Source organism: Bos indicus x Bos taurus, chromosome 18, assembly GCF_003369695.1.
Source record: "Bos indicus x Bos taurus breed Angus x Brahman F1 hybrid chromosome 18, Bos_hybrid_MaternalHap_v2.0, whole genome shotgun sequence".
Classification (NCBI taxonomy): Eukaryota; Metazoa; Chordata; class Mammalia; order Artiodactyla; family Bovidae; genus Bos; species Bos indicus x Bos taurus.
Window position 1 is genome coordinate 14,300,085 of NC_040093.1, and position 121,896 is coordinate 14,421,980.

At 49.8% G+C, this 121,896-nt stretch overlaps 4 protein-coding genes, 1 long non-coding RNA gene and 1 other non-coding gene across 9 annotated transcripts; 5 read left to right on the plus strand and 1 right to left on the minus strand.

Moving 5' to 3' along the window:
- The first annotated feature begins 23,350 nt into the window (after positions 1 to 23,350).
- CXCL17 (C-X-C motif chemokine ligand 17) lies at positions 23,351 to 29,989 on the plus strand. Its single transcript, XM_027515622.1, has 4 exons — positions 23,351 to 23,662; positions 27,389 to 27,469; positions 28,411 to 28,509; positions 29,548 to 29,989. Exons 1-4 carry the CDS (start codon positions 23,584 to 23,586, stop codon positions 29,643 to 29,645), a joined length of 357 nt encoding a protein of 118 aa, XP_027371423.1. The 5' UTR covers positions 23,351 to 23,583; the 3' UTR covers positions 29,646 to 29,989.
- Positions 29,990 to 43,064: 13,075 nt separating this feature from the next.
- Positions 43,065 to 59,088, plus strand: LOC113876427 (carcinoembryonic antigen-related cell adhesion molecule 21-like). Its single transcript, XM_027515623.1, has 4 exons — positions 43,065 to 43,242; positions 44,140 to 44,499; positions 47,830 to 48,108; positions 55,896 to 59,088. The coding sequence occupies exons 1-4, from the start codon at positions 43,179 to 43,181 to the stop codon at positions 56,006 to 56,008; spliced, it is 816 nt and encodes a 271-aa protein (XP_027371424.1). The 5' UTR covers positions 43,065 to 43,178; the 3' UTR covers positions 56,009 to 59,088.
- LOC113876875 lies at positions 48,925 to 49,049 on the minus strand. Its single transcript, XR_003506613.1, has one exon. It is a non-coding gene; the product is annotated as a U6atac minor spliceosomal RNA (small nuclear RNA).
- Positions 59,089 to 64,220: 5,132 nt separating the features above from the next.
- Positions 64,221 to 92,149, plus strand: LOC113876428 (carcinoembryonic antigen-related cell adhesion molecule 7-like). 4 transcript variants are annotated; one of them, XM_027515626.1, is made up of 9 exons: positions 64,221 to 64,367; positions 81,854 to 82,213; positions 83,404 to 83,682; positions 84,517 to 84,795; positions 89,129 to 89,240; positions 90,364 to 90,464; positions 90,780 to 90,811; positions 91,429 to 91,470; positions 91,715 to 92,149. In XM_027515626.1, the coding sequence occupies exons 1-9, from the start codon at positions 64,241 to 64,243 to the stop codon at positions 91,778 to 91,780; spliced, it is 1,398 nt and encodes a 465-aa protein (XP_027371427.1). In that variant the 5' UTR covers positions 64,221 to 64,240; the 3' UTR covers positions 91,781 to 92,149. The 4 variants fall into 4 exon arrangements, with proteins under 4 accessions (XP_027371427.1, XP_027371429.1, XP_027371430.1 ...); XM_027515628.1 differs by having other exon boundaries at positions 64,222 to 64,367; positions 90,436 to 90,464; XM_027515627.1 differs by lacking the exon at positions 64,221 to 64,367 and adding an exon at positions 80,787 to 80,945.
- Positions 64,671 to 65,729, plus strand: LOC113876433. The gene is made up of 2 exons (XR_003506488.1): positions 64,671 to 64,781; positions 65,268 to 65,729. It is a non-coding gene; the product is annotated as an uncharacterized LOC113876433 (long non-coding RNA).
- Positions 92,150 to 102,409: 10,260 nt separating the features above from the next.
- Positions 102,410 to 113,736, plus strand: LOC113876430 (carcinoembryonic antigen-related cell adhesion molecule 6-like). The gene is made up of 9 exons (XM_027515630.1): positions 102,410 to 102,560; positions 103,440 to 103,799; positions 104,990 to 105,268; positions 106,103 to 106,381; positions 110,716 to 110,827; positions 112,023 to 112,051; positions 112,366 to 112,397; positions 113,016 to 113,057; positions 113,302 to 113,736. The coding sequence occupies exons 1-9, from the start codon at positions 102,497 to 102,499 to the stop codon at positions 113,365 to 113,367; spliced, it is 1,263 nt and encodes a 420-aa protein (XP_027371431.1). The 5' UTR covers positions 102,410 to 102,496; the 3' UTR covers positions 113,368 to 113,736.
- Positions 113,737 to 121,896: the final 8,160 nt, after the last annotated feature.

Below are 121,896 nucleotides of genomic sequence, written 5' to 3' on the forward strand. Positions count from 1 at the left end.
CTCCCAGGACTGTTGTCAGGAGTCAGTGAGTTAATCCACGTGCAGAGCACTTAGAAGAAAATGGGGGAAGAATAAACATTAGCTGTCAGTGATGGAAGCAGTAATCTCAGCCCACGATACCACACATCTTGAAAACCTCATCTGATTTCTACTTGTTACTATCTTCTTTTGGTTAGTTAGAGTGTACACTTGTACAGTAGGGGCTATGCCCATTGATCTCTGCAGCCCAGAACCTAGCCTAAGCCCAGAATCTGCCCATAAAAGGCAGGGATCAGGCAACTCTTCTTGCAGGCAGCAGGGCTGGGACCACCCAAAGGCTCTGTCTAGCCACCTCTTCATTCCCCTGTGGATTTGGTGGCTTAGTCTCTAAGTCCTGTCCAGCTCCTGCAACCCCATGGACTGTAGCCTGCCACGCTCCCCTGTCCATGGGATTTCCTGGGCAAGAATGCTGGAGTGGGTTGCCATTTCCTTCTCCAGGGGATTTTCCAAACCCAAGGGTCGAACCCAGCTCTCCTTCATTGCAGATAGTCTTCTGCATTGCAGGCAGATTCTTTACCAACTGAGCTACCAGGGAAGCCTAAGGCCATGACCACAACAGGTGACAATCAGGCAACTCTTCTTTCAGGCAGCAGAGCTGGGACCACCCAAAGGCTCTGTCTAGCCCCCTCTTTGTTCCCCTAGGGATTAGACTCTTAATGCTTACAACTCTTCGGCTTCCTGTCGCTTCCTTCCTTGTTGGCACCTCGCCCTTCACTCTGCTGCAGAGCTGTTCATTCACTAAAGGTGTTCTCTGCTCCCCTCCCTGGCAGGTGAGCCACTGCTTCCTTGCTCTCTCTCCCCACCGCTGTATTATGTAAACAGACACAGCCACACTTATTCCGCAACTAATAAAGGGTGAAATGAGGATGAATCTGTAGCTCATGGGCCTCATATTTACTAGTGAGAAGTAGACTCCTCTGGAAAAGAGAAAAGCAAGTAAGATAGTAGCCAGGACATAAAGCCTTCAAACATAACCCCACCGCCGAGGAGACCCTGTAGACGGATTTGTACAATGAGCTTACATCTCACTGGGGTTTGGTGCTCAGAAACTTCTGGGGAGGAGAGGGAGTCACAATGAGCAGGGAGCACAGCTTCAGGTTGTTATTTGCAGTGCAAACTGATTTCTTTTTCCTCCATTAACAGACATTCTCATTTTCACACAGCCCTCCCCCACAAGAACAGTGAGGAAGAGAAGAAGAGCCAGAACCTGAGACCTGAGAAGATACAAGACCAAAATGGACACAGACTCTAAGGTGAAGTGTGAAGCTCAGAGGCAGGTCTCTCTGGAATCTAAGCTGTCTGGACAAAGTGCCCTCTGCCCTGAGCAGTGATGTGGGGCTGGAACATGGTCCTGGCCCCCGACAAGTGGGAAGTGCTGGTAGGACATTAACTAACCACCCAGGGGCAGAAGGAAAGGGAGCCTCAGAAGGGCCTCTCTCTACATGTTCTCCCCAAGTTACCCCTGAAAAGTGAAAGTGAAATCGTTCAGTCCTGCCCGACTCTTTGTGACCGCATGGACTGTAGCCCACTAGGCTCCTCTGTCCATGGGATTTTCCAGGCAATAGTACTGGAGTGGATTGCCATTTCCTTCTCCAGGGGATCTTCCCAACCCAGGGATTGAACCTGAGTCTCCCGCATTGTAGACAGACGCTTTACCATCTGAGCCACCAGGGAAGTTACCCCTGAGGGTTGGGCAATTCAAGGTTATGACCCAGCCCTAGGATTTGATGGTTCTTTTCTGTTATAAAGGTGGGTGAGGAATCACAGAGCAGAAATGGGACACAGGAAAGGAGAGACTAAAAAGAGCTGCATAAGCATGCTTTCGGAGAAGGCAATGGCACCCCACTCCAGTACTCTTGCCTGGAAAATCCCATGGACAGAGGAGCCTGGTAGGCTGCAGTCCATGGGGTCGCTAAGAGTCAGACACGACTGAAGCGACTTAGCAGCAGCAGCAGCAGCAAGCATGCTTTGTTTAAAGGTCAAGGCTTTTTGAGCCAGGCCAACTTCCCTTCCCTGCTGGGCTCTCTATGACCATAAGCCTTGCCCTGTACTTTGAGCCCCACTGAACCCAGAACTCTTCTTGCTTGGGGACTAGAGCAACACATTAATAAGAGAACTGGAAACAGGAAGACAAATGAGAAAAGCAGAGTGGCAAGACTCCTGAAATACTCAGTGTGATTACAAGGAAGAGAAACTAGTTTTCTCATAGGGCTCAGACAGGTTTTGAGAGTAACTTTTACGTGGGTTACCCAGGTGATGCTAGTGGTAAAGAACCCATCTGCCAATGCAGGAGATTTAATAGGAGACACGAGTTCAGTCCCTGGGTCAGGAAGTTCCCCCGGAAGAAGGCATGGCAACCCACTCCAGTATTCTTGCCTGGAGAATACCATGGACAGAGGAGCCTAGTGGGCTACGGTCCATGGGGTCACAAAGAGTAGGACACAACTGAGGTGACTTAGCACAGCATGCACCACATGATAAGTGGGCAAAATATTTTCAGTAATGACAGAACTTTAGAATAAATGCCTAGCATTTATCTGGACTTTTAGAATAAATGCCCATATTTATCTGAATATGACATACTTGTAAAGGAAACTGAAAAATCATTTGAGTCTCATAATTTTATTGTCTTAACTGACATAAGACTGGGGAACATTTTGATACAACCAGGAGTTTGAAGAAGAAAAGAAAAGCAGGAATAAAATAGGAGTATGTGTGGTGGCATAGGTATGTAAAGAAGAAAAAAGGAGAGCCAAAAAAAAAAAAGAGTAATACAAAAGGAACAATAAATTCCCATCATAATGCAAAGAAGGAAGCAGAGAGTTAATTATGGCTAAAATCGGCTAGCAGGCCCTCTCCCCCAGTTGAAACTTTCTCAACCCAACAAGGGCTTTATCACTGTACAGTGGAGAGTTGGCTAGTTTACATTAGACGGGGACTCCCCTGGTGACTCAGATGGTAAAGAATCTGCCTGCAGTGCAGGAGACCCAGGTTCAATCCCTGGGTAAGGAAGATCACTTGGAGAAGTCAATGGCTACCTACTCCAGGATTCTTTCCTGGAAAATTCCATGGACAGAAGAGCCTGGCAGTCCGCAGTCTATGGGGTCACAAAGAGTCAGACACAACTGACTAAAACCCACCCACTTATATTAGACAGAGAAATTTGATTAACATCAATTCTTCCAAGAACCAACTAAACATGTGACTCTCACTAAATTAACAAGTTAAACAGCAAGAGTCATTCAAAGTGCTTCAAGTGTTCGTGAGCTTATTCTCTAAGGCGAGGTCTCTTCTCTTTAAAAAAAAAAAAGTATTTATTTAATTATTTTGGCTGTGCTGGGTTTTCATTGTTGCGTGGACTTTGCTCTAGTTGCGGCAAGCAAGCAGGGGCTACGCTCTAGTTGCAATGCACGTGCTTTTCATTACCGTGGCTTCTCTTGTTGCGGAGCATGGGCTCTAGGGTGCATGGGTTCAGTTGGGCTCAGTAGTTGAGGCTCTCGGGTTCTAGAGCACAGGCTCAGTAGTTGTGGTATATAGGCTTAGTTACTCTGAGGCATCGGGGATCGAACCCACATCTCCTGCATTGGCTGGCAGATTCTTTACCACTGAGCCACTAGGGAAGCCCCTGTGTCTCTTCTTAAGAATCCTAAGGCCTCCACATGACTCAGCAATTTTACCCCCACTTTTATATGGAGAGAAATGAAAATCTATGCCCACATAAGAACTTGTACACACACTTGGAGGGAGATTAAGATGGCAGAGTAGAAGGACAAGGAGCTCATCTCTCTATAAGACCCATCCAAACATACATCTACAAATGATACAAACGAACCTACAAAACAGAAAGAGACTCACGGACTTAGAAAACAAACTTACGGTTGACTTGCGGCGGGTGGGGGGCGGTGGTAAGAGATAGAGGTAGTTAGGAAGTTTGGGAAGGTCATGTACACATTGCTGTATTCAAAACAGATAACCAACAAGGACCTGTTGTAGAGCACATGGAACTCTGCTCAGTTTATGTGCCAGCCTGGGTGGAAGGTGGGGGTTTTGCGGGAGAATGGACACATGCATATGTATGGCTGAGTCCCTTCGCTGTCCACCCGAAACTACCCCAGTATTGTTAATTGGCTATACCCCAGTACAAAATTAAACATGTAAAGTTTGAAAAAAAAAAATATATCTTCATAGTGAGGCTGGCAGAGCAATGCACACAAACTCTGGTAGGCAGAGAAGACAGGCGATCAGGTCAGGACCTGCGCCCCTGGGAAGGGACACGGAGAAGGATGGGGGTTACAGGGGTTACAGGGCCTGAGAGATCGTCCCTGGGGAGTAAGCTGTTTGAACCACATTCTGGGTGCTGCTGACGTGGGGTCCAAAACTAGGAAGACAAGAGATTCAAAACCAGTGGGACTAACAGTGGGGCTCTTTGAGACCGATATGTCATTGAAGAACGCGCACACGCTTGCTGACTCCCAAAACAGGAGGGAGGCGGCAGATTGACATTGCCCAGGACTCCGGCTGGTTTCCTAGGAGTGCCTGGGCACGTGACCCTGCCCCACCCAGCGCCCAGCCCAGCTCCTCCTGCTCCAGCCTAGCTCCCTTCTGGGGCGAGGGTGCCAGCTGGGGAGGGCAGGGACACACATTTAGCGGGAACGGAGCTGCTTACAGACCGGCCCTGGGGGTTTCTGCTCCAGCAGCTTGAGACTCACCCCCGGCCCGAATAGGGTGATGCTGGCCACCGTGCAGAGAAGCCCCAGCTCAGGCCTGGCTCTCGCTTTAGCCCCTCCGCCTCCTACCAAGTTGATGGCTGTCAGCACAGCCAGGGAAAAGACGGGACTCATGTTCACATCAGACTCAGCTCTCCCACTGGGCACACACGTAAAACCAATAGGGACAGTCCTGCACGAGGGCGCACCTAAACAGGTAACCGTTTCACTAAATTTCCGACAGAGACAGCAGAAACCAGCACGACACTGTAAAGCAATTATCCTCCAGTTAAAAACAAAATCAAAAAAAAGCAATGACTAGATGAACACAGTGAGAGTTTTAACAAGGGATTAGAAAACATGTTTAAAAAAAAGAACAAAACTGAAGGGAGACAATAACTGAAATGGAAAAATACCTCTATGGAATTACCAGTAGACCAGGGGATACAGAAGAATGCGTAAGTGATACGAAAGATAGAATAATGGAAATCACCCAGTCAGAACAGCAAAAAGAAAAAAAACATTTAATGAGAGCAGTTTAAAGTATCTCTAGAACAACATCAAGCCGACGGACATTAGCATTATAGATGTCCCAGGTGGAGAAGAGAGAGAAAGCTGTCCAAAAGCTATTTGGTGAAATGGTGGTTGCCAACTGCCCAAGCCTGAAAGAGCAAACAGCTATCCAGGGACAAAAAGCACAGAGGATCCCAAACAAAATGAACCCAAACAGACCCACACCAAGATAGGTCATCATGAAAATGGCAGGAGTTGAATAGAGAAAGAGAAAACCCAAGAGCTGCATACAAGAAAACCATCATAAGGCTGTCAGCTGATTTTTCTGCAGAAACTGTACAGGCCAGAAAGGAGCGGTAATATATATTTAGACTGCTGAAACAGGAAAACCTACCAGTTAGGATACTCTACTCAGCAAGATTATAATTTTGAATCGAAGGAGAGATTTTAAAAAAAAAGCTTCTCAGAGAAGTAAATACTAAGAGTTTATTAATACTGAACTTTATTGTTGTAGCTTAGTTGCTAAGTCATGTCTGACTCTTTATGACCCCATGGACTGTAGCCAGCCAGGCTCCTCTGTCTGTGGGATTATCCCAGGCACAAGTACTGGAGTGGGTTGCCATTTCCTTCTCCACTGATCTTCTGACCCAGGGATTGAACCCATGTCTCCTACAATGTCAGGGGGATTCTTTACCACTGAGCCACCTGGGGAGCCTTGAAAAGTTGATCTATTAATTAAGGTCAGCGTTTAGTCACCGGCCCCAGGGCCCAGGTTCCTTGGCCCACAATTCTGCTTCTCCTGCCAACAGACCTAGAAAACGCTCCCAAGCGCAACTGTCTGGGATTTCCATAACCTTCCCCTGCGCGTAACTCAGGACCCCCCTACCCTACAAGCTACGGAACAGGGAACCTCAAACCACGGCACCAGTCGAGGGTGGAAACTCCTGAGAACAAACACGAAGGCTTTTGACTGTAGAGGGAAAAATAAGCCCCTTGTCTTAAAGGATGGAAGCAAACCACAGCAGGATCAAGGAAACCAGTTCTATATCCAGAGATCAGGACGTGGCACCACAGTATCAAGGTGGAGAGGAATCAAGAGAACCACATGCTTTAAGAAAATAAAGGCAATTGCAATAGTCCTTACTCGCCCCTGGTTTTTTATTTTCATTGGGTTTTTATTTTGTTTTTCATTTCTCACACAGGCCTCTGAGTCCCCTGAGGATCTAGAAAGACCAGGAAAAGGAGTGGCTCCCTGGAGGGTGGAGGACACAGGATGAGATTCGATGGCTCTCTTTTATGACTGTACTGTTAGTAGAAAAAGAAGTCACTCTATCAGTTCCCTAACTGCTGGTGAGAGAAAAAAACAAAAAACACTCCACCCCTAAAAATACTCCCCTCTGCAAAACACAAGGGCCCTATTTGGGGACCAGGGCCCTGCCCCTCTCAGTACGGCAAGAAACAGGAGTGGAGGGCGGCGAGCAAAAAGGCCTGAGCCTTAAACAACCATTTCATGAGCACATCCTCCCAGCCAGCAAGTCTGAAGCCACTTGCTGTAATTTCGAGTTGCCAGAATGCCTTGCCTGGCTCCGTAAAACGTCTCTGACCATCTTCCTTGATGCCCAGAGACCCATTCCTTTGGGTCTTTTTGCCAAAGAACTTTTTTTTTTTTTTGTTGCCACACTGCATGTCATGTGGAATCTTAGTTCCTTTTTTTTTTTTTTTGCCACACTGTATGTCACGCGGAATCTTAGTTCCTGGACCAGGGTTTGAACTTGTACCCCCTGAAGTGGAAGCACAGAGTCCGAACCACTGGACAACCAGGGAAGTCCCTGATGGAACATTAAGACTGAAGAACAGAGTCTTATGCTCAGCCCCAGACAAAGGCTACCATCCCCGCTTCCTGCCGTTGCACAAGCCTCTCCTCCACCATAAAGTCCTTCCTTCTCCAGCCCTTGCCCTCAGCACACTCGAGTGGCGAGCTCTCTCAGGGGCCCACAGGCAGACGAGTAGTGGTTCCATCTCCTTGCGCCCACAGTTCGTTGGATGTGCCTCCGTTTGTAACTACACCCCATAATGATTTTGAAAATTAAGATAAAGTATGAAACAGAAAACTATCATCAAGAATTCCATTTTCTACCCATAGAAAGTGAAAGTGTTAGCCACACACTCAGTGGTGTCTGACTCTTTGCGACCCCTTGGACTGTAGCCCCGCCAGGCTCCTCTGTCCTGGGATTTCCTAGGCAAGGACACTGGAGTGGGTTGCCATTTCCTCCTCCAGGGTTCCCAATCCAGGGATCAAACCCATGTCTCTTGCATTGCAGGCAGATTCTTTACAGTCTGAGGCATCAGAGAAGCCCTTTCTACTCACTGCTGCTGCTGCTGCTACGTCGCCTTGGTCGTGTCTGGCAGTCTAGACTTAATCATTATTTAGCAACTTGGCATGTTTCTTCCAATTTCCTTTTCTGGGGTGGCAAACTGTAACCTCCCGGAATGCAAGGATGATATACTTTTTTCTTGTCCATGTGACATGCGGTATCTTAGTTCACAAACCAGGGATTGAACCTGTGCCCCTGCAGTGGGAGCACAGAGCCCTAACCACTGGACTGCCAGGGAATTCCTAATGACGATATACTTTCCCCCCGTTCGTACAGTTCTGGAGGTTACAAGTCCAACATGGTGTCACTGGGCTCACATCAAGGTGTTTGGCAGACGGTGTTCTTTCTGGAGATCCAAGGAGTGAATCCGCTTCCTCTCCTGATCCAGGCTCCAGAGACGCCCACATTCCTTGGTGCCCCGCCCCCTGCATCCGCCAACCCATCTGGGATTCTGCTTCCATCTTTCTTCAGATGGAGTCTGATATCACTCAAGATAGCTCACTGCATTTACATGGAGAGATCTGCTTCGTATAAGGGGCTTCCCAGGTGGCACTAGTTGTAAAGAACCTACCTGCCATGAGAGGAGAAGTAAAGATGCCAGTTCGATCTCTGGATCAGGAAGATCCCCTGGAGGAGAGGATGGCAGCCCACTCCAGTTTTTTTTTTTTTTAATATATAAAGTCCTTTTCTGCTCACATGAAGCTTATATAGACATCTTTGTAACTTATACCTGCCAGTCCTAACTCTGCCCTGACAATTTCTACATGCCTTTTCTTATTTCATCTTTTTTCAGTCTTTCCTTTTCATATTATAATTAAGGATAGTACATAGACAAAAATAATGCGTGGACCACAACAGGGAGTTCCTTCAACAAGATGAGTGTAAGGCATCCCTTCTGAAGCCTGCTTCTAGGCTTGGCATTCAGCAAAGCCATCTAACTCTAGGACGCACTCCCAGACCCCCAGAGACAATAACTGTGACACAAGCCCCACGCCTTCTGAATATTCCTGTCTTCGGATTAAGACATTTTCCAGAATGTCACTCACGAGTTACAGCTACCCAGTCTTTCTGGTCCTGCAAGGCAAGACGTGCCCATCATGTTCGTCTCCAGCTGGCCTGCCCAGACCCTTGGCTACAAGACCACTCCCCTCCGATGACCAGGGTGACACTTTCACCCGTTGCCATAATTATAAGACCTCACACTCACTCACACTCACCAACTGCCAGGCAAATACCATGAGTGTTATCACCCATGTTTTGCCAGGTTAAAAAAAAAACTAAGACAGGACTTACCTGGTAGTCCAGTGGTAAAGAATCTGCCTGCCGTTGCAGGGGGTCACGGATTTGATCTCTGGTCTGGGAAGATTCCATAAGCCCCAGAGCAATAAAGCCCATTTGCCACAACTACTGAGCCTGTGCTCTAGAGACCATGCTCGGCAGCAAGAGAAGTCACTGCAATGAGAAGCCCCTGTGCCTCAATGAAGAGTAGAGAAAGTCTGTGCTCAGCAACACAGCACAGCTAAAATTTAATTATAAAAAATTATTTAAAAAATACGACAAAAGTGAGACAGAGAAGTTAAGCATCAGAAGAAGACAGCATCGTAACAGCATAATTTAATCTCCTCTCCCACCCAAATAAATGTTAATAATTCCATCTTTGCAGAGGACACTCTAAGATTTCTGAGGTCTCCTGCCGGGAGCCGGCGTGAGAAGCTCCGCCCATGGCAAAGGTCATGAGGAAGGAGGCTCAGCATACGCAAAGGCGGGATCGAGCCTCAGGAGTCCCCCTGGAAATTCTCGAGCATCTACCCCCAAAACCAGAGTCTGCCTACTTTCTGCTTTGTGCTCTCACCTACACCTCTGACTTTACGGGGGGCTGTCCCCCACTACCTCTCTCTGAAAAAAGAAATAACTTACAGCTCCAGTTAATAATTCCTGGGTGTGATGGTGTTTCAACCTACAAACTCCTTTGGAAGTCCTCTAGCCTGCCTGAATAGGTTTTTCTGGCCACATGTGATTGCTCAGAGCCTCCCAACTGTGAGAGGCATGAGATGTTCTAAACTGTCTAAATACAGATTCCTTTGAGCAGTTAAAAGATTGATTAGAAATTGTATTGGTGAAGGGTTTTTCACTTGTTGGGCCGATGTTTGCTGCTAAGTTTCCATATCCCTTACCTACTGTGTCCCTGGCAGTGCACTGATTACATTCAGGAATGTAAGTAGTAGCTTTAATGTTTGTAACCTTGGACCCTTAAGTTAATTCTTTTTCTTGTTATAGCCCACCACACCTTTGCCCTATAGGAATGCAACTTTAATGCTTTTGGAGGGTGGCGCCCGACTAATCACCTTTAGAGAAAAATATGTTTTCTGAAGAAAAGGTCTTAAAATGTTAACAGGCCTCCGGGCCAGAAGATGATGCAAATCACCTAAACTTTTGCATATGATATGTTTGCAGGAAGAAAGCCTGGCTTACTGCATGACTCTACCCCTTCCCCCATTATCCTCTATGCATAACTTAAGGTATAAAAACTACTTTGAAAAGTAAAGTGCGAGCCTTGTTCACCGAAGCTTGGTCTCCCCGTGTTGTTCTTTCTCTCACCTTCTGGCTGAATTATTCAGCCTCTTTTCTCCACTGAATTTCCTCACTGAGCTATCCTTATTCTATTACTCTTTATATCCTTAATTAACATTTAATTAAGCAATCGTTTCCTGATCCTCACCGACGCCATCCCCACTTCGAATTCCCTGGATCCACCGGGGCTGGACCCTGGCAGTCTCCTGAGTGAAATCCACCTTCTAGAGGGATTCTTTTCCCCTTCCATTTCCAGGATTTTGCCCCTTTCCATTTCCACACTCAGCCTTTTGTTTCCTGTCTTGCTCTTTACGTAGGCACCTGTTCTCTAACACCACACTCACAATTACACGTCGTTCTTCATAAGAGCTTGCTTTTATAAACTGCAGCTTCTGTCCGGGAAGAAAGGGGCAGGATCCCTGTCCCCATAAAACGTCATTTTTATTGAACTGTCAGCTGTTTGCACAGCCATTCTCTGGCCATGGAAGGTGTGCACTGGGAAAAAAAAGTGTGTAGTAAGGAGGAAGCAGGAGTGGGGAGAGTCCCTGGAAGGGTCACAAAGAGCAGGAGATTGCAAATGCAGAAACGGTCAGAAAACACACCCAGAGATTAGAGCCTTTCAACAATGGCAGCCCCATCCGCCTCTTTCCATTCCTGTTAACCTCTGACTTCTCAGCCCGTCCCGCCAGGCCTTGACTTCTTAGACCAGAACTAGAGGTCTGTTGCTGTGCTGGGTGTGTGCTCAGCCTCTCAGTTATATCCAACTCATTGCAGTCCTATCAACTGTAGCCCACCAGGATCCTCTGTCCAAGGGATTCTCCAGGCAAGAATACTGGAGTGGGTTGCCATGCCCTCCTCCAGGGGATCTTCCTGACCAAGGAATCAAACCTGCGTCTCCTGTGAATCCTGCACTGGAGGCAGATTCTTTTCCATTGAGGCACCAAGGAAGCCCGATATGACGGGTAAGGGAGTAATATCCAACATATATAAATAGCTCATAGAACTCAGTATCAAAAAACAACCCAACCGAAAAATAGACATTTTTCCAAAGAAGACACACAGATAGCCAACAGGTTTATGAAAAGATGCTCAACATCTTTATCTTTAATCAGAAAAATGGAAATCAAAATCAAAGTGAGATATCACCTCATTCTGGTCAGAATGGCCATCATCAAAAATACCATAAATAACAAATGCTGGCAAGAAGGTGGAGAAAATGGAATCCTTGTATACGGTTGCACGCATACTCAGTCACTAAGCCGTGTCCGACTCTGTGACCTCATGGACTGTAGCCCACCAGGCTCCTCTGTCCAGGGGATTCTCCAGATAATAATACTGGAGTGGGTTGCTATTTCCTCCTCCAGGGGATCGTCCCCACCCAGGGATAGAATCCACATCTCCTGCGTTGGCAGGTGGATTCTTTACCACCAAAGCCACCTAGTAAGCTCCTCATAATAAATAGAGTATAATCTATAAATGTATCGAATCACTAAGGTGTACACTTGAGTCTAATTTAATATTATAAATACACTATACCTCAATAAAAAAGAAAGAAAGGAGAAGAAAGGAAGGAAGGAAACAGGATACTTAGAAACAAACAAACAGAACAATTAAATGCCTGCCTTCCTGGAACTTGTGTGTGCTCAGTGCTCAGTTACTGAGGTGTGTGCGACTCTGTGCGACTCCATGGACTGTAGCTCCTCTGTCCGTGGGGTTCCCAGGGATACCGGTGCTATTTACTCCTTGACAATAAGAACGCCTTCCCAGGCGCCAAGGCCATACTAACTCTGCTGACCTGTTTTCATTTGAAATCTTGAAGGAATGTACTCCTGACATGTTTGGTGGACTTTCTTCTGACAAGATACAAGCTGTGCTGAAAACCATGCTTCTCCCAAGCAATTCCTCAGAGCCATCTAGTCTCCTAGGCTGCAACCCTCACTTTGGCTCAAAAAAACAACAACCAAAAAAAAAAACCCTCTTTTCTATTCTTATTATAGATGGGCTATTGATTATTTCCATAAACACAGGTTAAGCAAAGTGACGCCTTGAGCAAAAACCAGAGGGGATGGTGGTGAAAATGGGAGTTCTAGGCTACAGAGATGCCATCACAGCAGTAAAGGGGGCCACAGCATATAGTGGAGTAAAAATCGGACTAAGAGAGTGAGAAGCTTGGGTTAAGAGGTATAAAGCTAAGTGCCGAAGTCACGGCTATGTCAGGCAAGAAACCTCTCTCTCTGGATGTCAGTCTTTCTTCATCCATTAATCGGGGGAAGGGAGAACTAATCTAACGACTTCTTGGGCGGGGGAAGAGGGGAGTAATATCAAGTTTTAATTACTTAGACTATAATCACTTTATAGGCCATCTATAGATAATACAGAAAATTTAAACAAGGTGAATACGTTACACAATTGATTACAATCTATTGTTTTTTATTTTAGTTATTTATTTTTGGCTACAGTGAGTCTTTGTTGCTTTTCGGAGGCTTTTCTGGTTATGGTGAGCCGGGGCTACTCCTCATCGTGATGTGCAGGATTCTCACTGCCGTGACTTGACCCAAAGCATGTGGAATTTTCCCAGACCAGGGATTGAACCAATATCTTTTGGACTGGCAGGTGGATTCCTATCCACTGTGCCACCAGCGAAGTCCAATTACAATATATTATTGATACTATGGCTTCCGTCTCAACATCTCCTTCAATGTATGGCAAATTACACCGATGGCTCAGCAGGTAAAGAATCTGCCTGCAACGCAGGAGACATAGGAGACTCGGGTTGGATCCCGGGGTCATTTGTCCTTGAGTCTACTTCTGTTTTGTAAATAAGTTCATTTGCATCATTCTTTTAGATTTCACATATAAGTGATGTCATGTGATGTTTGTCTTTGTCTGACCTACTTCATTTAGTATGATTATTTCTAGGTCCATCCATGATGTTGCAAATGGCGTTATTTCATTATTTTTGTGGCTGAATAATATTCCATTGTGTATATACACACCACATCTTCTTAGGGTGGCTCCATGTCTTGGCTATTGTAAACAGTGCTGCTATGAGCAGTAGGATGCAAGTATCCTTTTGAATTATACTTTCCTCTCGATAAAGGCCCAGGTAAATGACTTCTAAGCGTTATGACTCAGAGTGTGGTCCAATAGCCAGTAGGAATGGCATCATTCAAAATCTTATTAAAAAATGCAGAATCTTGGGCTTCCCCGGTGGCTCAGTGGTAAATCATCTGCCTGCCAATGCAGGAGACACAGGTTTGATCCCTGGTCCGGGGAGATTCCACATGCTGCAGAGCAACCAAGTCCATGAACCATAACTATTGAGCCTGTGCTCTAGAACCCAGGAGCCATAACTAGAGAAGCCTGCGTGCCCTTAGAGCCCATGCTTTATCACAAGAGAAGCCACCACAATGAGAAGCCCTGGACTGCAACTTGAGAGTCGTCCCTGCTTGCAGCAACTAGAGAAGAGCTCGTGCAGTAACAAAGACCCAGCACAGCCAAAAACAGACAAACAAATATTTTTTTAAATGCAGACTCTCAGGCCCCACTAGAAGAATCAGATCTGTATTTGATCAAGATAATCAGGAGATCAATTAGCACCTTAACGTGCCTGCCACTTTTACAAAGCAATTGCTTGAGACTCACCTCAACTCTGTCACTTAGCGGGGGGAAAAAAAGGTTCGGCCGGGAGGACCAACCCCACGCCCAAGGAGCAGTGGCTGCGTGGGCACAGGAGGGCCTAGAGGAGCTATCCCACGTTGAAGGTCAGGAAGGGTGGCGGTGAGGAGATACCCCTCGTCCAAGGTAAGGAGCAGCGGCTGCACTTTGCTGGAGCAGCCGTGAAGAGATACCCCACGTCCAAGGTAAGAGAAACCCAAGTAAGACGGTAGGTGTTGCAAGAGGGCATCAGAGGGCAGACACACTGAAACCATACTCACAGAAAACTAGTCAATCTAATCACACTAGGACCACAGCCTTGTCTAACTCAATGAAACTAAGCCATGCCCATGGGGCAACCCAAGATGGGCGGGTCATGGTGGAGAGATCTGACAGAATGTGGTCCACTGGAGAAGGGAATGGCCTTCAGTATTCTTGCCTTGAGAACCCCATGAACAGTATGAAAAGGCAAAATGATAGGATACTGAAAGAGAAACTCCTCAGGTCAGTAGGTGCCCAATATGCTACTGGAGATCAGTGGAGAAATAACTCCAGAAAGAATGAAGGGATGGAGCCAAAGCAAAAAGAATACCCAGCTGTGGATGTGATTGGTGATAGAAGCAAGGTCCGATGCTGTAAAGAGCAATCTTGCATAGGAACCTGGAATGTCAGGTCCATGAATCAAGGCAAATTGGAAGTGGTCAAACAAGAGATGGCAAGAGTGAATGTCGACATTCGAGGAATCAGCGAACTGAAATGGGTGAATTTAACTTAGATGACCATTATATCTACTACTGCGGGCAGGAATCCCTCAGAAGAAATGGAGTGGCCATTATGGTCAACAAAAGAGTCTGAAATGCAGTACTTGGATGCAATCTCAAAAACGACAGAATGATCTCTGTTCATTTCCAAGGCAAACCATTCAATATCACAGTAATCCAAGTCTATGCCCCAACCAGTAACGCTGAAGAAGCTGAAGTTGAACGGTTCTATGAAGACCTACAAGACCTTTTAGAACTAACACCCAAAAAAGATGTCCTTTTCACTATAGGGGACGGGAATGCAAAAGTAGGAAATCAAGAAACACCTGGAGTAACAGGCAAATTTGGCCCTGGAATATGGAATGAAGCAGGGCAAAGACTAATAGAGTTTTGCCAAGAAAATGCACTGGTCATAACAAACACCCTCTTCCAACAGCACAAGAGAAGACTCTATACATGAACATCACCAGATGGTCAACACCGAAATCAGATTGATTATATTCTTTGCAGCCAAAGATGGACAAGCTCTATACAGTCAGCAAAAACAAGACCGGGAGCTGACTGTGGCTCAGATCATGAACTCCTTATTGCCAAATTCAGACTTAAATTGAAGAAAGTAGGGAAAACCACTAGACCATTCGGGTATGACCTAAATCAAATCCCTTATGATTATACAGTGGAAGTGAGAAATAGATTTAAGGGCCTAGATCTAATAGATAGAGTGCCTGATGAGCTATGGAATGAGGTTTGTGACATTGTACAGGAGACAGGGATCAAGACCATCCCCATGGAAAAGAAATGCAAAAAAGCAAAATGGCTGTCTGGGGAGGCCTTACAAATAGCTGTGAAAAGAAGAGAAGTGAAAAGCAAAGGAGAAAATGACAGATATAAGCATCTGAATGCAGAGTTCCAAAGAATAGCAAGAAGAGATAAGAAAGCCTTCCTCAGCAATCAATGCAAAGAAATAGAGGAAAACAACAGAATGGGAAAGACTAGAGATCTCTTCAAGAAAATTAGAGATACCAAGGGAACATTTCATGCAAAGATGGGCTCGATAAAGGACAGAAATGGTATGGACCTAACAGAAGCAGAAGATATTAAGAAGAGGTGGCAAGAATACACAGAAGAACTGTACAAAAAAGATCTTCACGACCAAGATAATCACGATGGTGTGATCACTGACCTAGACCAGACATCCTGGAATGTGAAGTCAAGTGGGCCTTAGAAAGCATCACTACAAACAAAGCTAGTGGAGGTGATGGAATTCCAGTGGAGCTATTTCAAATCCTGAAAGATGATGCTGTGAAACTGCTGCACTCAATATGCCAGCAAATTTGGAAAACTCAGCAGTGGCCACAGGACTGGAAAAGGTCAGTTTTCATTCCAATCCCAAAGAAAGGCAATGCCAAAGAATGCTCAAACTACCGCACAATTGCACTCATCTCACACACTAGTAAAGTAATGCTCAAAATTCTCCAAGCCAGGCTTCAGCAATACGTGAACCGTGAACTTCCTGATGTTCAAGCTGGTTTTAGAAAAGGCAGAGGAACCAGAGATCAAATTGCCAATATCCGCTGGATCATGGAAAAAGCAAGAAAGTTCCAGAAAAACGTCTATTTCTGCTTTATTGACTATGCCAAAGTCTTTGACTGTGTGGATCACAATAAACTGTGGAAAATTCTGAAAGAGATGGGAATACCAGACCACCTGATTTGCCTCTTGAGAAATTTGTATGCAGGTCAGGAAGCAACAGTTAGAACTGGACATGGAACAACAGACGGGTTCCAAATAGGAAAAGGAGTACATCAAGGCTGTATATTGTCACCCTGTGTATTTAACTTATATGCAGAGTACATCATGAGAAACGCTGGACTGGAAGAAGCACAAGCTGGAATCAAGATTGCTGGGAGAAATATCAATAACCTCAGATATGCAGATGACACCACCCTTATGGCAGAAAGTGAAGAGGAACTAAAAAGCCTCTTGATGAAAGTGAAAGAGGAGAGTGAAAAATTTGGCTTAAAGCTCAACATTCAGAAAATGAAGATCATGGCATCCGGTCCCATCACTTCATGGCAAATAGATGGGGAAACAGTGGAAACAGTGTCACACTTTATTTTTTGGGGCTCCAAAATCACTGCAAATGGTGACTGCAGCCATGAAATTAAGACGCTTACTCCTTGGAAGGAAAGTTATGACCAACCTAGACAGCATATTCAAATGCAGAGACATTACTTTGCCAACAAAGGTCCGTCTAGTCTAGGCTATGGTTTTTCCTGTGGTCATGTATGGATGTGAGAGTTGGACCATGAAGAAGGCTGAGCGCCGAAGAATTGATGCTTTTGAACTGTGGTGTTGGAGAAGACTCTTGAGGGTCCTTGGACTGCAAGGAGATCCAACCAGTCCATTCTAAAGGAGATCAGCCCTGGGATTTCTTTGGAAGGAATGATGCTAAAGCTGAAACTCCAGTACTTTGGCCACCTCATGTGACGAATTGACTCATTGGAAAAGACTCTGATGCTGGGAGGGATTGGGGGCAGGAGGAGAAAGGGACGACAGAGGATGAGATGGCTGGATGGCATCACTGACTCGATGGACGTGAGTCTGGGTGAACTCCAGGAGTTGGTGATGGACAGGGAGACCTGGCGTGCTTCGATTCATGGGGTCGCAAAGAGTCGGACACCACTGAGCGACTGAACTGAACTGAGTCATTTCACTTGTGCCCGTTTTCTAATCCAAATCAGAGCTCTCAGATTTGCCCACATCCCAGAATAGAGTGGAGCCTTTGTAATGGCTTAGACAGTAAGAATCTGCCTGGAGTGCAAGAGACGCAGCTTCGATCCTTGGGTCTGGAGGATCCCCTGGAGGAGGGCAGGGCAACCCACTCCAGTATTCTTGCCTGGAGAATCCCCACGGACAGAGGAGCCTGGTGGGCTACAGTCCAGGGGATTGCAGAGAGTTACACGACTGAGCGACTAACAGAATAAAGTGGTTGGAAACACAGGTGGGGCAGTGCTGCCACCTTGTGGGTATGAACATGCAATAAATACACTTGATTTTGACCGTTCTCAGCTATAAAGGCACCCCACTCCACTAATCTTGCCTGGAGAATCCCATGGACGGAGGAGCCTGGTGGGCTGCCATCTATGGGGCCGCACAGAGTCGGACACGACTGAAGCAACTTAGCAGCAGCAGCAGCAGCTATAAAGGAGGCGGGAGGTTGGCGGAGCGGGTGAAGTCCAAGTCTCAGCGTAGGTAAGAGAATCACAACCACCCAAACTGACTGGAAGCGAGAGTCACAGAGACCTGGGCTGACCTCATAGAGTAATGTCACTTTTCAAAGGGCAGATTTTACAATACCTAATAAAATGTGGTATTAATGGAATCCTGGGTTCCAAGCCAAGCTCTACTCTTGGAATCTTCAAGAAACAATAAGTCACTGTGACAGTTATTTTCAGACACCCCGCTCCTGCCTGAACTCTGCCAGTAAACTTGGAGCTTTCCAAAGAAACTTACTTTCATCTGACAGTTCTTTTTCATCCTGAGCCAAAATGTGTCTGGTGCAGACTCGCCAAGCCTCCTGTTACTCTCTGTAGGCATGGAAACAAGTCTCAACCCTTTTCACACAACAGACCTTCAAATACTTGTGAAGAACCACCATGCACCCCCTACGTCTTCCCTGAGCCATTTCCAAAATGACGTATTCTGAAGCTCCCCGACACTTTCCGGTCACTTTCTGACAGGTAAGTGAAGTATGTCAACCAGAGCAGAGACTCCAATCCTGGGAGCGTTCCAAGCACAGCTGCAGAGCCATAGGATGAGCCACGTCCTCATGCTGAGCACTTCCCCTGTATCTAGAAGCCAAATTCCACCTCAGTTCACGCGAGGAGATTGGAGTCTCGACTTATGCTTCTGCCCCAGTCACTCCATATCTGTGGATGTGTATACTTTTTGTTGTTTTACTTACGGTCTGTGGTGGGTCTTCACTATTGCACGGGCTTTTCTCTGGTTGTGGCTATCGGGGGCTATTCTCCAGTTGCAGGGCACAGGCTTCTCATTGCCGTGGCTTCTCTTGCTGCGGAGCATGGGCCCTGGGGCGCTCCAGCTTCAGCAGTTGCAGCACGTGGGCTCAGTAGTTGTTGATCCTGGGTTGTAGAGCGCAGGTTCAGGAGTTGTGGTTCACGGGCTTAGTTGTTCCATGGCATGTGGGATCTTCCCGGGCCAGGGATAGAACCCATGTCTCCAGCACTGGCAGGCAGATTCTTTTTTTTTTTTAATTTTTATTTTTCATTGGAAGATAATATACTTTACAATATTGTGATGGTTTCTGCCATACATCACCATGAATCAGCCACAGGCAAACACATGTCCCCCTCCCTCTGAAACCTCCCTCCCACCTCCACATCTCTAGGTTATCATTACCACTGAGCCTCCAGGGAAACCCTGTTGTTTTATTTTTAAGAAATATTTAGTGAAATAAGTCAGAAAGAGAAAGACAAATATCGTGTATTAACGCATATATGTGGAATCTAGAAAGACAGTACCGACAATCCTACGTGCAAGGTAGCAAAGGAGACACAGATGTAAAGAACAGACCTTTGGACTCAGTGGGAGAAGGGGAGGGTGGGATGATTTGAGAGAATAGCTTTGAAACATACACATTACCATATGTAAAATAGATAACCAACCCGAGTTTGATGTATGGAGCAGGGCACCCAAAGCTGGTGCTCTGTGACAACCTGGAGGGTAGGGAGGGAGGTGGGAGGGGCTTTCAGAATGGGGGTGGGGGGACATATATGTACCTATGGCCGATTCATACTGATGTATGGCAAAAACCATCACAATATTGTAATTATCCTCCAATTAAAATAAAAAAAATTTTTTTTAAAAAGAAATATCTATTAGAGCCTGCATTGCGCTAGAGACACAAGGATGAATCAGACCTGGTCCCTACCCTTACTGAGGGAGAGAATCCAACCCAGCATCAGAGCACTGCAGTCTCGTGAGAAACATGTTGATAAGAGGTAAACACGGGCGTCTGGGCACAACTGATCAGCCCCCCAAGAAAACCATCCACTCTGGGTTTTCTAGGCTCTCGTTTTCCTCATTCCAAGTTCAAAGCGAAAAAGAGAGAGAATGCAAGTGTCCCAGATTTTTGCAGTCACGATTCAACCAGACATTTACCTTTGGATAATGCAGGGTATTGGTGGGCCCCCCCACCCACCACACTGGCGCACACAGCAGCCAGGCAGCTGCCCACTAAGGCAATTCCAGCAAGTCAGGAAACTGGAGTTCTTCTCTGGCTTGGAGGCAAACTGACTGTGACCTTGAACAAATTACGGAGCAGTTGGACTAACCCTCCACAGGTCTATGTGTGGGGTGAGAGCCCTTCAGAGAAACGTCACACCTTCTTCTTCTCAGAAGCCACCACCCAAATACACTGGGGACTCCGATGCTCCCTGACTGTGCGTGCTAAGTCACTTCAGTCCTGTCCAACTCTTTGCAACCCTATGGACCGTAGCTCACCAGGCTCCTCTGTCCATAGGATTCTCCAGGCAAGAATACTGGAGAGGGTTGCCATGCCCTCCTCCTACATCTCTTGTGTCACTGACTGTGTGTGTGAATAAATGACTTCTTAGAGCAACAGGAAGCATGGGTATGATACAATCAACAAGCATTTTTGAATGTCTAAGTGCACTGTACATGGACAGAGAAGCCTGGCGGGCTACAGTCTATAGGGTGGCAAAGAGTCAGACACAGCTGAGCACACACACACACACACACACTAAGTATATTGAAGAGTACGGAAATGATATAACAGTAGAAAATGGTTATTTCTCCCACTTTCCCCTCACCTCCTTCCTGGAAGGAGACTTTTGTAAGACACAAACATTGTGCTTGACATAACTGAAGTTCTCGGGATGAGCTCTAAGCGTGCATGCTCAGTCGTGTCTGACTCTTTATGACCCGATGGACTGCAGCTCCCCAGGCTTCTCTGACCGTGGGATTTTTCAGGCGAGAATACTGGAGAGGGTTTTGCCTACTCCAGGGGATCTTCCTGACCCAAAGAGCGAACCTATGTCTCTTGCGTTTCCTGCATTGGCAGGTGGATTCTTCACCACTAGCGCCACCTGGGAAGCCCTAGTGGTTGTCTACATTAACAAGAGAAAAGTCTGTCTCGGGAGTGTCTTACATCAATGCAGTTGAGAGACCCAAAGTCCTCTCCCATGGGAAACAGGACCCGACATCCCTTTTCAAGTTCATAGAGGGGAAGATTAGATGGAGTGAACCGCTAGGGAGCCAGGATTTGGGGAGATGATGGGGGTGAACAGACTGAGGGGACCTGGAGGAAGCTGCGGGGAGGAGCCCCCTGATTAGCAGCCTTGGGGCAGACTGGAGGAGGACTCGATGGGGAAGTAAAATACCACCTCAGGCTCCACGTGTGTGCGTGACCTTCTATCAGAAAAATGTTTTACCGATACTGGACTGCACTGTCACATGCTTTCTAACATACCAGGTCTAGATAAAGGCTTACAAAAATATCAGTCAATTCAACAAATATTTGCAGAGCACCCACAAAGTGCCAGGCCCTACATAAGTTTAGGAACTTACAAGTGAACAATTAACAGCCCTGCCTCAAAAATCCCCACCCAGTCAGCTCTGTGCTCCTTCTCGGTCCTGCCCTCCTCCCTGCCCTCCATCAACAGAAACCCTACCCCACCCTCCAGACCCAGCCCAAGTTCCACTGAACCCCAAGTTTTTTGAGCTACTCACCGTCCACAGTGAATTGCTGCCACTTCTGAAGTTTGATTGCATAATATCCCTAGGTTTTATGAAGTGTGTGTCAGCTCCCTGGTTAAACTTGAGCGTCCTGAGGACTGAGACCATGGTTAGAAATTTCCAGGGAGTAGTGGCTCAGTGGATAAGAATCCACCTGCCAAAACAAGGGACATGGGATCGATCCCTGGTCCGGGAAGACTCCACATGCTATAGAGTAACTAAGCCAGGGTGCCACAACCCATGAGCCCGTGTGTCTAGAGCCCATGTCCACAACTAGAAAAGCCACCATGATGAGAAACACCACAATGAAGAGTAGCCCCCACTCACGGCAACTAGAGAAAGCCTGTGCAAAGCAACAACTCAGGGCAACCATAAGTAAATGAATAAAAAAATTTTTTTAAATAATAATTTTCCAGGGAGGAGCCACATTAGTACTTTACACATTAGACCAAGCTCAGACGGAACCTTCAACTCAAGGACAATCTCCACTGTCCAGTGAAGTGCCAGGCAGCTGCAGATGCTCATCAACTTTGTAGCAAAGTCTACAATCAAGGCTCCACCAGGTCCACAGGTGGAAAATAATCTGAAATTGATAGGGTAGGAATGAGCAAACAAAAGCCATGCCTGGCCTCTTCCCTCCTCTTGACTAGAACAAAGTCACATCACCTTCTCTCACACTTGCCTGGAGGAACAGGGAGGACTTCCTTTTTAACCTTCCCCTCAGCCTCACAAGGGCTTCTTCAATGGCTCAGCAGGTAAAGAATCCACTTGCAATACAAGAGACACAGGAGACTCAGGTTCAATCCCTGGGTCAGGAAGATCCGCTGGAGGAAGAAATGGCAACCTGCTCCAGTATTCTTACCTGGAAAACCCCATGGACAGAGGAGCCTGGTGGGCTACAGTCCAAAGTGTCGCAAAGAGTCAGACATGACTAAGCACTTATTTTCTTTCTTTTAGCCCCACAAACATCTCTCAGCCCTTAAGACCAGCCTCTCTTCTATTTTTGAGCCCAGTTCCCGAAGTCTCTGGAATGAGTCACGTCAGTAAGTGCTGCCCTTCTGGACCCTTGATGTTTGCTCCAAGAAGTATCACCTCTCTCTTTCATCTTGGACTGATTTCAAACAAGATCCATACCAGGAGCCCCAACAGCCTGGGCAGACACTGTCCCTACTGTGTCTTTTGCTTCTCAAATCCTCTTGGACCGGAAGCCTTGAGGGTCTTCCGCCAACCCATGTCCCTCTCCCCTAGGCAGGAGCCATGAGGCCATATACCACAAAGTTCCAATACTTTGGCCACCTGATGCAAAGAGCTGACTCACTGGAAAAGACCCTGATGTTGGGAAAGATTGAAGGCAGGAGGAGAAGGGGACGATAGAGGATGAGCTGGTTAGATGGCATCACCGACTCGATGGACATGAGTTTGAGCAAGCTCCAGGAGTTAGTGATGGACGGGGAAGCCTGGCATGCTGCAGGCCATGGGATCGCAGACAGTTGGATATGACTAAGCAACTGAACGAGGCCACGGCCACCAGCCTGACCAACAACAAGGAGGCCTGCTTTGACCCAGTGCCCCAGGGCAGGGTTTCGGCAAGGGAGAAGAGCCTCTCCTCCATCCTCTCTGCCTCCCTCCTTACATGGCCACAGACGTGAAAGACGCTGTCCACAGTGGGGGACACGGCAACATCTGATACTGTGCCGAGGCTGGGAGCGGGGAGGACAGAGGGGAGACAGGCCGTGTCACCCTCTTTGCCAACCCTTAGCCCTCACTTTTCCTGCCAGACACTGAGCTAGAAAACGTTACTCAAACGTATAAGGAAATTCAAACAAGCCAAAAGAAGAAATCATAGCACATTGCAGGGTGGGGAGGCAGGAGGGAGGGAGGGGACGAGTACAGCGGCCAGGTTACCAGTCACCCTCTCATGTTCCTATAAAGGCTTCATTTGTTTGGCCAGTTTTGCCTCCCAGATTCCCATAAAACACATGGTCCAACCTGTTACCTAACAAGGCCAGCGCCACTCGGCCCTTCCCGCCCTCTAATGAGAATGCTGGCCTGGGAGTAAAGTGCAGATCCACCCCCCCACCCGAGCCACATACCACGCACAGCCTGAGCCGCCAGGAGCAGTGGAGACCCTCTCACTGGGAGCTGCTGAAGAGTCGACACGCAGCAGCATCGACAGGTGAAATGAAGGTTCTGATCTCTTCCCTCCTCCTGTTGCTGCCACTAATGCTGATGTCTGTGGTCTCCAGCAGCTCACACACAGGTAAAAAAAAAAGTCCACTTTCTATGAAAGATAAAAAGAGGGGAGAAACGTGGCGAAACAGGAAAGAGCATGACTGCACACGCGGTAAAATGTAGCCCCTGCAGGCTACGGGGGTTAGCGGTGAGTTAGCCTGTCTGGGCGCCTGTTTCTTTATTTACAAAAATGAATGAACGGAATGTAAATCCTAAGAGTGTCATGAAGTTAAAGGAGCCCATGTGTATGGAGTGTCTGCAAGGGTACCTGGCGGGAGAGGACCTTACCTCTCCCCCAGTCCCTGTTTGGGGGTATTGAGTGTCCTGGGGGCCGGGCCTGGAGGCGTGCAGAGAGGGTGTTGAAGGCAAGTGTGCATCCAGTCAGTCATCCTCGATTATATTCTTCCTAGTACACTAGACGTGCCCCAACAGTTCTTAATGCTATTTCATGGTAAGTTGATAAACCGGAAAATCACATCACCAGGTAGTACCCATGTTTGAAGCTGTGACCACACCGAGCTGTTGGGGCAATCCGAGTGCTGGTTGGAAAAGAATTTCCAGACACAGAGCACTGCAGAAGGGAGTGAGCTTATTAAGAACAAAGAGCAGAGATAACGTGGGCCCTGCAAGCACAGCGGGCCGACAACTCCTGACAGGCCAGGGAGAGTCGACAGTGTTCGTGGGTTAATAGCCAATTTTTATAGCCTCAAGACAAAGACAATTCCTGCTGGAAGGCTGGCGTTAGAGGACTGGTTGGGGCTTTATAGGGTGTTTACTGGAGTGGGCATCTTTGACTAATTTGGAGTCAGGAAACCTGTTAGTGATGATCATGGGCTTTTGGCAATGATTACATGCGTGTGCGCGTGTCACTTCAGTCAGCCACGTCAGACTCTTTGTGACCTATGGACTGTAGCCCGCCAGGTTCCTCTGTCCATGGGACTCTCCAGGTAACAGTTACAAAGGGGCTCAGTCAGCTTTGGAGGCGACTTTGGTTCTCAGCTCTGCTTCTGTGTTCTTGGTACATGGCCTCACGCCTGTGGCCTGGCGGGGCGCAAGACTGACACAGGCCCTGTTCAAACAGCTCACCTTTAGGAAGCAGATCCTGGTTTAGGAGCCCCGAATCCACCCCACCGTTCCCTATAGCCGGAGTGGCCCAGTTCTTAGCAGAACAACTGTGCAGACGGGGCCCCCTCCCCACCTACGTTCCCACTCTAAGTGACCATCTTCCCAAGCGCTACTTTGAGGTGAAGTAGCTTTGTTACACACTCAGCATCAAGTGGGTCCTAAAATCAGAAGTCTACCCTCCTGCACCCATTTCCAGCATCTTCTCCCTTATACACTTCTGTGGGAGCAGCTGAGCCCCATGGCCCGGCGGGGGAGGCCCTAGACCTGCATTCTGGGAGGGAAGTCTTTTCCACCGCTGTGACGAGCCCCCAGGCTGGAGACCTCTGCCTGGACTCTAAGCTTCAGTTACAGCCGCCTTTCCCGGCCATCCCCCCACACCCTGCACTAACAAGGGCCCGTGTTCCTCTCAGCCAGAATCTCGGAACCTCGGCTGCTCCCCAGCTGCTCTTATGTCTTCCCACCAGCTCTGTTCTGCTCCCACCGCTGCCCTGATGTGACCCAGAGGCAGACATGAGCCCCCTCCCTCCCCTGCACAAGCTTGGCCCCGACTGCACTCTCTCTGCACGATCCACATTCCACCTTGAGTGTTGGTGCCCCGACTGCACTCTCTCTGCACAGTCCACATTCCACCTTGAGTTGAGTGTTGGTGCGTCTCCTACCTCAACCACTGCCCTTCTGCACTGTAACCTCGCCACTGGCACACCCTGGTGTCTTGTTTCCATGTCCCTCCTGTGACCCGGCAAGGTGCTAGGTAAACATATCTAAGTGGAAGAATAAATCCTCAGGTTTCTAAGTTCAAAATGTTCCCCTTTGGAGACTGGACACCTTGGTTTCATAGCAGCTCTGTTGACATTAGAGATTAATAATTCTTCTTGCAAGGGGGTAGGGTGCACTTCTATGTTCTTTCTAACCTGTTTAGCAACATCCGAGTGGCCTCTACCCTCTAGAAGCCAACAGCAGCCTCTTCCTGCCCCCACCCCGTTAATACAGCCAAAAATATCTCCAGACATGGCCAAACATCCCATGAGTGGAAGGGGACCCACTCCCCAGGGGAGCCACTGCTTTACCAATAATTCTCAAACACGGTGACACATTTAGACTCACCCAGACCTTTAGACTCAGACTTGAATTCAGGGGATCAACCGTGATCCAAATCTTGGCTCCTGGCGGGGGTGTGTGTGTGCGCGCGCTCAGTCATGTCTGACTCTTTGTGACCCCATGGACTACAGCCCATCAGGCTCCTCTGTCCATGGCATTCTCCAGGCAAGAATACTGGAGTGGGTTGCCATTTCCTTCTCCAGGGGATCTTCCCCACTCAGGGATCAAACCCACGTCTCCTGCTTGGCTGGTGGATTCTTTGACCACTGCACCACCTGGGAAGCCTCTTGGAAGCCTGGACAAGATGCTTAACTTTTTTAAGCCTCATTTTGAAATGAGTGAAATACCACTTAGCATGTACAACTGTTGCGAAGAGTAAACAATGGATAATGTGAACTTACTCAGTGTTCAGTAAATCGAGTGAGTAAAATTTCATCCTCAAGTAGCTACAAAGGCACAAGGACAATGAGATGGGGAAAGCTCACTGGGGCCACCAGGGGTGCATTTACAGGCTCAATTCCCATTTCCCAGGCAAGGGTAGCTGCAATGTCGGACCAAGTCTGGTGAGCAGAAATAACACTACACAATCCTCCTGCCCAGAAATCTCCAAACAAAACCTGATCTTGCTTTATCTCTCACAATAACCACATACCTGCTTAATATGCTTTTCATGGAAAAATAAATAACTGAGAAGCAATGACAAAGTTAGGAAATAAATGACAATAACAGAGTAATTCCTTATAAGATTGCCTACTAATTAGAAAATTACTTACGATAAATAGCTCCCATGACATTAGGTCATGTAGGTTTGAAGACAGAATAATAGGCTAAGAGCCTTGGACCTAGGTTTTAGCTCCTGATGAGTCACCTGTGAACTTGGGCATTGCATTAACTGTCTCTGGGCCTCAGTGTTCTCACCTCAAAATAAAAGAGATGGTGACTCACTTAATTAGTGCAATGCTATAACAACAGCTTGGTAATGATATCAAGAAACACAAAACGGAAATCAGAGAGCATCAGGCGACAAGGCAGACTTGAATAGAGACAAAAGGAGAAATGGATTTGTTCCAGAGGGACAAAGATAAATACCATCCTCTTATATTAATAGTTAAACTGGGACTATGGATTCAAATACAAGCAAACACAGAGGCCAGGTGAAGTTCCTGGCTGGTTTATGGAATAATCTACTCTTTGCTCTTATTTCTTGAGTCAGGAGGATTATAGTGCGTGCAGGGCAGGGACCTTAATGGGGAGGTTGTCAGGTCTTATCAACACCCCGACCTTTTGTCCTCTCTTCTATCCAGAAGCTGTTCTTTCTCTGCCTACCTCCAGCTAAGCTTTTCTCTAGGCCAGATTTTACACTTCAATTCCTTATACATAGAAAATACTCCTCTCTTGAAGTACCCTAGACCCCTGAGTAAGAAGGAAGAGCAATGGAGCTGCACTGACCCAGAGGCACAGTGATCAGGGATCGAGTCTCTTGGTGCCTTCCCCTTCCAGTGCCTGGAAGTGACCAGTTTCCTTCCTACAGGGGTCGCGAGAGGCCAGAGGGACCAACGCCAGGCTTCTGGGAGGTGGCTCCGAGAAGGAGGCCAAGAATGTGAATGCCAAGGTCAGCAACACAAATATCGACAACAGTGCGCCATGGAGATCCCCACTTGCTCTCCTGAATCCCTCTGAGAGCAGAGCAGATGTTACCTGAGCTGTCCTCGCCCCCTGCCCTCTCCCCCAGCCCACCACTCATTTCTTCCTGAGTCTCATATAAGAGCCAGACTCCTCCAGGGTCCAGGGGAGCTGGCTGAGGGTCTGGCTAGCCCCCTCTCCCTTGCCCTTTTCCCCGACAGCCCAGGGCTGCCTTCCAAGACCTGACTGGACCCCATTCTCAGCCTTATTTTACTCACAGGCAAGACAGAAATCAGAGGGGCAAAATGGCTTAGTCGAAGTAAAGCGGCCACTGAAAGGCAGACACCTCTTATTCCTCGTTTTTTGAAATTTATGTTTAATTCGAGGATCATTGCTTTACAATATTGTGTTGGTTTCCGCCACACAACAAGGTGTATCAGGCCTATGTGTATATATGTCCCCTCCCTCTCGAACCTCCTTGCCACTCATTGCTCATTTTTTTGGTCTCCTTAATGACACCCTGATGCTTCCTCCAAACCTGCCACCAAATTCTTGCCCTTGAAAGTGAAACACGCTCAGTCATGTCTGGCTTTTTGCGACTCCATGGACTGTACAGTCCAGAGAATTCCCCAGGCCGGAATACTGGAGTGGATAGCCTTTCCCTTCTCCAGCGGATCTTCCCAACCCAGGAATTGAACCAGGGTCTCCTGCATTGCAGGTGGATTCTTTACCAACTGAGCTATCGGGGAAGCCCATTCTTGTCCATACAGGTCAGCAAAACAACTTAGAGACCCTGGTGGTCATATGACTGTTCTGTGTTGACCCTTTCCCACTGCATATGAAAAACAACTGGGAGGCAAGGGAGATGGTAAGTCAAGTCCTGGCCATCCAACACATGAACCGTCCTAAGCAGCAACCCCCTTATTTCAGATTGGTTCCTGAGAGCCCCCAGAAGAACGCTCATGGCAGCGCCCAGGCTGACAAAGCCGTGTCCCTGTGATCATTTCAAGGGCAGGATGAAGAAAACCAGTAAGTTGTCAAAGAATGACCCTCCTTAAACCAGAGTCGCTCTGTGGAATCAAGTAGGGATGAGAATGAAAGTGTCAGTCACTCAGTCATGTCTGACTCTTTTCGGCCCCACAGACTGTAGCCCTCCAGACTCCTCTGTCCTTGGGATTTTCCAGGCAAGAATCCTGGAGTGGGTTGTCATTTCCTTCCCCAGGGGTTCTTCTTGACCCAGGGATCAAACCTGGGTCTCCTGCACTGCAGATGGATTCTTTACCATCTGAGCCACCAGGGAAGCCCCAGCTAGGGACGAAGCAGAGGTTAAGAGACAAGAGAGATTAAATGAAGATCAGGATTAGCATGCATCTCAGCTCATCCCACTCAAGGTCAACGTGTGGGGAAACAGGAAGAGCAGGAAAAGCAAAACACAATTCCCCTAATACTAGAGATGGCTCGCCAAAGCCTCTGATGATAGAATGCCATTGCTTATCAAAGTGGAGGGAGATGGGGCTGTTGGGGACCTGGCCACTGATCTCTGATAACACCACGGGTATCGGTGTCAAACAATGGGATTCCTCCCTAGTCTAGGTATAATTAAATGTTTTATAAAAAGTATACTGGCAAGTGTTAAACTGATGGATATTGTGGCATTATTATGATATTACATGATCAAGAATGGGATGATCCCTGGAGAAAGAAATGACAACTTACACCAGCATTCTTGCCTGGGAAATCCCACAGATAGAGGAGTCTGGCGGGCTATGGGGTGGCAAAGAGACGCCACTTAGCGACTAAACAACAACAACAATTATGTTTATATACAAAAGGTATGGAAAACTATGCCGCAAACTAGTAACAACAGTCTGCTCACCAGAATCAGGAGTGGAAGACGGGGTTGGGGCATCCTTTATCTCCTTACTGTAGATATTTTTTCATTTAAAATTCCCTCCCCCCCCCCCCCCGGGATGAGTCTCACTGGTAACATTTTAAAAGCTCTCATAAGAAAATTTAAATTCTAAGAATGTTTTTAACTGCAGTGTCTCCCTTTCCTCTTCACCCTAGGACACCAAAGACATCACAGGAAGTCAAACAAGCCCTCCAGAGCTTGCCAGCAGTTTCTCACACGATGTCTGCTAGAAAGCTTTGCTCTGCCCTTATAGGTGCTCTGAGACCCCACCCTCCCGATGAAACATTCTCAGTCAACAAAGCCGTGAGTGCACCTAGAGGCCGCTCTTCTCCCATCTCACGTTTCCCCATTCCTGTCCCCACTCCCTAAATCATCCCCAAAGCATTTCCCCTGAGATTCTGCCCCCTCCAGTGCCTTCTTCACTTGTCAGTCTTTTCCTGGGGCTGCCCCTTCACACAGCCTTACGCTTACTTACCTGAAAGAAACCAAGAATTTCTGAGTACCTAGGTGGTCCTCCCGACTGTAAACACAAGCAGGAAAATAGCAAACAAAATCAATAAATATACTTAAATGTAATAAATCAAAATCATTTTGAAACGGGGTCTTGAAATGCACTTTCAATCCCGATGACCCACTTAACCCTGTTCATTCCAAACTGTTCCCAGATTATATGCACACCTCTATCCAGCACCGCCTTCAGTCTGTCTCCGCTGCCCAAATTTTTACTTTTACTCATCCAGCAAACCTTCCTGAGGCAAGAGCTAGGTAGGGCAAAGAAAAGTAGTGAGAGCAATGAATCAGACATCGTCTTACTAATGATCATGTAAGTTTAAAAAGAGCCTGGCACCATTTCCTAGCACATAATATGCCTCCCCAGTATTTGTGATTATCACCACCGTCACCATCATGAATGGTCACTGGACTCTGTGAGTTTCCAGGCAACTACAGCAGACATACATGCAGAGGCAGGGCTCAAGCAGAGTGCTCGGTCGCTCAGTCATGACGGACTCTTTGTGACCTTATAGACTATAACCTGCTGGGCTCCACTGTCCATGGGATTCTCCAGGCAAGAATACAGGAGTGGATTGCCATGCCCTCCTCCAAGGGATCTTCCCGACGCAGGGAATCGAACCAGCATCTCCTGTGTCTCCTGCATTGCAAGTGAATTCTTTACCACTGAGCCACCTGGGAGAGACAGTGTGGAAGATCTCAAATGCCACTGAAAAGGGCTTTCCAGCTGCAAAAATGGGAAGATATCTTTTTTTTTTTTTCTTTTTTAACACGGGAAAAAAATGATCAGAACAATAATATAAGGAAATTAAAGTGGGAACCATTAGAAAGAATAAATAAAGAGGGGAAAGTTACAACAGGGTAGATCCCGCTTCCCTCTCTGACCCTTTCCTCAAACATCAGACGGAAAAGTAAGAAAAGGAACACTCGAGACTTCCCTAGAAGTCCAGTGGTCAAGACGCCACACTCCTGATGCAGGGGGCCCCGAGTTCCGTACCTGGTCAGGGAACTAGATCCTACATGCTGCAACTGGGAGTTTGCATGCTGAAACTAAAGATCCTGCCGACAGGAAGATGTCAACAGGAAGATCCCACGTGCTACAACTAAGACCCGGTGCAGCCAAGCAAATTTTTTTTTAAATCGAGAAAGAAAAGGAACATTCCTCCGGAGTCTAGCTGCTGTCATCTGGATGAAAGAGGACTCAGCTGGGATGCTGCCTTCATGAGAAGAAATATTTTATCTGAGCGGGGAGTGGAATGGGGCCCCTTCAAGACATAACCCTCTGGTGGGAGGGTGATGGACACCCAGCTTCCTTCTGTCCCCACCCTTCCTCCTACAGCAAGAGACACCAGTGCTTCTCTCGGCACAGGAGCGGGGAGCCAGCGGTGCTCAGCCCACTTGCCAACCGCCTCTGAAAGGAAGACCAGGGATGCCAGGTTGAAGGAGTGGAACCCAAGGTGGTGGGAGAGCCATCATGAGTAACCCACAAGGCATCTGTGACAAAGGAGGTCTGTGGGGACCCAGGGGGATGAAGCCAGGGAGATCATTATCTCCCACAAGGGCTTCCTTGGTGGCTCAGGGGTAAAGAATCCACTTGCCAATGCAGGAGACACAGGTTTGATCCCTGGTCCGGGAAGATCCCACATGCCGCTAAGCAGCTAAACCCCGTGCATCACCACTACCAAGCCTGTGCTCCAGAGCCTAGGAGCCGCAACTACTGAGCCCACGTGCTGGAACTACTGAAGCCGGAGTGCCTAGAGCCCGTGCTCCTCAGCAAGAGAAGCCACTGCAACTAGGGAGCAGCCCCTGCTCACCACAACTTGAGAAAAACCCGTGCGGCAGCGAAGACTCAGCACAGCCAAAAATAAATAAATAAAATTATTAAAAAAAATGTATCTCCCTTGAGGAGAAAAGCACAGTAGAGCCAGGTTCTAAGTTGGTATTTAAGCCTGTTAGAGAATCAAAGCCACACCAGACAACTATAACCCAGCTGGTGAGTGAGTGAAGTCGCTCAGTCGTGTCCGACTGTTTGCGACCCCATGGACTGTAGCCTACCAGGCTTCTCCATCCATGGGATTCTCCAGGCAAGAATACTGGAGTGGGTTACCATTTCCTTCTCCAGGGGATCTTCCTGACCCAGGGATCGAACCCGGGTCTCCCGCATTGGAGGCAGACGCTTTAACCTCTGAGCCACCAGGGAAGCCTGCACCAGGAAAAACATCCAGACCAGCCAGCATCTGAGGATCAGCAGGGACCCAATAGACAGGGATCCAATAGCCCACTGCACAGCAAAGACCCTCACTCAGCAGGAGCCCCTTGCCCATCACCAAGCTGAAGCCCAGCAGGAACCTCGAGCACAACAAAAATCCACTCTGCACCAGGAATTTTGTGCCCCACAGGCCTCTGCCCCCCATCCAAAGGGTGCCCTTCAGTAAACAGGAAGCTGCCTCACAGCACAGACCTGAGCCAGGAAAAGAATCTAGAACTCAACAGGACCCAGAACTGAGACAGGGATCCGGACCCCAGTCAGAACCTGGTCCTATAGAGCCTCTTGTAGCCCCACAAGAAGCCGGATTAACCACCTTTGGCCCAGCCTAGACCTCAACCCAAAAATGGACCACCGGCCCAGACTAAACCTATGTCCTGAGAAAGATGGCGAGAGTCGGACCCTGCGGGCTCAGCACACAGCTCCAGCCCAGGGAGCCAAAGGCCAGCCGGGGTCTTTACCATGAAGATTTCTAGCAAAACCAAACCAGGGCTTCCCTGCTGGTCCAGTGGTTAAGAATCCACCTGCCAATGCAGGAGACACGGGTTTGATCCTTGGTCTGGGAAGATCCCATCTGTCGAGGAGCAACTGAGCCTGTGCACCGCAACTAGCAACTCTAGAGCCCAGAAGCCACTACTGAAGTCCGTGCGCCATGGGGCCCATGCTCTGCAACAAGAGAAGCTGCTATGATGACAAACCCTCGCACTGCAACTCGAGAGTAACCACAGCTCGCTGCAACTAGGGTAAAGCCTGCATAGCAATGAAGACCCAGCATAATAATTAATTAATTAATTAAATATATATATATATATATATATACACACACACCAAACCTACCACCATGCAGAAACCCACTTCAGAGCAGAAGACATTTCTTGAATGGGTAATAGAGTTTGGTGCAGATTCGGAAGTGGGGTTTACTTTAGAGACCGATTTGCCAGCCAGGAGGGGTGAACAGTGGCCCTCAGAATGAAGCTGGCTTTCTAGAGGCAACCTGGTTATGAAGTGATGCCAGGATTCAGTGGGACACCAACAGTTCAGTCAGTCAATTGTGTCTGACTCTCTGCGACCCCATGGACTGCAGCGTGCCAGGCTTCCTGTCCATCACCAACTCCTGAAGCTTGCTCAAACTCATGTCCATCAAGTCGGTGATGCCATCCAACCATCTCATCCTCTGTCATCCCCTTCTCCTCCTGCCTTCAATCTTTCCCAGGGTCTTTTCCAATGAGTCAGTTCTTTGCATCAGGTAGCCATAGTATTGGAGTTTCAGCTTCAGCATCAGTACTTCCAACGAATATTCAGGACTGATTTCCTTTAGGATGGACTGGTTGGATCTCCTTGCAGTCCAAGGGACTCTCAAGAATCTTTTCCAACACCACAGTTCAAAATCATCAATTCTTCAGTACTCAGCTTTCTTTATAGTCCAACTCTCACATCCATACATGACTACTGGAAAAACCACAGCTTTGACTAGATGAACCCTTATTGGCAAAGTAATATCTCTGTTTTTTAATATGCTATCCCTTGGACTGCAAAAAGATCCAACCAGTCCATCCTAAAGGAAATCAGTTCTGAATATTCATTGGAAGGACTGATGCTGAAGCTCTAATACTTTAGCCACCTGATGCGAAGAACTGACTCATTTGAAAAGACCCTGATGCTGGGAAAGATTGAAGGCGAGAGGAGAAGGGGATGACAGAGGATGAGATGGTTGGATGGCATCACCGACTCAATGGACATGAGTTTGAGTAAACTCCAGGAGTTGGTGATGGACAGGGAGGCCTGGCGTGCTGCAGTCCATGGGGTCTCAAAGAATCAGACACCACTGAGCAACTGAACTGAACTGAGGTTGGTCATAGCTTTTCTTCCAAGGAGCAAGTGTCTTTTAATTTCATGGCTGCAGTCACCTTCTGCAGTGATTTTGGAGCTCCCCAAAATAAAGTCTCTCACTGTTTCCCTTGTTTCCACATCTATTTGCCATGAAGTGATTGGACTGGATGCCATAATCTTAGTTTTCTGAATGTTGAGTTTTAAGCCAACTTTTTCACTCTCCTCTTTCACTTTCATCAAGAGGCTCTTTAGTACTTCTTCCCTTTCTGCCATGAGGGTGGTGTCACACCAACATCCAGGAAGAAAACCAGCAGCCAGAATCCCAGACAGTACCGGTATACGGATGAGTTGAACTTGGAGGAAGGGAGAGGGGGAGGGGCTCCCAGGGATGGTCACTCATTCAGTCAAGAACTAAGACCTGCCAGACGTCAGGTGAGCTCAGGTCATCCTCCAGCAGTCCAGACACAGAGCCAGAGCCCCCTCTAATGGAAGAGAGAGCTGAGGCCTGGAGAAGAGAAGGAGCCTGTAGGGGACTGGGCAGTAGGGGTGGCTGGCGGCACCAAGATCCCCAGCCAGCCTCGGATTCCTTGCCCTGTTCCAGGCCACCTGCCCGCGGGGACAGGGGGGAATCAAACAGAAACTAAGGCTGTGGGCGAAGGTGGGTGCTCATCCCCCGGGCCCAGAACTCTGAGCACTGCTGGGGGCAGGCGCCTCGCTGACCAGGGACACTTACCCTCGGCGGGTTGCCACGCAGGCCAGGCCGGACGCTGGGCGGGGGCAGCCTTTCAGTTCTCCAGGGTGCCCAGTGGGCAGGAGGACACTCATCCTAGGGAGTCCCAGTCCTTCCAGGCCCGTGGCCACATGGAGTATGATCTCAGGAAGTAAGTTAAGAGAATGGAGCTGCCTTGGCCACTGGGGCCCCAGCCTGAAAAAGGGCCCAAAAGGGGTCCAAGAGCCATAGCCACCACCGTGGTGGCTAAAAGGCAAAGCCAAGGGTGAACAGGTGGGGTTGGGGAGTGGCCCTGATGGTACCTTAGACATCCTTCAAGAAGCAGGACAAGAGTGCACTGACCCACCGCCACGAGAAGTGGGGAGCCCATGGACTGGCTCACTGGGTGGGCGCGGGCATAATCCATTGAGAGAAGGGGGTGATGTGCCAACAGAATGTCACACATAGCATAGAGACTATTGGATCTTGGGAGGAGAGTCCAGAATGTGAGTGTCCCGAACCAGGGTTCCTGCTCCGGCTCCAGACTCGCTGCATGACCGTGGCCAACTCCTGCCCTCGGTGTTTCCAACGTGGGAAATGGTTCAAGTGCGATTTTCCTGTCTCTGACACTCTTGAGACGGTAATGGGGGAGAGGTTTAGAGAGGAAGTTAAGCAGTGAGTCAGGGAAAGGTAGGTGGAAGGGGCATGCCTGGAGAAGGGGTGAAATACAGCTTCAAACAGCCAGGTTCCAGGATTCTTCACTCAATCTGCTCATCTATGCAGGGTCAGCCCACCAACCTCAGTTTCCTGACTCCTACTCTTAGGACGAGGGGTTGTGGGTCGACTTGGGACAGCCTGACCTTCACTTGGGCTTCCCTGGTGACTCAGAAGGTAAAGAATCTGCCTGCAGTGTAGAAGACCCAAGTTCAATCCCTGGGTCGGGAAGATCCCCTGTAGAAGGGAATGGCAACCCACACCAGTATTCTTGCCTGGAGAATCCCATGGACAGAGGAGCCTGGTGGGCGACAGTCCATGGGGTCAAAAAGAGTTGGATATGACTGAGAGATTAACACTTTCACTTTTAACCTTCACTTGGGAAAAAGGAGAGCTGCCACCTGGGTTCCCTAGGTTGTCACGTTATTTACAAGTCTCAGCAGGCTGGAGAAACTGACAGACGAGACATCCTGCCAGCCTCAGGCCCACGTGAAGTCCCTGTTGGATTAGGAGTGTCGACCCAAGTGAAGACCTATGGGAATTTCCTCTGCAGGAAAGAAGCTGACTTAGCCCTCAGGCCCAGAGACCCAAACTCATCACCGTCCCTCCCATACACGTTATCAGTAGCCAAGGGGAGAAGTGCAGCTGGCTCCAGATGCACACAGGAAGGCTCAGACCTCAGACGGGGGCCCGAGGGCATTCCTTGTCACACTGCAGGACACAGCTTCACAGACAGGACCGAGTGCCCAGAGGCAAGACGATGATCAGGAAATGGGCCTTGGAGACCTGGTTCCTCAGGCTGTGAGGGGGTGGTACACTAGACAGAGGCTCCCTCCCTCCCTGCCTCAACTTTCCGAGCTATAAAATGGGCATAATGACAGGAATGCCTATCACTGGGCAATTGTGAGGCCTGGAGAGTGTAGGAGGGTGTTTGGTGCTACAAGCCCTCAGGAGGGTGGAAGTGATCCTTACTGTCACCCCAGCTAGACTGTGAGTTCCCTGAGAGCTGGCTGTGTCCACTTTGTTTACCCCACAATCGCAGAGTCTGGTATGCCAGGCACACAGGCTTCCAAAAGTTCATTTGCTTAATCAGGGAAGGCATGCATGAACTGTAACCGTGTCCACTATATCAGGGAACTGGAAACTCCAGGACCCTGCACAGCCCAGACAGACATCAGGATCAAAGCAAAGGATCGGAGTGACCCACGTGATGTCTCGGGGACAGTCTGAGTGACAGATTCACTCAGAGTATGCTGTGAGGGCTGAGATGGGACAGTGGTGGACAGATGGTCTCAGAAGGGTTGGCAGGACCTCCCCGTCCCAGCACCCCAGCTCCTGATCTGGGGTTGACGGTGAACCTGGGACCCCATCTGCTCCCTCAGACCCTGGGAGAACCTGTGGCACAGTGATGGGTGCATCTCCCCTGACTCTTCCTGGCACGAGGGCTCCTGAAGTGCCCGGGAGGACTTGTCTCCTGCTGTGGAGGGTCCGTTCTGGAAGGTTCCTCAGCAGCCTAGCCAAGGGCACGTGCACAGATCCTGAGTGACGGAGCTGAAGGTTCACAGCTGTTTCCCCCAGTGCCCTCGCTGGTGGCCTAGGTGTCTGGGCACCCGTGTCCAGCCCACACTGCCCTCTGTGCCTGGAGCCGTCCCCCTCAGCAGTGACTTGGGTCCTGGGCTGGGTTCCAGGTCGTCAGTCCATCCTGCCACCTCCTCCATGTGAGGTTCTTCCTGGAGGACCCTGATGTCTGTCCCAGGAGCTTCACCCAGAGCAAATCTAGAGAGTGTTTGAGGGCTGGTGGTTGTGGCAATGAACACAAGGGCATTTGTCTCAGGTGATGGCAAAAGCGGAGCATGAGTGCCCTCTAGTGGACTGATCGTGCTAGAAGAGGAGCAAAACGGATTCTGCGGAGTTGAGATTGGAGCTGACCTTGGACAAAGGGCACATTCGGGTTCAGGAGGCATATTTAGGGCGGGTTAATAAAATATCAATAACCTCAGATATGCAGATGACACCACCCTTATGGCAGAAAGTGAAGAGGAACTAAAAAGCCTCTTGATGAAAGTGAAAGAGGAGAGTGAAAAAGTTGGCTTAAAGCTCAACATTCAGAAAACGAAGATCATGGCATCCGGTCCCACCACTTCATGGGAAATAGATGGGGAAACAGTGGAAACAGTGTCAGACTTTATTTTTCTGGGCTCCAAAATCACTGCAGATGGTGACTGCAGCCATGAAATTAAAAGACGCTTACTCCTTGGAAGGAAAGTTATGACCAACCTAGATAGCATATTCAAAAGCAGAGGTAATTGTTAACAAAGGTCCATCTAGTCAAGGCCATGGTTTTTCCAGTGGTCATGTATGGATGTGAGAGTTGGACTGTGAAGAAGGCTGAGCGCCGAAGAATTGATGCTTTTGAACTGTGGTGTTGGAGAAGACTCTTGAGAGTCCCTTGGACTGCAAGGAGATCCAACCAGTCTATTCTGAAGGAGATCAGCCCTGGGTGTTCATTAGAAGGACTGATGCTAAAGCTGAAACTCCAATACTTTGGCCACCTCATGCGAAGAGTTGATTCATTGGAAAAGACTCTGATGCTGGGAGGGATTGAGGGCAGGAGGAGAAGGGGACGACAGAGGATGAGATGGCTGGATGGCATCACCGACTCGATGGACATGAGTGTGAGTGAACTCTGAGAGTTGGTGATGGACAGGGAGGCCTGGCGTACTGCAGTTCATGGGGTCGCAAAGAGTTGGATACAACTGAGCGACTGAACCGAACTGAATTTATGGTTGCCTGTGGCACTAATGGTAAAGAACCTGCTTATGAATGCAAGAGATGTAAGAGATGTGGGTTTGATCCCTGGGTCAGGAAGATCCCCTGGAGAAGGGAATGGCAACCCACTCCAGTATTCTTGCCTGGAGAAACCCATGGATAGAGGACCCTGGTGGGCTACAGTCCATAGCGTCACAAAGAGTCGGACATGACTGATTGACTAACATTTTTACTTTTCACTTTCATTTCCATTTAAAATCAAATAAAAAACTGGAGGTTGCTCCTGGGCCATTTCCCAGAGCCAACTGCCTGTGACCAGCGGCAGGATAAGCTGAGGCTCGGGCTCCCCTGGTCCTCAGGACAACAGAGAAGCCACCCCCAACTGTCCCCCTGAGCTGGCTTTCAGCCACGAAGCCCCTGAATTCACTGGGAGGCTAATTAGTGGATACAGGGCCCTGCAGTTGCCCAGAGGGGTCTCTGCCTCTTTTAGTTGCTCAGTCCAAAATATTACCACCATAGGCTTCACCTCCAGCCCTGTCCAGGGACATTGGAAACTCCTGAAGCTTAATCCTACTGGAAGGCAGTGATTCTACCCTCAGGTCTCATGGGCACCCGAACACCTCCAGCACCTCATCTGCGCCCCCTGCCAAGATGCCACTGGGAGGAACCCACCAATTCCCTCAAGAGGTGGTCATCAAGCCTTGGAGGCAAGTTCCTACAGACTGCCTGATGCCGTCACCTGGACCTTCTCCCCAGCACTAGAAGAATCAACTGAAGCTCTGGGTTGTGGTCGACTCAGCTTCAAGAGCACCCAGAACGCAGACTGTTGTGCCAGGGAGGCTGTGTGAGACCTCGGGCAACTCAGGGATAGGAGGCAGAGTTATGAGAGCCAACTGGGAGAGCAGGGGGCGGAGCCAGGGCAAGGGACTTCTGCATTAAGCCCCTGACAGCAAACGTGTTCATCGGGGCTTCTCTGGTGGCTCAGTAGCAAAGAACTCACCTGCCGGTGCAGGAGACACAATCTTGATCCCTGGCACGTGCCTCGGAGCAACTAAGCTGCAACTACCGAGGCTCTACTTTTTACAGCCCACGCTCTGCAACAAGAGAAGCCACCACAATGAGACGCCCAAGCACCACACCTAGAGAGAGCCCGCCCAGCACAGCCATAGCTAAATAAATAAGATTACTTTTTAAAAATGTGTTTGTCATTTCCTTGAGACAGGGGCTTCCCTTGTGGCTCAGATGGTAAAGAGTCTGCCTGCAATGCAGGACACTCGGTTTCAGTCCCTGAATTGGGAAGATTCCCCTGGAGAAGGAAATGACAACCCGTTCTAGTGTTCTTGGCTGGAGAATCCCATGGACAGAGGAGCCTGGTGGGCTGCAGTCAATGGGGTTGCCAAGAGCTGGACACAATTGAGCAATTAACAGTTACTTGAGACCACAGGGAGCTCTGAACAGAAGGTTCTGCTCTAGCAACGACATCTGGAAGGATGAAACGAAAGCCAGAAAAGATATTCAACAGTATGTGTGCACTCAGTAATAGATGATCAATAAACACTCATAAAATGGATGAGGGACGCCACAATGGTCCCCCCCTAGTGTGACACCTAGAGGTCAGAGAACATTTCCTGTGGACACAGGGGCACTGGCATCAGCCTGGGAGGAGAACTGCAAGTGTCTACGGCTGCTACTCCATGACAGGACTTGATTCCTCTGGGAATCAGAAGAGAGGACATGCCAAGCGCTAAGTCGCTTCAGTCGTGTCCAACTCTTTGCAACCCTATGGACTGAAGCCTTCCAGGCTCCTCTGTCCATGGGATTCTCCAGGCAAGAATATTGGTGTGGGTTGCCATTCCCTTCTCCAGGGGATCTTCCTGACCCAGGGAGATGACAGGATCCGCTTAACTGTGAGGAGTTATACTCCTGCTCATTCCCGGATAATCACACCCCTTCCCATCTCTACTGGGGAAGAATTTTGTAGTCTCCCTGGAGGGCCTGGGCCGGCAGCTTGAGACCTTCCCCTTCTCATGGAGAAATGACCTGGCTCAGACTCTCGATCTTCCATCCCATCGGGAGTCACCCTGCGGAGGGGGGAGCCCCAGCATGAACTCACGGGAAAGGGGGAGCAGCTCCTTATCCCAAGGTCCCTGATCTGTGGGGACACCTGGGTCTGGTCCCTGGAGACATCTCAGCCTCCCCAGGCATCTGGGGAAAGTTGGGGAACTTCTGGAGCAGGGTGGAAGAGGGGAGCCCAGCTTCTGCAGTTGCTCCATCTCAGAGGGGCTGGGGTCCCATGTGGGTCTCCCATCCCCTGACAGGGGAGCCTGTGTGACAGAGTCTCCAGATAGAGCTGCCCCAGGTCTTGGCACCGTGGGGAGGCCAAGAACAGACCACTGATGGGGCACAGAGAACTAGGGTGCAGCCCCAGTGCTGTGAGAAGGGAAAGAACAGGGCCTTCTGGGTCCAGCCCACAGGCCACCACCCTCTCCCCAAAGCCCCAGAGACTCCCCACAGCCCTTCCTTTGATGTCTCAGGGACTGAGAGCTCCTCCTCAGCACATGTCCACCTGGATGGATGGTTCTCCTGACACTGGATAATGCCCATCCTCTGCCCGGGCTCAACCTGTGCTGGGATGAAGTCAGGAAACCTGGGGACCCACAGTGACCAGGGACCAGGTCTGGGGGTCAGAGCCCACCTCTGCCCAGGGCTCAGGGCTGGCTCACACCCTTTGGAGCCTGGTTAGCACACCTGGTACATCCTGACACTGGCCCCAGGTCTGCTCATGACCTCCAGCGGGCGTCATCGGGTCATACAGAGAACATACAAGAAATTAACAGGTGAACTTCACTTTGGTTAAAGAGGTGGAGACATTACTTTGCCAACAAAGGTCCATCAAAGCTATGGTTTTTCCAGTAGTCATGTAGGGATGTGAGAGTTGGACTATAAAGAAAGCTGAGCGCCGAAGAATTGATGCTTTTGAACTGTGGTGTTGGAGAAGACTCCTGAGAGTCCCTTGGACAGCAAGGAAGTCCAACCAGTCCATCCTAAAGGAAATCAGTCCTGAGTGTTCACTGGAAGGACTGATGCTGAAGCTGAAACTCCAATACTTTGGCCACCTGATGCGAAGAACTGACTCATTGGAAAAGACCCTGATGCTGGGAAAGATTGAGGGCAGGAGGAGAAGGGGATGACAGAGGATGAGATGGTTGGATGGCATCACTGACTCAATGGATATGAGTTTGAGTAAACTCTGGGAGTTGGCGATGGACAGGGAGGCCTGGCATGCTGCAGTCCATGAGGTTGCAAAGAGTCGGACATGACTGAGCAACTGAACTGAACTGAAGGAGGTGGAGAAGGAGCCTGAAATCCATCCTTCCCTCTAAACAGACCCTCGGGGCCCCTCCTATTGTGCCTGCTCTATGCCGCACACTCCTTCTAGGGGCCTAAGGACACCCTGCCATGCCAGCTACCATCCCTCCTGCACCACCCATGGGAAAGGTCACAGTGACCACAGGAAAATCAACCAGGGTGACAGGGCTACCTCTAACGGCAGGGAGGAACATGGACAGTTTATGAGCGAAGACTCAGCCAACAGAACAAAGCAGGAGGGTCTCCCCAAACACTTCCCCCGAGGACCAGGGAGCCCACAGTCAGCCCACTCTCCAGCGCCAGGTTCCTCTCTTCCCAGGACACACAGGAAACCTTTCCCTTCTCACCTGCAATCTGCAGCTCCTCCTGACAGACGCCAGGCTGGTGATACTCGAAAGTGGAGGTCAGGTCCCCTCACCAGTCATCACTCAGCTGACCCCTTTCTCTCCTCCAGAGTCATCTATGACCTTAACCTTCTCAGATATTTGAGAACAATGGGAAGACCTGGGGCACCCATCTGGGTTTCTATGTCACCACAGAAATTATCACCAATTTTGGAGATCCTGGGGTCTCTGTGTCGTGCTGACAGACCCCAGACCAGAACACGGCAGAGGCCGACACTGGGTGGGGGAGGCCTCTCATCTAACTTGTCACCATCAGCCTTGCTACTGAAAGTGTGCCCCACAGTCCAGTATGGTCAGCATCACCTGAGAGCTTGTTAGATGCAGACTCTCAGGTCCACCTCACACCTGCTGAGTCAGGCTGTGCATTTTAATAGGATGTGCAGACCCTCCCTGTGCACAGAAGTTGGAGAGAGGCTGCCCCGCCCCATATTATGAAGTCTCAGCCAGGCTGGGGAAGCGCGTGACCTGAGCAGCTGCTAAAACATTTCAAAGGTGTCACCTGGGGGTTTGCAGTCTTCATGAGGCTCCACAGGTGATTCCCATGCATTGTGGGGATGACGTCCCTGTGATAATAGTTCCTGATGAACCTCCCCTGCCAGGCTCCTGCTCTGAAGGGAAAAGCCAGAAGGGGATGAGGGAGGGCTGTGGGGGAGGCTGAGTGTGCATCTGGTCCAGAGGAGTGGGGACCCCAGAACTGGACACCCCAGGTTTGTGCTTGTCCACACAAGTGTGTGTGTAGGGGTGTGTGTGCAGGGGTGTGTGTTGATGTGTGTTTGTAGGTGTGTTTGTATAGGTGTGTGGAGTGTGTGTGTAGGAGTGTGTGTAGGGGTGTGTGTGTGTAGGAATGTGTGTGTAGGTGTGTAGGGGTGTGTGTACGTGTGTGTGTGTAGGTGGAGAATCACTGCTGTAGAAAGCAGGGGACTCAGCAGAGTTCAGGGAATAGAAATACAGAGGGGGAAGGGGGAGGGGGGCCACTAGGGAGGGAAGGAGGAGAGGGGAGGCAGAAGGCGGGGCCTGGGCAGAGACCCCGCCCCCAGGCCTGGGCAGAGACCCCGCCCCAGGCCACGTGACCCAGTGAAGTGCTCCTGCCCCCAGAGGAGGCCCAGCTCACAGGGGAAAGGACAGCGGAGCTCACACAAGGACTGCAGGGCTTGTGAGTGTTTCTCGACTAGAAGTTCTCCTCGCAGAGAGAGGGACACAGCAACGGCAGGCATCATGGAGCCCCCGTCAGGCCCTGCAAGCAGGAGGCATGTCCCCTGGAACAGGCTCCTCCTGGCAGGTGAGAGGGGACAATTTTCAGGGAGTGGGCAGAGAGTGGAGACCAAGAGACTGGCTGGTGTCTGGGGGAGACAGGGCTCTGAGAGGGGACAGAGGGCTTCTGTTCAGACCTGAGGGCAGAGGACAGGGGAGCAGGGGAGGGTGGGGGGCTCAGCCAGAGGAGACTCTCCAAGAACTAGAGCTGGTGAGGGGCGGGAAGACCTCAACTGCTGTAGGTTTTACAAGTTATTTAAGAAATTATTCTTCACTGAGCAATAACTGTTAAAGACTGATGACAATAATAACAATTTATGTCTGGGTGTTACTCCAGAAAGAACACACCAGGACACTAAACAACACCCTTCCCTACAACTCTTAAAAGTTGACAAACACCAGGCTGTAGAGGTTCCTTCACCAGGAATTTGGGTACAAGAAAATCGGACAAGCCCCTGCCCTCACGGAGCTTACACTCTGTGGGGAGGAAGACAGACAAGCAGAGAGATCGAAAGTGTGCTGGCAGGTGCTACAGGCGTCACGCAGCAAAGGGAGCCGGGAAGGGTCAGCAAGTGAGCACAGAGGGTCTTTACAGCAGCTGGTCGGGAGGAGGAGCATCTCCCAAGAGGCCCTGAGTGTGAGCAGGCGTGTGAGGGCAGCGAGGGAGTGAGCCAGGGGACAGCGGGGAAGCAGAGGGAAAAACGAGCCCAGAGGCGCTGAAGTGATGGGGGTCATGCTGCTGACCTTGAACCAACAGGATGTATACATACACGCACGCGCGCACACTCACACACACACACACACACACAGTATAAAAACACAGCAAGGCTGAGGGATGAAGAGACCTGCTCAGAACCCAGCGCACCATTTCCCCATCCCCCACACAGGTCAGAATATTAACTGATTCCTCTCACTTCCGTCCTAGTCTCGCTCTTATCCTTCTGGACCCTGCCCACCACCGCCCGCCTCACTGTTGACACAGTGCCCCCACTTGCTGCAGAAGGGTCGGTCGCTGTTTTTAACATCCTCGAAAAGGAAGGGTTGATCATCGGCTATGGCTGGTTCAGAGGGAACAGGATAGATCAAAGAGCTGCGATTGAAGCCTACCAAATAATTAACAATTCACACACACCTGGGCCTTCACACACCGGTCGAGAGACAATAAAACCCAATGGCTCCCTGGTAATCCAGTCCGTCAAGAAGCAGGACGAAGGAACCTACACCGTGATCACTGTCAAGGCTGATTTAACGAACGTTTCGGCTTCTGGACAGCTCCAAGTATACAGTGAGTGCTTCCTCTCTGCCCTCGGGGTGTTGGGGCGGGGGGGTGCATTCTGCTCACACTGGCAGGACTGACCGACCCGGATGGCGCCTCCGTCTCCCTCTGCATTATGTCCCGTGTTGGGGTTTGAACATTTAGTGCAGAGCACACACTATCGAGACAAACTCCAAAGGGTCCGAATTCCACTCAGGGGATCTGGACCCTGCAGACACTGCAGAGAGGAGGACGGTCTGATGGGAGGGACTCAGCAGAGGGAGAGCACTCTCAGTCCAGCCCCCCTGGCTCCCTCCCTGCGACCATGACCCTGAGGAAGACCCTACAGGACCAGCAGGGCCCTGGCCTGAGGGATCCTCAGAGAAGCCCAGGCCCACGGGGAAGCCCCTCCCAGACCCCGTCCCAGGGTCCCGGCTCCAGCGACCATGGGGAACCTGTGCCGCTGGTGGGTGCTGGCCTCCCAGGCGGGGCTGACTGGGGCGGATGATTCCCCAGCTCCGAGGCCAAGGTTTCTCAGCAGGTCACCAGCCAGGGCTCAGCCCCAAGAGCCGCGTCTGAGCAGGGGTAGAGTCCAGTCCTTCCCCTGAGACTCAGCATGGAGAGCAGGCTAGGCTGGGTCCCCACGCCGTTAGCTGACCCCCTGGGGGTCAGAGGCGACTCCAGAGGAAGGTCAGCATCCCCAAGAAGGACCAGAAGAGAGAAGACGCTCCCGACAGCTCCTCACCCCTCAGTGGGCAGCCCAGGGAGCCCTCTCCTGTGGACGCAAATAATAGTAAACAATTTATTTGGCGACTCTTCTATGTTCAGCTTTAGGTAATTAATTATGAATGATTTGGGCTTCCCAAGTGGTGCTAGTGGTAAAGAAACCAGCTGCAATGTAGGAGACACAGGTCTAATCCCTGGGTCGGGAAAATCCCCTGGAGAAGGAAATGGCAATTCACTGCAGTATTCTTGCCTGGAGAACCCCATGGACAGAGGAGCCTGGTGGGCTACAGTCCATGGGATCACACAGAGTCGGGCAGGATTGAAACGAATTAGCACAGTACTATGCCCAGCTTCAGATCATTAATTATGAATGACTTAAGGTCATTACAGAACACCGACAGTCCAGAGATCATTTACCATTTATCCTATTTTATGGAAAAGAAAGTGAGGTACAGGGGGATACAATCAGTGAATCAGAGCTCATCACACAGACCATAACTGCCCAATCAGGGTCAGGCCAGCAGCACAGCTCCACCTCTCCTCCATCCCAGGGGCCTTATTATAATATCTAGGAATGCAGAAGCCAGCTGTTGGTTCAGATCCTTTCTTTTGGGGCATCCCCAACTCAGAGGGAGAGAGTGTCACAGGGAAACAGAGAAATAATTCTGAATAAACAGAATTATTTCTCTGTATTCTAGAACTAAATTACCTGCATCAACCATCAAGTCAGTGACAGGAATGTCCAGGCCTCCCCTCCCCTCCTTAGGTAGCGGATGGACAAGCTCCTTGCACTGAGTGAACCAGAGATCATTTACTTGCTGGTTACTGGAGGTGCTGGGTGTCACTCCCACTGGAGTGAAATGGAAAGGACTCAATCCCTCACTCCCCAGTCTATACCTGCAGCCAGCGCAGGGCCTGACAGGCAACAGGCTCTCAATGTCTCTTTGGGGAGGGAAGGGCGGAAGGAATAAGGATGGATGAATGATCTGTGATCTCTTCAGGCGCTGGAATCTGGATGCAGAGTCCTAGGAGGCTCTGGCCATGCCTGCGCCTGTCTCTCCAGGGAGGGGACCCGTGTTTCATCCTCTGATCACCTGCCCCTAAAGCGCACTGGGAGCTGAGTCTCATGGTGACTGTGGGCTGCTCCGCCATGGGAGGGTTTCCAGGGGTGGGGGGCAGGGATCCTGCTTCTGGGCAGTGGTGGGGCTCTTGCACCTCTGGATGTTTGAAGTCGCTTGTAAATGGACATTTCTCGCTGTCTCTGCCCCTTCCATGTCTCTCACCTTCTTTATCCTTCATTCCGCCAAGGACTGGCCCTGATCTGCACAGCTTCCCTGCCCTTAGACGCAAACGTGTGCGCTCAGTCACGTCTAACTCTTTGCAACCCTATGGACTGTAGCCCGCCAGGCTCTTCTGTCCATGGGATTCTCTAGGCACAAATACTGGAGCAGGTTGCCATTTCCTTCTCCAGGGAATCTTCCTGACCTAGGAATCGAACTCACATCTCTTGTCTCCTGAATTGGCAGGCAGGTTCTTTATCAGCTGAGCCATCGGGGAAGCCCCCACCCCCTGCCCTTAAGCCTTCCACAGATATTTCCCTAATTGACTGACTTCCCTGTTCCCAGCCTGGCTTGTGGCCAGGCGCACCCTCCCAGGTGATAGTAAAGGACTGAGAAATCTGGGAGCAGCAGCCTCTGTGAGGCTCCAGCACAAGCTACTTTCCCCAGGTCACCAGGAGAATGAGCTTCAGCTGTCATCACCGTATGATGGGAGTAACACATTAATGTCTCAGACGCAGAGTGATGGAAAATGAGGGGCGGTTATGGTTGGAAATCTTTCCAGCAACATTGTACCAAGCTCAGAGGGTCACTGTCACTATATACATCCAGACCAGGAGATTGGACATGGCCATCTTCATTCCCTAATAAATTATTTTGTTGTTGTTGCTTAGTTCTTCAGTCAGGTCTGACTCTTTGTGACTGCATCGACCATAACCCGCCAGGCTCCTCTGTCCATGGGATTTCCCAGGCAAGAACACTGGAGTGGGTTGCCATGGCCTTCTCCAGGGGGTCTTCCCGACCCAGGGATCTAACCCACGTCTCCTGCATTGGCAAGCAGATCTTTTACCTGTAAGCCTCCGGGAAAGCCAGTAATAAATTTTTAAAAGAGAAGTAATTGCCTTTCCTGCTTTGTGTAAAGTTCCCTCGGCCCCACAGATACACAGGGGTGGCAAAACTGTCTTCCGTAACGTGCACAGAAGGGTATATAACGAATGAGACCTGAAACTTTTTAGAACCAGAGAAGTTCTAGGAAAGGGTCCATCAAAGTTCACAGGAAAAGTTTCGCTTCAGGCTGAGGATGCTATACACGTGGACTGAGTAGGCACTACAGAGATGTCTAGTGGACAGGTCAGGGTCAGCCAGGTATTGGGTGAGGGAGGAAAGGGAGCCTTCTCCTCACACATCCGCTCTTGAAGAGAGACCCACAGCCTTGTTCACAGGCTCAGGGTCCTCCTCAGGGTCACCTTTACAGAGCTCCCTGGGCCCCGGCAGTGGCTAAGACACCTGAGGAAGGAGCTTGGCCCCCGGCCGCTGACCTGGCCTCAGTCAGTCACCTCCTCCGTTCTCTCCACAGGCCTGCTGCAGCAGCCCTCCATCCAAGTCAGCGACCCCATGGTCAGAGAAAAAGAGAACAAGGTGGTCATGACCTGTATCACAAACGAAATGGACATCACCGTCAAGTGGATCTTCAACAAGCAGCAACTCAAATCCGCAAAGAACGTCTTCCTGTCCGAGGACAGCAAGAACCTCACCATAGACCCCATCAAGAAGGAAAATGCCGGGGATTATCAGTGTGAGATCTCCAACATAGGCACTTCCAACAGAAGTGAGACCTTTGAATTGAAAGTGAAAGGTAAGTGACCGCTTGTCCCATGCTCCATCTTCCCAAGAGCATGGCTCCACCTACGGGGTGCACGATGGATCGAGGTCACAGCAGGCAGAGTATCAGTGAGGAGACTATTACAATAAAAAGATGGCAAAATCTTCATAGCTCCATCTCTGAAAAAAAAGGTGGAGGGCTTCCCTGGTGGCTCAGAGGATGAAGAATCTGCCTGCAGTGTAGGAGATCCGAGTTTGATCCCTAAGTTGGGAAGATTCCCCTGGAGAAGGGAATGACTACCCACCCCAATATTCTTGCCTAGAGAATTCCATGGACAGAGGAGCCTGGCAAGCTACAGTCCATGGGGCTGCAAAGAGTTGGACACAACTGGGTGACTCACACACACACACACACACACACACACACACACACACAGAGAAAAAAAATACATTAAGTTTCTAATTCCTGGGGCTGGCATTTACTCTGTGACCTTGTACAAGATTTTTTTTTTTCTGGTACACTATCTTTATATGGTAAATTTAAAAAAATGTAAGATTTATCATGGAAATAATTTTGAAGTTTATAGCTCAGTGGTATTAAGTCCATTCATATAGTTTTGCAATCGTTACCCACATATATCCAGTACACCTTGGTTAGTATTGTCATCTAAGCGATATTAAGTCTTCCAGTCCATGAACACTTTTCATTTATTCATGTCTTCTTTAATTTCTTATACTATGTTTTTCTTTGAAAAAAAATTTTTTTTAGTTTCTCTTGTACAAGTCTGTCAGCTCCAAAATTCCTAAATTTTATTCTTATTGATGCTGTTATAACTGGAATTTATTTTTATAAAAATGATGGTTAGATACTATGATTCAGGTAGCAGTTCCTTAACTGTATGCATATTGTCAGGTCCAAAGGCCTCTGCCGTTTTTGTCAAGGGGAGTGTTAGCTTTATCTCCTTCGTACAACATATAAAGGGAAGTTTTTAATTTTTCTTTTCATGTTGTTTACTGTTCATATATAGAAATACAATTGCATTTGTGTGTTGGTTTCATATCCTGCAGCTCTATCAAATTTGTTTATCACACCTAACAGTTTTTCGTGAAATTTTTAGGGTTTTCTGTTAATAAGGCCACATCCTCTGCAAACAGTTAATTTTGCTTCTTAATTGACAATTTCGGTGTCTTTTATTTTTTTCTTTCTTTGGCACCAAATTGGTCTATTACCTTTTTTAAAGTAATTTTTTGTAATTCACAAAGTTTTATTAGAATTAAACGAGATACCTGATACAGGTTCTTAATGCAATGGGCACTTTTTTATTAATTAATTTTTTAAATAATTTTTTAATTTATTTTTGGCCGGGCTGGGTCTTTGTAGCTGTGTGGCCTTTTTTGCACAGGCTTAATTACTCCATTGCATATGGGATCTTCTCAGACTGGGGTGGAACCCATGTCTCCTGCATTGGCAGATGGACTCTTCACCACTGAGCCACCAGGGAAGCCCTGTCTATTACTTTTAATATTGTTTTGAATAGAAGTGGCAAAAGCAGGCATCCTTATCTTGTTCTTGATCTTAGAGGGAAAATTTTCAGTCTTTCACACTTAGAATGGTGTTAGATGCGGGTTTTAATATATGGCCTCTATAACACTGGAGCTTCCCAGGTAGCTCTAGTAGTAAAGAACCTGTCTGCCAAGGCAGGAAATGTAAAAGATGCAGGTTCAATCCCTGGGTCAGGAAGATTCTCCTGGAGGAGGGCATGGCAATCCACTCCAGTATTCTTGCCTGGAGAAGTCCCTGGACAGAGGAGCGTGGCAGGCTACAGTCCATGGGGTCACAGTCTTTGTGATTCCACTTTGGTAGCATCTGTGTTTCTAGGAATTTGTCCATTTTACTGAAGTTATACAATTTGTTGGCATACGATTACTCATAATACTCCTATAACTCATTATTTCTTGAGAATTAGTAGCAATGTCCCCACTTTCCTTGCTGATTTTAGTAATCTGAATCTTCCCTGTTTTTCTTGATCAGTCTTGTTAAAGTTTTGTCAGAATTGTTCATCTTTTCCCCTCAATTATTTATTTACTTTGCTGGGTTGGGTCTTCACTGCTGTGCTGGCTCTTCTCTAGCTGTGGCGAGTGGGGTTTACCCTCTAGTTGCGGTGCACGGGCATTTCATTGCGGTGGCTTCTCTTGTTCTGGAGAATGGGCTCTAGGGCCTACGGACTTCAGTAGTCGCAGCCCGTGGGCTCAGTAATTGCAACTCCCTGGCTCTCGAGCACAGGCTCAGTAGTTGTGGAGCACAGGCTCAGCTGCTCTGCGGTGTGTGGGATCTTCCCAGATCAAGGGTCAAACCCATGTCTCCTGAACTGGCAGACAAATTCTTTACCACTGAGCCACCAGGGAAGCCTTTCTTATTCTTTTTTGAAGAACCAATTTCTCGTTTTATTGTTTTTTCTCTTATTACTTTTCCATTCTCTATTTTATTTATCTCCACTCTAGCTGTTATTATGTCTTTCCTTCTGCTAGCTTCTGGTATGGTTTGTTCTGCTTTTGTGAGTTCCTTCAGTTGTAACGTTTGGTGGTTGATTTGAGATCTTTCTTCTTTTTTAAAGTAACCATTTACAATTATAAATTCTTGCATGAGATTCTTAACTTCACTGAGCCTCAGAGTCCTCAACTGAAATCATACTAAAAGGTCTCTGCTTCATGTCATTGTTTCAAAGATTTAACATACTATTCAATTAAACCCTTAGTAAAATGCCACATGCTGAAGAAATGTTCGATAACTATTAGATGCTATTATTACTAGTACTACCATTGGGCTCTATAAAATCAGGTATTCCTACAGTCGAGGACTACACTAGATCCACCTCTTATTAGTTATATGACTTTGGGTACCTTCTTTTTTATCATCACTGGAAGTCTCGGGTTTTTCATCTATTAAGTGGAAATAATGTTGACCTGCACTCAGTATGCCAGCAACCCGGGAAAACTCAGCAGTGGCCACAGGACTGGGAAAGGTCAGTTTTCATTCCTATCCCAAAGAAAGGCAATGCCAAAGAATGTTCACACTACCGTACAACTGCATTCATCTCACACGCTAGTGAAGTAATGCTCAAAATTCTCCAAGCCAGCTTCAATAGTACGTGAGCTGTGAAATTCTAGATGTTCAAACAGGATTTAGAAAAGACAGAGGAACCAGAGATCAAATTGCCAAAATCCATTGAATCACAGAAAAATCAAGAGAATTCCAGAAAAACATCTACTTCTGCTTTATTGATTACACCAAAGCCTTTGACTGTGTGGATCACAACAAACTGTGGAAAATTCTTAAGAGGTGGGAATACCAGACCACCTTACCTACCTCCTGAGAAATCTGTATGCAGGTCAGGAAGCAACAGTTAGAACCGGAATAACAGACTGGTTCCAAATTGGGAAAGGAGTATGTCAAGGCTGTATATTGTCACCCTGTTTATTTAACTTATATGCAGAGTACATCATGAGAAACGCTGGACTGGAAGAAACACAAGCTGGAATCAAGATTGCCGGGAGAAATATCGCCACCACCCTTATGGCAGAAAGTGAAGAGGAACTAAAAAGCCTCTTGATAAAAGTGAAAGAGGAGAGTGAAAAAGTTGGCTTAAAGCTCAACATTCAGAAAACGAAGATCATGGAATCCGGTCCCATCACTTGATGGGAAATAGATGGGGAAACAGTGACAGACTTTATTTTCTTGGGCTCCAAAATCACTGCAGATGGTGACTGCAGCCATGAAATTAAAAGACGCCTACTCCTTGGAAGGAAAGTTATGACCAACCTAGATAGCATATTCAAAAGCAGAGACATTACTTTGCCAACAAAGGTCCGTCTAGTCAAGGCTATGGTTTTTCCTGTGGTCATGTATGGATGTGAGAGTTGGACTGTGAAGAAGGCTGAGCACTGAAGAATTGATGCTTTTGAACTGTGGTGTTGGAGAAGACTCTTGAGAGTCCCTTGGACTGCAAGGAGATCCAACAGTCCATTCTAAAGGAGATCAGCCCTGGGATTTCTTTGGAAGGAATGATGCTAAAGCTGAAACGCCAGTAGTTTGGCCACCTCATGTGAAGAGTTGACTCATTGGAAAAGACTCTGATGTTTGGAGGGATTGGGGGCAAGAGGAGAAGGGGACAACAGAGGATGAGATGGCTGAATGGCATCACTGACTCGATGGACATGAGTCTGAGTGAACTCCGGGAGTTGGTGACAGGACAGGAAGGCCTGGCATGCTGTGGTTCATGGGGTCGCAAAGAGTCGGACATGACTGAGCGACTGAACTGAACTGAATACAGAGTACATCATGCAAAATGCTGGGCTGGATGAAGCATAAGCTGGAATCAAGATTGCCAGGAGAAATTTCATAACCTCAGATACGCAGATGATACCACCCTTATGGCAGAAAGTGAAGAGGAACTAAAGAGCCTCTTGATAAAAGTGAAAGAGGAGAATGAAAAAGCTGGCTTAAAACACAACATTCAAAAAACGGAGATCGTGGCATCCGGTCCCATCACTTGATGGCAAATAGATGGGGAAACAGTGGAAGCAGTGACAGACTTTATTTTCTTGGGCTCCAAAATCACTGCAGATGGTGACTGCAGCCATGAAATTAAAAGACGCTTACTCCTTGGAAGGAAAGTTATGACCAACCTAGATAGCATGTTAAAGAACAGAGACAAACAAAGGTCCATCTAGTCAAAGCTATGGTTTTTCCAGCAGTTATGTATGGATGTGAGAGTTGGACTATAAAGAAAGCTGAGTGCCAAAGAATTGATGGTTTTGAACTGTGGTGTTGGAGAAGACTCTTGAGAGTCCCTTGGACTGCAAGGAGATTCAACCAGTCAATCCTAAAGGAAATGAGTCCTGAATATTCATTAGAAGGACTGACACTGAAGCTGAACTCCAATACTTTGGCCACCTGATGCGAAGAACTGACTCATTGGAAAAGACCCTGATGCTGGGAAAGATCGAAGGCAGGAGAAGGGGATGACAGAGGATGAGATGGTTGGATGGCATCACTGACTCAATGGACATGAGTTTGAGCAAGCTCTGGGAGTTGGTGATGAACAGGGAAGCCTGGTGTGCTGCAGACCATGGGGTCACAAAGAGTCAGACAAGACTGAGTGACTGAACTGAACTGAATGTTCAGGGTTATTATATGAATCAAATGTGGTATGTGTAAAGTATATAGCAGAGAGTTTGTCATATAATAAGTATCTCATAACAATAGCTAACATCAGTATTCACCTTCAAATTTGAGTTGACTAGTAAGGAAAACAGAAATAAAAAACAAAGTGATGCAAAAAATATTACATATTGGAAGGGAGGGAAAGAATAAAACAAAAGACTTACAGGAACATGTTACTGACTAAATATGGGAGAGGAAGAAAAAAAGGATTTGACTGGAAGGTTTCTTGTCTGGTATGATACTTTTCATCCTTGAGATGCAGCCAAGATGGCATTAGACATACAAGACATTTACTGGGAGAATGCCTGTTTAGGAAAGAGGGGCAGGAGTGGGAGGAGCCTGGGAAAGTCCTCAGACCGCAAGGCATATCTGACCCAAGTGAAAAAGAAAGAGAAGGAAGGAAGTTTTAGGCTGCAGTGCAGTTTTAGAGAGAGTCTGCAAAGCTGATGGGGAGTCCTTGAGCTAAAGTCACCCATGGAGGAAGATCATTTCTCATCAGTTCAGTTCAATTCAGTCGCTGGAACTGGAATTAAATCACCTCTGCTAGCTTTGCTTGTAGTCATGCTTCCTAAAGCCCACTTGACTTTGTGTTCCAGGATGTCTGGCTCTAGGTGAGTGATCACACCATCGTGGTTATCTGGGTCATGAAGATCTTTTTTGTATGGTTCTTCTGTGTAGTCTTGCCACCTCTTCTTAATATCTTCTGCTTCTGTTAGGTTCATAACATTTCTGTCCTTTATTGTGCCCATCTTTGCATGAAATGTTCCCTTGATATCTCTAACTTTCTTGAAGAAATCTCTTGTCTTTCCCATTTTATTGTTTTCCTCTATTTCTTGGCAATGATCACTGAGGAAGGCTGTCTTATCTCTCCTTGTTATTCTTTGGAACTCTGCATTCAGATGGGTATATCTTTCCTTTTCTCCTCTGCCTTTGGCTTCTCTACTTTTTGCAGCTATTTGTAAGGCCTCAGCAACCATTTTTCCTTTTCACATTTCTTTTTCTTCAGGATGGTCTTGATCACTGCCTCCTGTACAGCGTCGTGAACGTCCATCCATAGTTCATCAGGCACTCTGTCTGTCAGATCTAATCCCTTGAATCTGTTTGTCTCTTCCACTGTATAATCATAGGGGATTTGATTTAGGTCATACCTGAATGGTCTAGTGGTTTTCCCTACTTTCTTCAATTTAAGTCTGAGTTTTGCAATAAGGAGTCCATGGTCTGAGCCACAGTCAACTCCTGGTCTTGTTTTTGCTGACTGTATAGAGCTTCTCCAGGCCAGAATACTGCAGTGGGTAGCCTATCCCTTCTCCAACAGGTATTCCCAACCCAGGAATCAAACCAGGGTCTCCTGCATTGCAGGGAGATTCTTTACCAGCTGAGCTACCAGGGAGGGCCCTATCATTTCTCATAGAATTATTGAATTCACATCCTTACTGGGAGCCAGTGTGAAGGGTGTTCTCTGTGCAAAGGGGCAGTGAATTCAGAGGGCTTTCTGTCAATAAATGCCCACCACAAGACACCTGAGAGGCACATATTCATAGCTGTCATACCTGGTACCCAGAGAAAGATGCAGTCATGAAAAGGTGGGAAGTGATGTGTGGGCTATAAGGTAGAGTTCGGGCCGAGGCAGAAAAAGGAAAGATGACCTCAACAGAAGTAGGTTACCTTTATTCAGGCAAGGAGGGGCAACAGTTGGCCTAACGACCAGGCTGAGCACGGAGAGGAATCAGGGAGGCTCCATATTTATAGGGAGGTTTGTGGAAGCGATAAGGGAAACGTTAATCAGGTGGGATGTTTTGGGTATTTTTTAGTTGAGATGGCATTTGTAGTTGGGCAGGGGGTGATAAGTCTTCTGGGCAGATGTAGGGGGTGGAAGGTTTCTGGATAGGGGATGATAAGTCCCAGATAGATGCAACTGGCCTGGAGCATCAGAGGGGCACCTAAAGTTCTATTTTGTTTTCTCCAAAGTTAGATGATTCAGCAAGGGCCTTTGAGACTGTTGTTTTCTTTTCTAGGCCCAAAAGACTCCTTCATGGGCTAGTCACTCAGTCGTGTCCGACTCTTTGCGATCCCATGGACTGTAGCACCTCAGGCTCCTCTGTCCATAGAATTCTCCAGGCAAAAATACTAGAGTAGGTTGCCATTTCCTCCTCCAGGGGATCTTCCCAACCCAGGGATCAAACCCACATCTCCTACACTGCAGACAGATTCTTTACCATCTGAGCCACCAGGGAAGCCCCAGGAAAAGGTGGGAAGTTATAACATACAAAATCATGAAGAGGTGGGAAATAGTAACATACAAAAATAACCATCAGTCCTTCTTACATTTCCAAAGCCTTGGGAAATATATGTGTGCAGAAAAGGCCAGATTGGAACTGAGGCAACTCTGGTCACCAACCTAGAAATATATGGAGAGAGAAAGAAAATCACAGGGATCTAGTCACCTAATCACCACACAACAGCTCTCCCATAGAAAATCGATCTTGAAGGCAGAAGTAGAGACTACTTAATGTTGACAACTCTTTCGTAGAGCACCTCCCACTGTAAAATAATGTCACTTTCATTCATTCTATTCTTTTCTTTTCTTTCCACAACAGACTCTCAGTTTAAATTCACAACCGGTACCATTGCCGCCATCATAATTGGAATCTTGGTTGGTTTGGCTGTGACAGTAGCCCTGATGTATTTTCTGTTTTCAAATAAACTGTAGGGTATGCCGCCTTTCCTCTTGTTCTGCTTTCTCCGAGGCTGACTGCCCTGCTTGGGAGAGGGAAGGAAACTTCATCTCCATCTCTGGCCTGGATCTGCTCCTCAATCTTCCTAAAGCCCTGCTTCTCAGCACTGATTTTTATGGGTCTCCTCTTCCCTGGTCTTCATGCTTCCTGTACCTCGCTCTCCCTTGGGCGTGGCTGTTCCCACCCCATCTGATTTAGAAGGGTGCCGACTGAAAAAGGTGAACAACTTGAGAGCTGCGAGTTAGGTTTCACTGGGGGCAAAATGAGGACTGCAGCCCGGGAGGCAGCACTTCAGATAGCTCTGATAGCCTGCTCCGAAGAGGCAGTCGGGGAAGGTCAAAATAAAAGATTTCGTTGAAGGAGGAGTTCAAGGCAATTAAGTGCCCACGTTATTAGAGCTTTTCTGCTGAGGAGGTGATGTCGTCATGATGGGATTTAGTGCTTTTCTAGAGATGAGATGCAAGGATGGGAATCATGAAATCAGTTCCTGAGAATATCCAGCTACCCCACCAGATTCCCTGGAGCACAGAGTGCCTCATGCCCCCCTGAATTCCCTCGGGGGGTGTTGAAAGTCAACAGCTGCAGGAGCACAGGGTTCAGTCTCCGCAGAAAGTGAAAGTGTTAGTCGTTCAGTCGTGTCCAACTCTTTGTGGCCAAACAGACTGTAGCCTGCCAGGCTACTCTGTCTATGGGATTCTCCAGGCAAGGCAACAAAGGAAGCCACCTCAATGAGAAGCCCTCGCACTGCAATGAAAAGGATCCCCGGCCACCCACAACCAGAGAAAGACTGTTTGCAGCAACGAAGATCTAGCGCAGCCCAAAATAAATTTTTTAAAGCCTGTTTCTAAAAAATCTATGAACTTTCAGGAGTTGAACAATCCATGTTAGCAACACCCAAATCAATCAATATGTCATTCGTACCCTAAAGAAGACCTCCAGTTACTTCCCTTCAAAGAGTAACCAGCATCCTCATTTCCAATGCATGAGATAGGTCTGCCTGTTCATGCTCTTCCACATAGGAAAAACACAGTATGTCCTTAACATGTGTCTGATTCTTTCATTCAAAATTATGAGAGTCATCCATCTCATTGTATACTGTTGTGCTTAATTTATTCTCATTGCTGTATCACTGTATCTGTTGTAACCACACGTTCCAGGAAACAAACTCACTCAGAAGGACAGTGCAGATAGTGGAGTGCAGTTTATTACACCAGCGGGCCCAAGGCAGAGTCTCCTCTTAGCCAAAGACCCTGACCAGTTTTTGTGAAAACCTTATATACCCTAAGCATACATGCCCAAACCCACCTCCCCAAAACTCCCTGAAACTAGCTGAACAAAGGAAAAAGAAAGATACAATCAATCAAAGTTAACCCATGATTCATATGCCTTATCAATAGGCTTGTGGTCATACCCCAATAAGTGTTTTAGAATGTATGATTCTATTTAGTTACACAGATAATTAGGGGTTTTTTTTAGGTGATAGAGAGCCCTGGGGCTCTTCCTTCTGGGGGTCTGGTTTTCCAGTTGGTATGTCATTTCCATAGATACTGGGCATATAGCTCAAAGTCCACAGTCCAGCCCAAGATGGAGCTCTGCTTTCAAGATACAGCCTATTCTGTTTCCTCCTTCATATCCATTGTAGAATTTCACAATCTATCTCTTCTAATGATCACCCACCAGAATGTTAGCAAGCAGCAAAAAATGGGTAATAAAAGCCTTTCTCTGAAGCTAAAAGTTTCAAAGGGATGAAAGCCTGGGATGCTGAGTCACCCCGGACGTGGTGAGGGCCTGGCCCATGACGCTGACTTACACAACCACTGCTGATGCCTTTCAGACTGACAAAGTTGCAGTCTTCTCTGAACTTTAATGCCCAGGAATCAAAGCAACTTCAGGTCCCCCATCTCCAACAGCCACAGAAACAGATTATGGAGAAGTGAAGAAGAAGAGGGAGGAGGAGGAGAGAAGAAGAGAAACAAAAAGGAGAAGTAATGCAAAAACGAAGAGGCAGCGCTCGCGACACTGCTGCCATCTCGAGGTTCTCATTCCGTCACCAGGAGATTCTTTCACCATCAGGGAAGATGGAAGACAATCTTTCCCCAACTCTCCTGTAATCCTCTAACAAGGCTCCTCCAGGCTGCCTGGTCACAGCCCTTTGCTTCGGTGTCAATAGATGAAAAGGCACATCCATGAGTAAGTCTGTGGAAAACCCTACCTTCCTGGTCATTGAACTTCGGCAAAGAGGACCTTGGGAGACAGTTGTCAGAATCTCTGCCCCTCCCCGTTTGCTGACCTAGACCTCCCCATTTGCTTATTCAGAGCACACTGGCTGAGTAGTATTCCATTGTATGTATGTCCCTCAGCTTCTTTATCCATTTGTCTTGTGATGGACACCTAGGTTGCTTCCACGTCTCAGCTGTTGTAAACAGTGCTTCCCACCCCAGTCCTGGCCTATTGGAGTCTAACTTGAATTTGCCACACATTTGCAAGTTATGTCCTTCTCACTGAAATGCATGTGTCAGAAAAGAAGAGAGAAGAAAAGGAAAAGCTTTTCCTAGCTCTTCAAAGTCCAGTAGGAACTCACCATCCACAGGAAATACATATATAATTGAGTTAGGATTGCAAATTCGACAGCTTTGTCCCCATCAAGGTTGTCTACCTGCAAGACCAGGGCTTAAACACCTTGATGCTTACCTAGAAGACCACCTGAAGGAAAGTTACATGGCTCAAAGTAGCCTGGAGTTAAAACTCCCCTCCGGGTCCTCCCTACCATTCTATGCAAAACAAAGAACTCTCTCACTGAAGGAAAAAGAAAATGGACATTAAGGTTGATTACGCCCAGCTTCCAGCAGGTCCAGCCTCTGGCCGATCTCCAGAATTCCTTGCCCCAGCCGTTTAAGAGGTAACTACTCCAAACAACCTTGGAGAAGAACAGGCCCCCTTAAGACAGATTTCTACATATATGCCTATATATACTTACTCTTTTTTGGTTAGTGCAGCAGCTCACTAATCTGACTGCTGCCCCTTCTCGCCTCATTAAAAGTGATCTGTTCCTGTAAAGTGCCAGTCTCATTCTTTTTCTGAACCTTGCCTTCTCTTAACTCCCTTACCCTACACCACCAGTTCCTTTGGAAAGCTCGTCTTCAGAGATCCTACTGCGTGAGTGTATGCGTGCTCAGTTGTGTCCCATTCTTTTGGACTCCATGGACTGTAGCCGGCCAGATTCCTCTGTCCATGGAATTTCCCCCAGGCAAGATTACTGGAGTGGGTTGCCATTTCCTCCTCCAGGGAATTTTCCCGACCCATAGATTGAACCCGTGTCTCCTCATTGGCAGGAGAATTCTTTACCACTGAGCTACCAGAGAGCCTACCGCTGCTGCTAAGTCGCTTCAGTCGTGTCCAACTCTGTGCGACCCCATAGACGGCAGCCTACCAGACTCCCCCGTCCCTGGGATTCTCCAGGCAAGAACACTGGAGTGGGTTGCCATTTCCTTCTCCAATGCATGAAAGTGAAAAGTGAAAGTGAAGTCACTCAGTAGTGTCAGACTCTTCGAGACCCCATGGACTGCAGCCTACCAGCCGCCTCGGTCCATGGGATTTTCCAGGCAAGAGTACTGGAGTGGGGTGCCATTGCCTTCTCCGAGAGAGAGAACCTACTAGAAGCAACTAAACAACTACTTGTCTAGGTCCATAAGTAATTCTTAATTTTTAAAATGCAGGTATGTTTAAAGAACTTCACGGGCTTCATTTCAAGAAATGCCCACAGAGGAAGGGATTATCACTTTGGGGTGGGGGGGCAGTCAGCTCTTGTTATTGTTGTTGTTCAGTCACCCAGTCATGTCCGACTCTTGTGACCCCACAGACTGCAGCACGCCAGGCCTCTCTGTCCCTCTCCGTCTCCCGAAGTTTGACCAAGTTCATGTCCATTGCATCGGTGATATCATCCTGCGATCTCATCCTCTGACATCCTCTTCTCCTTCTGCCCTCAATCTTTCCTAGCATCAGGGACTTTTCCAATGAGTCAGCTTTTTGCTGGGAGGGATTGGGGACAGCAGGAGAAGGGGACGACAGAGGATGAGATGGCTGGATGGCATCACCGACTCAATGGACATGAGTTTGAGTGAACTCTGGGAGTTGGTGATGGACAGGGAGGCTGGTGTGCTGCGATTCATGCGGTCGCAAAGAGTCGGACACGACTGAGCAACTGAACTGAACTGAACTGAACTGAACTTGCATCAGATGACCAAAATAGTAGAATTTCAGCTTCAGCATCTGTCATTCCAACAAGTATTCAGGATTGATTTCCCTTAAGATTGACTGGTTTGATCTCCTTGCTGTGCAAGGAACTCTAAGGAGTCTCCTCCAGCACCACAGTTTGAAGGCATGGATTCTTTGGTACTACTCCGTCTTCTTTATGGTCCAGCTCTCACAACCATATGTGACCACTGGGAAGACCATAGTCTTGACTACATGGATCTTTGTTGGCAAAGTCATGTCTCTGCTTTTCAACACACTGTCTAGGTTTGTCATCATCACATTCCTGCCAAGAAGCATATGTCTTCTGATTTCGTGGCTGCAGTTACCATCTGCAGTGATTTTAGAGCCCAAGAAGAGGAACTCTGTCACTACTTCCACCTTTTCCCCTTCTATCTGCCATGAAGTAATGGGGCCGGATGCCATGGTCTTAATTTTTTTAATATTTAGTTTTAAGCCAGCTCTTTCACTCTCCTTCACCCTCATCAAGAGACTTTTTAGTTCCTCTTTGCTTTCTGCCATTAGAGTGGTATCTGTATATCTGAGGTTGCTGATGTCAACAACAACCAGATACAATCTGGTTTCATCTAGTCAGCTCTTATCAGATACAATCTGCTGGGACTGGGGAAAAGACTCAGAAATTTACCCTCTAGAGATTATTTAAATAATGGTCAAAGAATGTACAATTTAGGTTATTTTTTTCCCCTCTTCCTTCTGAGACATTCTGCCATTTTAATTATTGTAACTGCTTGTTTATGTGAAAGGGGATCTGTTTAACTTGCTGCATAAGCCAGTCTGACTGCTTTAGAGGAAAGAAGCCACCAAAATCCTGCACATCCCCCTGGCCAGGAGCTCCCCAAACCTGTGTGAGGGGCTCCACACAGAAAATAAGAAGCAGCAGTTTTCTACATTCATGCCCAGAAATGGATCCCACTCCCTTTCTAGGCACCTCAGGCCAGTCATCCTGCTCAGTTGCTCAATCATGTCCGACTCTGTGCAACCCCATTGACTGTAGCCCTCCAGGCTCCTTTGTCCATGGGATTGTCCTGGCAAGAATACCGGAGTGTTTTGCCATTCACTTCGCCAGGGAATCTTCCCCATCCAGGGATCGAACCTGTCTCCTGCCTTGGCAGGCCGGTTCTTTACTACTAGCACCACCTGGAAAGTCCCAGGCCAGTCATCAACCCCCTCCTCTTCCGTCCCTCTGCCCCGCTCACCTTCTCAGGATGCCTTGGTCTCTGCTGAGGTGTGTCTGGTCCTTGAGAAACAGGAGCGCCCTGAAGGGAACACGCCCCCTTGCTTTGTTGGCATTGCTTACGGCCTAGAAAACTGCACTGGTGCGCATGCTCCTTAGGACAGAGGGGGCGGATTATGACTCAGTCCTGGGCTTCTTGAAGAGCCTCTGGAATTCTCCCGTGGGGTCCATGGGAGGCAGAGAGACATGTCTGCTGCTGCTGCTAAGTCGCTTCAGTTGTGTCCGACTCTGTGCAACCCCATAGATGTCAGCCCACCAGGCTCCGCCGTCCCTGGGATTCTCCAGGCAAGAACACTGGAGTGGGTTGCCATTTCCTTCTCCAATGCATGAAAGTGAAAAGTGAAAGTGAAGTTGCTCAGTCGTGTCCGACTCGTCACGACCCCATGGACTGCAGCCTACCAGGCTCCTCCATCCGTGGGATTTTCCAGGCGAAAGTACTGGAGTGGATTGCCATTGCCTTCTCCTAGGCGCGTCTACTTCCCACCAGTCTTCTGCACAGACGGGGCCTCCTTGGGCTGCTGAGAGAAAGGCTTTATTCCACCTTCATGATGGACCTCCTGCTGTGTGGAACTGGCCCCCCAGAGAGGGGTGGCTGGGAGCGCTCTGTACTCAAGGTAACTCTTTCAGGGTTTTCTCACCCTGATACAGACTGTGTACACCTCCCCTCATGCAAGCACTTCTGTGTAATTTAATTTTGCCTGGCTAAGGCCACTTCTGAATGATTTGTAAAAATTGCTATATATTTATAATAAATATTGTATATCAGGTATCAACATGCTGCCTCACAGTTGGTACTGCTTTCTGCATTGCCTTCTTTACAGGCAGAAGAAATAGAATTGCTCAGCAGGGAGTCAGAGTGAGCCTGTTTCTAAGTCCAGAGGTATTTGATCCTGGGATCCGAGAGCTCGATAAATTCATGTGCACACCTGCTGAGAAAGTGCGTCCACCTAGAGCCACAGGTCACTGCTGCAGCCTGCCTGGAAGGACTTGCCTGTCCTCCTCTGAGGGGAGAAGGAGAGAAGATGATTTCATGAGTAAAAGGTCTGCTGGGCTCTTCTCTAGGGACACACTGCACTGCCCACGCAGATGGCTCCAGTGCGTCCCATGCCTGATCGAGCGTTCACTCCCGCAGTCTCCATGGGCTCAGGTGTATAGGAATCTCTCCAGCACGTCCCACTTCCTTGTTCCCTGTCCCTTTTTTCTGCCCCTCAGAGAGTCAGAGCTGTTCTAACCTGGATGAAGTGAAGACGCTCAGTCGTGTCCAACTCTTTGCAATCCCATGGACTGTAGTATACCAGGCTTCTCTGTCTATGGGATTTTCCAGGCAAGAGTACTGGAGTGGGTTGCCATTTCCTTCTCCAGGGGATCTTCCTGACCCAGGGATCGGGCCCAGGTCTCCTGCATAGCAGGCAGACGCTTTACCCTCTGAGCCACAATTCCACCAAGAATTAGCCTGTCATCTCATTTCCTCCACTTCAAGCAATTGGAACATGTGCTGTGTTTCCCCTCCTTATCCCCTGACTTCTCCTGGCCCTCTGCTGTGGTGCCTCCTTCCCAAGACTGCTGGAAGCAGCACTAAAATCAGTACCCAGGGGGATTCCCTGGTGGCTCGGTGGTGAAGAATCTGCCTTCACCCTGAGGTGGCAGGGGGTACCAGTTCAATCCCTAGTCCAGGAAGATCCCACATGCCATGGAGCAACTAAGCCCACGGGCCACAATTACTGAACCCATGCTCTGCAGCAAGAGAAACCACCCCAATGACAAGCCAAGCACCACATCTAGAGAGTAGCCCCCACTCACTGCAACTAGAGAAAGCCTGAGCACAGCTACGAAGACCCTGTGTAACCAAAAATAAATAATTAGAAAGAAATACTATGCTGGCTTCTAAGTCTGTAAGTGAAGAAAGAGTCAAGCAGACTTCATTGTTGTCTTATTCCAAGAAATTGCCACTGACACCAACCTTCAGCACCCACCACCCTGATCAGGCAACAGCTGTCAGCTCACAGGAAGGACCCTCCAGCAGCAAAAAGAAGACAACTCACTGAAGGTTCAGATGGTGGTTAGCATTTTTGACAATAATGTACTTTTAAGTAAGGTCTAGTACACTGGTTTTTTGGACATAATGCTATTGCATACTTAATAGGCTACAATAGAATAAACATTATTTTGTATTGAGGTAATGTTGATTTCCAAAGTTGCAGGTATACAGCAAAGTGATTCAGTTATATACATATTTTTTCTTTTTAAAATTCTTTTCTATTATACATTATTACAGGATATTGAATATAGTTTCCTATGCTATAAAGTAGGTCCTTGTTGTTAATTTTATATATAATAGTGTATATTTGTTAATTCCTAATTCCTAATTTACCCCCTCTTCCCCTTTGGTAACCGTAAGCTGTTTCCTATGTCTGTGAGTGTAAGTGTGAATGAATACATTCTCCAAAAATGCCCTGAGATACCCCAAGTTCATGCACTTGCTTTTCCAATGGTCTAGAACCAAGCCACAATATCTCTGAAGTATGTGTGTGTGTAGAGAGAAAAAAGAGGTAAAGGGACCAGAGAGGCAGGAAGGAATGAGAAGAGAGGGAGAGGGAGGGGCCTGGGCAGAGACCCCGCCCCCGGGTCTCGTGACCCAGGGAAGTGCTCCTGCCCCCGGCGGAGGCCCAGCCAGAGGGGGAAGGACAGCAGAGCTCACACGATGGACATCAGTGCTTGTGAGCACCTCCTCACAGAGAGAGGGACACAGCAGACAGCAGGCACCATGGGGACCCCCTCAGGCCCTCCCCGCAGACGGTGCATCCCCTGGAACAGGCTCCTGCTGGCAGGTGAGAGGGTCAAGTTTCAGGGAGGGGGCAGAGATGAGAGAACAAGAGACTGGGTGGTCTCTGGGGGAGACGGGGCTCTGAGAGGGGACAGAGGGCTTCTGTTTGGACCTGAGGGCAGAGGAGAGCGGAGCAGGGGCGGGTGGGGGGAGGGGAGAAGCAACAAGGGAAACATCTCCATAAACTAGAGCTGGTGAGGGGCACGAAAACCTCAACTGCTGTAGGTTTATCAGTTATTCTTCACTGAGCAGTAATTGTTGAAAACTGATGATGATAACAATAATTTATATCTTCATTTCACTACAGAAAATAACAGAACCAGGACAGTAAACACTGTCCTTACCCTGCACCCTTAGAAGCTGACAAATAATCACCAGGCTGTGGAATTCCTGGGAACTCTCCTTCCTTCATCCCCAGGTACTAACGTCTGGAGCCTGGTCCTGGCCCTGGGTTTCAAGCAGGATCAGACAAGCCCCTACCCTCACGGAGCCCACTCCCTGTGGGGAGGAAGACACACAAGTAGAGAGAGATCGAGAATGTGCTGGCAGGTGCTACAGGCGTCACGCAGGAAAGGGAGCAGGGAAGGGTCAGCAAGTGAGCACGGAGGGTCTTTACAGCTGCTGGTCGGGGGAGAGGGGCATCTCCCAAGAGGCCCTGAGAGTAAGCAGGTGTGTGAGGGCAGCGAGGGAGTGAACCAGGGGACAGCTGGGGAAACAGAGGAAAAAACGAGCCCAGAGGGGCTGAAGTGATGGGGGTCATGCTGCTGACCTTGAAACACACACACACACAAACACACACACACACTCCCAAGGCGGAGGGACGAAGAGATCTGTTCAGGGCACCATTTTTCCATCCCAACGCACAAGTCAGAATATTAACTGGTTTCTCTCTCTTCCCTCCTAGTCCCACTCTTACACTTCTGGCCCCCGCCCACCACTGGACAACTCCCTGTTAAATTGTTGCCCCACCTTGCCACAGAAGGGACGGATGTTCTCCTACTTGCCCACAGTCTGCGAGAGAAGCCTCTAGGCTATGCCTGCCTGGTACAGAGGAGAAAGGGTAGACAGCACCCAGCTAATTGCATCATACAGAGTAGACACTAATGCAACTACCAAAGGCTCTGCCCACAGTGGTCGGGAGACACTTTACCCCAACGGAACCCTGCTGATCCAGAACGTCATCCAGAAAGACACAGGATCCTACACCCTGCTCGTTGCAAAGAACGATTTAGAGACAGAAAGACAAATCGGACATCTCTGTGTATACTGTGAGTGCTTCCTCTCTGACCTCGGAGTGTTGGGGAGGCGGGTGAGTTCTGTTCACACACTGTGGCATTAAAACGTGGAGCTGAGACTCAACACCTCCTACATGTTGTGGATCAACAATCAGAGCCTCCCCAGCACCAGGCTGGAATTATCTGAGGACCACAGGATTCTCACTGTACTCACTGTGACAAGGAATGACACAGGACCCTATGTGTGTGAAGCCAGGAACCCAGTGAGTGTCAGCCGCAGTGAGCCACTCATCCTGGATGTCCTCTGTGAGTAACCTCTGTTCCTATGTGGTCCAGGCTGCCTACCCAAATCCATGCTGCCAGAGGCCAGGCCATACCCATCCCTGTCAGGCCTAGGCACACAGACTCCCACCCCCGGACACCGAGACTGGCCGTGAGTTCCTGTTTCAGGCAAGTTCAGGCAGGCCCCCCTTAAATCAAGATGGAGAGGGAAGGGGCTGCTCTCTCTTGAGGGGCTAAGGATCACCAGAATAAGATGGGAGAAACAGATGAATATGTCAGACTCAAAATGAGTGAGTATGAAGGGTAATGATGAGAAAATTTTCAGACATGTGTGTGAACAGCTCAGAAGAACCTTGGGGCCCTAATACAGACCAAGAATTTCCCTTCCCTCTGATTGCACCATGTGGCTTTATGCTCTTTGCTTCAGATGGCCTGGCCGCACCCACCACTTCCTTCTCAGACTCCTGTTACCATCCAGAGGAAAACCTCACCTCTCCTGCCACACAGGATTCTTGGCTTGTCAATGCGAAGCCTCAGAAATATGCCCATGTTCTCTTTATCCCCAACCATTCCGTGTACTCTCAGATCCAACATTACCTGACAGGCCTGGATAGCACCACAGTCAGAAAATCGGGGTCTCTAATAAGTGGTCCCTGGAGCATTCTCACTGAGCCTCAGGTGGAGATCTCTCTGGTTTTCTTTCTTCCTTTTTTCCTATCTTCTTTCTGTCTTTCAAGAGAAGGTTGGAGGGGTGGGAGGGAGAGAGAAAGAGGCAGAGACAGAGAAGTGAAAGTGAAAGTCGCTCAGTCAACTCTTTGTGACCCCATGGACTGTATAGTCCATGGAATTCTCCAGGCCAGGATACTGGAGTGGGTAGCCTTTCCCTTCTCCAGGGGATCTTCCCAACCCAGGGATCGAACCCAGGTCTCCTGCATTGCAGGCGGATTCTTTACCAACTGAGATATGAGGGAAGCCCAGAGACAGAGAAGAGAGTGAGAAATAGAGAAGGGGGAGAGAGAAAGAGGGAGAGAGACACAGAGAGAGGCTTCTCTCATCTTCTAAAACATCCGGGAAATAATTATTAACCAAGCTGTGTCCCATAGACAGTTCCCCTAGTTTATAGAAGGACTAGTTTTTACAGCCTTTTGTTAAAACAATAACCACTTCTGTCTAGAGATTTCCTTCACCATGATATTCACTCCACAGGCCAGGATTAAAAGACTTCTTCAGATTAAGAAACCATTCAACTATAATCTCCCATGGTCCTAAGATCATGAAAACTAACCGGATCACCTTCATTCCCAACTAAATTATTTCACAAATGGGAACACGTTCCTTAATAATATAAAGCTGTTCTACCCAAAACATGGAGAGGGCTGGCAAGCCTGCCTCCCCAAAATAAACAGATGTGTGAAGGTCCATATAGTCAAAGTTATGGTTTATCCAGTAGTCAGGTAAGTATGTGAGAATTGACCATAAAGAAGGCTGAATACCAAAGAATTGATGCTTTTGCACTGTGGTGCTAGAGAAGACTTTTGAGGGTCCCTTGGACAGCCAAGAGATCAAACGAATCAATCCTAAAGGAAATCAACCCTGAACATTCATTGGAAGGACTGACGCTGAAGCTGAAGTTCCAGTACTTCGGCCACCTGATGCAAAGAGCCGACTCATGGAAAAGACCCTGATGCTGGGAAAGATCGAGGGCAGGAGGAGAAGAGGGCAACAGAGGATGAGATGGTTGGATGGCTTCACCGACTCAATGGACAAGAGTTTGAACAAACTCTGGGAGATAGTGAAGGACAGGGAAGCCTGGTGTGCCGCAGCCTGTGGGTCACAAACAGTCAGACATAACTGAGCAACTGAACAACAATGTTCTGAATGAGAGGGGCTAACATTTATTCCTTTGGATAGGGCCACGTGGAAGCATCATAGAAGATTTTCACCTGATGATGAGGTTGCTGGATACATGGGCTGAGAAGAGGTTCCCGGGGCTGATCCCACAAGCTGTCCAATACTAAAATGTTGTCCCAGCAACCAGGCAAGGGTCCCCCTGGTGTGATCTGAGAGTCAGAGGAGATGTGAAGTCATCTCTTTCCCATTGTCACCTGAACAAAGACCCAGGGCCTTCCTTAGAGTCGCCTTTACAGAGATCACTGGGCCCCAAGACTGAGGAGGGAGTATGGCCCAGGCCCTGACTCACTCTCAGTCATTTATTTCCTCTGTCTCTCCACAGCCCCAGTGGCATGGCCCTCCCTCCAAACCAGCAACACCACAGTCACAGAACATGAGGGTCCTGTGGTCCTGACCTGCCTCACAGATGAGACTGGGGTCTCTATATGCTAGCTTTCCAAAGGCCAGAGAAGATGACAGAGGGGATGACCCTCACCCCCGACAACAGCACCCTCACCCTAGACTGGGTCAGCAGAGGGGACACTGGGAATTATCAGTGTGAGGTCTCCAGTGGGGGCAACTCCAGAATAAGTGACCCCCGTAGGCTGAGTGAGTAACCATCATTACGTCCTGTGTTAGTTGCTAAGTCCTGTCTGACTCTTTGCAACACCACAGACTGTAGCCCACTAGGCTTCTGTCCACTGGATTTCCCAGGCAAGATTCCTGGAGTGGGTTGCCATTCCCTTCTCCAGGGGATCTTTCCAGCTCAGGGACTGAACCCATGTCTCCTGCATTATCGTCTAAGCCTCCAGTGAAGCCCATTTTAATCTGGATAAGCTTCTTTTATTAACTCCACCAACAATTAGCCTATCATCTCATTTCCTTCACTTTGAGCAATTGGAACGTGTGCTCTCTCTGCCCTCCTCATCCCCTGATTTCTCCTGGCCCTCTGCTGTGAAGCCTCATTGCCAAGACCGCTGGAAGCAGCACTAAAATCAGTACCTGGGACTTCCTGGGCAGTCCAGTGGTTAAGACTCCACCTTCCACTGCAGGGGTTGCCGTGTCCTCCTCCAGGGGATCTTCCCCACCCAGGGATTGGATCTGTGTCTCTGACGTCTCCTGCAGTGGCAGGCAAGTTCTTTACCACTAGTTCCACCTGGGAAGCCCCAGTGAGGTATTAAAGTCTAAATCTCCCTTTTTTTATTGTACCGTGGTGTTTACATGCACTTTTATAAAGTTTTGTGATAGGCTTTCCAATGAAGGTGGAAATCACACAGCAGATGTGTGTTCAGGAAGTAGGGCTTCCCTGGGGGCTCAGCTGGTGAAGAATCTGCCTGCAGTGCGGGAGACCTGGGTTCAGTCCCTCAGTTGGGAAGATCCCCCGGAGAAAGGAAAGGCTACCCACTCCACCATTCAGGCCAGGAGAATTCCATGGATTGTATAGTCCATGTGGTCTCAAAGAGTCCAACAGGACTGAGCAACTTTCACTTTTTCACTTTCAAGTGTTCGGTATGTTAGTTCGCACTGTTGTGATTGCAGGCTTGCTGTCACATTCAACTCCAGGTCCCTCCACTTGGCTTTCTTAGTTGCACCATCGTCTCTACAGTGGAATTGACACCATTTCTTCACAGGATGGGTGGTGGTCGTGTGTGGTGAGAGATGGGGGCCTTGAGGACTGTACTTTGTGCAACATAAACTCCTATGCTTGTGTGCTGTCTATTGGTCGGTTAGGTCTCATTGGTTTACAGTGCTCTCAAGGTCTCTAGTTCTCGCTGAAATTCTCTCTGACTGCTGCGTCCATTATTGAAAGTGGGGTGTTGTAGTGTCACTGTTATGACCAAGCTATTTCTCCCCTCGACGCTGTCCATTTTGATTCATAATTCTGGTGCTGTGTTGTTGGGTGCATGATGCTTATAACTGTTCGATTTCCTTGGTGAATGGAAACTTTTCTTGATATTCAAGGTCCTACTTTGTCTCTTGTGGGCTTTTTAGATTTAGAGATTATTATAGCAGACACTCATATAACCACAATTCTCTTTTTATTACTATTTGCATAGAGTATCTTTGTCCAGCCTTACTTCAACCTTCTATGTCTTTGTATCTAATGTGAGTCCCTTGAAGAGAGTATAGAGATGGGTCATAATTTTAATCCATTCTGTCAACCTCTGCCTTTAATTTGAAGGTTGAGGCTATGAGTCAGATACGTCCTGATAGGAAAGAGCTTCTTCCATCTCGCTACTTGGTATATGTCCTACGTGCTTTATTCAGTAATTCCTCTATTTCTTCCTCTTTGGTAGTTAAGTGATTTCCTTTCTTAAGTGTCATTTTGATTCTGTTCTTTCCCTGTCCAGTTTATTTCAGTTCTTTCCTTAGTGGCTAACTTGAAGATGACAATTAATATCTTAAACATGTATCTATTGAGTTGAAATGCCAATTAGATTCTATAATGTGTAATACAATGTGTAGTATACATCTCCATTCCCCCCATTCTATACACTTATTGTCATAGGTTTCAGACATCATTATACAATGTACATCCATTATATAGATTTATAAATATTGTTACATGAAATACCTTTGAAATGAAAAACAAGTGATTACAAAAAAGACAATAATACTGGCTTAAATAAGATATTGTGTCACTTTGACCACTGTTCTTTATATATTCCAATGACTTTGAGTTACTGTCCAATGTTTGTTCCGTCATCTAAAAGGATTCCTTTTACATTTCATATATGGCTTGTGTCCAAGGAATTTACTCCCTTGACTATTGTTTATCTGGGAAAGTCCTAATTTGAGCTTCATTGAAGGAGACTTTTTCTGTACATTGCTTTCCCAGTTGACTGTCTTCCTTTTAGGACTTAAATCAGTGGTCCCAATACCTTCTGGCCCCTTTTCTCTGATGTGGAGTTTGATTTTCACCTTATTGAAGATCCACTGTACATGATAAGTCACTTCTCTCTTGCTGCTTTAATCATCTCTCTTTCCCTTGGTCTTTCAGTGATTTGACTATATTGTGTCAGAACACCTGTATCTTGAAAGATCCTTTTTTGGAGTTCCTTAACCACCCTTGGACTGTGAATAAAGCTGAGTGCTGAAGAATTGATGCTTTTGAACTGTGGTGTTGGAGAAGACTCTTGAGAGTCCCTTGGACTGCAAGGAGATCCAACCAGTCCATCCTAAAGGAGACCAGTCCTGGGTGTTCATTGGAAGGTCTGATGCTGAGGCCGAAACTCCAATACTTTGGGCACCTCATGCAAAGAGTTGACTCATTGGAAAAGACCCTGATGCTGGGAGGGATTGGGGGCAGGAGGAGAAGGGGATGACAGAGGATGAGATGGCTGGATGGCATCACTGACTCAATGCACATGAGTTTGGGTGAACTCTGGGAGTTGGTGATGGACAGGGAGGCCTGGCATGCTGTGATTCATGGAGTCGCAAAGAGTTGGACACGACTGAGTGAATGAACTGAACTGAACTGAACCACCCTTGATATGTAATCTCTCGTCTAGTTCAGGAAGTTTTAAGCCATTAATTTTTTATATTTTTTTCATTGCTTCTTTCTCTCTTCTCCTTCAGGAACTGCCATACTGCATATGTTTGTCCACTTGATGGAGTTCTGCATAATACTTTCCCTGGTTTCACTATTCCTCATTTATTTCCTTTCTACTGCCCAGTCTGAATAATTTTTCTTTCTATCTTCATGTTCACTGATTCTTTCTTCTACCTGCTCAAATGTGCGGATGAATCACTCTTGTAAGTTATTGCTTTCAGTTCTTATACTTCAGCTCCAGATTCTCTTCAACCAGGGATAAATAATTTAACATTAAGAAAGAACATGTTCTTCTTGAGAAGCAGGTTCTTCTCTGCTACTGCTGCTGCTAAGTCGCTTCAGTCATGTCCGACTCTGTGCGACCCCATAGACGGCAGCCCACCAGGCTTCCCCGTCCCTGGGATTCTCCAGGCAAGAATACTGGAGTGGGTTGCCATTTCCTTCTCCAATGCATGAAAGTGAAAAGTGAAAGTGGAGTCACTCAGTTGTGTCCAACTCTTAGCGACCCCATGGACTGCAGCCTACCAGGCTCCTCGGTCCATGGGATTTTCCAGGCAAAAGTATTGGAGTGGGCTGCCATTGCCTTCTCCGAGGTTCTTCTCAGACCTCTCCAATATGGATACAGCCCTCCTTCCACACTAACAACTCCAGTGCTTTAGACATGAACACTGATTATAAAGCTACCTGGGTCAATCTCAGACAAGCACATTAGAAGTAGAAAAACACAAGAGAGAGAGGAGGCTAGTTCTGGTCAGGCCCTGCCATGTCTGTTCCTGCCTGCCACCCCCAGGGTCTCTGGCCCTTTCTCTGGGGCTTCAGCACAAGGGACCCAATTGGCTAGTCTGCTTTTCCTATGAGTTATAATCCTAGGAGGCTCCCTCACCCTCACTGGGGCCTGAAATTGCCAGAGGTTCTCTCCCTTGGTGGGGATCTTTCTCCCATGGTTCTCCAGAAGGTAGACATCCAACCTCTCCTAGGAGAATGGGCTAAGCTTCCTCACATGCTCAGTGGTAACTCCTGTCTCCTCCCAGGAGGTGGTCCCTCTGGCAGCTCTGTCTCCCAGGTAAGTACATCCCTTCCTTGTCTCTTCTCCCCAGGGTCCCAGCTTCACAGGCTCAGGGAAGGAGGACTGTCCAACCCTGACGCACTGTGCAGACCCCCTTCACTCGAGGGTAGTTGAAAGTCACTCAGTCATATCTGACTCATGTGACCCCATGGACTGTAGCCCTCCAGGCTCTTCTGTCTATGGAATTTTCCAGGCAAGAATACTGGAGTGGGTTGTCATTGCCTTCTCCAGGGGATCTTCCTGACCCAGGAATGAACCTGTTCTCCCACACTGCAGGCAGATTCTTTACCTCTGAGCCAACAGGGAAGCTCAGTAGGAGTTGTTAAGACATGGCAATTCCCACCATTCCAGGACCTGGATGCGTTTCAGGGACATGACCACCCACCACCTTATCCTGAGGCTGCCCTGGTCCCCTCACTTGGCCTTAAGAGAACCTTGGAGTCCAGAAGGAACCAGGTGGGCCCTGGATTATCAGTCAGGGGAGCCAGGCTAACAGGGGTGGGATACACATCTCAGATAGGATTTGGGGTGGGGGCTTCAGGCTTGGAGATGGATGCTTGGAAGAAATGACTCTCCTTCCCTCTCTGCTGATGCCCACTCTCTCCCATGCCCCAGGCCTCCCTACCTGATGCCAAGCTACAAGTTCCCATCTACCAGGTGAGTGTGGGGATCCAAGTTCTGGTCTCATAAGCCCAAGGGGCCGAGGAAATGCCCCCTTTACACCTGGCTGTGTTTGGAGGTTCAAGAAATAAGAGGAAAGATGGAAAATGGGAAGAAGAGGAGATGAGTCTGGACCAAAAACCTCTGATACAAACAGGCCCCCCACAGAGCAACCCTGGGGGACCTGGGGCCGGGAAGTCCCTGATACAACATTTGAGAAGGTTACATGAGCTCCAAGGCGTCGGTTTTCTTTTGCAGGAATTGCTACGCCCCAACACAGATGTTTACTGTGGGCTCAACCACAAAGCAGATGTGGGTCCTTAGTTCCCCCAGACACATATGGTTACGGATTGTGGGAAAGAGCTTATCTGAGACCCAAGACCCAAGTGAGGTCAAGAGGAAGAGCCTGAGGCAGAGAACCAGCTCTGAGCCCTGAGGGTATTTGGGAATCTGGGTCCAGCGTCCGGGTCCCTCCTGGATTCCTGGAGACCCTGATAGGCTGCCCTGAACCCTAGATGGACCAGAACTCAGACTACCATTCCCACAGTTGGAGGGAGGAAGGCCATCGGGGCAAGTGACTGGGCCTGTGACCCATTGTGGGCCACCCAAGATCTGAATAAAGAGCACTTCCCCCTTGTGGCTCAGCTGGAAAATAAAGAGCACTTCCCTCTTGTGGCTCAGCTGGTAAATAAAGAGCACTTCCCCCTTGCACTGGATTGCAGGTGGATTCTTTACTAGCTGAGCCACAAGGGGAAAGTGCTCTTTATTCAGATCTTGGGTGGTCCCAAGGTTCGATCCCATGGTTGGGAAGATCCCTTGGAGAACAGAAAGGCTACCCACTCCAGTAGTCTAGCCTGGAGAATTCCATGGACTATACAGTCCATGGGGTCCCAAAGAGTCGGACACGACTGAGCGACTTTCACTTTCCCCTTGCTTTGCAAAATATACTACACTTGGGTCTTGTCCAGCCAGTAATTCACCTGAATCTCTGCTCCATTCTCTCCTGGGTCCCACAGGGAAAGTATTAACTCTAAGTTACCTGACATCCCCATCTATTCCCTGGGAGAAAGCACAGGGAAGAATGTGAGGCTGGTGGGGGAGGGGACCATACTAACAGGAAAGGAGGGTCACAAGACCCCTGCCCAGCCACGTGGGCAATCGGCTGTTCTCACACTGCTCTGGAGTCATGGACACCTCTCAGTGTTTGATTGCTTGTAACTGAGTCTCTGGAGCACAGAATATGGGATCCTTTGAGAGCCTCTAGCACACGAGTCAGGAAAGAAGAACAAGTCATGGGTGAGACAAATATTATGGGTGAGGCCCCTTTGCAGCCTCTTGGCGTCCTAAACCCTCTGGTCCTCCTCACCAGGCCCTGCCAGCCCCAACTTCTGGCTACCTCAAATGAATTTTTGTTATTCAGTAGCTAAGTCATGTCCGACTCCTTGGGACTGCATGGACTGCAGCACACCAGGCTTCCCTGTCCCTCAATATCTCCTGGAGTTTGCTCCAAATCATGTCCACTGAGTCAGTGATCGGACAGGAACATTTGTCTGTCCCCAGATCCAAGATCCAGAATGCCTACTCTCTCCATGGGTTTCTGTTGTGTCTTTAAGGACCTAAGCACTGAGAAAATTGTTCCCTCTGGGGAGACACAGAGGAGCAATCAGAGTCACCAAAGTAAGAGGGACCCAGAAGCCATGCTCTGAGCAAGGTCCTCCCAGAAATTTCCTGTGCCCTCTGTCCACTTCCCGCTGGTTTCCATTTTGCTCTCCAATGCAAATTGTGTCTCTCACCACACACACACACACACACACACGAGCCTCAGGGTGGAGTTGCAGGCTCTACCTAAAACTCAACCTGGCTGCCATGTCAAAAGGCCCACCTGTCCCCTCCTCAAAGTGTCCCAAGGGCCCTTCCCACCCGGATCTCACCTGCAGCCCCCACCACACACCTGGGTTAGCAGTTCTCAGTCTCTCCCCGAGGTCCCTGGGATAGGTGCTGTTCTCATATAGGTCCGCTCGGATCAGGTGCCCACACTCACACAAATACAGCAGGTGTGTGCACTAGGGCACAGAGCCCACAGTTGGCAAGCATGCTCTGCCAGTGGCCAAATATCAATTGTGCTGAGATGAGATGAGAGGTAAGAGAAACCATCTGCAAAGCTTCCGATCATGATTTAAGTCTAAATTACTCTTTATCCCCCAAGCACACCATCTTGGATTAGACAAGGTGACACCTCTTGTAGTTCCTAATTGTGCTGTAACAAATCAACATAAATTCAGTGGCACAAATCTACCCAAATCAAGGTGTCAATATGACCCTGTTCTTTCTGGATTCTACAGACAGTTCATTTCCTCACCTTTCCAAGCTGTGAGAGGTGGCCTACTTTCCTGGGTTCGTGGCCCCTTCCTCCATCGTCAAAGCCAGCAGTGGAGCATCTTGAAGCTCCCCATGCTCTGCTTCCATCATCCCAATTCCTCTGGCCCTGCCTCTCCTGCCTTCCTCTTTGATTTGTAAGGAACATTGTGAATGTATTGGGCTCAGCCAAATACATCCCCCACCATAATCTCCCATATACCCCAAAATAATCTCCCAGTCACATGATCGGAATTTCATCTGTAGGTTTCCTTAATCACGGGGCACATTCTTGGGTTTTTAGCAGGAGGCTGTGCACATCCCTCAGGAGTCTTTGCTCTGCCTACCAGTCCTCTCAGGGCCGTGGTCATCATGTTCCCACACTGCAATCTGCTCTGGGCATCTTGGACTTTGTCATCCTGATGTGGGGTCAAGTCCTGCCATGTCGTCCACAGTACCATCACTGGCCCTGAGCCATGGAGACAGAGGCCAGTCCACACTCCCTGCAGCTCTTTCCACCTGTTCTTTTCTGTGAAGTGAAAGTTGTTCAGTCATGTCCAACTCTTTGCGACCCCATGGACTGTAATGCATCAGGCACGTCTGTCCGTGGGATTCTCCAGGCAAGAATACTGCAGTGGGTAACCATTCCCTTCTTCAGAGGTTCATCAAACCCGCATCTTCTGCATTGCAAGCAGATTCTTTACTGTCTGAGCCACCAGGGAAGCCTCTTCTTTTCTAGCAATGCTCGATTTTTCTGAATGAAAAGAAAGCAGATGTGACTCAAAGACCATGACTCCCAAGTCAATAGGTGGCCTGTGTTCATCAGCACCATGGACAGTGTCTCTTGCTGTGCTCAGCCCCAGGCTTCAGCAAGAAGGGGCACCTAGATATCCTGCCCATTTCTATTCTGTGAGAACAATGAACACAGTAGAATGTGTTCAGGGATAACCCAGTTTGCTCTAGTTTATCCATCAGGAGCACTTTCTTCTCTCTGTGTATTAGTTATAGCTACACCCATGACAACTTCCAGGTGAATGATTCCTACACATGGAGGGTGTCCTCAAGGAGGCTGGGAACTAACTATCCTCGCAGAGTATCTCCCTGCCTCTGAGAGTCAGATAACTGTCTTGTCTTCAACTTAGAGGGAATGTTTCATGATTAAGTCCTGACCCCCAATGCCTGAGCTAGGAGACAGCGGTTACCAAGCCTGGAAGGCTCCTGAGCACAGCCTATTGTCCCCCAAACCCCAGATATGCCCCCTCCCCCAGGGAGCAAGACTGAGCAGAACGCCTGGGCTACCCTCCCGAGCTCCTCCTGTCTGAGCCCCAAGCCTGGTGTTAGAGCCTTTGCCATCTCTCCATGCTTCCAGCAGAGCAACGGTCCTGCTGAAGGACAAGTGGGACCTGAAGACCAGTCTCCAGGGTAGAAGCCATCACCTGAAAACCCCATCCATCTGCCTGTGAACCCCAGGGAAGAAAAGGAACTAGGGCTCCCACAGTCAATCCCAACTTCCTCTTCCCCACTAAGGTCCCATTGACAGGGGTAACTCTGACAGCTCAAACCCAGCCGTATACTTCCCAGATGCTCAGGTCTAATCCATCCAGCATCCCTAATGGTCATTCAAAACACTCAAGTAGCCAGTATAATGTTCACCTGGGTACCAGGGGCCTCCCCTGTCTTTCATGGGGACAGATTTCCTCTCACATCCCACAACTGAGCAGTCACCTAGGTCCTCTGTGCCCTGCTGTGCTCGCCCTCTCTCTGCCCTGGCTCAGCCCCATTTTCTCTCCCGGACACAGACAGGGTTCCAGTCAAGAGGAGACGAGGATCTGTCCCTCCATACATCTTTTGCACTGTGACCGTGTGAACCCATGTAGCACCATCCAGCACCTCCCTTCACCAGGGCCTTGGCTCTGGGTCTCTGGACACCAGGACCCCCTTCATTCAGCCTCAGAAGGATGACACCCACTATGGCTATGACACCTGTCCCAGAGGCATGTTTCTCAAGAGTCACCAGGAGAGACACCTGCAGCTCCACACAGCTGAGCCGTAGGTGTGTAGGGGCACCTTCATCCCTCCCCTGTCTCCCTGGGGTCAGTGGGCATAACTGACCGCCTCACGATGCTAACCACTTTGCCCAGATCCATTCTAATCCTCTAGGCAGAGCGGTACCAGTTAAAGCAGACACTAAGTGGGCCGCAACACCCACGTACCAACCCAGACCTCAGGCCTTCTCATATCTACACAGGTAACACCTCTGCTCATCCATCGAGCCTCCAAATTCAGTTACAAGTTCAAAGCTTCAGCCAGGATAACCTCCTTCCCGTTCTTGCTCCTGTAGGCAACTGCCAACCATTGTGTTGCCAGGGGCACCCTGCCTCCCCTTCCCTATCTGCCCAAATCTACCTTAAAGTCCATCTGACTGTCCAAATTCATTAGCCATCTGCTCCCCAGGGATGCCTTCCACGACCCCAGTCCAGCTGAGACCCCATTACAGACTCTGGATGCACAAGACCTTCCCCTTCATGGTCCTTCCCTCCATTATAATTAGCTCATTAATTCCAGGACTTTCTCTGAGTGTCTGCCTCCCCAAGTGTTTTCACCCAAGACCCAAGTCTATCCTATTCTCTGGAGTCCAGAACGCAACCCAGGGCTGACATGTCACACATGCTCAATAAATATTCTTTAAATAGATAAGAGAATCTACATAACAGATGCCAGACTCCCCACCCCCACCCAGTGTGACACCGAGGGGTCAGAGAATATTCCTTATGGACACAGGAGCCCTGGCATCAGAGTGGGAGGAGACCTGTAAGTGCCCACAGCTGCTCCAGGATGGGACTTTATTCCTCCTGGAGTCAGCAGGGAGAACAGGGGCCTCTTAACTGTGAGAAGTCAGACCTCTGCTCATTCCCAGATAGTCACACCCGCTCCCGTCTCTACTCGGGAGAATCTTGTAGTCTCCCTGGAGGGTCAGAGCCAGCAGTCCGAGTCCTTCCCCTTCTCATGGAGACCTGACCTGGCTCAGACTCCCAATCCTCCATTCCAAGGGATTCACCCTGGGGAGGGGGGAGCCCCAGTGTAAACTCACGGGAATCAGGGCACAGCTCCTTATCCCAAGGTCCCTGATCCATGGGGACACCTGGGTCTGGTTCCTGGAGACATCTCAGCCTCCCCAGGCATTTGGGGAAAGTTGGGGAACTTCCGGAGCAGGGTAGAAGAGGGGAGCCCAGCTTCTGCAGTTGCTCCATCTCAGAGGGGCTGGGGTCCCATGGGGGTCTCCCATCCCCTGACAGGGGAGCCTGTGTGACAGAGTCTCCAGGTGGAGCTGCCCCAGGTCCTGGCACCGTGGGGAGGCCACTGATGGGGACACAGACGACTTGAGGGCAGCCACAGTGCTGTGAGAGGGGAAAGAACAGGGCCTTCTGGGTCCAGGCCGCCATCCTCTCCCCATAGCCCCAGAGACCCCACTACCGGCCCTTCCTTTGAAGCCTCAAGGACTGAGAGCTCCTCCTAAGCACACATCCACCTGGATGGATGGTTCTCCTGCTACTGGATAACCCCCATCCTCTCCCTGGGCTCAACCTGCATTGGGATGGAGTCGGGAAGTCTGGGGACCCACAGTGACCTGGACCCTGGATGATTGCCCCTCAGTCTGGAGGTCACTGCCCACCTCTGCCCAGGGCGCAGAGCCAGCTCACACCCTTTGGCCTTTGCACCCTTGTGCAGCCCATTACATTGTCCCCAGGTCTGCTCATGACCTCCAGGGGGCAACATTGGGCCACCCAGACAACACACAGGAAATTAACAGGTGAACTTTGCTTTGCCTAAGGAGGTGGGGAAGGAGCCTGATTTCCATCCCTCCCTCTAAACAGCGGTCTCCAACCTTTTTGGCACCAGGGACCAGTTTCATGGAAGACAAATGCGAAGTGGTGGAGATGATTTGGGGATAGTTCAAGCACATTACAATTACTGGGCACTTATATCTGTTATTATTCCCTCAGCTCCACCTCAGATCATCAGGCGTTAGACCCCAGGGGACCCCTCCTCAACAGACTCTCAGGGTCACTCCTATATGCCACACTATGCTACCCAGCTTTCTGGGGGCCTATAGGCACCCATGCCAGCTCCCATCCCTGCCTGGAACCACCCCTGGGAAAGATCACAGTGACCACAGAAAAATCAGCCAGGGTGACAGAGGAGGCCCTATAATGGCAAGGAGGACCTGCATAGTTCTGAACCAAGGCTCAGCCAACAGACACGGAGAGGGAGAGTCTCCCGGAACTTGACCTGAGGACCAGGGAGCCCACAGTCTGCCCACCCTCAGCACCAGGTTCCTCTCTTCCCAGGACATACAGGAAGCCTTTCCCTTCTCACCTGAGAACTGCAGCTCCTCCTGACACCTGGTTCTGGGTCTCTGTCCCTGAAAACAGACGCCAGACTGGCTAAGGTGGAGGTCAGGTCCCCTACCATCATCACTCACGTGACCCCTTTCCTCCAGAGTCAGTGTGTCCTTCCTGCAGGGAGTAAACACAATCTTCTCAGATATTTGAGAACAACAGGAAGACCCTGGGCATCCAGCTGGGTTTCGGTCTCACAGAAACAATTACCAGCAAAATTTGGAAACCCCTGGGTCTGTGATTGTGCTGAGAGACCCCAAACCAAAACAGCAGAGGCCAACACTGGGGTGGGTGGGCAGCCTAACCCGTGTTCTGGGGTCTCAGCCAGGCTGGGCGAGCGTGTGACCTGGGAGGCTGCTGAAACAACATTTCTAAGGTGACACCTGGGGGTTCGCAGTCTTCATGAAGCTCCACAGGTGATTCCTACGCACCGTGGGGATGACGTCCCTGTGACAAGCGTTCCTCATGCACCCCTCACCCCCAACCCCAGGCTCCGCCTCTGAAGGGGATGACAGAGGGCTGTCGGGGAGGCTGAGTGTGCATCTGATCCAGAGCAGTGGGGACCCTGGGCCCGGACACCCCAAGGTTGTGCTTTTCCAGGCAAGGTTGTGTGTGTGTATAGGTGTGTATATGGAGGTGTCTGTGTGTAGGTGTGTGCGTAGGTATGTGTGTGTAGGGGTGTGTGTGTTTAGGTATGTGTGTTTAGGTATGTAGGGGTGTGTAGGGGTGTGTGTGTGTGTGTATAGGTGTGTGTGTGTGCGTGTGTGTGTGTATAGGTGTGTGTGCGTGTGTGTGTGTAGATGGAGAATCACTGCTCTAGAAGGCAGAGGACTCGGCAGAGTTCAGGGAATAGAAATACAGACAGAAGGGGAAGGAGGAGAGGGGAGGCAGAGGGCGGGGCCTGGGCAGAGACCCCGCCCCGGGCCACGTGACCCAGCGAAGTGCTCCTGCCCCCGGAGGAGGCCCAGAACACAGTGGGAAGGACAGCAGAGCTCGCACAGCAGATTGCAGTGCTTCTGAGCATTTCTGGACCAGAAGTTCTCCTCGCAGAGAGGGACACAGCAGACAGCAGGCGCCATGGAGCCCCCGTCAGGCCCTGCAAGCAGGAGGCATGTCCCCTGGAACAGGCTCCTCCTGGCAGGTGAGAGGGGACAATTTTCAGGGAGTGGGCAGAGACTGGAGAACAAGAGACTGGCTGCTCTCTGGGGGAGACAGGGCTCTGAGAAGGGACAGAGGGCTTCTGTTCAGACCTGAGGGTAGAAAACAGCGGAGCAGGGGAGGGTGGGGGACTAAGCCAGAGGAGACTCTCCATGAACTAGAGCTGGTGAGAGGCGGGAAGACCTCAACTGCTGTAGGTTTTATGAGTTATTCTTCACTGAGCAGTAATTGTTGAAAACTGATGACAATAACAATTATTTATATCTGGATGTCACTACAGAAAAGCACATAACCAGGACAGCGAACACTGTCCATACCCGCACCCTTAGAAGCTGGCAAACGCCAGGCTGTGGAATTCCTGGGACCTCTCCGTCCTTCACCTCCAGGAATTAATATCTAGAACCTGGTCCAGGCCCTGGGTTATAACCAGGATCAGACAAGCCCCTGCCCTCACGGAGCCCGCACTCTGTGGGGAAGAAGACAGATAAGCAGAGAGATCGAGAGTGTGCTGGCAGGTGCTACAGGCGTCACGCAGGAAAGGGAGCAGGGAAGGGTCAGCAAGTGAGCACGGAGGGTCTTTACAGCAGCTGGTCGAGGGGAGGGGCATCTTCCAACAGGCCCTGAGTGTGAGCAGGTGTGTGAGGGCAACGAGGGAGTGAGCCAGGCAGACAGCAGGGGAAACAGAGGAAAAAACGAGCCCAGAGGGGCAGAAGTGACGGGGGTCATGCTGCTGACCTTGAACCACACACACACATACATGCACACACACACACACATACACTCACACACTAAGGCTGAGGGATGAAGAGACCTGCTCAGGACCCAGGGCACCATTTTCCCATCCCCCACACAGGGCACAATATTAACTGATTTCTCTCTCTTCCCTCCTAGTCTCCCTCTTAACTTTCTGGACCCCGCCCACCACTGCCCAGCTCACTACTGAAACGGTGCCCCCCCTTGCTGCAGAAGGGTCGGATGTTCTTCTACTTGCCCACAACGTGGCAAACAATCCTCTAGGCTATGCCTGGTACAGAGGAGAAAGGGTAGACAACAGCCAGCTAATTGTATCATGTAGAGTAGCCACTAATTTAACTATCAAAGGGCCTGCACACAGCGGACGGGAGGCACTTTACCCCAACGGAACCCTGCTGATCCAGAACGTCACCCAGAAAGACACAGGATCCTACATGCTGCTCGTTACAAAGGATGATTTACAGACAGAAAGACAAACTGGACAAATCCACGTACACCGTGAGTGCCTCCTCTCTGACCTCGGGGTGTTGGGGGATGAATTCTGTTCTGAGAGACCCGGATGGCGCCTCCATCCCCTCTGCATTGTGTCCCGTGTCGGGGTTTGAACATTCAGTGCAGGACACATGTTGTGGAGAAAACTCCAAAGGGTCAGAAATGCTTTCCCGGAAGCCAGGCCCTGCGGACACTGTGTAGAGAGAAGGACGGTCTGATGAGGGACTCGGCAGAGGGAGAGCGCTCTCAGTCCAGCCCCCTGGGCCCCTCCCCGTGACCATGACCCTGAGGAAGACCCTGCAGGACTCAGGGAAGACCCTGGCCTGAGGGCCCCCAGGGATCCTCACAGAGAAGCTCAGCCCCAGGAAGCCCCTCCCAGACCCTGTCCCAGGGCTCCTGCCTCCAGTGACCCTGGGAAGCCTGTGCCAAATCCGGAGGCTCCAAGCTGGTCACCAGCCAGGGCTCAGCCCCAAGAGCCACCTCCGTGCAGGGGCACAGTCTGGTCCTACTCATGAGACTCAGCATGGACAGCACACAGGTACGAGGTCCCCAGGAATCAAGCAAATGCCCTAGGGGACTTAGAGACGCCAGAAAAATCTCAGCACCCCCAGAGAGGAACACAGAAAGGAAGACACTGCTGGCAGCTCCTCCACCACAGGGTGCTGCCCAAGGAGCTCTCTCCTGACGCTGGTTGGTGAAAACTCGGAGATATGCGAGGCGGTCTCTGAATCTACCCTGTTCTGTCCACCACTAAACGCTGCTGCACAATCAACCCCCAAGGAAGCCTGTGCTTCTCCCAGACATAGAGCAGGTGGCCTCACACTCACTGAGCTCAGGTCCCCATGCATTTGTCCTGCCACACACAAGCCTGCCTTATTCTTTAAAGTCTGGCTGAGAGGCGAAGGATGCCAATTTTGTTGAAAGATGCTTTCAGAGGAGCCAAAAGTATAAGAAAGTGAGAATGTTAATCGTTCAGTCACGTCCTACTCTTTCCTATTCCATGGACTGTAGCCCACCAGGCTCCTCTGTCCATGCAATTCTCCAGTCAAGAATATTGACTGGGTGGCAATTCCCTTCTCCAGGGGATCTTTCTGACCCAGGGACTGAACCCAGGTCTCCTGCACTGGCAGGAAGATTCTTTACTGTCTGAGCCACCAGGGAGGCTCAGGGCAATGTCCTCTCTGTTATCTGTACAGCGGTGCTACCCACACCCGTCATCACCAGCAACAACTCCAAGCCCTGGGAGCACAAGGACACTGTGGTGTTAACATGTGGACCTGAGACTCAGAACACCTCCTACATGTGGTGGATCAGCAATCAGAGCCTCCCCAAGAGCACCAGGCTGAAATTGTCTGAGGACAAGAGGACTCTCACTGTGTTCAGTGTCACAAGGAAAGAGAAAGGACCCTATGTGTGTGAAACCCGGAACCTAGTAAGCATCAGCCGCAGTGACCCATTCACCCTGGATGTCCTCTGTGAGTAACCTCTGTTCCTATGTGGCCTGAGCTGCCCACCCAAATGCACACTGCCAGAGGCCAATCCACACCCATCCCTCTCAGGTCCGAGTACATGGGCCATCACCCCTGGACACCCAGACTGGCCATGACTTCCTGTCCCAGGCAAGCCCAGGCAGGTCCACCTTGAATGAGGACAGGGAGGGGATGGGCTGCTCTGTGTGGGTGGCTGAGGATCACCAGAATATGATGGGAGAAACAAATTAACATCAGACTCACAATGAGTGAGCATGAAGGACCCAGGGGCCCCAATACAGACCAGGAACTTGCCTTCCCTCTGATTGCACCATGTGTAGCCTTTCTGCTCTTTGCTCCAAACGGTCCGATCACCCCACCACTACCCCTCAGACTCCTCTGACCATCCAGAGGGGAACCTCAACCTCTCCTGCCACACAGCGTCTAACCCAGCCACACAGCGCTCCCCGCTTGTCAGTGTGAGGCCCCAGGAATACACCCAGGCTCTCTCTATTCCCAATCACAACATGTACTCTCAGATCCTACATTCTCTGACTGTCCTGGATAGCCCCACAGTCAGAAGATCAAGGTTCCCAGGGCTGAGAGCACAGAGCTGTCTAGCACTAGAGTGTTGTCCCAGCAACCAGGCAAGGGTCCCTCTTGTGTGATCTGGGGGTCAGAGGAGATGTGCGATCATCTCTTTCCCGTTGCCACCTGAACAAAGACCCAGGGCCTTCCTCACAGTCATCTTTACAGAGGTCTTGGGCCCCGAGACTGAGGAGAGAGCAAGGCCCAGGCCCCTGACCCACTCTCAGCAGTCACCCCTCTGTCTCTCCACAGACCCAGTGGCACGGCCTTCCCTCCAAGTCAGCAACACCACAGTCCCAGAACATGAGGGCCCCGTGGTCCTGACCTGCCTCACAGATGAGACTGGGGTCTCCATACGCTGGCTCTTCAAAGGCCAGAGTCTCCTCCTCGCAGACAGGATGACACTGTCCTCAGACAACAGCACCCTCACCATAGACCCCGTCAGCAGAGAGGACGCCGGGGATTATCAGTGTGAGGTCTCCAACAGGGGCAACTCCAGCAGAAGTGGCCCCCTCAGGCTGAGGGTGACCTGTGAGTGACCACCATCGCCTCCTGTCTTAGTCGTTCAGTGGTGTCCGACTCTTTGTGACACCACGGACTTGAGCTTACTAGGCTACTCTGTCCATGGGATTTCCCAGGCAAGAAGCCTGGAGTGGGTTGCCATTCGCTACTCCAGGGTACGTCCTGACCCAAGGATCGATCCCGTGTCTGCTGCACTGCGGGCACTCTTCCCGGCTAAGCCTCCAGTGAAGTCCATTTTCACTGGATAAGCTTCTTTTATTAACTCCACCAACAATTAGCCTATCATCATTTCCTTCACTTCAAGCAATTGGAACATGTGCTGTCTCTCCCCTCCTCATCCCCTGATTTCTCCTGGCCCTCTGCTGTGAAGCCTCGTTGCCAAGACCGCTGGAAGCAGCACTAAAATCAGTACCTGGGACTTCCTGGGCAGTCCAGTGGTTAAGACTCCACCTTCCACTGCAAGGGTTGCTGTGACCTCCTCCTGGGGATCTTCCCCACCCAGGGACTGAATCCGTGTGTCTTACGTCTCCTGATTGGCAGGTGGGATCTTTACCACTGGTGCCTCCTAGGAAGCCCTGGTGAGTCATAAAGCCTAAATCTCCTTTTTCTTATGTGTACAGTGGTGTTTGTTATGCACCTTATAGAGCTTTGTGAATACGCGCTCCGATGAAGGTGGAATTTACAGCAGACATGTTCAGGCAGTAAGTGTCAGGATGTTAGTTCGCACTGTTGTGATTGCAGGCTTGCTGCACACTCAACTCCAGGTCCCTCCACTTGGCTTTCTTAGTTGCACCATCGTCTCTACAGTGGAAGTGACACTGTTTCTTCACAGGATGGGCGGTGGTCATGTGTGGTGAGAGCTGGGGGCCTTGAGGACTGCACTTTGTGAAACATAAACTCCTATGACTATGTGTTGTCTGTTGGTCGGTTAGGTCTCTGGTTTACAGTGTTCTCACGGTCTCTAGTTGTCACTGAAATCTCTCTGACTGCTGTGTCCATTATTGAAAGTGGGGTGTTGTAGTGTCAGTGTTATGACTGAGCTATTTCTCCCCTCGATGCTGTCCATTTTTGATTCACAAATCTGGTGTTGTTGGGTGCATAATGCTTATAATTGTTCTATTTCCTTGATGGATGGAAACTTTTCTTGATATGCAAGGTCCTAATGTCTCTTGCAGGCTTTTTTGATTTAGAGATGATTATAGCAGACACTCATACAGCCACCACAGTTCTCTTTTTATTGCTACTTGCATAGAATATCTTTTTCCAGCCTTACTTCAACCTTCTATGTTTTTGTATCTAAAGTGAGTCTCTTGAAGAGAGTATAGAGAGGGGTCATAATTTTTATCCATTCTGTCAACCTCTGCCTTTAATTTGAAGGTTGAGGCTATCTATCATTCAAATACTTCCTGATAAGAAAGAGCTTCTGCCATCTAGCTATTCGTTATATGTCTTACATGCTTTATTCATTAATTCCTCTATTACTTCCTCTTTGGTATTTAGATGATTTCCTTTCATATGTGTCATTTTGATTCTGTTCTTCCCCTTTCCAATGTATTTCAGTTCTTTTCTTAGTTTCTAACTTGAAGATGACAGTTATATCTTAAACACATAACTATCAAGTTGAAATACCAACCAGATCTATGATGTATATTACAAACAAGGTGCTCTGTGCATCTCCATCGCCTCCATATTACACACTTACTGTCCTATATTTCAGCCGTCCTTGTACAATATATGCCCGTTATATAGATTTATAAACATTGTCTCATGTAATATCTTTGAAATAAAAAACAAAAATGAGCAATTACATAAAAGACAATAATACCGGCTTAGATAAGATAGCTACCTGTTGTGTAATTTGACCTCTCTTCTCTAGGTTGCCTGTGGCTCTGAGTTACCGTGTAATGTTTGTTCAGTCATCTTAAAGGTTTCCTTTCACACTTCATATATGCTGTGTCTCCAGGGAATGAGTTCCCTCGACTGTTGTTTATCTGGAAAAGTCCTAATTTGAGCTTCATTGAAGGAGAGCTTCTCTGTACATTGCTTCACCGGTTGACAGTCTTGCTTTTAGGACTTCAGTCGGTCATCCCAACGCCTTCTGATGTGGAATTCGCTTTTCACACTGTTGAAGATCTGCTGCACACGCTGAGTCACTCCTCTCTCGCTGCGTTTTACACTTCCTCTTTCCCTCGGTCTCTCAACAACTTGACTCTATTGTGTCACAATGTCTATATCTTGAGTTACCCCTTTTTGGAGTTCCTCAACCATCTCTAGTATGTGATCTCATCCACTTTTGGAGGTTTTAAACCATTCATTTTTATATATATTTTTCATTGTTTTTCCCTCTCTCTTCTCCTTCAGGAACTGCCATCCTGCATATGTTTGTCCACCTGATGGAGTTCTGCATAATACTTTGCCTGGAGTCACTATTTGCCTTCTTTTTTTTCCCCTTTCTACTCCCCAGTCTAAATAACTTCTTTTTTTCTATCTTCGTGTTCACGGATGCTTTCTTCTACCTGCTCAGACGTGCTGAGGAATCGCCCTTCTAAGTTAGTGTTTTCACTTCTTATTCTTCAGCTCCAGATTTTCTTCAACCCTGTTTAAGTAATTTAACAATGAGGAAGAACACATCTTTCTTGAGAAGCAGGTGCTCCTCAGACCTGACCAATGTGGAGACAGCCATCCCCTCACACTGTGGACTCCAGTGCTTTAGACATGGACACTGATTATGTGGCTAGTGGGTCAATCTCAGACAAGCACACTAGGAGCAGAAAACCACAAAAAGAGGAGGGTAGTTGTGGACCCTGAGAAGGAAGGCTCATCCCACGGAGCTCTCAGATGGCATCAATCAAGGAACTGGACTTCTCCTCAAGTTTGACGTACTCCCTTCCCTCTCTAGGGGCTTCTCATGTGGGGCTAGTGGTAAAGAACCTGCCTGCCAGTGCTAATGCAGGAGACAAAGGGATGCAGGTTTGATCCCTGGAGGACAGGAAGACCCCTTGGAGGAGGAAATGGCAACCCACTCCAGTATTTTTGCCTTGAGAATTCCATGGACAGAGGAGGCAATCCCAGTGATCTGGAACCACAGACAAAGGTCACGCTCTTTGGTAGTCAATCCCTCCCTCTTCGAAATCCCACGAGCCTTCCACTCTGGGTGCAAACAGACCAAGTGATATGGGGACAAGCATCCAATGGTCGGTGAATCAATGAGCAGAATTTATGGCTCACTGAGAATGTGATGCTGTCCCAGACCAGCAACAGTGTCAGGACAGAGGATGCGGGGTCCCATCAGTGTGGGGTCTCCTCCCAGTCAGAGTCTGCAGATGTGATGCCAGCTCCCCACTGAGCACTATAGTGACCTTCCACACCTCTCTTCCTGTGTAATTTCACTGGAAGTGGGTGTGTAATGAATGCAAATAATGAGGACATGGGTAGTCTCCTTTCGGAGCCTGTAGAACAATGTGTTTAATTAATTATGCAAAACTGAGCTAATTTTGTCATAGTTCGGTTATTGTGAGAATTGTTTGACTGTAGGCAAGGCACTGGATCTTGTGCCTCCGTTTCCCCCTCTGTAAATCGGAGAAGAAGAGCTGGATCTTAGGGCTGCTGTGAGGTTGGTCACTAGGAAGGGAATGAGATTAAAATTCTCCCTGTAGGTAAAATTCTTACCACACAGAGTTGGCAGGCAAGAAGTGTTCACGGGGGATATTTTGGTTTTCAGCGTTGTGGGTTTTGGCTGTAGAGTCAAACAACTCAGTTACATTTCTGTTTCACCTGGTCCTAGCTCTGGGGCCTCCATTCCTTTATTGAAGAACTGTGTGTCTCAAATCTATGTATGCACAGCGGGGATGAAAACCCCTCCCTCGTGGGGATGGAAAGATGAGAAAAAATGGGTGTAAATGATTTCCCACTGTGCCAGTCGCACAGGAGTACCTGGAAACAGTTCATTAATATTATTACTACTAATCAATGTTGGGTGGACTGGAGAGGAACTACCCTCTAAGACCGACAGTTGTGATGGAAACAAAAAATCAGAGGGAGGGCGCATAATGTGAGAAGAAAAGAGTCCTTCAAAGGAAAATGAACAGGACATGGAGATGGCTACAGTGAGAGAATGGAGAGCTAGAGCAAGTCCAAGGTTTCAAATCTGACGAAGAGGGAAATGATGCAGCCTCGTGCAGTGGGAGAGTCAGGAGGACACTGTGATGACAAAACACGCAACCACACAGGCCTCAGAGCATTTCCTTCCTCCTAACCAGGCCCTCTCCCTGTAAGACTCCTCTTGGTATTGCCTCCAGTGAACTCGGACCCCATTTCCCCTCTCTTTCTCTTCTGCTTTCAGGGCGAGAAAACGCCCAAGCCCTCAGTGTGGGGGCCATTACTGGCATCGTGATTGGGGTCCTGCTTGTGCTGACGCTGCTGGCTGTCCTGGGGTGTTTCATTTTCCTTCACAGGTACAGTGGCATTCCCAGATGCTGCCCCCACCCCCAGGTTGACCCTAGTCCTAGAGGAAGGACACCCCATCCTCCAATTTCCGGCCTGGATCTCCAGGACCCCCCCACTTCCCCACGGGTATTCTCTCTCTTTCTCCAGTTCCTGCCTCACTAGATATTGACCTCTGGCAACTTCCTTAACACCGTCCTAGTTTATTTTGTTATTTAGTCGCCAAGTTGTATCCATCTCCTTTGCCACTCCATGAACTCCTCTGTCCATGGAATTTCTAGGCAAGAATACTAGAGTGGGTTGCCATTTCCTTCCCCAGGGTATCTTCCTGGCCCAGGGATTGAACCTGTGTCCCATGCATCGGCAGGTAGATTCTTTACCTCTGAGCCACCAGGGAAGGCCCATCTATCAGTTAACACAATTAAGACACCTCCTTGTCCTCGTTCCCTATATGTAGGCTGGCAGGTAGTAAGTACTCAGAAAAAGGTATCTCTTCCTGTATATTTAAATCCAGCTACTCTGATGAGGGGCAGTCACAGGGCCAGGATCTGAGGGTCGTCTTCGCCAAGTCCACACTTGGCCAGAGAGTGGAAGTTTGGACAGGCCAGGTGGGGTCAAATGCCCCCACGTGGCAGATACATTAACAACACCCCTGATGCATGAGACAGAACATCATGCCAGGTCCGCAGGTGGTGGGATGTCTTTACACTTAAGGTCCAGGTAGATGGAGACAGAGGACAAGGCCACTGTCACATTTCAGCAGCTCCTGGGTGAGGGCTGGGTGGCCACAGCAGCGATACTGCCCTCAGTGAGATCCCAGAGTCACTGGCTGACCGCTTTCCTCCCCATGCACTGGCCCTGCTCTCTCCATAAGCGTGATGAATCCACTCAGACAAAGCTTTGGATGGATGGACGCCTTTCCCAGAGCCATGGTCCCTTCAGTGGCCACTTTCTCCTGAACCCTATTAGCCTATGGTCCTGCCCCTCTGGACTCAGGGCAGATATGGCTTCTTAAGGACTTTCCTCAGTGTCCTTACTGGGCCCTCCCCTCCGAAGCAGCCTTGGTGGAGAAAGGAGGTGTCCAGCCCCTGCTTGGACATTCATATCCTCCTGTCCCGTGTTCTGACTCCACAGCCTTGACCTCCGTCTACACTCCTCACAAATATGCCTGTTTTTCTTTCCTAACCCCGGCTGCCTGCACAACAGAGGGAACTGGCCCCCAGCGTCCACCTCAGGTGAGTGTCTGTTCAGCCCAGGACAGCGGGGAGCCCCGGTCAGGCCCTGCCATGTCTGTTCCTGCCTGCCACCCCCAGGGTCTCTGGCCCTTTGGGGCTTAAGCACAGGGATCCCGATTGGCTAGTCTGCTTTTCCTATGGGTTATCATCCTGGGAGGCTTCCTCGCCCTCACTGGGGCCTGAAATTGCCAGAGGTTCTCTCCCTTGGTGGGGATCTTTCTCCCATGGTTCTCCAGAAGGTGGGCATCCAACCTCTCCTAGGAGAATGGGCTAAGCTTCCTCACATGCTCAGTGGTAACTCCTGTTTCCTCCCAGGACGTGGTCCCTCTGGCAGCTCTGTCTCCCAGGTAAGTACATTCCTTCCTTGTCTCTTCTCCCAGCGTCCCCGCTTCACAGGCTCTGGGCAGGGGGACTGTCCAACCCAGAAGCACTGTGAGACACCCTTCACTCGAGGGCAGTTGAAAGTCGCTTAGTCATGTCCAGTCTTTGTGGCCCCATGGACTGTAGCCTGCCAGGCTCCTCTGTCCATGGATTTCTCCAGGCAAGAATACTGGAATGGGTTACCATTGCCTTCTCCAGGGGATCTCCCTGACCCAGGGATCGAGCCTTGGTCTCCCACATTGCAGGCAGATTCTTTGCCTTCTGAGCCACCAGGGAAGCTCATCAGAGTAGTTAGAACATGGCAAGTCCCACCAAGCTGGGAGCTGGATGCACTTCAGGGACATGACCACCCACAACCTTATCCAGAGGCTGCTCTGGTCCCCTGACTAGAACTCAGGAGAACCTTGGAGTTCAGCCAGGAAGAGAGTGGGCACTGGATCATCCGTCAGGGGAGCTAGGCTAACAAGGGTGGGAAACAGAGCCCAGATAGGATTTGGGGTCGGGGTTCCAGGCTTGGAGATGGCTGGTCGGGAGAAATGACTCTCTTTCCCTCTCCTCTGATGCCCACTTCCTCCATGCCCAGGCCTCCCTACCTGATGCCAGGCCACCAGCTCCCATCTACCAGGTGAGTGTGGGGATCCAAGTTCTGGTTCCATAGCCCAGAAGGCAAAGGAAGTGCCCCCTGCACACCTGGCTGTGTTTGGAGGTCCAAGAAATAGCAGGAAAGATGGAGAGGGGATGAAGGGGAGGTGGGTCTGGACCAAAAACCTCTGACACGAACAGACCCTGGGTAACCCGGGGCTGGGAAGTCCCTGGGAAGTCATCTAAGAAGGTTACACGAGCTGGAAGGCATCGGTTTTCTTTTGCAGGAATTACTACACCCCGACACAGTCGTTTACTGTAATATCAGCCACAAAGCAGATGCGGGTCCTTAGTTCCTCCAGACACGTCTCCTTACGGACTGTACGAAAGAGCTTACCTGAGACCCAAGACCCGAGTGAGGTCAAGAGGAAGAGCCTGAGGCAGAGAACCAGCTCTGAGACCTGAGGCTATTCGGGAACCTAGGCCCAGGCTCAGGGTCCTCCTGGATTCCTGGAGACACTGACAGGCTGCCCTGAAGCCTGGATGGACCAGAACTCAGGCTGCGATTCCCACAGTGGGAGGAGGCTTCAACAGGGCAAGTGACTGGGCCTGTGACCCACGGTGGACCACCAGAGAGATCTGAATCAAGAGCACTTTCCTTCCCCTGGTTGCAAAATATACTGCCCTTGGGTCTTGTCCAGCAAGAAATTCACCTGAATCTCTGCTCTGGTCTCTCCATGGTTGCTCAGGGAAAGTATTAGCTCTAGTTACCTGACCTCCCCATCTATTCCCTGGGGGAAAGGAAGGGGAAGATTGTGAGAATGGAGGGAGGGGGCATGCTAACAGGAAAGGAGGGTCACCAGACCCTTGGCAGCCACATGGGCACTCGGCAGTCCTCACACTGCCCTGGGGTCCCAGACACCTCCCAGTGCTTGCTCACTTGGCATGGAGTCTCTGGAGCACAGAATATGGGACCGTCTGAGACCCACTAGACATGAGTCAGGAAGGACGAGTCATGGGTGAGACAACTTTTATGGGTGAGGCCCCTTTGCAGCCTCTTGGTGTCCTGAGCCCTTGGCCATCCTTACCAAGCCCTGATGGCCCCAACTGGTGCTGCCTCAAATGAATTTTTGTCGTTCAGTTGCTAAGTTGTGTCTGAGTCTTTGGGACCCCATGGACTGCAGCACGCCAGGCTTCCCTGTTCTTCACTATCCCCCAGAGATTGCTTCAACTAATCTCCACTGAGTCAGCGATGGGACTGGAACTTTTGTCTGTCCCCAGATCAAGGATCCAGAATGCCTTCTCTCTCCATGGGTTTCTGTTGTTTCCCTAAGGGCCTAAGCCCTGAGGACCTCGTTCCCTTTGGGGGACCCAGAGGAGCAATCAGAGTCACCAAAGTAAGGGGACCCAGAAGCCATGCTCTGAGCAAGGTCCTCCCAGGAACTTCCCGTGACCTCTATCCACTTCCTGCTGGTTTCCACTTTGCTTTCCGACGCGGATCGTGAGCCTGCTCCCAACACACACACACGTCAGCCTCAGGGCAAAGGTGCAGGCTCTTCCTAAAACTCAACCTGACTATGATGGCAAAGGGCTCACCTGTCTCCTCCTCAGTGTCCCAAGGGCCTTCCCACCCGGATCTCACCTGCAGCCCCCACCACACACCTGGGCTAGCAAGTCTCAGTCTCTCCCTGAGGTCCCTGGGATAGGTCTGTTCTCATATACGTCCGCTCGGATCAGGTGCCCACACTCACACAAACACAGCAGGTGTGTGCCCTAGGGCACAGAGCCCACAGTTGCCAAGCATGCTCTTGGCAAGCATGGCCAAGTATCATCTGTGCTGAGATGAGATGAGAGGTAAGAGAAACCACCTGCAAAGCTTCCGATCATGATTTAGGTCTAAATTACTTCTTATCCCCCCAGGCACACAGTCTTGGATGAGACAAGGTGATGCTTCTTGGTGTTCCTTACTGTTCTGTAACAAATGACCACCAATTTATGGGCACAAACCACAGTGTCAATATGACGCTGTTCTTTCTGGATTCTACAGACAGTTCATTTCTTTGCCTTTCCAAGCTGTGAGAGGCTGCCTGCTTTCCTTGGTTCGTGGCCGCTTCCTCCATCTTCAAAGCCAGCAGTGGAACATCTTAAAGGTCCCCAAGGTCTCCTTCCATCATCCCATCTCCTCTGGCTCTGCCTCTCCTGCCTTGGAACATTGTGAATGTATTGGACTCAGCCCAATACATCACCCACCATAATCTCCAAGGTACCCCACCTTATCTCCCAAATACCCCACCATAGTCTCCCAGTCATGTGATCTGAATTTCATCTGTAGGTTTCCCTAATCATGGGGCACATTTTCTGATTGTGGGCTTGAAGTTGTGGACATCTCTTAGGGTTCTGTGCTCTGCCTCCCACTCCTCTCAAGGCCGTGGGCATCATCTTCCCTCACTGCAGTCTGCTCTGGGCAGCTTGGACTTTGTCAGGCCGATGTGGGGTCAAGTCCTGCCACGATGTCCACAGCAATCTCACTGGCCCTGAGCCCTGGAGATCGAGGCCAGTCCACACTCCCTGCAGCTCTCCCCACCCCTTCTTTCCAGTGAAGTGAAAGTTGTTCAGTCCGTCCAACTCTTTGCAAGCCCATGGACTGTAACCCTCCAGGCACATCTGCCATGGGATTCTCCAGGCAAGAACACTGGAGTGGATAGCCATTGCCATCTCTGTAGATTCATCAAACCCAGGTCTCTGGGATTGCAGGAAGATTCTGTACTGTCTGAGCCACCGTGGAAGCCTCTTCTTTTCTAGCAATGCCCAATTTTTCAGAATGGAAAGAAAGCAGATGTGACTCAAAGACCACAACTCCCAAGTCTCCAGGTGGCCTGTGTTCATCAGCACCATGGACAGTGTCTCTGCTGTGCTCAGCCCCCATCAATGGGAAGGGACGGCTGCATATCCTGCCCATTTCTATTCTATGACAAAGATGAACATAGTAGAATGTGTTCAGGGATAACCCGCTTTTCTCTAGTTTATGAATCGGGAGCACCTTCTCCTGTCTGTGTATTAGTTGTAGCTACAGCCATGATAACTCCCAGGTGAATGATCCTGCGCCCGAAGGGTGTCCTCAAGGAGGCTGAGAACTAACTTTGTCCTCTCAGAGTATCTCCCCACCGCTGAGTGTCAGATAACCGGCTTGTCTACAACTTGGAGGGAACGTTTCACTGATTAAGTCCTGACCCTCGGTACCTGACCTTGGAGACAGGCATCGCCTAGCCTGGAGGCCCCCTGAGCACAGCCTCCTGTTCCCTCATTCTCCAAATGATACTCCCATCCCCCAGGGAGCAAGGCTGAGCAGAACGCCTGGGCTACCCTCCCAGCTTCTCCAGTCTGAGCCTCAAGCCTGGCGTGAGAGCTTTTGCCATCTCTCCATGCTTCCAACAGGAGCAAGCGTCCTGCTGAAGAACAAGTGGGGCCTGAAGACCAGTCTCCAGGGTACAATCTGTCACCTGAGGGCTCCTCCGTCTGCCTGTGTACCCAAAGGAAGAGAAGGAACTAGGGCTCCACAGTCACCCCAAACTTCCTCTTCTCCATAAATGTAGCATTGACAGGGGTAACTCTGACACCCAAACCCAGCACTATACTTCCCAAGGGCTCAGGTCTAACCCATCCAGCATCCCTAACAGTCATGCAAAATGCTGGAGATACCCAGTATAATGGTCACCGGGTTACCAGAGCCTCCCCTATCTTCCATGGGGACAGACTCTGCAGGAATCACCTGGGCTCAGGTGCACCACCTGTGGAACCATGGTGTTTAAATGGAGCAGCAGAGGGAGCTACTGAGGGTATCTCAGGGGTCCTGGCATCTGGCCAACCACAGAGGCACAGCCACAGGACTTCGTGAAAAGATGAATGGAAGGATGGGTAGGGGATAAAGGAGGGATGGGATGTGGGCAGAGAGATGGACATATGGACACAGGTGCTATCTCCTCACAGAATTTTTCCGTAAAGGGTGAGGATGTTGGAAATGAACGTTTTCCTCTAGTCCCCATGCAGATGCAGTTTAGGGGATACAGTGGCACTCAGTGAGCACACATGTTAACCAGGACTCAGTTCTAAGAGGATCCCTGAGCTGGGAGCTCGGACATGGAAGGATTCACCTGTCCTGCTTCTGCTGAGTCCACCTGGCCAGCTCCAGGCCTGATGCAGGGAGCTGCATTCTGTGTGTCGAATGAATGAGCCCCTGGCTCACACTCCACGGGCGCCGAGATTTGTGGTGAGGATGTTCACTGCAGAGCAGATGCTCAGTGTGAAAGGCGGGATGCTCGCTACTGGCTGTTCCAGACTGAAAACAAATTTGCAGTGAAGTCACCCCAGTGGCAGAGCAGGTCCTCAGCCTGTAGAAAATCAATGTTTCAATGGTGTTCTGGATGTTTGAGAAAGAAGGAGTTGAAAAGAAGACCTCACAACTTCGGGAATAGCATTTAATTCTGAACTACTCATCAAATATTTTATTTATTTTTTAATTTTCGGCTGCACTGGTCTTCATTGTTTTCCACCAGTTTTCTCTAGTGCGGTGAGCAGGGGCTACTCTTCGTTGCGATACGCCGGCTTCTCACTGAGGTGGCTTCTCTACTCCCGAGCAGGGGCTCTCGGCAAGCAGACTTCAGTCGTTGCAGCTCGTGGGCTCAGAGCACAGACTCAGCAGTTCCGATGCATGGCCTTAGTTGCTCAAAAGCATGTGAAATCCTCCTGACCAAGGATGAAACCCGGGTCCCGTGCTTTGGCAGGTGGATTCCTATCCACTGAGGCACCAGGAAAGTTCTCTAAACAATGCCTAACTTGTAGATAGACACTGGTTCATCATGGCCGCCCCACACACGAGGTTTCCATATTTGAGTATGGGTAAATAAACAAGCGATGTATGTCATAGTTTTTTAATTTACAGACACACAACCATAGGCTCTGTGCTCACTAGCCCTACAGACTCACAACCACCTGCTCTGTGCTCACTAGCCCTGCTGGTGTGACTTGGGCAGCAGGACTGTCACTGACCTTGCGGTTGTTCTAGTTGCTAAGTCATGTGCAACTGTTTTGTGACCCAATGGACTGTAGCCCGCCAGGCTCCTCTATCCATGGGATTTCCCAGGCAAGAACACCAGAGTGGTTTGCCATTTCTTCTGCAGGAGATCTTCCTGAGGCAGAAATCAAACCCGAGTCTCCTAAACGGGGAGGAGGATTCTTTACCACTGCACCACCAGGGAAGTCCATGTTGCTGATGATCACTTGTTCAAACCCATGCAAGTTACAGCTGCTGCTGCTAAGTCACTTCAGTCGTGTCCGACTCTGTGCAACCCCAAAGATGGCAGCCCACCAGGCTCTCCCGTCCCTGGGATTCTCCAGGCAAGAACACTGGAGTGGATTGCCATTTCCTTCTCCAATGCATGAAAGTGAAAAGTGAAAGTGAAGTCACTCAGTCGTGTCTGACTCTTAGTGACCCCATGGACTGCAGGCTACCGGCTCCTCCACTCATGGGATTTTCCAGCAAGAGGACTGGAGTGGGATGCCATTGCCTTCTCCGGCAACTTACAGTATCAAGTGTCAACCCTAATGGAAGCTATGGAAGCTGGGTAATTTTCATGTGTCCATGTGGGTTCATCAATTAATAAAATGTACACCTCGGGTGTGGCATGTTGAATACTGAGGAGACCCTACACTCATGGGCAGCAAGTATCTAGGAAAACTCCGTACCTTCCCTCACTTTTGCTGTAAAACTGAAGCTACTATAAAAAAATAACCTTTACTACAACTGAACCACCCTGGCACCAACCCTTCTCAGGCTTAAGGAAGATGGAGATTCACCTTTGAAACTTCAAGTATCAAAAGGTAAAAAGAAGTAAAAACAACCTAATAAATTAGAATACGAAAGAGGCCATTAGATCCTAATAATTTAGTTACTACAATCATCTACAGGGTGACAGGGACACTGAGTCCAGAGCTAGCATGCTTGATCCCTGTGTCCCTTTTGCTGAAAGAATCTCTGATCAGGGTCCTGTGGAGATGCCCCACCTTCCTTCTCACCATGAAGACCAGGTCCCCTGATGGGGCAGAGACAGAGAAGGCATGAAGACGAGGTTCAGAATCACTGCACCACCCCTGGTCTTCCAATTCCACCTGGCCCTGCCCCCTGTGGAAGACACTAAAGGGGGTATGGGGGGGAAGGAAATGCAGCCTTTTCATGTCCACATGGACCCTCTGGATCAGGCAGGACACACGGACGTTTCCTCACCCTCCTCCTACTTACAGATGCTCCAGTCCTGCCCAAGGACTGAGAATGTTGCATCTGGATCCTTCCTCTTCTACAGAGAGAAATTGGCCTGGTATCAACACAAATCTCACCTGGATGAAATCTTGGAGTGGGGTATATAAGAGAAGATCTTGGACGAGAGATGTTGGAAATTCAGAGTGGGACATGATTCAGCATAAAGGATATGTAGTGTTGAAAGGGTTAGTCGCTTGGTCGTATACGATCCTTTGTGACCTCATGTCTGTAGCCTGCCAGCACCTCTGTCCCTGGGATTTGTAAGATGATATGTAAACACTTGACAAATACTTGAGTTGTCTTAGAAGAAAACCTCGAGTACTTTCCCATCGAGAAAAGTGAAGAGGAACTTTTCTCGAAGTTCCTCTTCGAAAATGAAGAGGAACTAAAAAGCCTCTTGATGAAAGTGAAAGAGGAGAGTGGAAAAGTTGGCTTAAAGCTCAACATTCAGAAAACGAAGATCATGGCATCTGGTCCCATCACTTCATGGCAAATAGATGGGGAAACAGTGGAAACAGTGTCAGACTTTATTTTGGTGGGCTCCAAAATCACTGCAGATGGTGACTGCAGCCATGAAATTAAAAGACGCCTACTCCTTGGAAGGAAAGTTATGACCAACCTAGATAGCATATTCAAAAGCAGAGACATTACTTTGCCAACTAAGGTCCATCTAGTCAAGGCTATGGTTTTTCCAGTGGTCATGTATGGATGTGAGAGTTGGACTGTGAAGAAGGCTGAGCGCCGAAGAATTGATGCTTTTGAACTGTGGTGTTGGAGAAGACTCTTGAGAGTCCCTTGGACTGCAAGGAGATCCAACCAGTCCATTCTAAAGGAGATCAGCCCTGGGTGTTCATTGGAAGGACTGATGCTAAAGCTGAAACTCCAGTACTTTGGCCACCTCATGTGAAGAGTTGACTCATTGGCAAAGACTCTGATGCTGGGAGGGATTGGGGGCAGGAGGAGAAGGGGACGACAGAGGATGAGATGGCTGGATGGCATTACCGACTCGATGGCCGTCACTCTGAGTAAACTCCGGGAGTTGGTGATGGACAGGGAGTCCTGGCGTGCTGCGAGATTCATGGGGTCGCATAAGAGTCGGACACGACTGAGGGACTGAATTGAACTGAACTGAACTTTCCCTTCGACACTCCCCTCTATAGCCCCCAGAGGGCGGCAGAGCTCCTCCATAGTCTGGAGCCTCCACAGGGCAGCCCACCTCCTTCCCACTTAGCAGCTCCCACCGCCCAGCAGCCTCTGACCCTCAGCAACCTACTCCGTCCACAGTCCTCCCCACTCTCCCAGTTCCCCACACTGGACTCTGGCAGCTCCTCCTCCCAGCCAGGCCCACCTGAAGGCCAGACTCCGCTCAGGTAGCTCTGCCCTCTGAGCCCCATCCTTCTCTGCTGAGGGTCTGCTCACCCTTCACATCTCAGTCAAAAGATCACTTTCACAGGGGTGCCTTCCATGACACCCAGTCCAGCTGAGATTCCATGACAGACTCCGGACCCTTTCCTTTCCACCAGACGCTTCCCTTTCAGTCTATCCCTCCATCATAATTAGCTCCTTTTTTCCAGGATGTTCTCTGAGTGTCTGTGTCTCCCCGTCACAAGGTCAGGCGTGTGAGCTTGAAGTCCAAGTCTATCCTATTCTCTGGACACCAGGACACAACCCAGGGCTGACAGGTCACACATGCTCAATAAATACTCTTTAAATAGATAAGGGAATCTGCATAACAGAAGCCAGAACTCACACACCCCCCCCACCCCAGTGTGACACCGAGGGGTCAGAGAATATTCCTTGTGGACACAGGGGCTCTGGCATCAGAGTGGGAGGAGACCTGCCAGTGCCCACAGCTGCTCCAGGACAGGACTTTATTCCTCCTGGAGTCAGGAGTGAGGACAGGGGCCTCTTAAGTGTGAGGAGTCAGACCTCTGCTCATTCCCAGATAATCACACCCTCTTCCATCTCTACTCAGGAGAATCTTATAGTCTCCCTGGAGGGCCTGGGCTGGCACCTTGAGTCCTTCCCCTTCTCTCGGAGACCTGACCTGGCTCAGACTCCTGATCCTCCATCCCAAGGGAGTCACCACAGGGGAGGGGGAGCCCCAGCGTGAACTCACAGGAATTGGGGGGCAGCTCCTCATCCCAAGGTCCCTGATCTGTGGGAACACGTGGGTCTGGTCCCTGGAGACATCTCAGCCCCTCCCCCTAAGGCATCCTGGGAAAGGAGGGGAACTTCCGGAACAGAGGAACATAGCTTCTGCAGTTGATCCATCCCAGGGGGACTGGAGTCCCACGGGGGTCTTCCCTCCACTGACAGAGGAGCCCAGGGGCTCCCCTGACAGAGTCTCTAGATGGAGTTGCCCAGGTCCTGGCACTGTGGGGAGGCTGAGAGCAGACCACTGATGGGGACACAGAGAACTAGGGTGCAGGCCCAGTGCTGTGAGGTGGAGGAGGACAGGGCCTTCTGGGGTCCAGCCCACAGGCCGCCACCCTCTCCCCAAAGCCCCGAGACCCCCCGCCGGCCCTTCCTTTGAAGCCTCAGGGACTGAGAGCTCCTCCTGAGCACACATCCACCTGGATGGATGGTTCTCCTGCCACTGAACAATGCCCATCGTCTCCCTGGGCTCACCCTGCACTGGGATGAGGTCAGGAAGCCTGGGGACCCACAGAGACCTGAACCCCGGCTGATAGCCTCTAGTCTGGAGGTCAGTGCCCACATCTGCCCAGAGCGCAGAGCCAACTCACTCCCTTTGGCGTTTGCACCCCAGCAGCCCACTCCAGTACTCTTGCCTGGAAAATCCCATGGATGGAGGAGCCTGGAAGGCTGCAGTCTATGGGGTTGCTAGAGTCGGACACGACTGAGTGACTTCACTTTCACTTTTCACTTTCATGCGTTGGAGAAGGAAATGGCAACCCACTCCAGTGTTCCTGCCTGGAGAATCCCAGGGACGGGGGAGCCTGGTGGGCTGCCGACTATGGGGTCACACAGAGTCGGATACGACTGAAGGGACTTAGCAGCAACAGCAGCAGCAGCAGCCGCCTGTTACATTGTCCCCGGGTCTGCTCATAACCTCCAGGGGGCAACATTCGGCCAAACAGGAAATTAGCAGGTGAATTTTGTTTTGCCTAAGGAAGTGGAGAAGGAGCCTGATTTCCATCCCTCCTTCTAAATAGCGGTCTCCAACCTTAAGGGCACCAGGGACCGGTTTCATGGAAGACAATTGCGGAGTGGTGGAGATGATTTGGTGATAATTCAAGCGTGTTACAATTACTGTGTACTTATATCTATTATTATTACATCAACTCCACCTCAGATTATCAGGCCTTAGACCCCAGGGGATCCCTCTTCTACAGACCCTCAAAGCCCCTCATATGTGCCCACATTATGCTGCCCAACCTTCTAGGGGCCTATGGGCACCCATGCCAGCTCTCATCCCTGCCTGCAACCACCCATGGGAAAGATCACAGCGACCACAGAAAGATCAGCCAGGGTGACAGAGGAGGCCCTATAATGGCAAGGAGGACCTGAATAGTTTCTGAACCAAGATTCAGGCAATAGACACAGAGACAGAGAGTCTCCCGGAACTTGACCTGAGGACCAGGGAGCCCAGAGTCAGCCCACCCATCAGCACCAGGTTCCTCTCCTCCCAGGACACACAGGAAGCCTTTCCCTTCTCACCTGCAAACTGCAGTTCCTCCTGACACTCGGTTCTGGGTCTCTGTCCCTGAAAACAGATGCCAGGCTGGTGACACTGGAAAGTGGAGGTCAGGTCCCCTCTCCAGTCATCGCTCATCTGACTCCTTTCTCTCCTCCAGAGTCAGTGTGACCTTGAGGGGGGAGTAAATGCAGTCTTCTCAGATATTTGAGAACAGGAAGACCCTGGGCATCCAGCTGGGTTTCTGTGTCACGGGAACAATTACCACCAACATTTGGAAACCGCTGGATCTGTGTGTTGTGCTGAGAGACCTCAGACCAAAACACAGCAGAGGCCAACACTGGGGTGGGTGGGGCAGCCTAACCGGTGTTCTGGGGTCTCAGCCGGGCTGGGCGAGCGTGTGACCTGGCGGCTGCTGAAACAGCATTTCTAAGGTGACACCTGGGGGTTCCCAGTCTTCATGAAGCTCCACAGGTGATTCCCACGCACCGTGGGGAAGACGTCCCTGTGACAAGCGTTCCTCATGCACCCCCCACCCCCAGGCTCCTCCTCTGAAGGGAAAAGCCAGAAAGGGATAACAGAAGGCTCTGAGGGAGGCTGAGTGTGCATCTGATCCAGAGCAGTGGGAACCTCGGGCCCGGACACCCCAAGGTTGTGCTTTTCCAGACAAGGGTGTGTGTGTGTGTGCGTGTGTGTGTATAGATGTGTGTGTATGTAGGTGTCTGCGTGTAGCTGTGTGTGTATGTATGTGTGTGGTGGGTATATGTGTGTAGATGTGTGTGTGTGTGTGTAGGTGGAGAATCACTGCTCTAGAAGGCAGGGGACTCAGCAGAATCAGGGAATAGAAATACAGACAGAGCGGGACGGGGGAGGGGGACCACCAGGGAGGGAAGGAGGAGAGGGGAGGCAGAGGGCGGGGCCTGGACAGAGACCCCGCCCCGGGCCACGTGACCCAGCGAAGTGCTCCTGCCCCCGGAGGAGGCCCAGCACACAGAGGGAAGGACAGCGGAGCTCACACAGCAGGCTGCAGTGCTTCTGAGCGTTTCTGGACCAGAAGTTCTCCTCGCAGAGAGAGGGACACAGCAGACAGCAGGCACCATGGAGCCCCCGTCGGGCCCTGCAAGCAGGAGGCATGTCCCCTGGAACAGGCTCCTCCTGGCAGGTGAGAGGGGACAATTTTCAGGGAGTGGGCAGAGACTGGAGAACAAGAGACTGGCTGGTGTCTGGGGGAGACAGGGCTCTGAGAGGGGACAGAGGGCTTGTGTTCACACCTGAGCGCAGAGGACAGGGGAGGGTGGGGGGCTCAGCCACAGGAGACTCTCCATGAAGTAGAGCTGGTGAGGGGTGGGAAGACCTCAACCGCTGTAGGTTTCATGAGTTATTCTTCACTGAGCAGTAATTGTTGAAAACTGATGACAATAATAACAGTTTATTGTGTCAGTACAGAAAAACAACCAGAACAGTAACACTTTGACCTTACCCGCACCCGTAGAAACTGACAAATAAACAGCAGGCTGTGGAATTCCTGGGACCTCTCCTTCCTTCCCCGCCAGGTACTAATGTCTGGAGCCTGGTCCTGGCCCTGGGTTTCAAGCAGGATCAGACAAGCCCCTGCCCTCACGGAGCCCACGCCCTGTGGGGAGGAAGACAGACAAGCAGAGAGATCAAGAGTGTGCTGGCAGGTGCTACAGGCGTCACGCAGGAAAGGGAGCGGAGAAGGGTCAGCAAGTGAGCACGGAGGGTCTTTACAGCAGCTGGTCGGGGCAAGGGGCATCTCCCAAGAGGCCCTGAGTGTGAGCAGGAGTGTGAGGGCAGCGAGGGAGTGAGCCAGGGGACAGCTGGGGAAACAGGAAAAAACGAGCCCAGAGGGGCTGAAGTGATGGGGGTCATGCTGCTGACCTTGAACCACACACACACATACATGCACACATACCCACACCAAGGCTGAGGGATGAAGAGACCTGCTCAGGTCCCAGGGCACCATTTTCCCATCCCCCACACAGGTCACAATATTAACTGATTTCTCTCTCTTCCCTCCTAGTCTCCCTCTTAACTTTCTGGACCCCGCCCACCACTGCCCAGCTCACTATTGAAACGATGCCCCCCCTTGCTGCAGAAGGGTCGGATATTCTTCTACTTGCCCACAACCTGACAGAGAATCCTCTAGCCTATGCCTGGTACAGAGGAGAAAGGGTAGACAACAGCCAGCTAATCGCATCATATAGGGTAGACACTAACGCAACTACCAAAGGGCCTGCACACAGCGGACGGGAGACACTTTACCCCAACGGAACCCTGCTGATCCAGAGCGTCACCCAGAAAGACACAGGATCCTACACCCTGCTCGTTACAAAGGATGATTTACAGACAGAAAGACAAACTGGACACCTCCATGTACTCCGTGAGTGCCTCCTCTCTGACCTCGGGGTGTTGGGGGATGAATTCTGTTCTGACCAACCCGGATGGCACCTCCATCCCCTCTGCATTGTGTCCCGTGTTGGGGTTTGAACATTCAGTGCAGCGCGCACACTGTGGAGACCAACTCCAAAGGGTCAGAAATGCTTTCCAGGAAGCCAGGCCCTGCAGACACTGTGTAGAGAGAAGGACGGTCTGATGAGGGACTCGGCAGAGGGAGAGCACTCTTAGTCAGCCCCCTGGGCCCCTCCCCATGACCATGACCCTGAGGAAGACCCTGCAGGACTCAGGGAAGACCCTGGCCTGAGGGCCCCCAGGGATCCTCACAGAGAAGCTCAGCCCCAGGAAGTCCCTCCCAGACCCTGTCCCAGGGCTCCTGCCTCCAGTGACCCTGGGAAGCCTGTGCCAAATCTGGAGGCTCCAAGCTGGTCACCAGCCAGGGCTCAGCCCCGAGAGCCACCTCCGTGCAGGGGCACAGTCTGGTCCTACTCATGAGACTCAGCATGGACAGCACACAGGTACAAGGTCCCCAGGAATCAAGCAAATGCCCTAGGGGACTTAGAGACGCCAGAAAAATCTCAGCACCCCCAGAGAGGAACACAGAAAGGAAGACACTGCTGGCAGCTCCTCCACCACAGGGTGCTGCCCAAGGAGCTCTCTCCTGACGCTGGTTGGTGAAAACTCGGAGATATGTGAGGCGGTCTCTGAATCTACCCTGTTCTGTCCACCACTAAACGCTGCTGCACAATCAACCCCCAAGGAAGCCTGTGCTTCTCCCAGACATAGAGCAGGTGGCCTCACACTCACTGAGCTCAGGTCCCCATGCATTTGTCCTGACACACACAAGCCTGCCTTATTCTTTAAAGTCTGGCTGAGAGGCGAAGGATGCCAATTTTGTTGAAAGATGCTTTCAGAGGAGCCAAAAGTATAAGAAAGCGAGAATGTTAATCGTTCAGTCATGTCCTACTCTTTCCTATTCCATGGACTGTAGCCCACCAGGCTCCTCTGTCCATGCAATTCTCCAGGCAAGAATATTGACTGGGTGGCAATTCCCTTCTCCAGGGGATCTTTCTGACCCAGGGACTGAACCCAGGTCTCCTGCACTGGCAGGAAGATTCTTTACTGTCTGAGCATCCAGGGAGGCTCAGGGCAATGTCCTCTCTGTTATCTGTACAGCGGTGCTACCCACACCCGTCATCACCAGCAACAACTCCAAGCCCTGGGAGCACAAGGACACTGTGGTGTTAACATGTGGACCTGAGACTCAGAACACCTCCTACATGTGGTGGATCAGCAATCAGAGCCTCCCCAAGAGCACCAGGCTGAAATTGTCTGAGGACAAGAGGACTCTCACTGTGTTCAATGTCACAAGGAAAGAGAAAGGACCCTATGTGTGTGAAACCCGGAACCTAGTAAGCATCAGCCGCAGTGACCCATTCACCCTGGATGTCCTCTGTGAGTAACCTCTGTTCCTATGTGGCCTGAGCTGCCCACCCAAATGCACACTGCCAGAGGCCAATCCACACCCATCCCTCTCAGGTCCGAGTACATGGGCCATCACCCCTGGACACCCAGACTGGCCATGACTTCCTGTCCCAGGCAAGCCCAGGCAGGTCCACCTTGAATGAGGACAGGGAGGGGATGGGCTGCTCTGTGTGGGTGGCTGAGGATCACCAAAATATGATGGGAGAAACAAATTAACATCAGACTCACAATGAGTGAGCATGAAGGACCCAGGGGCCCCAATACAGACCAGGAACTTGCCTTCCCTCTGATTGCACCATGTGTGGCCTTTCTGCTCTTTGCTCCAAACGGTCCGGACACCCCACCACTACCCCTCAGACTCCTCTGACCATCCAGAGGGGAACCTCAACCTCTCCTGCCACACAGCCTCTAACCCAGCCACACAGCGCTCCCCGCTTCTCAGTGTGAGGCCCCAGGAATACACCCAGGCTCTCTCTATTCCCAATCACAACATGTACTCTCAGATCCTACATTCTCTGACTGTCCTGGATAGCCCCACAGTCAGAAGATCAAGGTTCCCAGGGCTGAGAGCACAGAGCTGTCTAGTACTAGAGTGTTGTCCCAGCAACCAGGCAAGGGTCCCTCTTGTGTGATCTGGGGGTCAGAGGAGATGTGCGATCATCTCTTTCCCGTTGCCGCCTGAACAAAGACCCAGGGCCTTCCTCACAGTCATCTTTACAGAGGTCTTGGGCCCCAAGACTGAGGAGGGAGCAAGGCCCAGGCCCCTGACCCACTCTCAGCAGTCACTGCTCTGTCTCTCCACAGACCCAGTGGCACGGCCTTCCCTCCAAGTCAGCAACACCACAGTCCCAGAACATGAGGGCCCCGTGGTCCTGACCTGCCTCACAGATGAGACTGGGGTCTCCATACGCTGGCTCTTCAAAGGCCAGAGTCTCCTCCTCGCAGACAGGATGACACTGTCCTCAGACAACAGCACCCTCACCATAGACCCCGTCAGCAGAGAGGACGCCGGGGATTATCAGTGTGAGGTCTCCAACAGGGGCAACTCCAGCAGAAGTGGCCCCCTCAGGCTGAGGGTGACCTGTGAGTGACCACCATTGCCTCCTGTCTTAGTCGTTCAGTGGTGTCCGACTCTTTGTGACACCACGGACTTGAGCTCGCTAGGCTACTCTGTCCATGGGATTTCCCAGGCAAGAAGCCTGGAGTGGGTTGCCATTCGCTACTCCAGGGTACGTCCTGACCCAAGGATCGATCCCGTGTCTGCTGCACTGCGGGCACTCTTCCCGGCTAAGCCTCCAGTGAAGTCCATTTTCACTGGATAAGCTTCTTTTATTAACTCCACCAACAATTAGCCTATCATCATTTCCTTCACTTCAAGCAATTGGAACATGTGCTGTCTCTCCCCTCCTCATCCCCTGATTTCTCCTGGCCCTCTGCTGTGAAGCCTCGTTGCCAAGACCGCTGGAAGCAGCACTAAAATCAGTACCTGGGACTTCCTGGGCAGTCCAGTGGTTAAGACTCCACCTTCCACTGCAGGGGTTGCTGTGACCTCCTCCTGGGGATCTTCCCCACCCAGGGACTGAATCCGTGTGTCTTACGTCTCCTGATTGGCAGGTGGGATCTTTACCACTGGTGCCTCCTAGGAAGCCCTGGTGAGTCATAAAGCCTAAATCTCCTTTTTCTTATGTGTACAGTGGTGTTTGTTATGCACTTTATAGAGCTTTGTGAATACGCGCTCCGATGAAGGTGGAATTTACAGCAGACATGTTCAGGCAGTAAGTGTCAGGATGTTAGTTCGCACTGTTGTGATTGCAGGCTTGCTGGCACACTCAACTCCAGGTCCCTCCACTTGGCTTTCTTAGTTGCACCATTGTCTCTACAGTGGAAGTGACACCGTTTCTTCACAGGATGGGCGGTGGTCATGTGTGGTGAGAGCTGGGGGTATTGAGGACTGTACTTTGTGCAACATAAACTCCTATGACTGTGTGTTGTCTGTTGGTCGGTTAGGTCTCTGGTTTACAGTGTTCTCACGGTCTCTAGTTGTCACTGAAATCTCTCTGACTGCTGTGTCCATTATTGAAAGTGGGGTGTTGTAGTATCAGTGTTATGACCGAGCTATTTCTCCCCTCGATGCTGTCCATTTTTGATTCACAAATCTGGTGTTGTTGGGTGCATAATGCTTATAATTGTTCTATTTCCTTGATGGATGGAAACTTTTCTTGATATGCAAGGTCCTAATGTCTCTTGCAGGCTTTTTTGATTTAGAGATGATTATAGCAGACACTCATACAGCCACCACAGTTCTCTTTTTATTGCTATTTGCATAGAATGTCTTTTTCCAGCCTTACTTCAACCTTCTATGTTTTTGTATCTAAAGTGAGTCTCTTGAAGAGAGTATAGAGAGGGGTCATAATTTTTATCCATTCTGTCAACCTCTGCCTTTAATTTGAAGGTTGAGGCTATCTATCATTCAAATACTTCCTGATAAGAAAGAGCTTCTGCCATCTAGCTATTTGTTATATGTCTTACATGCTTTATTCATTAATTCCTCTATTACTTCCTCTTTGGTATTTAGATGATTTCCTTTCATATGTGTCATTTTGATTCTGTTCTTCCCCTTTCCAATGTATTTCAGTTCTTTTCTTAGCGCCTAACTTGAAGATGACAGTTATATCTTAAACATATAACTATGGAGTTGAAATACCAACCAGATTCTATGATGTATATTACAAATGAGGTGCTCCTGTGCATCTCCATCGCCTCCATATTACACACTTACTGTCCTATATTTCAGCCGTCCTTGTACAATATATGCCCGTTATATAGATTTATAAACATTGTCTCATGTAATATCTTTGAAATAAAAAACAAAAATGAGCAATTATATAAAAGACAATAATACCGGCTTAGATAAGATAGCTACCTATTGTGTAATTTGACCTCTCTTCTCTAGGTTGCCTGTGGCTCTGAGTTACCGTGCAATGTTTGTTCAGTCATCTTAAAGGTTTCCTTTCACACTTCATATATGCTGTGTCTCCAGGGAATGAGTTCCCTCGACTGTTGTTTATCTGGAAAAGTCCTAATTTGAGCTTCATTGAAGGAGAGCTTCTCTGTACATTGCTTCGCCGGTTGACAGTCTTGCTTTTAGGACTTCAGTCGGTCATCCCAACGCCTTCTGATGTGGAATTCGCTTTTCACACTGTTGAAGATCTGCTGCACACGCTGAGTCACTCCTCTCTCGCTGCGTTTTACACTTCCTCTTTCCCTCGGTCTCTCAACAACTTGACTCTATTGTGTCACAATGTCTATATCTTGAGTTACCCCTTTTTGGAGTTCCTCAACCATCTCTAGTATGTGATCTCATCCACTTTTGGAGGTTTTAAACCATTCATTTTTATATATATTTTTCATTGTTTTTCCCTCTCTCTTCTCCTTCAGGAACTGCCATCCTGCATATGTTTGTCCACCTGATGGAGTTCTGCATAATACTTTCCCTGGAGTCACTATTTGCCTTCTTTTTTTTTCCCTTTCTACTCCCCAGTCTGAATAACTTCTTTTTTTCTATCTTCGTGTTCACGGATGCTTTCTTCTACCTGCTCAGACGTGCTGAGGAATCGCCTTTCTAAGTTATTGTTTTCACTTCCTATTCTTCAGCTCCAGATTTTCTTCAACCCTGTTTAAATAATTTAACAATGAGGAAGAACACATCGTTCTTGAGAAGCAGGTGCTCCTCAGACCTGACCAATGTGGAGACAGCCATCCCCTCACACTGTGGACTCCAGTGCTTTAGACATGGACACTGATTATGTGGCTAGTGGGTCAATCTCAGACAAGCACACTAGGAGCAGAAAACCACAAAGAGAGGAGGCTAGTTGTGGACCCTGAGAAGGAAGGCTCATCCCACGGACTCTCAGATGGCATCAATCAAGGAACTGGACTTCTCCTCAAGTTTGATGTACTCTCTTCCCTCTCTAGGGGCTTCTCATGTGGGGCTAGTGGTAAAGAACCTGCCTGCCAATGCTAATGCAGGAGACTAAGGGATGCAGGTTTGATCCCTGGGCGTCAGGAAGATCCCCTGGAGTAGGAAATGGCAACCCACTCCAGTATTCTTGCCTGGAGAATTCCATGGACAGAGGAGCCAATCCCAATGATCTGGAACCACAGACAAAGGTCATGCTCTTTGGTAATCAATCCCTCCCTCTTAGAAATCCCATGAGCCTTCCAATCTGGATGTAAAAAGACCAAGGGATATGGGGACAAGCATCCAATGGTCGGTGAAACAATGAGCAGAGTTTACGGCTCACTGAGAAGGTGATGCTGTCCCAGACAAGCAACAGTGTCAGGACAGAGGATGCAGGGTCTGATCAGTGTGGGGTCTCCTCCCAGTCAGAGTCTGCAGATGTGATGCCAGCTCCCCACTGAGCACTATAGTGACCTTCCACACCTCTCTTCCTGTGTAATTTCACTGGAAGTGGGTGTGTAATGAATGCAAATAATGAGGACATGGGTAGTCTCCTTTCGGAGCCTGTAGAACAATGTGTTTAATTAATTATGCAAAACTTAGCTAATTTTGTCATAGTTCGGTTATTGTGAGAATTGTTTGACTGTAGGCAAGGCACTGGATCTTGTGCCTCCGTTTCCCCCTCTGTAAATCGGAGAAGAGCTGGATCTTAGGGCTGCTGTGAGGTTGGTCACTAGGAAGGGAATGAGATTAAAATTCTCCCTGTAGGTAAAATTCTTACCACACAGAGTTGGCAGGCAAGAAGTGTTCACGGGGGATATTTTGGTTTTCAGCGTTGTGGGTTTTGGCTGTAGAGTCAAACAACTCAGTTACATTTCTGTTTCACCTGGTCCTAGCTCTGGGGCCTCCATTCCTTTATTGAAGAACTGTGTGTCTCAAATCTATGTATGCACAGCGGGGATGAAAACCCCTCCCTCGTGGGGATGGAAAGATGAGAAAAAATGGGTGTAAATGATTTCCCACTGTGCCAGTCGCACAGGAGTACCTGGAAACAGTTCATTAATATTATTACTACTAATCAATGTTGGGTGGACTGGAGAGGAACTACCCTCTAAGACCGACAGTTGTGATGGAAACAAAAAATCAGAGGGAGGGGGCATAATGTGAGAAGAAAAGAGTCCTTCAAAGGAAAATGAACAGGACATGGAGATGGCTACAGTGAGAGAATGGAGAGCTAGAGCAAGTCCAAGGTTTCAAACCTGACGAAGAGGGAAATGATGCAGCCTCGTGCAGTGGGAGAGTCAGGAGGACACTGTGATGACAAAACACGCAACCACACAGGCCTCAGGGCATTTCCTTCCTCCTAACCAGGCCCTCTCCCTGTAAGACTCCTCTTGGTATTGCCTCCAGTGAACTCGGACCCCATTTCCCCTCTCTCTTTCTCTTCTGCTTTCAGGGCGAGTAAACGCCCAAGCCCTCAGTGTGGGGGCCATTACTGGCATCGTGATTGGGGTCCTGCTTGTGCTGACGCTGCTGGCTGTCCTGGGGTGTTTCATTTTCCTTCACAGGTACAGTGGCATTCCCAGATGCTGCCCCCACCCCCAGGTTGACCCTAGTCCTAGAGGAAGGACACCCCATCCTCCAATTTCCGGCCTGGATCTCCAGGACCCCCCCACTTCCCCACGGGTATTCTCTCTCTTTCTCCAGTTCCTGCCTCACTAGATATTGACCTCTGGCAACTTCCTTAACACCGTCCTAGTTTATTTTGTTATTTAGTCGCCAAGTTGTATCCATCTCCTTTGCCACTCCATGAACTCCTCTGTCCATGGAATTTCTAGGCAAGAATACTAGAGTGGGTTGCCATTTCCTTCCCCAGGGTATCTTCCTGGCCCAGGGATCGAACCTGTGTCCCATGCATTGGCAGGTAGATTCTTTACCTCTGAGCCACCAGGGAAGGCCCATCTATCAGTTAACACAATTAAGACACCTCCTTGTCCTCGTTCCCTATATGTAGGCTGGCAGGTAGTAAGTACTCAGAAAAAGGTATCTCTTCCTGTATATTTAAATCCAGCTACTCTGATGAGGGGCAGTCACAGGGCCAGGATCTGAGGGTCGTCTTCGCCAAGTCCACACTTGGCCAGAGAGTGGAAGTTTGGACAGGCCAGGTGGGGTCAAATGCCCCCACGTGGCAGATACATTAACAACACCCCTGATGCATGAGACAGAACATCGTGCCAGGTCCGCAGGTGGTGGGATGTCTTTACACTTAAGGTCCAGGTAGATGGAGACAGAGGACAAGGCCACTGTCACATTTCAGCAGCTCCTGGGTGAGGGCGGGTGGCCACAGCAGCGACACTGCCCTCAGTGAGATCCCAGAGTCACTGGCTGACCGCTTTCCTCCCCATGCACTGGCCCTGCTCTCTCCATAAGCGTGATGAATCCACTCAGACAAAGCTTTGGATGGATGGACGCCTTTCCCAGAGCCATGGTCCCTTCAGTGGCCACTTTCTCCTGAACCCTATTAGCCTATGGTCCTGCCCCTCTGGACTCAGGGCAGATATGGCTTCTTAAGGACTTTCCTCAGTGTCCTTACTGGGCCCTCCCCTCCGAAGCAGCCTTGGTGGAGAAAGGAGGTGTCCAGCCCCTGCTTGGACATTCAGATCCTCCTGTCCCGTGTTCTGACTCCACAGCCTTGACCTCCGTCTACACTCCTCACAAATATGCCTGTTTTTTCTTTCCTAACCCCGGCTGCCTGCACAACAGAGGGAACTGGCCCCCAGCGTCCACCTCAGGTGAGTGTCTGTTCAGCCCAGGACAGCGGGGAGCCCCGTCAGGCCCTGCCATGTCTGTTCCTGCCTGCCACCCCCAGGGTCTCTGGCCCTTTGGGGCTTAAGCACAGGGATCCCGATTGGCTAGTCTGCTTTTCCTATGGGTTATCATCCTGGGAGGCTTCCTCGCCCTCACTGGGGCCTGAAATTGCCAGAGGTTCTCTCCCTTGGTGGGGATCTTTCTCCCATGGTTCTCCAGAAGGTGGACATCCAACCTCTCCTAGGAGAATGGGCTAAGCTTCCTCACATGCTCAGTGGTAACTCCTGTCTCCTCCCAGGACGTGGTCCCTCTGGCAGCTCTGTCTCCCAGGTAAGTACCTTCCTTCCTTGTCTCTTCTCCCCAGCATCCCCGCTTCACAGGCTCAGGGCACGGGGACTGTCCAACCCAGAAGCACTGTGAGACACCCTTCACTCGAGGGTAGTTGAAAGTCACTCAGTCATGTCCAGTCTTTGTGGCCCCATGGACTGTAGCCTGCCAGGCTCCTCTGTCCATGGATTTCTCCAGGCAAGAATACTGGAATGGGTTACCATTGCCTTCTCCAGGGGATCTCCCTGACCCAGGGATCGAGCCTCGGTCTCCCACATTGCAGGCAGATTCTTTGCCTTCTGAGCCACCAGGGAAGCTCATCAGAGTAGTTAGAACATGGCAAGTCCCACCAAGCTGGGAGCTGGATGCACTTCAGGGACATGACCACCCACAACCTTATCCAGAGGCTGCTCTGGTCCCCTGACTAGAACTCAGGAGAACCTTGGAGTTCAGCCAGGAAGAGAGTGGGCACTGGATCATCCGTCAGGGGAGCTAGGCTAACAAGGGTGGGAAACAGAGCCCAGATAGGATTTGGGGTCGGGGTTCCAGGCTTGGAGATGGCTGGTCGGGAGAAATGACTCTCTTTCCCTCTCCTCTGATGCCCACTTCCTCCATGCCCAGGCCTCCCTACCTGATGCCAGGCCACCAGCTCCCATCTACCAGGTGAGTGTGGGGATCCAAGTTCTGGTTCCATAGCCCAGAAGGCAAAGGAAGTGCCCCCTGCACACCTGGCTGTGTTTGGAGGTCCAAGAAATAGCAGGAAAGATGGAGAGGGGATGAAGGGGAGGTGGGTCTGGACCAAAAACCTCTGACACGAACAGACCCTGGGTAACCCGGGGCTGGGAAGTCCCTGGGAAGTCATCTAAGAAGGTTACACGAGCTGGAAGGCATCGGTTTTCTTTTGCAGGAATTACTACACCCCGACACAGACGTTTACTGTAATATCAGCCACAAAGCAGATGCGGGTCCTTAGTTCCTCCAGACACGTCTCCTTACGGACTGTACGAAAGAGCTTACCTGAGACCCAAGACCCGAGTGAGGTCAAGAGGAAGAGCCTGAGGCAGAGAACCAGCTCTGAGACCTGAGGCTATTCGGGAACCTAGGCCCAGGCTCAGGGTCCTCCTGGATTCCTGGAGACACTGACAGGCTGCCCTGAAGCCTGGATGGACCAGAACTCAGGCTGCGATTCCCACAGTGGGAGGAGGCTTCAACAGGGCAAGTGACTGGGCCTGTGACCCACGGTGGACCACCAGAGAGATCTGAATCAAGAGCACTTTCCTTCCCCTGGTTGCAAAATATACTGCCCTTGGGTCTTGTCCAGCAAGAAATTCACCTGAATCTCTGCTCTGGTCTCTCCATGGTTGCTCAGGGAAAGTATTAGCTCTAGTTACCTGACCTCCCCATCTATTCCCTGGGGGAAAGGAAGGGGAAGATTGTGAGAATGGAGGGAGGGGGCATGCTAACAGGAAAGGAGGGTCACCAGACCCTTGGCAGCCACATGGGCACTCGGCAGTCCTCACACTGCCCTGGGGTCCCAGACACCTCCCAGTGCTTGCTCACTTGGCATGGAGTCTCTGGAGCACAGAATATGGGACCGTCTGAGACCCACTAGACATGAGTCAGGAAGGACGAGTCATGGGTGAGACAACTTTTATGGGTGAGGCCCCTTTGCAGCCTCTTGGTGTCCTGAGCCCTTGGCCATCCTTACCAAGCCCTGCTGGCCCCAACTGGTGCTGCCTCAAATGAATTTTTGTCGTTCAGTTGCTAAGTTGTGTCTGAGTCTTTGGGACCCCATGGACTGCAGCACGCCAGGCTTCCCTGTTCTTCACTATCCCCCAGAGATTGCTTCAACTAATCTCCACTGAGTCAGCGATGGGACTGGAACTTTTGTCTGTCCCCAGATCAAGGATCCAGAATGCCTTCTCTCTCCATGGGTTTCTGTTGTTTCCCTAAGGGCCTAAGCCCTGAGGACCTCGTTCCCTTTGGGGGACCCTGAGGAGCGATCAGAGTCACCAAAGTAAGAGGGACCCAGAAGCCATGCTCTGAGCAAGGTTCTCCCGGGAACTTCCCGTGACCTCTATCCACTTCCTGCTGGTTTCCACTTTGCTTTCCGACACGGATCGTGAGCCTGCTCCCCACACACACACACACGTCAGCCTCAGGGCAAAGGTGCAGGCTCTACCTAAAACTCAACCTGACTATGACGGCAAAGGGCTCACCTGTCTCCTCCTCAGTGTCCCAAGGGCCTTCCCACCTGGATCTCCCCTGCAGCCCCCACCACACACCTGGGCTAGCAGGTCTCAGTCTCTCCCTGAGGTCCCTGGGATAGGTCTGTTCTCATATAGTTCCGCTCAGATCAGGTGCCCACACTCACACAAACACAGCAGGTGTGTGCCCTAGGGCACAGAGCCCACAGTTGGCAAGCATGCTCTTGGCAAGCATGGCCAAGTATCATCTGTGCTGAGATGAGATGAGAGGTAAGAGAAACCACCTGCAAAGCTTCTGATCATGATTTAGGTCTAAATTACTTCTTATCCCCCAGGCACACAGTCTTGGATGAGACAAGGTGACGCTTCTTGGTGTTCCTTACTGTTCTGTAACAAATGACCACAAATTTACGGGCACAAACCACAGTGTCAATATGACGCTGTTCTTTCTGGATTCTACAGACAGTTCATTTCTTTGCCTTTCCAAGCTGTGAGAGGCTGCCTGCTTTCCTTGGTTCGTGGCTGCTTCCTCCATCTTCAAAGCCAGCAGTGGAACACCTTAAAGGTCCCCAAGGTCTCCTTCCATCATCCCATCTCTGGCTCTGCCTCTCCTGCCTTGGAACATTGTGAATGTATTGGACTCAGCCCAATACATCACCCACCATAATCTCCAAGTTACCCCACCATATCTCCCAAATACCCCACCATAGTCTCCCAGTCATGTGATCTGAATTTCATCTGTAGATTTCCTTAATAATGGGGCACATTTCTCAGATTGTGGGCTTGAAGTTGTGGACATCTCTTAGGGTTCTGTGCTCTACCTACCACTCCTCTCAAGGCCGTGGGCATCATCTTCCCTCGCTGCAATCTGCTCTGGGCAGCTTGGACTTTGTCAGGCCGATGTGGGGTCAAGTCCTGCCACGATGTCCACAGCAATCTCACTGGCCCTGAGCCCTGGAGATCGAGGCCAGTCCACACTCCCTGCAGCTCTCCCCACCCCTTCTTTCCAGTGAAGTGAAAGTTGTTCAGTCCGTCCAACTCTTTGCAACCCCATGGACTGTAACCCTCCAGGCACATCTGCCATGGGATTCTCCAGGCAAGAACACTGGAGTGGATAGCCATTGCCATCTCTGTAGATTCATCAAACCCAGGTCTCTGGGATTGCAGGAAGATTCTGTACTGTCTGAGCCACCATGGAAGCCTCTTCTTTTCTAGCAATGCCCAATTTTTCAGAATGGAAAGAAAGCAGATGTGACTCAAAGACCACAACTCCCAAGTCTCCAGGTGGCCTGTGTTCATCAGCACCATGGACAGTGTCTCTGCTGTGCTCAGCCCCCATCAATGGGAAGGGACGGCTGCATATCCTGCCCATTTCTATTCTATGACAAAGATGAACATAGTAGAATGTGTTCAGGGATAACCCGCTTTTCTCTAGTTTATGAATCGGGAGCACCTTCTCCTGTCTGTGTATTAGTTGTAGCTACAGCCATGATAACTCCCAGGTGAATGATCCTGCACCCGGAGGGTGTCCTCAAGGAGGCTGAGAACTAACTTTGTCCTCTCAGAGTATCTCCCCGCCGCTGAGTGTCAGATAACCTGCTTGTCTACAACTTGGAGGGAACGTTTCATGATTAAGTCCTGACCCTCGGTACCTGACCTTGGAGACAGGCATCGCCTAGCCTGGAGGCCCCCTGAGCACAGCCTCCTGTTCCCTCATTCTCCAAATGATCCCCCCTCCCCCAGGGAGCAAGGCTGAGCAGAACGCCTGGGCTACCCTCCCAGCTCCTCCAGTCTGAGCCTCAAGTCTGGTGTGAGAGCTTTTGCCATCTCTCCATGCTTCCGACAGAGCAAGATTCCTGCTGAAGGACAAGTGGGGCCTGAAGACCAGTCTCCAGGGTACAATCCATCACCTGAGGGCTCCTCTGTCTGCCTGTGAACCCCAGGGAAGTGAAGGAACTAGAGCTCCACAGTCACCCCAAACTTCCTCTTCTCCATAAATGTACCATTGACAGGGGTAACTCTGATACCCAAACCCAGCACTATACTTCCCAAGGGCTCGGGTCTAACCCATCCAGCATCCCTAACAGTCATGCAAAATGCTCGAGACACCCAGTATAATGGTCACCGGGTTACCAGGGCCTCCCCTATCTTCCATGGGGACAGACTCTGCAGGAATCACCTGGGCTCATGTGCACCACCTGTGGAACCATGGTGTTTAAATGGAGCAGCAGAGGGAGCTACTGAGGGTATCTCAGGGGTCCTGGCATCTGGCCAACCACAGAGGCACAGCCACAGGACTTTGTGAAAAGATGAATGGAAGGATGGGTAGGGGATAAAGGAGGGATGGTGTGTGGCAGAGAGGTGGACATATGGACACAGGTGCTATCTCCTCACAGAATTTTTCCGTAAAGGGTGAGGATGTTGGAAATGAACGTTTTCCTCTAGTCCCCATGCAGATGCAGTTTAGGGGATACAGTGGCACTCAGTGAGCACACAAGTTAACCAGGACTCAGTTCTAAGAGGATCCCTGAGCTGGGAGCTCGGACATGGAAGGATTCACCTGTCCTGCTTCTGCTGAGTCCACCGGCCAGCTCCAGGCCTGGTGCAGGGAGCTGCATACATGTGTGTTGAATGAATGAGCCCCTGGATGATACTCCACGGGGGCCGAGATTTGTGGTGAGGATTTCACTGCAGAGCAGATGGTCAGTGTGAAAGGCGGGATGCTCGCTAGTGGCTGTTCCAGACTGAAAACAAATTTGCAGTGAAGTCACCCCAGTGGCAGAGCAGGTCCTCAGCCTGTGGAAAATCAATGTTTCCATGGTGTTCTGGATGTTTGAGAAAGAAGGAGATGAAAAGAAGACCTCACAACTTCGGGAATAACATTTAATTCTGAACTACTCAGCAAATATTTTATTTATTTTTTAATTTCTGGCTGCACTGGTCTTCATTGTTTTCCACCAGTTTTCTCTAGTGCCGTGAGCAGGGGCTACTCTTCGTTGTGATACGCCGGCTTCTCATTGAGGTGGCTTCTCTACTCCCGAGCAGGGGCTCTCGGCAAGCAGACTTCAGTCGTTGCAGCTCGTGGGCTCAGAGCACAGACTCAGCAGTTCCGATGCATGGGCTTAGTTGCTCAGAAGCATGTGAAATCCTCCTGACCAAGGATGAAACCCGGGTCCCGCGCTTTGGCAGGTGGATTCCTATCCACTGAGCCACCAGGAAAGTCCTCTAAACAACGCCTAACTTGTGGATAGCCACTGGTTCATCATGGCCGCCCCACACACGAGGTTTCCATATTTGAGTATGGGTAAATAAACAAGCGATGTATGTCATAGTTTTTTAATTTACAGACACAAAACCATCGGCTCTGTGCTCACTAGCCCTACAGACTCACAACCACCTGCTCTGTGCTCACTAGCCCTGCTGGTGTGACTTGGGCAGCAGGACTGTCACTGACCTTGTGGTTGTTCTAGTTGCTAAGTCATGTGCAACTCTTTTGTGACCCCATGGATGTAGCCCGTCAGGCTCCTCTATCCATGGGATTTCCCAGGCAAGAACACCAGAGTGGTTTGCCATTTCTTGTGCAGGAGATCTTCCTGAGGCAGAAGTCAAACCCGAGTCTCCTGAACGGGGAGGAGGATTCTTTACCACTGCACCACCAGGGAAGCCCATGTTGCTGAAAACCACTTGTTCAAACCCATGCAAGTTACAGCTGCTGCTGCTGCTGCTAAGTCACTTCAGTCGTGTCCAACTCTGTGGTACCCCAAAGATGGCAGCCCACCAGGCTCCCCCGTCCCTGGATTCTCCAGGCAAGAACACTGGAGTGGATTGCCATTGCCTTCTCCAATGCATGAAAGTGAAAAGTGAAAGTGAAGTCACTCAGTCGTGTCTGACTCTTAGTGACCCCATGGACTGCAGGCTACCCGCTCCTCCACTCATGGGATTTTCCAGCAAGAGGACTGGAGTGGGATGCCATTGCCTTCTCCGGCAACTTACAGTACCAAGTGTCAACCCTAATGGAAGCTATGGAAGCTGGGTAATTTTCATGTGTCCATGTGGGTTCATCAATTAATAAAATGTACACCTCGGTGTGGCATGTTGAATACTGAGGAGACCCTACACTCATGGGTGGCAAGTATCTAGGAAAACTCCGTACCTTCCCTCACTTTTGCTGTAAAACTGAAGCTACTATAAAAAAATAACCTTTACTACAACTGAACCACCCTGGCACCAACCCTTCTCAGGCTTAAGGAAGATGGAGATTCACCTTTGAAACTTCAAATATCAAAAGGTAAAAAGAAGTAAAAACAACCTAATAAATTAGAATACGAAAGAGGCCATTAGATCCTAATAATTTAGTTGCTACAATCATCTACAGGGTGACAGGGACACTGAGTCCTGAGCTAGCATGCTTGATCCCTGTGTCCCTTTTGCTGAAAGAATCTCTGATCAGGGTCCTGTGGAGATGCCCCACCTTCCTTCTCACCATGAAGACCAGGTCCCCTGATGGGGCAGAGATAGAGAAGGCATGAAGACGAGGTTCAGAATCACTGCACCACCCCTGGTCTTCCAATTCCACCTGGCCCTGCCCCCTGTGGAAGACACTAAAGGGGGTATGGGGGGAAAGGAAATGCAGCCTTTTCATGTCCACATGGACCCTCTGGCACAGGCAGGACACACGGACGTTTCCTCACCCTCCTCCTACTTAGAGATGCTCCAGTCCTGCCCAAGGACTGAGAATGTTGCATCTGGATCCTTCCTCTTCTACAGAGAGAAATTGGCCTGGTATCAACACAAATCTCAACTGGATGAAATCTTGGAGTGGGGTATATAAGAGAAGATCTTGGACGAGAGATGTTGGAAATTCAGAGTGGGACATGATACACCATAAAGGATATGTAGTGTTGAAAGGGTTAGTCACTTGGTCGTACACGATCCTTTGCGACCTCATGTCTGTAGCCTGCCAGCACCTCTGTCCCTGGGATTTGTAAGATGATATGTAAACACTTGACAAATACTTGAGTTGTCTTAGGAGAAAACCTCAAGTACTTTCCCATCGAGAAAAGTGAAGAGGAACTTTTCTTGAAGTTCCTCTTCGAAAATGAAGAAGAACTAAAAAGCCTCTTGATGAAAGTGAAAGAGGAGAGTGGAAAAATTGGCTTAAAGCTCAACATTCAGAAAACAAAGATCATGGCATCTGGTCCCATCACTTCATGGCAAATAGATGGGGAAACAGTGGAAACAGTGTCAGACTTTATTTTGGGGGGCTCCAAAATCACTGCAGATGGTGACTGCAGCCATGAAATTAAAAGACGCCTATTCCTTGGAAGGAAAGTTATGACCAACCTAGATAGCATATTCAAAAGCAGAGACATTACTTTGCCAACTAAGGTCCATCTAGTCAAGGCTATGGTTTTTCCAGTGGTCATGTATGGATGTGAGAGTTGGACTGTGAAGAAGGCTGAGCGCCGAAGAATTGATGCTTTTGAACTGTGGTGTTGGAGAAGACTCTTGAGAGTCCCTTGGACTGCAAGGAGATCCAACCAGTCCATTCTGAAGGAGATCAGCCCTGGGATTTCTTTGGAAGGAATGATGCTAAAGCTGAAACTCCAGTAGTCTGGCCACCTCATGCGAAGAGTTGACTCATTGGAAAAGACTCTGATGCTGGGAGGGATTGGGGGCAGGAGGAGAAGGGGAAGACAGAGGATCAGATGGCTGGATGGCATCACCGACTCGATGGACGTGAGTTTGAGTGAACTCCGGGAGTTGGTGCTGGACAGGGAGGCCTGGCGTGCTGCGATTCATGGGGTCGCAAAGAGTCAGCGACTCAACTGAGCTGAACTGAACTTTCCCTTCGACACTCCCCTCTGTGGCCGCCAGAGGGCGGCAGAGCTCCTCCATAGTCTGGAGCCTCCACAAGGCTGCCCACCTCCTTCCCACTTAGCAGCTCCCACCGCCCAGCAGCCTCTGACCCTCACCAACCTACTCCGTCCACAGTCCTCTCCACTCTCCCAGTTCCCCACACTGGACTCTGGCAGCTCCTCCTCCCATCCAGGCCCACCTGAAGGCCAGACTCCCCTCAGGTAGCTCTGCCCCCTGAGCCCCATCCTTCTCTGCTGAGGGTCTGCTCACCCTTCACATCTCAGTCAAAGATCACTTTCTCAGGGGTGCCTTCCATGACACCCAGTCCAGCTGAGATTCCATGACAGACTCCGGACCCTTTCCTTTCCACCAGATGCTTCCCTTTCAGTCTATCCCTCCATCATAATTAGCTCCTTTTTTCCAGGATTTTCTCTGAGTGTCTGTCTCCCCATCACAAGGTCAGGCGTGTGAGCTTGAAGTCCAAGTCTATCCTATTCTCTGGACACCAGGACACAACTCAGGGCTGACAGGTCACACATGCTCAATAAATAATCTTTAAATAGATAAGGGAATCTGCATGACAGAAGCCAGAACTCACACCCCGCCCCCGCCCCCCCTCCGCACCCCACCCCCCCCTCCACAGTGTGACACCGAGGGGTCAGAGAATATTCCTTGTGGACACAGGGGCTCTGGCATCAGAGTGGGAGGAGACCTGCCAGTGCCCTCAGCTGCTCCAGGATGGGACTTTATTCCTCCTGGAGTCAGGAGTGAGGACAGGGACCTCTTAACTGTGAGGAGTCAGACCTCTGCTCATTCCCAGATAATCACACCCTCTTCCATCTCTACTCAGGAGAATCTTCTAGTCTCCTTGGAGGGCCTGGGCTGGCAGCTTGAGTCCTTCCCCTTCTCTCGGAAACCTGACGTGGCTCAGACTCCCGATCCTCCATCCCAAGGGAGTCACCACAGGGGAGGGGGAGCCCCAGCGTGAACTCACAGGAATTGGGGAGCAGCTCCTCATCCCAAGGTCCCTGATCTGTGGGAACACGTGGGTCTGGTCCCTGGAGACATCTCAGCCCCTCCCCCTGAGGCGTCCTGGGAAAGGAGGGGAACTTCTGGAACAGAGGAACCCAGCTTCTGCAGTTGCTCCATCTCAGGGGGACTGGGGTCCCATGGGGGTCTTCCCTGCACTGACAGAGGAGCCCAGGGGCTCCCCTGACAGAGTGTCCAGGTAGAGCTGCCCAGGTCCTGGCACTGTGGGGAGGCTGAGAGCAGACCACTGATGGGGACACAGAGAACTAGGGTGCATGCCCAGTGCTGTGAGGTGGAGAAGGACAGGGCCTTCTGGAGTCCAGCCTACAAGCCGCTGTCCTCTCCCCAAAGCCCCGAGACCTCCCGCCAGCCCTTCCTTTGAAGCCTCAGGGACTGAGAGCTCCTCC

Coding starts and splice junctions, on each gene's coding strand:
- CXCL17 (XM_027515622.1), top strand. CDS start 23,584: ATGAAGGTTCTGATCTCTTCCCTCCTCCTGTTGCTGCCACTAATGCTG. Junction 27,470..28,410: donor CCAAGAATGTGAATGCCAAG/GTCAGCAACACA, acceptor CCCTTATTTCAG/ATTGGTTCCTGAGAGCCCCC. Junction 28,510..29,547: donor GGGCAGGATGAAGAAAACCA/GTAAGTTGTCAA, acceptor TCTTCACCCTAG/GACACCAAAGACATCACAGG.
- LOC113876427 (XM_027515623.1), top strand. CDS start 43,179: ATGGAGCCCCCGTCAGGCCCTGCAAGCAGGAGGCATGTCCCCTGGAAC. Junction 43,243..44,139: donor GAACAGGCTCCTCCTGGCAG/GTGAGAGGGGAC, acceptor CTTCCGTCCTAG/TCTCGCTCTTATCCTTCTGG. Junction 44,500..47,829: donor TGGACAGCTCCAAGTATACA/GTGAGTGCTTCC, acceptor TTCTCTCCACAG/GCCTGCTGCAGCAGCCCTCC.
- LOC113876428 (XM_027515626.1), top strand. CDS start 64,241: ATGGACATCAGTGCTTGTGAGCACCTCCTCACAGAGAGAGGGACACAG. Junction 64,368..81,853: donor GAACAGGCTCCTGCTGGCAG/GTGAGAGGGTCA, acceptor CTTCCCTCCTAG/TCTCCCTCTTAACTTTCTGG. Junction 91,471..91,714: donor CACCAGCTCCCATCTACCAG/GTGAGTGTGGGG, acceptor TTTCTTTTGCAG/GAATTACTACACCCCGACAC.
- LOC113876430 (XM_027515630.1), top strand. CDS start 102,497: ATGGAGCCCCCGTCGGGCCCTGCAAGCAGGAGGCATGTCCCCTGGAAC. Junction 110,828..112,022: donor TGTTTCATTTTCCTTCACAG/GTACAGTGGCAT, acceptor CCTGCACAACAG/AGGGAACTGGCCCCCAGCGT. Junction 112,052..112,365: donor GCCCCCAGCGTCCACCTCAG/GTGAGTGTCTGT, acceptor GTCTCCTCCCAG/GACGTGGTCCCTCTGGCAGC.